This window comes from Pseudophryne corroboree, chromosome 3 (assembly GCF_028390025.1).
Source record: "Pseudophryne corroboree isolate aPseCor3 chromosome 3, aPseCor3.hap2, whole genome shotgun sequence".
In the NCBI taxonomy this organism is placed as follows: Eukaryota; Metazoa; Chordata; class Amphibia; order Anura; family Myobatrachidae; genus Pseudophryne; species Pseudophryne corroboree.
Genome location: NC_086446.1, coordinates 149,718,229 through 149,862,407, shown reverse-complemented (window position 1 = coordinate 149,862,407; position 144,179 = coordinate 149,718,229). Strand labels below are relative to the sequence as shown.

Genomic DNA, 144,179 nt, shown 5'->3' with positions numbered 1-144,179 from the left:
ATCTCAGCCTAAGCCCCAAACCCCTGTTGGTAAGTCAAATGTGATAACATGTTATAACTATCACAGAGAAGGACATTTTGCACGAGGTTGTATTTTTAAAGACCCACATAAGGTATATCAACCCCCTAGACAACAACATGACACACGTAATTGGGATCAGGGACCGCAGAGACGGAGTTATGAGCCACATGCAGGGGAAACAAGAAGGTAACCACCAAGAAGAGACTGGCAAGTCTCTGAAAATTCCCAGTTACCCCCTTCACATGTTGTAGCTGCCAGCGCGCTGCGGGGAGGTCACCACATACAATAGGGGTGGGGCCACACCTGTAGTCTGCAGCCAGTGAAATTAATTGCGAGCCTTGGAAGTGAACCCGAGGTCACAATTGATGTAGCTGGTAGATCTCTACCTTTCCTTGTAGATACGGGGCGGCCAAGTCAGTGTTAAATTCAACGGTGGGTATGAAAACCACTGGTAAAACAATTCCAGCCATGGGAGTAACAGGAGTAGTACAACACTACCCTTTAAGTAAACCAGCAGAGATTACGATAGGGCCTTTTCAGACCAAGCACTCCTTTTTGCTAGCTGCATCGGCTCCAACTAATCTACTTGGGAGAGATTTACTGTGCAAGATGGGGTGTGTCATATATTGTACTCCTGGAGGCGTGTTCTTAGATATACCCGAGAATCACGCGCAGGAAGTGCAGGATATGCTAGACTCCCCACAAAGGTTAATGTCACACACTGCTGTTACAGATAGGTGTCCATCCAAGGTGGAGGAAATGATTTCCCAGATACCGGAGTCACTTTGGACCAAGGATGGACAAGACACTGGATTAATGGCAAATGTAGCTCCCGTAGTAGTTCAAGTAAAAGATGGTAGGATAGCTCCAAAAATCCCACAGTATCCTCTGAAGCCAGAGGTGGAGTTAGGAGTTTGCCCTGTAATAGAGCGCTTGCTACAACAGGGCATTCTGGTTAGGACATCCAGCACTGCCAATAGTCCCATCTTCCCTGTGAAAAAGAGTGGGGGGAGGGGTTACAGGCTAGTGCAGGATCTAAGGGGGATCAACAAAATAGTTGAGAGCCAATTTCCCGTAGTGCCAAATCCAGCTGTCATCCTTATGCAAATCCCTCCCACTGCGAAATTTTTCACTGTGATTGACCTCTGCTCCGCTTTCTTTTCGGTTCCTCTGCACCCTGACAGCCCAAGTATTTTCTCACAGGCTTTGCATGATTGTTTACAATCCTTTCAACCTGAGAGCGGATCAGTATTAATACAGTATGTAGATGACTTACTGCTGTGTTCTGATTCACTCGAATCGTCCTTGAGAGACACGAAACAGCTTCTGTTTCATCTTTCTGTGATGGGACACAAGGTTTCAAAGGATAAGTTGCAATTATGCCAGACCAAGGTAAAATATTTGGGACATTGCTTGACGCAAGGACTGAGACACCTCACCGCTGATAGAATACAGGCGATTCGCGACATGACTCTGCCACAAACCCAGCAACAGACTCGCACTTTCCTAGGAATGTGTGGGTACTGCCGCAACTGGATCCCAGGGTTTTCAATACTGGCCTTACCTTTGCAAGAGATGGTCTCATCAAACAAACCAGATCGGATTTCGCACACAGATGAGTCCAAACTGGCATTTGAGAGACTCAAACAGTGCCTAACGCAGGCACCAGCATTAGGTATGCCAGATTACGGGAAACCCTTTGAACTGTACAGTACGGAAAGTGCTGGGTGTGCGGCAGGTGTTTTAACCCAGAAGCATGGTGATGCCAGCAGGCCGGTAGCCTACTACAGCGCTCAGCTAGACACGGTAGCACGATCCCTCCCCACATGCTTGCGAAGTGTTACAGCGATAGCATTGCTAGTGACTAAAAGCGAAGATGTAGTGTTAGGACACAACCTGACCATCCATACACCTCATGCAGTGTCAGCCTTACTGAATTCTGCCCAAACCAGACACGTCTCATCTGCACGGTTTACAAGGTGGGAATTAGCACTAATGGCCCCTGTAAATATCACCATAAGGAGATAAGCAGCGCACTAAATCCTGCAACGTATCTCCCAGGTGTGCCTGGACAGGCACAAAGGGTGGGGGATGAGAGTGATGGTGAAGGAGGATTTAGTACAGACACTGACACACATGATTGTATGGAATATTTGACCCAAAATTTCACTGCAAGGCCTGACATCAGTGACAACCCACTGGAAGGTGTAGATTTTACTTTCTACACTGACGGTAGTTGCCACAGACGGACTCGGGAGACTTGTGTACTGGATACGCAGTCGTAGATGACAAAGGTACCATAGAAGCGGAACCCCTGGGCCCACCACACTCAGCACAAGTTGCTGAGCTGGTTGCCCTAACCAGAGCGTGTGAATTGGCTAAGGGTAAGTCAGCCAATATTTACACGGATTCTAGGTATGCCTTTGGAGTAGTGCATGATTTCGGGGCCCTATGGCGCCTCAGAAATTTCATGACGGCAGCTGGCACACCCGTGGCGCATGCAACCCACATCAAAAGACTTCTAGCAGCGATACAGGAACCTGACAGAGTGGCTGTTATCAAGTGTAAAGCCCACACGTACAGCCAAGACCCAGTGTCACTTGGTAACAGCTGGGCAGACGAAGCTGCTAAATCAGCAGCCAGTACCCCCATACAGACAGACATCACACAACTGATGGTATTCAATACCGTCAACACACAGAAATTGAGTGAAATGCAAAATTTGTGTTCTCCACAGGAAAAGGCAGTCTGGAGGTCAAAAGGATTTGGCCAGGAGTCCTCAGGACTCTGGACAGATGGACAGGGTAAGCCAGTGGCACCCAAAGCATACCTTCCGAGTTTAGCGGAGGCGGCACATGGGCTGACTCATCTAGGTAAAGAAGGTATGTGCAAGTTGGTAAGAGCCTACTGGTGCGCACCAGGATTTTCTTCCCATGCGGGTAAGAGAGCAATGACATGCCTCACCTGCTTGAGGAAGAATATTGGAAAGGCGATACCAACAGAACCATCGCATATCCCGCCAACGGACGGCCCTTTTCAGGTAATACAGATTGATTTCATACAATTACCACCTTGTAGAAATTTTAAGTATGTATTGGTTTGTATTGATGTGTTTTCAAATTGGGTTGAAGCGTTCCCCGACGCCACAAATACCGCTGTGTTTAGGGCAAAGAAAATTGTGCAGGAATTTGTGTGCAGGTATGGTATCCCTAGGATAATTGAAAGTTATAGGGGTACCCATTTTACAGGTGAAGTCTTTCAGGTAATGTGCAAATTAATGGGAATTAATAGTAAGCTGCATACTCCGTACCGCCCACAGGCGAGTGCGAAAGTGGAAAGAGTAAACAGCACTATTAAGAACAAGTTGAGCAAAGTAATGGCTGAAACTGGATTGTTGTGGCCAGAAGCTTTGCCACTTGTATTGTACAGCATCAGAACCACTCCCAGGTCCCCTCTTAATCTGTCACCCTTTGAAATTCTTTTTGGTCGACAACCCAATGTTATATTTCACCCCCAGGATGATCTGAAATGTAACAATGAAGTAACTGTAAAGTATTTGGTTAAGATGAGCAAGCAGTTGAGGAATCAGAATAGCAATCTAAAGCTGGTGATTCCTGATCTGCCAGACAGTAATTGTCATGACATTGAACCTAGGGATTATGTAATGATTCGGAATTTTCTACGCTCAGGTTGCCTGATTGACCGTTGGGAAGGACCGTACCAAGTCTTACTGACCAGCACGACAGCATTGAAGGTTGCCGAGAGAGAGACTTGGGTCCACTCGTCCCACTGTAAGAAGGTCACTGACCCAGAGAAAGCCAGTGACAAAGAGCAGAGTGCGGAGGAAACCATATCACTGGAGTGTCTGTTCCGGGAAGGCTGAGAGGCAGGACTGTTGTCACGGCACCTGAGCACAGAGAACTACAAGATCAGAGGCGGTTGTCGCGCCAAGTTTTCTTTCCCTCTAAAGTATTTTCCCTTCACCCATTACAACTCTTTCTTTCTCCTCCTGCAAGATGGACTCGCCCCAAGAGACTGCAGTCCGTGTTTTCCTGTTGACACTGTTGTTGACCAGAGCAGTCTGTTTCGGTGAGAGTATCAGAGAGGTCGAGAAAGGATCTGGAATGAGTTCTGATGACCAGGATGGATTCGTAGAATTCCAAGAGCAACACAATCACCGAGTAAAGGCGAGTATCAGAAAATGATCTGGTAGCCATGACACTAAGAGACATTGTGAAGGATTGTTAGCTGAAGAGAATTGTATCTGTAGGAATTGTGAAAACATAGTTGAGGATGGGTGCATCCAGAGATGTCAGTCCAGCCTTAATATCAACATGGACCGTCATCCATTGAGTGACTATCACTCATTAGTAGGTAAGGTTTTAAACCAAACGGAATGCTGGGTGTGCTCACAAGTACCTCAAGGTCATAGAAAGTCAGGACTAGTGCCATACTCTTTAACAATAGATGAAGTACTTGAATTAAGGGGTGGGAGACCGGTGGACAAGAAATTTAATATTTCTAGGCCTCCTAGTTTGAAGCTCCACCAATATCATGTGGATAGGTCCCTAATATGTTTTAACATTTCCAATCCCCGAAAGCCGGGAAATTGGGAAGTGACATGGAACAACCAAACCATGACATTTTCACACAGAGCCGATAGAATGCCCATAGACTCAGAGCTTATATGCCAAATAGCCAACGGTGGGAGATATTTTCAGTATAGGTACACTCTAGGAAGTAGGCCCATGCGAGTTGGAGAAGTATCACCAGGATACTGTGCGCATATCATACAGCCTGATAAGTGTACTAGACAAATGAGAGAGTTAGGGATAGGATTTTTCACCTGGAAGGTTTGTAATATGGTGATGTCATTTTCTGTCCCATATGTTCTCCCCGATGATGCATATTTCATATGTGGGAGGAAGGCGTATAAGTGGCTTGACCCAAACTCAGAGGGATTGTGTTACATTGGAAGAGTGTTGACGGAAGTAATGACCATTACCCATGATAAAATGAAAGACGTTCACCGCAATGCTCAAGCTCCTTACACTCACACCCATTACGAACACATTGTAAAAAGACACCTTATAGATAGGACAGAGCATGCAGCCTCTGATTTGATCCACGAATCCACCGGGATTCAATTCCTACTCACGCTAGATATCACCTGTACCGCCAGAGGAGTTATACATTTTAGGTACATAACTGCGCTAGCGAACCTTATAGACAATATCACCGAGATGTATGATGACACCTTCAGGTATACTGGGAGAGAATTGCAAGCTTACAAAACGGAACTGATCCAGCACAAGATGGTTCTTAATTACATCACAGCGGTGATTGTGTCACCCTAGCAACTCAGTATGGTGTGAAGTGCTGTACGTATATCACAAACAGCACTGAGGACCCATCCGAGGTCATAGATCAAAAGATGGACGATATCTTGCAATTGAAGTGGGAGTTCCGAAGGAGACACAACCTTACCCTCACTTCTGTGGGTAATGAACTGACCGGCTGGGTTTCATGGTTGAACCCACGCAATTGGTTCTCAGGTTTATGGGAATGGGCTCAAAATGTTATCGTTACTGTAGGGAAATTTCTCCTTTGTACCCTAGGAGTTGTCATAATGATTGGTTTGATATTCAGATGTGTTCGGATTTTAATGAATTGAAAGCGCAGTACCAAATTGATGAGTTTGAAGAGCGAAGGCATTGTAACAACAACTGGTTTCATTTATGACCCATCAATCGAGACAATGTTGTGATAAGACGTGATTCCACGGTCCGTTTCTATCACCCATTTCTCCTTTGTTTTTCTCCAAGGTAAAAAGACATCCACTTGGAAGAAGATTTTGATGACCTTTTACACAGACCATTGATGAACTTTTACACAGACAATTGATGAACTTTTAGAGACTTTAACTTTTATGGACACTTGAAAAACTTTGCTTGCCACTTACAGCAAAGATACAACAGCCTGGACAAGACATCAACAAGACTTCAACAAGACATCCAAGGACAATCACATACAATATCATACGAATGCATTTATAACGCATGTTTCTTATCTTCATCTCTACGATCTTCAGGTAGTAACACACATAGTCGACAGGTAATATAGGCACATATATTAGCACTCACATATTTCCCCCCTTCATGTATCATCAACTAATGTGCACCCCATTTGTTGGAACTGAAAGCCGAAAAGAGCTCGGTAGAGTTTGTTAGCCCACTTACAGACCCTTAATATGGGATAAGAAGGATTCAATGTATACTTCGCAATACCTCGAAGCTTATTTTAGAACATGTACGGCACGATGATACATGACCCCTCAAACATGGATTTCATACATACATGCTTTTACTATCCCACTAGGACATACATTTCCCACCTTCTCCTCTCCTCCCTACTCCCAATCATAATAAGGTATTTCATGGTAATATATATTTTCCTGCTTAATTGTTTAGATAACTGGCAGTTATTGTTGACTGCCAAAGGGTGGACTGTCAAAGTCAAAAATATCATGATTCATATGCCTTGTACTAACCCCATGCACATGCTCGCTGCGCGTGCACACGCTCTGCCGTGCGTACGCATATTTGCACTTTGCGTAATGGAGCTTCTACGGCCGTGCGCTTTGGCGCTGTCAGGGCCGGGTGTTTTTGTGAATCCGTTAACCCTGGACCAACCACAGGTGTAGGTGCTGGGGTATGATGAAAGCAGGAAGGACGAAGAAAGTTCCGTTTCATATATTTATTGTAAGCAACAATTCCAGTAAAAAGTTAAATGACAAATTATAAATCACCATATATAAACTGACGTATTGCATACGTGGTAGAAATGATAAGCAGGAACAATGTTAAAGATAAATTGAGAAAATGTTCATAGAACTGAGTTTTAAACAGGCTTATGAATGATGATGAATGACTTGTCCAAAAGAAACAAGATTTGATGCTGAACTGTAAATTGTGTTAACTGGATAATGCAGACATGAATAAGTAACTGTAGAGATTTGTAATGAACTTTAAAGATTAAACTGAGAGGCTGTGAAGAATTGTCCTTGATTGTAGCACACAGAAAACAAAGTACTGAAATGGGTTACTTGCGAGTTCTGAAGATCACTGTGAAACTGCAGCAGACGACAATGGTGATGAATGGGTTAAGTTTAGAGCAGAGCAAACGAACAGCTGATGTTAGTAGAATCCTCCAAAGTCTGTGTGGTTTGAAGCAGGCAGACAGGGTAACCTCATACAAGACTCTGGGAATCCAATTGTTTGCCACTGGGTGAGTGATTGACTGACAGCACAGCAGGGAGCTGTTGGATCTTTAGCAGTGAAGGCTGCAGACGGACCTCTGGGAGCGGAGGCGATATCTGGACCACGGGAATCACACAGGAATGCACGGAGAAAGCACAGAGCTAAGGCATAGCGTAGATACAACGAAGCACTGGCTCAGAGTAGCATAATCCCAGCCTACTTAAAGGCAGCACAAGCACGGGATTGGCTTACACTTACCCACAGGTGTTTTCACAAGTGCTCTGTATTGCTTATTTGGTCTCCAACATGGCCGCCTCCTATACTGCAGACACACAGCGGTGCCTTTGGCCATTCAGTCCCCGCACTCCCAGCTCCTGCATCACCTGTGCCACCGATCACGCCGCGTCCCCACACGGCCGCACAGCACCGCGAGCAACCGCACCGGCAACGGATGAACCCCAGAACCCACAGAGGTAAGAGATCGGTTCGTGACAGTACCCCCTCCTTTAAGGGTGGTCTCCGGACACCTTTCAGCTTTATCAGGATTCTTGGAATAGAATTTCTGTACCAGTCTTGGAGCATGAACATCTTCGGCAAAAACCCAGGACCTCTCCTCTGGACCATATCCCTTCCAGTCGACCAAAAACTGCAGACGTCCATATCGGCGACGTAAGTCCACAATCTCCTTAACCTCAAATTCCTCATCCTGCAAAGAGTGAACTTTAGGAGGTTTGGACAGGGTAGTACGGAACTTATTGAGAATCAAAGGTTTCAATAACGATGTATGAAAAGCGTTAGGAATTCTCAAAGACGGTGGCAACTTGACTTTGTATGACACAGGATTGAGTACCTTTACAATGGGAAATGGGCCAATAAACTTGGGAGCAAATTTCTTAGAAGGAACTTTGAACTTAAGATTGCGAGTAGAAATCCAAACTTGGTCTCCCACCTTGTAATTTGGTACAGCCTTACGTTTTCTCTCTGCGAAAGTTTTATAACGAGCAGAAGTTTTGATCAACGACTTGCGCACACAACTCCAGATTCTAGATAAACGTTGAAGCTCTTGATCTGCTGCTGGAACCTCTAGGGCTAACAACGGATGGAACTCTGGCACACGAGGATGAAAACCAAAGTTAGTATAAAATGGCGTAGATTCTGAAGACGAATGAAAAAGATTATTATGAGCGAATTCCGCCAATGGAAGGTAGTCAACCCAATCATCCTGTGAGGACGAAATGTATAGCCGTAGAAAGGTTTCAAGATCTTGATTTACTCTCTCAGTTTGTCCATCTGTCTGAGGATGATATGCCGAAGAAAAATTCAACTTAATGTTTAAAGATGAACAAAGCGACCTCCAAAACTTGGCTACAAAAAATGTGTTCCCCGATCAGAGATGTTTCTCGAGGAAGGCCATGCAACTTGAAGATCTCAGTAATGAACAATCTGGCTAGTGAAAGGGCTGATGGTAATCCAGTTAATGGGATGAAATGCGCCATTTTCGAAAATTGATCCACTATCACCCAAATGGTAATCCGCCCTTTTGATGGAGGTAAATCGGTCACGAAATCCATGGAGATATGAGTCCACAGTTGTTTGGGTATAGATAATGGATGTAACAAACCTGGCGGAGAACCCCTTGGACTCTTATGTTGGGCACATTTAGGACATGCTGCTATAAACTCTTGAACATCGGCTTTAAGACGTGGCCACCAGTAAGACTGTTGAATAAATTTGAGAGTCTTTAGAACTCCAGGATGACCCATGAAGGACGAAGAGTGAGCCCAAGTAAGCAGTCGTTTTTCGAAGATTTGTGGCGACAAAGGTTTTGCCAGGCGGAGGAACTGGAAAGGTTCGAGTCATTAAAAAGGACGTAGGACTCACAATGGCTTGATTCGTGGTAGCATCATTTAATTCAGAAGAAGTGAAGGACCGAGAAAGGGCATCTGCCTTTTTGTTCTGAGACCCTGGACGATAGGTGAGCTTGAAATTAAATCGTGTGAAGAAAAGCGCCCATCGAGCTTGTCGTGGATTCAAACACTGAGCTGACTGCAGATATAGGAGATTCTTATGATCGCTATATACTGTAATGCGATGTTGCGCTCCCTCTAGAAGGTATCTCCACTCCTCAAATGCCAGCTTGATGGCAAGTAATTCTTGCTCCCCAATTGCATAATTACGTTCAGCCGGTAGGAACTTACGGGAGAAATAACCGCAGGGATGGACTTTTTTATCTTCAAAGACTTGTGACAACACAGCTCCTACTGACTCCGTAGATGCGTCCACCTCCAGTAGAAAGGGACGGTTCAAATCTAGCGGTCGAAGAATGGGGGCTGACACAAAGGCTTGTTTTAAATCAGAGAAGGCTTTGATTGCTTCAGAAGACCAGTTCATAGGATTTGCTCCCTTGCGAGTCAAGGCTGTGATGGGAGCGGCCAACGTAGAGTAATTCTTAATGAATCACCTATAGAAATTAGCAAAGCCAAGGAATCGCTGAATCCCCTTGAGAGTCGTAGGAGTAGACCAATCTCGGATAGCTTGTACCTTTACAGGATCCATACATAGCTCTGATCCTGAAATGATGTAACCAAGGAACGGTATGGAGGATACTTCAAAAGTACACTTCTCCAATTTACAATATAGTCGATTTTTCCTCAGACGTGTCAGTACCTCTTTAACTTGGTGACGGTGAGACTTCAGATCCTTGGAGAATATTAAGATATCATCCAAGTACACTACTAGACACTTGTAGAGAAGATCACGAAAAAGTTCATTCACATAGCTTTGGAAAACTGCAGGCGCATTACAAAGACCAAAAGGCATTACAAGGTATTTGTAATGCCCATCCCGGGTATTGAAGGCAGTCTTCCATTCGTCCCCTGCACGGATGCGGATTAAATTGTAGGCCCCTCGAAGATCTAATTTTGTAAATACAGTAGCTCCCTTTACCCGGTCAAATAATTCTGGAATTAATGGTAATGGGTACTTGTTTTTCACAGTAATCTCATTAAGTCCACGGTAATCTATGCATGGTCGTAACCCACCATCCTTCTTCTTAACAAAGAAAAATCCGGCTCCTGCAGGTGAAGAAGATGGTCGGATAAATCCTTTGGTTAAATTTTCTTGTATATAATCAGACATAGCTTGAGTCTCTGGGATGGATAACGGATAGATTCGCCCCCTAGGAGGTGTTTTGCCCGGTACCAAAACGATTGGGCAGTCCCATTCGCGATGAGGGGGTAAGGAGTCTGCCGCTTGTTTACTGAAAACAGCCATAAAGGATTGATAGACTGAGGGTAAGTCGGGAAGACTAACTGACCGGAGAGGTATAATTGAAGCTAAACAGTCCTTGGTACAGGATTTACCCCACGAAAGAACTTCCATGGTTTGCCAATTAAATTGTGGATTATGTTTCTGTAGCCAAAGTAATCCAAGTATCACATCATGAGAGGCTTTGGGAATCACGAAGAAGGAAATATTTTCGGAATGGAGCACACCTACTTTCATCTTGAGACATACGGTTCGATGAGTAATTATACCATCTGGAATTCGACTTCCATCCACTGCTGTAACAGCAACTGCCGCTCCCAGAGGCATAGTTTGAACTTTAGACCGTATGACAAAGGCTGAGGTGATGAAGTTCTCGGCTGCCCCGGAATCTAGGAGAGCTGAAACTTTAACTGTAGAACTTGGAACTTCTAAATGAATAGGCAAAGTCGGCTCTTTCCCAGAACGTGATTCCAAAGTAACTCCTAGCTTAACCTCTCTTGAATAAGCTAGGAGCGAGAGTTTCCCTGGCCGGAGTTTGCAAGACTTAACTAAATGTTCGGAGGATCCGCAGTACATGCAGAGGTTAACCTGTCGACGACAAATTCGTTCCTCCTCTGTGAGGCGAGAGCGCCCAATCTGCATAGGTTCTTCTGTCGTTACAGGAGACTGAGATGAAGAATCTTGTCGAGGCCTAGGATGATAGCGTGGCCTAGATCGCTCTGCCTTGGATTTCTCTAAACATCGCTCTCTGTAGCGTAGGTCAAGTTTAATACAGATGGAAATCAATTCATCCAGCTTAGTTGGCACATCCCGAATGGTTAAATCATCCTTGATTTTCTCTGAAAGTCCATTCCAAAACGCAGCGATCAGGGCCTCCTCATTCCAGTTTAACTCTGAAGACAACGTGCGAAACTGAATAATATATTGACTGACAGGACGTAAACCTTGACGTAGACGGAGAATCTCCAAAGATGCTGAGGTGGTTCTGCCTGGTTCATCGAAGATTTTCCGGAAGGATGATACGAACTCTTGGTAATTAGAGAGGATAGGATCTCCCCTCTCCCATAATGGCGACGCCCACTGCAAAGTCTGACCGGACAGGAGGGCAATAATATATGCGACCTTAGAACGAGCTGAAGGGAAACTGGCGGACAACAGTTCGAACTGGATCTCGCATTGGTTCAGAAATCCTCTGCAAAGTTTTGGAGTTCCGTCAAACTTACTCGGAGAAAGTAACTGCAAGCGGGACATAGGCAGCGTCACAGGAGAAACCGTTGTGGTAGCCGAAACAACCGGAGTTGGGACTTGGACTTGAGATGTCTTTATAGCCGTATGAAGAACCTCCAAACGATCTGCCATAGTTTGCATAAACTGAACTATTTGTGTCTGTATAGACTCCTGATTTTCCAGACGGGAAAGGATGTCTGTCGTAGCACCGCCTCTTGCGAATTGGTCACCTGACGGATCCATGTGGCCAGTGCTTACTGTCAGGGCTGGGTGTTTTTGTGAATCCGTTAACCCTGGACCAACCACAGGTGTAGGTGCTGGGGTATGATGAAAGCAGGGAGGACGAAGAAAGTTCAGTTTCATATATTTATTGTAAGCAACAATTCCAGTAAAAAGTTAAATGACAAATTATAAATCACCATATATAAACTGACGTATTGCATACGTGGTAGAAATGATAAGCAGGAACAATGTTAAAGATAAATTGAGAAAATGTTCATAGAACTGAGTTTTAAACAGGCTTATGAATGAATGATGAATTGTCCAAAAGAAACAAGATTTGATGCTGAACTGTAAATTGTGTTAACTGGATAATGCAGACATGAATAAGTAACTGTAGAGATTTGTAATGAACTTTAAAGATTAAACTGAGAGGCTGTGAAGAATTATCCTTGATTGTAGCACACAGAAAACAAAGTACTGAAATGGGTTACTTGCGAGTTCTGAAGATCACTGTGAAACTGCAGCAGACGACAATGGTGATGAATGGGTTAAGTTTAGAGCAGAGCAAACGAACAGCTGATGTCAGTAGAATCCTCCAAAGTCTGTGTGGTTTGAAGCAGGCAGACAGGGTAACCTCATACAAGACTCTGGGAATCCAATTGTTTGCCACTGGGTGAGTGATTGACTGACAGCACAGCAGGGAGCTGTTGGATCTTTAGCAGTGAAGGCTGCAGACGGACCTCTGGGAGTGGAGGCGATATCTGGACCACGGGAATCACACAGGAATGCACGGAGAGAGCACAGAGTTAAGGCATAGCGTAGATACAACGAAGCACTGGCTCAGAGTAGCATAATCCCAGCCTACTTAAAGGCAGCACAAGCACGGGATTGGCTTACACTTACCCACAGGTGTTTTCACAAGTGCTCTGTATTGCTTATTTGGTCTCCAACATGGCCGCCTCCTATACTGCAGACACACAGCGGTGCCTTTGGCCATTCAGTCCCCGCACTCCCAGCTCCTGCATCACCTGTGCCACCGATCACGCTGCGTCCCCACACGGCCGCACAGCACCGCGAGCAACCGCACCGGCAACGGATGAACCCCAGAACCCACAGAGGTAAGAGATCGGTTCGTGACAGTACCCCCTCCTTTAAGGGTGGTCTCCGGACACCTTTCAGCTTTATCAGGATTCTTGGAATAGAATTTCTGTACCAGTCTTGGAGCATGAACATCTTCGGCAAATCCCAGGACCTCTCCTCTGGACCATATCCCTTCCAGTAGACCAAAAACTGCAGACGTCCATATCGGCGACGTAAGTCCACAATCTCCTTAACCTCAAATTCCTCATCCTGCAAAGAGTGAACTTTAGGAGGTTTGGACAGGGTAGTATGGAACTTATTGAGAATCAAAGGTTTCAATAACGATGTATGAAAAGCGTTAGGAATTCTCAAAGACGGTGGCAACTTGACTTTGTATGACACAGGATTGAGTACCTTTACAATGGGAAATGGGCCAATAAACTTGGGAGCAAATTTCTTAGAAGGAACTTTGAACTTAAGATTGCGAGTAGAAATCCAAACTTGGTCTCCCACCTTGTAATTTGGTACAGCCTTACGTTTTCTATCTGCGAAAGTTTTATAACGAGCAGAAGTTTTGATCAACGACTTGCGCACACAACTCCAGATTCTAGATAAACGTTGAAGCTCTTGATCTGCTGCTGGAACCTCTAGGGCTAGCAACGGATGGAACTCTGGCACACGAGGATGAAAACCAAAGTTAGTATAAAATGGCGTAGATTCTGAAGACGAATGAAAAAGATTATTATGAGCGAATTCCGCCAATGGAAGGTAGTCAACCCAATCATCCTGTGAGGACGAAATGTATAGCCGTAGAAAGGTTTCAAGATCTTGATTTACTCTCTCAGTTTGTCCATCTGTCTGAGGATGATATGCCGAAGAAAAATTCAACTTAATGTTTAAAGATGAACAAAGCGACCTCCAAAACTTGGCTACAAAAAATGTGTTCCCCGATCAGAGATGATTTCTCGAGGAAGGCCATGCAACTTGAAGATCTCAGTAATGAACAATCTGGCTAGTGAAAGGGCTGATGGTAATCCAGTTAATGGGATGAAATGCGCCATTTTCGAAAATCGATCCACTATCACCCAAATGGTATTCCGCCCTTTTGATGGAGGTAAATCGGTCACGAAATCCATGGAGATATGAGTCCACGGTTGTTTGGGTATAGATAATGGATGTAACAAACCTGGCGGAGAACCCCTTGGACTCTTATGTTGGGCACATTTAGGACATGCTGCTATAAACTCTTGAACATCGGCTTTAAGACGTGGCCACCAGTAAGACTGTTGAATAAATTTGAGAGTCTTTAGAACTCCAGGATGACCCATGAAGGACGAAGAGTGAGCCCAAGTAAGCAGTCGTTTTCGAAGATTTGTGGCGACAAAGGTTTTGCCAGGCGGAGGAACTGGAGAGGTTCGAGTCATTAAAAAGGACGTAGGACTCACAATGGCTTGATTCGTGGTAGCATCATTTAATTCAGAAGAAGTGAAGGACCGAGAAAGGGCATCTGCCTTTTTGTTCTGAGACCCTGGACGATAGGTGAGCTTGAAATTAAATCGTGTGAAGAAAAGCGCCCATCGAGCTTGTCGTGGATTCAAACACTGAGCTGACTGCAGATATAGGAGATTCTTATGATCGGTATATACTGTAATGCAATGTTGCGCTCCCTCTTGAAGGTATCTCCACTCCTCAAATGCCAGCTTGATGGCAAGTAATTCTTGCTCCCCAATTGCATAATTACGTTCAGCCGGTAGGAACTTACGGGAGAAATAACCGCAGGGATGGACTTTTTATCTTCAAAGACTTGTGACAACACAGCTCCTACTGACTCCGTAGATGCGTCCACCTCCAGTAGAAAGGGACGGTTCAAATCTGGCTGTCGAAGAATGGGGGCTGACACAAAGGCTTGTTTTAAATCAGAGAAGGCTTTGATTGCTTCAGAAGACCAGTTCATAGGATTTGCTCCCTTGCGAGTCAAGGCTGTGATGGGAGCGGCCAACGTAGAGTAATTCTTAATGAATCACCTATAGAAATTAGCAAAGCCAAGGAATCGCTGAATCCCCTTGAGAGTCGTAGGAGTAGACCAATCTCGGATAGCTTGTACCTTTACAGGATCCATACATAGCTCTGATCCTGAAATGATGTAACCAAGGAACGGTATGGAGGATACTTCAAAAGTACACTTCTCCAACTTACAATATAGTCGATTTTTCCTCAGACGTGTCAGTACCTCTTTAACTTGGTGACGGTGAGACTTCAGATCCTTGGAGAATATTAAGATATCATCCAAGTACACTACTAGACACTTGTAGAGAAGATCACGAAAAAGTTCATTCACATAGCTTTGGAAAACTGCAGGCGCACTACAAAGACCAAAAGGCATTACAAGGTATTTGTAATGCCCATCCCGGGTATTGAAGGCAGTCTTCCATTCGTCCCCTGCACGGATGCGGATTAAATTGTAGGCCCCTCGAAGATCTAATTTTGTAAATACAGTAGCTCCCTTTACCCGGTCAAATAATTCTGGAATTAATGGTAATGGGTACTTGTTTTTCACAGTAATCTCATTAAGTCCACGGTAATCTATGCATGGTCGTAACCCACCATCCTTCTTCTTAACAAAGAAAAATCCGGCTCCTGCAGGTGAAGAAGATGGTCGGATAAATCCTTTGGTTAAATTTTCTTGTATATAATCAGACATAGCTTGAGTCTCTGGGATGGATAACGGATAGATTCGCCCCCTAGGAGGTGTTTTGCCCGGTACCAAAACGATTGGGAAGTCCCATTCGCGATGAGGGGGTAAGGAGTCTGCCGCTTGTTTACTGAAAACAGCCATAAAGGATTGATAGACTGAGGGTAAGTCGGGAAGACTAACTGACCGGAGAGGTATAATTGAAGCTAAACAGTCCTTGGTACAGGATTTACCCCACGAAAGAACTTCCATGGTTTGCCAATTAAATTGTGGATTATGTTTCTGTAGCCAAGGTAATCCAAGTATCACATCATGAGAGGCTTTGGGAATCACGAAGAAGGAAATATTTTCGGAATGGAGCACACCGACTTTCATCTTGAGACATACGGTTCGATGAGTAATTATACCATCTGGAATTCGACTTCCATCCACTGCTGTAACAGCAACTGCCGCTCCCAGAGGCATAGTTTGAACTTTAGACCGTATGACAAAGGCTGAGGTGATGAAGTTCTCGGCTGCCCCGGAATCTAGGAGAGCTGAAACTTTAACTGTAGAACTTGGAACTTCTAAATGAATAGGCAAAGTCGGCTCTTTCCCAGAACGTGATTCCAAAGTAACTCCTAGCTTAACCTCTCTTGAATAAGCTAGGAGCGAGAGTTTCCCTGGCCGGAGTTTGCAAGACTTAACTAAATGTTCGGAGGATCCGCAGTACATGCAGAGGTTAACCTGTCGACGACAAATTCGTTCCTCCTCTGTGAGGCGAGAGCGCCCAATCTGCATAGGTTCTTCTGTCGTTACAGGAGACTGAGATGAAGAATCTTGTCGAGGCCTAGGATGATAGCGTGGCCTAGATCGCTCTGCCTTGGATTTCTCTAAACATCGCTCTCTGTAGCGTAGGTCAAGTTTAATACAGATGGAAATCAATTCATCAAGCTTAGTTGGTACATCCCGAATGGTTAAATTATCCTTGATTTTCTCTGAAAGTCCATTCCAAAACACCGCGATCAGGGCCTCCTCATTCCAGTTTAACTCTGAAGACAACGTGCGAAACTGAATAATATATTGACTGACAGGACGTAAACCTTGACGTAGACGGAGAATCTCCAAAGATGCTGAGGTGGTTCTGCCTGGTTCATCGAAGATTTTCCGGAAGGATGATACGAACTCTTGGTAATTAGAGAGGATAGGATCTCCCCTCTCCCATAATGGCGACGCCCACTCCAAAGTCTGACCGGACAGGAGGGCAATAATATATGCGACCTTAGAACGAGCTGAAGGGAAACTGGCGGACAACAGTTCGAACTGGATCTCGCATTGGTTCAGAAATCCTCTGCAAAGTTTTGGAGTTCCGTCAAACTTACTCGGAGAAAGTAACTGCAAGCGGGACATAGGCAGCGTCACAGGAGAAACCGTTGTGGTAGCCGAAACAACCGGAGTTGGGACTTGGACTTGAGATGTCTTTATAGCCGTATGAAGAACCTCCAAACGATCTGCCATAGTTTGCATAAACTGAACTATTTGTGTCTGTATAGACTCCTGATTTTCCAGACGGGAAAGGATGTCTGTCGTAGCACCGCCTCCTGCGAATTGGTCACCTGACGGATCCATGTGGCCAGTGCTTACTGTCAGGGCCGGGTGTTTTTGTGAATCCGTTAACCCTGGACCAACCACAGGTGTAGGTGCTGGGGTATGATGAAAGCAGGGAGGACGAAGAAAGTTCAGTTTCATATATTTATTGTAAGCAACAATTCCAGTAAAAAGTTAAATGACAAATTATAAATCACCATATATAAACTGACATATTGCATACGTGGTAGAAATGATAAGCAGGAACAATGTTAAAGATAAATTGAGAAAATGTTCATAGAACTGAGTTTTAAACAGGCTTATGAATGAATGATGAATTGTCCAAAAGAAACAAGATTTGATGCTGAACTGTAAATTGTGTTAACTGGATAATGCAGACATGAATAAGTAACTGTAGAGATTTGTAATGAACTTTAAAGATTAAACTGAGAGGCTGTGAAGAATTGTCCTTGATTGTAGCACACAGAAAACAAAGTACTGAAATGGGTTACTTGCGAGTTCTGAAGATCACTGTGAAACTGCAGCAGACGACAATGGTGATGAATGGGTTAAGTTTAGAGCAAAGCAAACGAACAGCTGATGTTAGTAGAATCCTCCAAAGTCTGTGTGGTTTGAAGCAGGCAGACAGGGTAACCTCATACAAGACTCTGGGAATCCAATTGTTTGCCACTGGGTGAGTGATTGACTGACAGCACAGCAGGGAGCTGTTGGATCTTTAGCAGTGAAGGCTGCAGACGGACCTCTGGGAGCGGAGGCGATATCTGGACCACGGGAATCACACAGGAATGCACGGAGAGAGCACAGAGCTAAGGCATAGCGTAGATACAACGAAGCACTGGCTCAGAGTAGCATAATCCCAGCCTACTTAAAGGCAGCACAAGCACGGGATTGGCTTACACTTACCCACAGGTGTTTTCACAAGTGCTCTGTATTGCTTATTTGGTCTCCAACATGGCCGCCTCCTATACTGCAGACACACAGCGGGTCCTTTGGCCATTTGGTCCCCGCACTCCCAGATCCCAGATCCTGCATCACCTGTGCCACCGATCACGCCGCGTCCCCACACGGCCACACAGCACCGCGAGCAACCGCACCGGCAACGGATGAACCCCAGAACCCACAGAGGTAAGAGATCGGTTCGAGACAGGCGCGTGGTATGCGCATTTACGGTAGAGTTTGTGAGCGTCTAGCGAGCGACTCGATCGCAACATATTTAACCCAAAATAGCGTATATTATAGATAATATTCCCCTAGACAATGTCAGCAAGTATGTTTAGTTTAAACAGTTCCTGGACAGAGAGATTCCTCTTTGCATGATAGGAAGGGTCAGATAACGGTTGAAAGGTGGTGTCTAGTATCCAGCTGTAGAGTATTTTAATGGAACATTTCATTGTTAGTTAGGAAAAGATCGCTCGCTCCTGCGTATAGTTATGTACAAAAGTAGTTTATAGACATTTACTGTATTTGCTGTTCATTACCCATGCGGCGGGAATACTGATACCTCCCACCTGAGCAGTTGGAGAGAGACACAGCCCACCTGTTCAAATCCACTTATGACCTTTTGTTATAATGCAGAGACACATTCCTGTGTCCAATGAACAATGAGATTATAGGGACCATTGTATTGTGAATGTATGCTGTGTATATAAAGACCACCAGTACCTGGCCAGTCACTCACTATCTCAGAAAGGCTTTCTCTTTGAATGCTGAGGGCTGGATCCAGGACGCGCTTGCGAATCATCCCCACGTATGTATTATTCTCTGTAGCCATTTTGTTATCCATTGTGTTTGCCATTTGTTCTCATTCTGTTTGCTCGTGTTTGCGATCTGACGCTATTGTTCATATTATTCTTTGTTATTCTGTTTAGATTTTGATGTTAGTTTGTAGTGTATAATCTGTACTGTTTTCCCCTTTTTACTCTAAATCATCCACGAAGGTGTTAGAGCCGGAGTGGTTTTTAAATCCAAACCAGGTCTTGTGTTTTCACTAGTTTCTACAAAGGGCTTTTCTTAGCGTCTCAATCGCTCAAACAGCTTACACATTATCAAGGTTAATAAGCGTTACATCATTGTAGTATTACATTGCTAAGGTTTAGAGTATAAGCATATCCTTACTGTGTGTTGTGAATAAGGTTTACTGTGTATCATTCTGTGAGCGTCTGCGCCGCTCGTGTCTCACTCTCACAGCGCAGCGTCCGCTACGCCAATAGCGTAGCATTACCGGGCTCGGGACCTATAGTGTGCTCGATACGAAGCGTGAGTCCGTGAGCGTACGTGTCGCTCGTGCGTCGCGCCCACGGCCTAGCGTCTGCTACGCTAAGTGCGTACCCTTATGGTACTCAGTGCGCCAATAGCGTACTTAGTCCGTAATCGTATATAGCTTATGTTTAAAGGTAATATTTGACATTATCAATATATATATATAGTGTCAAAGTCGAAAAATATTGCAGTACACACATCACGTACAAACTACGCACAGATGGCCTCCGTGCGCGTACTTGCTCTGCTGTGCGTGCACATATTCGCAATTTGCGTATGGTCGCTCCCGCGGTCCTGCGCATTAGCGCATAGTATGGGTATTTACGGTAGAGTTTGTAAATGCATGGAAGGCTATCAAAACACATTACATATTTAATCCAAATAGTGCACAATGTACACATAGTATCCCTGCACCACATCCGAAAGTAACAGCAGTTTAAATGGTATCAGAACAAAGGGATTCACCTTTACAGGATTAGAGGGGACAGAACAAGGTTATAAGGTGGTGCTTGGTATCCAGCTGAAGGGTATTTTAAGGGTAACATTCCGGTGTTGGTTTGAGAGAGATCGCATGTTCCTGCGGATAGTTATGTGCAGGAGCAGAATATAGATATAAACTGTATTTACTGTACATTATGTATGCGGCGGGAATCCAGAGGAGACCACCCACAAGAGCAGATGGAAAAGACATCGCCTACCTATTCAAACAGACTATGACCTCTCCTGTACTGTAAATGTGCATCCCTGTGTCCAATGGACAAAGAGATTACAGTATCCATTGTGTTAAGTTTTGGATGAATTGTATAAAGGGAGCCTGCAGCAGGCCTGGTCAGACACAAGACTCACAACGTTATCTATCAGATGACGGAGTCCCGGACCGGGTAGCGCAAGCGAATCCACTCGCGTATGTACCATTGAATGTAGCCATTTACTCTGTTATATTGTATTGTATTATTTGTATTGTAACCCCCTTTCAGCAATAATACGCTGTGGTGTCGGAACCCAGTGGTTTATCCACAGACTGGTGTCGTGTCTTTCTTTCCCTGCTAAGGTTTAAAGTGTAATAGCATCACACTGCATTGCTGCATAAGGTTTAAAGTGTAATAGCATCACACTGCATTGCTGCATAAGGTTGAAAGTGTAATAGCATCACACTGCATTGCTGCATAAGGTTTAAAGTGTAATAGCATCACACTGCATTGCTGCATAAGGTTTAAAGTGTAATAGCATCACACTGCATTGCTGCATAAGGTTGAAAGTGTAATAGCATCATACTGCATTGCTGCATAAGGTTTAAAGTGTAATAGCATCACACTGCATTCCTGCATAAGGTTTAAAGTGTAATAAAATCACACTGCATTGCTGCATAAGGTTTAAAGTGTATTAGTAACGCATCACATTGCTGTATAAGGTTTAAAGTGTGTTCATTGGGTGTGTATGCGCTGTGTGTACTTTGTACCGTCAGCGCGGCGTTTGTACGCTAAGTCCGTACACAGCACGGGACTTTGTACGCTAATAGCGTACAAAGTACGTAGAGTGTGTATTAAGTACAGCGTCCGCAGCGGCTCCATGGTAAAGTGTATTTAAGGTGTGTTTAAGGTATAGCTTTCATTCCTGCATATAAAACGGCATTGTCAATAGATAGATAGATAGATAGATAGATAGATAGATAGATAGATAGATAGATAGATAGATAGATATAAATAACACCCCATAAATTAATCTGTGACCTGTATGAGGATGTGTAAACAAGTGCTCACCTTCTGATGGTATCACAATCACCACTTCCACTGGAATTAGAAAGTAAAACAATTTCAGCTTAGTGTATGACTATGTAACTGGTACAGTCAAACATTCTGGGTGGAATTCAATTAGGTGAGATTTTGATCCCACAATTACATTTGCAAATCAATTCCAAACTTGCATCCCTTTTTTTCAGAGTTAGGGTGCGTACACACTGTGCAATATCGCATACGATCCGGCTGATATCGGCTGGTTTGTTGTGATATTGTATAGTGTGCATACACGATACTAGATACGATGCGCGCTCCCGCTGGCCGTATCCAGCATGCAGCCAGGTCAGACGTGTGCGATATTGCTTGCATGCAGGTCCGACGTGGTGATATTGCTTATGAGGGCCATACTGCCAAATGCAGCATGCCCCCCCCCCCCACCATTGCATGTATGTGTGTATGCACTTGCCGATGTTGGATCTCATGACAGACGACATTGCATGGTTTGCAATGTCGTCCTAAGGTGTTCATAGCTTAAATTCGACTGTTTTTGGGCCTAATTCAGACCTGATCGCTGGGCTGCTAATTTTTCTGTCCTGCATTCAGATAGTTGCCGCCCAAGGGGAGTGTAAATTCTCCTGTGCAAGTGTGCGATTGCATGTGTATGCCGAGCTACAAAACTTTCTCAGTCAGCGGACAGCTACAAATCCGTTCGCACCTCACTCACCATTGAATGATTTTACCACTGTGTGCAGTCTGTGCGCAGCCCAGGACTATCTCCTACAGTGCGATGAGAACAGGCTGATCAGATCCGGAGCCGACGTCACACTCCCTCCCTGATAATGCTTGGGACGCCTTGACACTCCCAGAAAACGGGCAGTTACCACCCACAAATTGCCTCTTCCTGTCAATTAGCTTGCGAATGCCTGTGAAAATGAAATTTTTCACACCAGCCTGTCACTTGTTGGCGGTGCCTATTGTTGTTTGCCGACATGCGTGCACATTGTGGTGTATGCGCAGTCTATCAATAATTGCTCGCTGTGCAAAAACGCAAAGCAGCGCACAGGTCTTAATCGGGCCCTTTTTCCACACCACCCTGAGCAGGTGAAAAGTTAGGGAACATTTTCAATTAGTTTAATTGGGCCAATAATTACAAGTCATTAATTACAGCCTCAAATTACCCCAAAATCAAATTTTTCATTAGTTTATGCAACCCAAATGTAATTAAAGTATGTATTTCAATGAAAAAAAAATTGCCTGTTTTTTTTTTTTTATAAAAAAATTAATAAAATAAACATGGCCTCAAATTACTCCCAAATCATGTTCTTTCTACTTTTTTTTCCATCATTTTTTGTTAAATTCCTTGGCAATTAAATTAAATTCATAAGGTTTTTACAATATTTACATTTTTTTTAATGCAGATATCAGCCATTTCACACCTTTTAAAAGGTATAATACTTTACTTATGCCCAACTGCTAATAAAGTTTTCAGTATTTGGGGGTCTAAGAAGGTCTCCCCAGTTGCCAATTGAATTGTGCAAATGTGAGAATTTATAGGCAAAGTGTGCAGGTTTAACGCCTTTTGCAAATTCTCACCTAATTGAATTCTCCCCTATAAGTCCACATGTGCAAACATTTTATAGAGTTTGTGGCAGTCAACAATTAAGACTTGCTCACCTTATTTAATAGTGCTCTTTGCCCGGTACCCTGATTGTTACCTGAAGGTGGGATCATAGGAAGATGACCAATGTACTACTGGAGAATTACAGATCTCCATAGCATTTTACACTATGAACAAGATGTACAGTTTGTAACTAATGTGGCACATGATTGGTATGGCAAAGGTGCTATCATTCCAACCAAGTAATGGCGGCGTACTTGTGAGGCAGCCAGGAATATTCTATTTTCAGATATGAGATTTTATTTTAAAACTGTACTAGAAAAATGTCAGTTGCTACGGGCAAAATTTCAGTAAATGACTCCCCCACTGGGCACAGTTTTAGAACACTGAGGATCATCCTGTACACTGTAGGATCTGAATAATTATGAGGTGGATGCGTTTCATGACTTTCCATTACTTAACATTCCACCAAGACTACACAGAAATCCAAATGTTAATAACAAAAATACGAAAGTCTTGTGTAAGGCTGTAGTCAGAACTTTGTGGGCTCCATAGCAACAATGCATTTAGGAAGACACCTCTCTCTGCAGCAGCTGTTAATTTTATGTCCTGTAGTGCCCTAGTGCATTTTATGCTCCTTTGTAGGGCCCTAATGTCACTTTATGCCCCATGGTAGCATACCCTCCAACATGACCCGTTCCATTAGGTACACATAAGCTCTGTTCCTGGACTTCTTTACCAGTGGCAGTTACAGAGGTGAGGCTGCAGCACAGTCCAAAATTCAATAGGGGAGCCACACCAACTGCCACCCCAAACACTGCCTAACATCACCGGACAGGACTCAATGACAGTTGGTGTGGCTCTTCTAATTGAATGTTGGACTGCGCTGCAGCCCCACCTCTTATACTGCCACTGGCAAAGAAGTCCAGGAACAGAGTATTTTGTACCTAATGGAACGGGTCATGTTGGAGGGTATGTGGTAGTGCCCTAGTACATTTAATGTTGCATACTAGTGCCCTAGTACATTTTATGCCCCCCAAAAGTGCCCTAGTACATTTTATGCCCCATAGTAGTGCCCAAGTACATTTTATGCCCCATATGAGTACACTAGTTTATTTGATGCCCATAACAGTTCTCTAGTTCATCTTATGCCTCATAGTAGTATCCTAGTTCACATTATGCCACACAATGACCACAGTTCACATTGTACCACTCAGTGCCTCCAGTTCACAATATGCCACACTGTAGTGCTCTGATTCGTATTGGTAGACAGTTTTATCATCTGGGTGCAGGTGAACCAGGCCCCCCAAGCCTCTGGACCCCGTAGCAATAGTACCAACTGCACCCACTATAGCTACGCCCATGGCCTTTAGTTTATCCCACTAAACAAGTCCAGATAAATACTGTACCTATTTACTGAAATGGATGTGACAGCCTGTTTTAAATAGATTCATAGGGGAATATTCAATTGTTTAAAAAGTCAGTTGGGTGTCTGTTTTTTTTCCTATCTAATAGACAGAGAGAAAAAAGAAACCCAACTGACTTTTCAAACATTTGAATTCCCCCCTTAGAATTCCTGCTTATAAACTCCTAGTGTAAAAAAGTTACCAGGTTGCTTTACAATTTATTAACTTGCATTCTTGGAAACAGTATTGTGGAAAGATGTTGGATTGGCAACGTTACATGAATCCCTGGACTATTACTGTTGGTGGGAGATCAGAAGCAGCTGGGAGATCCCATGTGCCATGTCACCTTTAGTACCAACTACCTATATAAACTGATTGTGAACATGGTAGCAATTATTTGTGGGGTTGGGATTGCTGCATGCTTGCCTGCCCACCTCTCTACCAAATGACCCATGTGTTTATATTACATATGTAACCCTTATTAATGCTGGTTAATCAGTGCAGTGAGGTAGACAGGTACAACACACAGACAGATATAACTCACAGATCACAGCAAGCAAGATACGCCTTAGAGACAGCATGTTATTCATAGGTAGTTCTTTCCGAGAGAAGATGAACTATTTAATAACCATATGAGGTCGGAAACCGGTCTTTATATAGGCTTGTCATTGTGCCACCAATCCAGACCCTGGTTTTGTGCTGCCCACTTATCAGAGGAAAGCAGAAGGAAGTAATCATACACAAAAGGATACAGTGGTTTGTATGTGTGTGTATTTATATATCCTCTTTTATGGTATTCTCATTCTACATATACAAACCTTTATTTCCTTTTCTAGTAAGTATGTAAGCAAGTGGAGGAAGTTTTTGTAAAGTACTTTCAACATAAAACATATTCCCATTGCTTTACATTTAAAGCTGCACTAGATCCAGTAAAATATTTAACTAAGGTTCCTTTCCCTCCTAGATGGAGCACTGGGGGCTGCTATGTGCTGCCATGTTTTCCATTCCTTTGAAAGGCCTGGGAGATGTGAACAAGAGGGCCAATTAAAAATCGCAATCAAGAGATTGTAGCTTGTGATTGGTCTTCCCTCTCACAGCCCTATTCCGCCATTTGAAGAAGTCAAACAAAATGCCGGTTCTGTATTACAAAATGGGCAAGAGTCAAAAGCATATGGAATTTTGTATCCACCACAAAGGCACCAGCTTTAAGCTGACCATCCTAGGTGATTTTTGCTATGCTACCCATGCTCATGAAAGTAAATTATAGTAAATTCGGTGAAAGTTGTAAAAACATGGGGGAAAACCCCCCCCCATAAAAAATATGTTGAACTTCTGACTGTCGACCCTCTGGTGTTGACCTATTGACTTTTTAACTATCAACCACATCCCATCCAACAGACAGCGCTGTGCACATTGGGCAGGTAGAGGGAGCATACGGCTGCTGCTGCCAGTCATCTCCGCTCCCTGCACCCAGCACTGCAGTCTGGACTTGCAGTGAAGATACTGGACCCATCCTCCTACACTCTCTGAGGGGACAAGAACACCAGGACTCAGGCAGCCACGAATGCATGGAAGGAAGCTGACAGGCGTCACAGATGAAAGGGGGCAGTGAGGGGTGGGGGGCACAGAGCAATGGAGCAGAAGGGGAGCTGGGAAACTGAGAGGGGGAGGAGTGGGTGCCAATTACCCCCCCCCCACACACACACACTGTCTGGAGTGTAGGGAGACTGCTGTTGCACTGATCACCCACCCCCTCCCTCCCAAACTGCCCCTGGCTGAGGGGCACACAAGTAAAGGGAAGAACTTTGCGCGCGCCGAGGATGTGCGAGCATAAAAAGGGGTGTGGCTTCATTAGAATGGGTGTGGCTTCGCTGAAAGTGGTGTTGCAGGAAAAGACTACCTTATACCCCAGTTTTGCAACCTGCATGCCGAGACACTGGCCACCACAGGAAAAAAAATAATATTAATCCTGATTCATGCCCCTTACATTATTTGTCATTATTCCTCCTTATAGTAATGCCCCTTACATATTATGCCACATTATGCCACACACTGCAATGGCCCTTAGACATTATGCCGCACACCGTAATGCCTGTGACACATTATGCCACACCACAATGCCCGTTATAAATTATGCTACACACTGCAGTGTCCCTGAGACATTATACCACACACCATAATGCCTGTGACACATTACGACACACACTGTAATGCCTGTGACACATTACGTCACGCATCACAATGCCCGTTGTATATTATGCCCGAGACATTATGCCACATACAATGCTCGTGATACAATATACCACACACCGTCATGCCTGTGACACATTATGACACACACCGCAATACCCGTTATACATTATACCACACACTGCAATGCCCCCAAGACATTATGCCACATACAATGCCCGTGATACAGTATACCATACACAGTCATGTCTGTGACACATTATGACACACACCGCAATACCTGTTATACATTATAACACACACACACTGCAATGCCCCTAAGACATTATGCCACATACAATGCCCGTGATACAGTATACCACACACCGTCATGTCTGCGACACATTATGACACACACCACAATGCCCATTATATATTATGCTACACACCGCAATGCACATTACACATTAAGCCCTACAGTAAGGCCTCTAATTACTTTTAAATTACCTGATCGTTGCCAGGGGTTTCATGATCTTGGTTCCATGCACGGTGCCAGGGTTTTTCATGCTCAGGGTGTCATGCTCGTTGCCAGAGATTTCATGCGCTGGGTGTCAAGCTCGTTGCCGGGGGTAATGCTTGTCAGGGATTTCAACAAGCTCCCCTCTGTTTAGTGTGCCGCGGGCACCGCTGCCCGATCCCCTCATTGCTGTTGCTGTGCCAGCTATGCCCCCAGTGCCAGATATACATGTCCTCACAGTGCCAGCTATGCCCCCAGTGCCAGTGTCCCCACAGTGCCAGATATGCCCCCAGTGCCTGTGTCCCCACAGTGCCAGATATGCCCCCAGTGCCAGATATACATGTCCCCACAGTGCTAGCTATGCCCCCAGTACCAGTGTCCCCACAGTGCCAGATATGCCCATAGTGCCAGTGTCCCCACAGTGCCAGATATGGCCCCAGTGCCAGATATACATGTCCTCACAGTGCCAGCTATGCCCCCAGTGCCAGTGTCCCCCCAGTGCCAGATATGCACCCAGTGCCAGTGTCCCCCACAGTGCCATGGATGCCCCCAGTGCACTCACAGTGCCAGATATGCCCCCAGTGCCAGTGTCCCCACAGTGCCAGATAAGCCACCAGTGCCAGTGTCCCCACAGTGCCAGATATGCCCCCAATGCCAGTGTCCCCACAGTGCCAGATATGCCCCCAGTGTCCCCACAGTGCCAGATATGCCCCCAGTGCCATTGTCCCCACAGTGCTAGCTATGCCCCCAGTGAGTATCCCCACAGTGCCAGATATGCCCCCAGTGCCAGTGTCCCCACAGTGCCAGATATGCCCCCAGTGCTAGTGTCCCCACAGTGCCAGATATGCTCCCAGTGCCAGTGTCCTCACAGTACCAGATATGCCCACAGTGCTAGCTATGCCCCCAGTGAGTGTCCCCACAGTGCCAGATATGCCCCCAGTGCCAGTGTCCCCACAGTGCCAGATATGTCCCCAGTGCCAGTGTCCCCACAGTGCTAGATATGCCCCCAGTGCCAGTGTCCCCACAGTGCTAGATATGCCCCCAGTGCCAGTGTCCCCACAGTGCTAGATATGCCCCCAGTGCCAGTGTCCCCACAGTGCCAGATATGTCCCCAGTGCCAGTGTCCCCACAGTGCCAGATATGTCCCCAGTGCCAGTGTCCCCACAGTGCTAGATATGCCCCCAGTGCCAGTGTCCCCATAGTGCTAGATATGTCCCCCTCTCCTTCCCCCCATGCTGCTCACCGCACTGCTGTTGTTTTGTGAGGGGAGAGCACAGCACGCGCCTCTCCTGCCCCTCACTCTTCGGTGGCGGTAACTCTCTTCAATTAGGTGCTGGTCCGTGAGCCAATCAAAGCTCGTGTCCCGGCAGCCAATCAGGAGCCTTAGCTGCCGGTCCGCGAGCTCTGATTGGCTCATGGACCGGCGCTGAATTGAAGTGACACCGCTGCCGGAGACGTGTGTGTGCCGGGCAGCAGTGGCCAGGAGCCGGCCGAGCCGCATTCAGCGGATGAAAAAGCCGCATGCGGCTCAAGAGCCGCGGTTTGGACACCGCTGTCCTAGACGCTAGAGGTCAGGTATGACCTCTAGCATGTTTCCGCCATGGCGGCGGCCATTTTGGAGGGGACGTTTAGCAGATTGACATGCGGACGACTAGTCCGCATGTCAATCTGCTCTGAAAGTGGTGGCGCCCCCGCAGCCCTGCGCCTCTGCTCCCCAGTCACCCACTATATCCCTGTCACCCTCTGCCTCTCCATCTCCCACTATCTCTCCCTGTCACAAACTTTCTAACCCCCTAACTCCCCGTCATCCTCTGCCTCACCTTCTACCACCGTCACCCACTGCCTCACCCTCTACCTGTTTCCCACTGTTTCTCCTTGTCAGTGTCCCCATAGTGCTAGATATGTCCCCCTCCCCTTCCCCCCATGCTGCTCACCGCACTGCTGTTGTTTTGTGAGGGGAGAAGAGCACAGCACGCGCCTCTCCTGCCCCTCACTCTTCGGTGGCGGTAACTCTCTTCAATTAGGTGCTGGTCCGTGAGCCAATCAAAGCTCGCGGCCCGGCAGCCAATCAGGAGCCTTAGCTGCCGGTCCGCGAGTTCCGATTGGCTCATGGACCGGCGCTGAATTGAAGAGACACCGCTGCCGGAGACATGTGTGTGACGGGCAGCGGTGGCCAGGAGCCGGCCGAGCCGCATTCGGCGGATGAAAAAGCTGTATGCGGCTCGAGAGCCGCGGTTTGGCCACCGCTGTCCTAGACGCTAGAGGTCAGGTATGACCTCTAGCATGTTTCTGCCATGGCGGCGGCCATTTTGGAGGGGACGTTTAGCAGATTGACATGCGGACGACTAGTCCGCATGTCAATCTGCTCTGAAAGTGGCGGCACCCCCGCGCCTACGCCACTGCTCCCCAGTCACCCACTATATCCCTGTCACCCTCTGCCTCTCCATCTCCCACTATCTCTCCCTGTCACAAACTTTCTAACCCCCCATCATCCACTGCCTCACCTTCTACCACCGTCACCCACTGCCTCACCCTCTACCTGTTTCCCACTGTTTCTCCTTGTCACCCATGCCTTTTCGTCTACCTCTCCCCTGCTTCACTATCTACCCATCACCCTCTCTCTCTTGCCACCCTCAGCCTCCTACTGGTATCACCAGCTTCCTTCCTCCATCACCCATTCCCTGGCATTACCCACTGCCTCTCACTGTCACCTACTGCCTCTCCATCTCTCACTATCTCTTCCCATCATCCACTGTCTCACTCTCTGCCCCTCCTGAGTCACTATCTACCCATCACCCTCTTTCTCCTGTTACCCTCCCACTCTCACCCACTGTTGTCACCCATACCCTGGCATCAACCACTTATATGCTTCTTCAGTTGTAATGGACACGGGGATTGTCCCTTAGGATATAGATCCTGATTCAAGGGGGTAAATTTACTAAGATTCGTATTTTCCAGATTCAGGTCAAAGTTCAATCACGAATGACATCGACAGTGTAAAATTGCAACTTTTTGAATTGATTACGATGGATTTACTAAGCTGTCATATTCGGGTTTTTCTTTTCTTCCGATGTCGATGTCATTCGTGGTTTTTTACCTATTTTTACGGCAGTGATTAGCAAAACACTGCCGACTTTTTTTACAATCAATCTCGGCCGGATCTGTGTGATCCGTGCTGGGGTTTATTTATTTTTTTTTTTAAATTAAACACAGTAAAATAATAAAAAAAAATGCGTGGGGTCCCCCCTCCTAAGCATAACCAGCCTCGGGCTCTTTGAGCCGATCCTGGTTGCAAAAATATGGGGGGAAAAATGACAGGGGTTCCCCCATATTTAAGCAACCAGCATCGGGCTCTGCGCCTGGTCCTGGTCCCAAAAATACGGGGGACAAAAAGAGTAGGGATCCCCCGTATTTTTAAAACCAGCACCGGGCTCCACTAGCTGGACAGATAATGCCACAGCCGGGGGTCACTTTTATATAGTGCCCTGCGGCCGTGGCATCAAAAATCCAACTAGTCACTCCTGGCCGGGGTACCCTGGGGGAGTGGGGACCCCTTCAATCAAGGGGTCCCCCCCCCCCCAGCCACCCAAGGGCCAGGGGTGAAGCCCGAGGCTGTCCCCCCCCATCCAATGGGCTGCGGATTGGGAGGCTGATAGCCTTTGTTGTAAAAGAAAAGATATTGTTTTTAGTAGCAGTACTACAAGGCCCAGCAAGCCTCCCCCGCATGCTGGTACTTGGAGAACCACAAGTACCAGCATGCGACGGAAAAACGGGCCCGCTGGTACCTGTAGTACTACTACTAAAAAAATACCCAAAAAAAGACAAGACACACACACCGTGAAAGTATAATTTTATTACATACATACACACATACATACATACTTACCTTAAGTTCCCACGCAGGTCGGTCCTCTTCTCCAGTAGAATCCAAGGGGTACCTGTTGAAGAAATTATACTCACGAGATCCAGGGGTCCAGGCTCCTCGGGAAATCCAGGGGTAATCCACGTACTTGCATAAAATAAGAAAACGGAAAGCCGAGCCACGAACTGAAAGGGGCCCCATGTTTTCACATGGGACTCCTTTCCACGAATGCCAGAAACCCACTCTGACTGATGTCTAAGTGGGTTTCTTCAGCCAATCAGGGAGTGCCACGTTGTAGCACTCTCCTGATCGGCTGTGTGCTCCTGTACTGAGTGACAGGCAGCACACGGCAGTGTTACAATGTAGCGCCTATGCGCTACATTGTAACCAATGATGGGAACTTTCTGCCCTGCGGTTGACCTAAAGTGACGTCACCGCTGAGCAGAAAGTTCCCATCATTGGTTACAATGTAGCGCATAGGCGCTACATTGTAACACTGCCGTGTGCCGCCTGTCACTCAGTACAGGAGCACACAGCCGATCAGGAGAGTGCTACAACGTGGCACTCCCTGATTGGCTGAAGAAACCCACTTAGACAGAAGTCAGAGTGGGTTTCTGGCATTCGTGGAAAGGAGTCCCATGTGAAAACATGGGGCCCCTTTCAGTTCGTGGCTCGGCTTTCCGTTTTCTTATTTTATGCAAGTACGTGGATTACCCCTGGATTTCCCGAGGAGCCTGGACCCCTGGATCTCGTGAGTATAATTTCTTCAACAGGTACCCCTTGGATTCTACTGGAGAAGAGGACCGACCTGCGTGGGAACTTAAGGTAAGTATGTATGTATGTATGTGTGTATGTATGTAATAAAATTATACTTTCACGGTGTGTGTGTCTTGTCTTTTTTTGGGTATTTTTTTAGTAGTAGTACTACAGGTACCAGCGGGCCCGTTTTTCCGTCGCATGCTGGTACTTGTGGTTCTCCAAGTACCAGCATGCGGGGGAGGCTTGCTGGGCCTTGTAGTACTGCTACTAAAAACAATATCTTTTCTTTTACAACAAAGGCTATCAGCCTCCCCATCCGCAGCCCATTGGATGGGGGGGGACAGCCTCGGGCTTCACCCCTGGCCTTTGGGTGGCTGGGGGGGGGGACCCCTTGATTGAAGGGGTCCCCACTCCCCCAGGGTACCCCGGCCAGGAGTGACTAGTTGGATTTTTGATGCCACGGCCGCAGGGCACTATATAAAAGTGACCCCCGGCTGTGGCATTATCTGTCCAGCTAGTGGAGCCCGGTGCTGGTTTTAAAAATACGGGGGACCCCTACTCTTTTTGTCCCCCGTATTTTTGGGACCAGGACCAGGCGCAGAGCCCGATGCTGGTTGCTTAAATATGGGGGAACCCCTGTCATTTTTTCCCCCATATTTCTGCAACCAGGATCGGCTCAAAGAGCCCGAGGCTGGTTATGCTTAGGAGGGGGGACCCCACGCAATTTTTTTTGAAAAAATAAGCACTTTCCCACCCCTTCCCACTGATATACATGCACGGATCTCATGGATCCGTGCATGCCTATCCAATCACGAATAAAAAAAGCAGGTCTGTTTTTTTTTAGCACTTTTTTACGAGTTGTAATTTTTCACGGCAGTGTTTGTTCTTTTTTTGCTTTGCACTTCTTAGTAAATGACCGAGATTCATACTTAAACAGCCGCGTTTTGACCGATGGTGTATTCATTCGTAATTTTTTACCTGAACTTGCAAAAAATTACGAATGCCCTCATCACTGCCGTGATTAGTGCTTAGTAAATTACCGAGATGACACTTTGATGAAAAAACGGCATCTCGGTCAAAATCGGGAGCTTAGTAAATTTCCCCCAAGATGTGTGCAAATGTATTTTCAGATGTGATTTTGCCACTGTGCAATTGCGCAAAAATGCTAATGACTCAGATGCCATCTTGTGCTTATAGGCACTCACTGCTGGCATCTCACATCCGCTGCTTATGTACATAAGTGGAAACACATCAAACTTCTAAATAAGTATATGCCTTCTCAGAAAGAGCGGATCTCCTAAGTCACCAAGGGCTCTCCAGCTAGAGAATTTGCAGTGGCTGACTTTGGCACACCCAGAAAACGGTCCCGACATGTCTGCATTATTCTAGCCACCCTGTTACCTGCTAAATCTAGCAGTTTCTGGGCACTTTGCAAGGACCCTTCCCTCTCTCAGTAACTTGTCCCTATGTCCTTGATACAGGATAGCTGGATGTAATCACCAGAGATCAAGGCCGTAGAGAGAGTCCATGGGCTCTGGTACTGAGGGGGCATGGCCAATCTCGGGAGGTGTGGCCATGGCCGCTCTTTAAAAAAAGTGATATTAGTAGGTGCGGCACCTCCTGCAGATTACATAGCCCTGTCCACAGCAGCCAGCACTTACGGGGAAAGACTTCCTCCAGAGTGCACACACCCCCTGCCCTCATATCTCTTCCAACAAGCCTGGGTTATTAGTGCCTGCCCCCCTTCTCTGCTCCACTGCCAGAGACAGCATTAGATTAAGTAGTGAACACATTGTTATAGATTAAAAATACAAATCTTTGCACTTCTAGCTTTTTGACAATGTAGGGCCTTATGTAATGGTTTGCTAGATGAGTCCGGCGAGACTGCCCATATTTTAAATCAGCAATAAGTTACATGACATTATTGCCACTTTAAACATATGGCCACAATTGGCGTAACAGCACCTTTGCCTGCTTCTTGCAGGAAATTACATAAGGCACACATTTTGGGGCTTTTGAAACTTGTAGAAAGCAGGTGACCTGTATCCAAGTAAGAGGGACGTACTAAGCAGTGATAAAAGTGGAGAAGTGAGCCAGTGGAGAAGTTGCCCATGGCAACCAATCAGCTGCTCTGTATACTTTTATAGTATGCAAATTATAAATGTTATGTCAAAGCTGATTGGTTGCCATGGGCAAATTCTCTACTGGCTCACTTATCCACTTTTATCACTGCTTAGTACATCTCCCCGTGTGCTTTAAATGTACAGCTGATCTACTGCGTTTTTTTCCTCGTGTTTTTCCCTGTAGCCTTTCCCTCTACAAGGATACTACATCATACTCATCTGTATGGTGCTAATCGTCATTCTTTGGAAGAGAGCAGCTGGATTTAAGGTACTACTGCTTGACCTAACAGAACAATTTGCCATTGGAGTACCTTTACTCACATTATGCAGTGACCAAATTTGCGAGGCCACATTCTTTACACACAGCACAAGGTCAGTTGGTGAGATGCTTGTGGGGAAGCCTTAGAATTTGGGCACAGGACTGGTAATCTCGAGGAATTAGGGCGAGGAGTGGGTGAGGGAGGTCTCTTGGGCGGTTGGAATCTCATTTTATAGTTGCACAAGTCCATAAAATGTATATGTAAAGAAAATAATTCTAAAATGACCTATGGTGCATGCGTTACAGAGTGTACGTGCAAAGATGAGATTGTGAGCAATTCAAAAAAGTGGGCAGAAAAAATAAGAATTTACTCACCGGTAATTCTATTTCTCGTAGTCCGTAGTGGATGCTGGGAACTCCGTAAGGACTATGGGGAATAGCGGGCTCCGAAGGAGACTGGGCACATCTAAGAAAGAATTAAGACTACCTGGTGTGCACTGGCTCCTCCCTCTATGCCCCTCCTCCAGACCTCAGTTAGGAAACTGTGCCCGGAAGAGCTGACACAATAAGGAAAGGAATTGGAATCCCGGGTAAGACTCATACCAGCCACACCAATCACACTGTACAACTCGTGATACTATACCCAGTTAACAGTATGAATAACAACTGAGCCTCTCAACAGATGGCTCCAAACAATAACCCTTTAGTTAAGCAATAACTATATACAAGTATTGCAGACAATCCGCACTTGGGATGGACGCCCAGCATCCACTACGGACTACGAGAAATAGAATTACCGGTGAGTAAATTCTTATTTTCTCTGACGTCCTAGTGGATGCTGGGAACTCCGTAAGGACCATGGGGATTATACCAAAGCTCCCAAACGGGCGGGAGAGTATGGATGACTCTGCAGCACCGAATGAGCGAACTCCAGGTCCTCCTCAGCCAGGGTATCAAACTTGTAGAATTTAGCAAATGTGTTTGACCCCGACCAAGTAGCTGCTCGGCAAAGTTGTAAAGCCGAGACCCCTCGGGCAGCCGCCCAAGAAGAGCCCACCATCCTCGTGGAATGGGCTTTCACTGATCTAGGATGCGGCAGTCCAGCCGCAGAATGTGCAAGCTGAATCGTACTACAGATCCAGCGAGCAATAGTCTGCTTTGAAGCAGGAGCACCCAGCTTGTCGGGTGCATACAGGATAAATAGCGAGTCCGTTTTCCTGACACTAGCTGTCCTGGAAACATAAATTTTCAGGGCCCTGACTACGTCCAACAACTTGGAATCCTCCAAGTCTTTAGAAGCCGCAGGCACCACAATATGTTGGTTCAAATGAAAGGCTGATACCACCTTAGGGAGAAACTGGGGACGAGTCCTCAATTCTGCCCTATCCATATGGAAAATCAGATAAGGGCTTTTACATGACAAAGCCTGACACACGCCTGGCCGAAGCCAAGGCCAACAGCATGACCACTTTCCACGTGAGACATTTTAATTCCACGGTTTTAAGTGGCTCAAACCAATGTGACTTTAGGAAATCCAACACCACGTTGAGATCCCAAGGTGCCACTGGAGGCACAAAAGGGGGCTGAATATGCATCACTCCCTTACCAAATGTCTGAACTTCAGGTAGTGAAGCCAGTTCTTTCTGGTAGAAAATTGACAGAGCCGAAATCTGGACCTTAATGGAACCCAATTTTAGGCCCATAGTCACCCCTGACTGTAGGAAGTGCAGAAAACGGCCCAGCTGAAATTCCTCCGTTGGGGCCTTCCTGGCCTCACACCACGCAACATATTTTCGCCATATGCGGTGATAATGGTTTGCGGTCACTTCTTTCCTAGCTTTAATCAGCGTAGGGATGACTTCCTCCAGAATGTCCTTTTCCTTCAGGATCCGGCGTTCAACCGCCATGCCGTCAAATGCAGCCGCAGTAAGTCTTGGAACAGACAGGGCCCCTGCTGCAGCAGGTCCTGTCTGAGCGGCAGAGGCCATGGGTCCTCTGAGATCATTTCTTGAAGTTCCGGGTACCAAGCTCTTCTTGGCCAATCCAGAACAATGAGTATAGTTCTTACTCCTCTTTTCCTTATTATCCTCAGTACCTTGGGTATGAGAGGAAGAGGAGGGAACACATAAACCGACTGGTACACCCACGGTGTCACTAGAGCGTCCACAGCTATTGCTTGAGGGTCTCTTGACCTGGCGCAATATCTTTCTAGCTTTTTGTTGAGGCGGGACGCCATCATGTCCACCTGTGGCCGTTCCCAACGGTTTACAATCAGCTGGAAGACTCCTGGATGAAGTCCCCACTCTCCCGGGTGGAGGTCGTGCCTGCTGAGGAAGTCTGCTTCCCAGTTGTCCACTCCCGGAATGAACACTGCTGACAGTGCTAACACGTGATTTTCCGCCCAACGGAGAATCCTTGTGGCTTCTGCCATCGCCATCCTGCTTCTTGTGCCGCCCTGTCGGTTTACATGGGCGACTGCCGTGATGTTGTCTGACTGGATCAGTACCGGCTGGTTTTGAAGCAGGGGTCTTGCCTGACTTAGGGCATTGTAAATGGCCCTCAGTTCCAGAATATTTATGTGTAGGGAAGTCTCCTGGCTTGACCATAGTCCTTGGAAGTTTCTTCCCTGTGTGACTGCCCCCCAGCCTCGAAGGCTGGCATCCGTGGTCACCAGGACCCAGTCCTGTATGCCGAATCTGCGGCCCTCTTGAAGATGAGCACTCTGCAGCCACCACAGCAGAGACACCCTGGTCCTTGGAGACAAGGTTATCAGCCGATGCATCTGAAGATGCGATCCGGACTACTTGTCCAACAGGTCCCACTGAAAAGTCCTTGCATGGAACCTGCCGAATGGAATTGCTTCGTAGGAAGCTACCATTTTCCCCAGGACTCGCGTGCAGTGATGCACCGACACCTGTTTTGGTTTCAGGAGGCCTCTGACTAGAGATGACAGCTCCTTGACTTTCTCCTCCGGGAGAAACACTTTTTTATGTTCTGTGTCCAGAACCATCCCCAGGAACAGTAGACATGTCGTAGGGACCAGCTGTGACTTTGGAATATTTAGAATCCAACCGTGCTGTTGTAGCACCTCCCGAGATAGTGCTACCCCGACCAACAACTGCTCCCTGGACTTCGCCTTTATCAGGAGATCGTCCAAGTACGGGATAATTAAAACTCCCTTTTTTCGAAGGAGTATCATCATTTCGGCCATTACCTTGGTAAATACCCTCGGTGCCGTGGACAGACCAAACGGCAACGTCTGGAATTGGTAATGACAATCCTGTACCACAAATCTGAGGTACTCCTGGTGAGGATGGTAAATGGGGACATGCAGGTAAGCATCCTTGATGTCCAGTGATACCATGTAATCCCCCTCGTCCAGGCTTGAAATAACCGCCCTGAGCGATTCCATCTTGAACTTGAATTTTTTTTATATAAGTGTTCAAGGATTTCAAATTTAAAATGGGTCTCACCGAACCGTCCGGTTTCGGTACCACAAACATTGTAGAATAGTAACCCCGTCCTTGTTGAAGGAGGGGCACCTTGACTATCACCTGCTGGGAATACAGCTTGTGAATTGCCTCTAGCACTGCCTCCCTGTCTGAGGGAGTTGTTGGCAAGGCAGATTTGAGGAAACGGCGAGGGGGAGACGTCTCGAATTCCAGCTTGTACCCCTGAGATACCACTTGAAGAATCCAGGGATCCACCCGTGAGCGAGCCCACTGATTGCTGAAGTTCTTGAGACGGGCCCCCACCGTACCTGGCTCCGCCTGTGGAGCCCTAGCATCATGCGGTGGACTTAGAGGAAGCGGGGGAGGACGTTTGTTCCTGGGAACTGGCTGTATGCTGCAGCTTTTTCCCTCTACCTCTGCCTCTGGGCAGAAAGGACGCGCCTTTAACCCGCTTGCCTTTTTGGGGCCGAAAGGACTGTACCTGATAATACGGTGCTTTCTTTGGCTGTGAGGGAACATGGGGTAAAAATGTTGACTTCCCAGCTGTTGCTGTGGAAACTAGGTCCGAGAGACCATCCCCAAACAACTCCTCACCTTTGTAAGGCAAAACTTCCATGTGCCTTTTAGAATCTGTATCACCTGTCCACTGCCGAGTCCACAATACTCTCCTGGCAGAAATGGACATTGCATTTATTCTAGATGCCAGCCGGCAAATATCCCTCTGTGCATCTCTCATGTATAAGACTGCGTCTTTAATATGCTCTATGGTTAGCAATATAGTGTCCCTGTCTAGGGTATCAATATTTTCAGACAGGGAATCTGACCACGCAGCTGCAGCACTGCACATCCATGCTGAAGCAACAGCTGGTCTCAGTATAATACCTGAGTGTGTATATACAGACTTTAGGATAGCCTCCTGCTTCCTATCAGCAGGCTCCTTTAGGGCGACCGTGTCCGGAGACGGTAGTGCCACCTTCTTTGACAGACGTGTGAGCGCTTTATCCACCCTAGGGGATGTCTCCCAACGTAACCTGTCCTCTGCCGGGAAAGGGTACGCCATTAGTAACTTTTTAGAAACTACCAGTTTCTTATCGGGGGAAGCCCACGCTTCTTCACACACTTCATTTAACTCATCAGATGGGGGAAAAACCACTGGTAGCTTTTTCTCCCCAAACATAATATCCTTTTTTGTGGTACCTGGGGTAATATAAGAAATGTGCAACACATTTTTCATTGCCGTAATCATGTAACTGGTGGCTCTATTGGAATGCACACTAGTCTCATCGTCGTCGACACTGGAGTCAGTATCCGTGTCGACATCTGTGTCTGCCATCTGAGGTAGCGGGCGTTTTAGAGCCCCTGATGGCTTTTGAGACGCCTGGGCAGGCACGGGCTGAGAAGCCGGCTGTCCCACATCTGCTATGTCGTCAAACCTTTTATGTAAGGAGTTGACACTGTCGCGTAATTCCTTCCACATATCCATCCATTCAGGTGTCGGCCCCGCAGGGGGTGACATCACATTTATCGGCACCTGCTCCGCCTCCACATGAGCCTCCTCATCAAACATGTCGACACAGCCGTACCGACACACCGCACACACACAGGGAATGCTCTGACTGAGGACAGGACCCCACAAAGTCCTTTGGGGAGACAGAGAGAGAGTATGCCAGCACACACCAGAGCGCTATATAATGCAGGGATTCACACTACACACAGTGATTTTTCCCCTATAGCTGCTATAAATATACAGTTTGCGCCTAAATTTAGTGCCCCCCTCTCTTTTTTACCCTATTAAGCCTGGAAACTTCAGGGGAGAGCCTGGGGAGCGTCCTCCCAGCGGAGCTGTGAGAGAAAATAGCGCCAGTGTGCTGAGGGAGACAGCCCCGCCCCCTTCTCGGCGGACTTCTCCCGCTTTTTTAAGGATATTTTTGGCAGGGGATTTTACACATATATAGTCTTACTGACTATATTATGTGTTTTATGCCAATATAAGGTACTCTTATTGCAGCCCAGGGCCCCCCCCCCCCCCCAGCGCCCTGCACCCATCAGTGACCGGAGTGTGTGGTGTGCATGGGGAGCAATGGCGCACAGCTGCAGTGCTGTGCGCTACCTTAATGAAGACCGGAGTCTTCAGCCGCCGATTTCCTATACGTTCTTCTTGCTTCTGGCTCTGCAAGGGGGGCGGCGGCGCGGCTCCGGGACCGGACGACCGAGGCTGGCCTGTGTTCGATCCCTCTGGAGCTAATGGTGTCCAGTAGCCTAGAAGCCCAAGCTAGCTGCAAGCAGGTAGGTTCGCTTCTCTCCCCTAAGTCCCTCGTAGCAGTGAGTCTGTTGCCAGCAGATCTCACTGAAAATAAAAAACCTAAACATATACTTTCTTTTCTAGGAGCTCAGGAGAGCCCCTAGTGTGCAACCAGCTCGGCCGGGCACAGAATTCTAACTGAGGTCTGGAGGAGGGGCATAGAGGGAGGAGCCAGTGCACACCAGGTTGTCTTAATTCTTTCTTAGATGTGCCCAGTCTCCTTCGGAGCCTGCTATTCCCCATGGTCCTTACGGAGTTCCCAGCATCCACTAGGACGTCAGAGAAATGATCAGTGTTCCTGGGAGATGACTACAAGTGTACACAAAAATGGGCAGCTCAGGTGGCGTATTACGGGAGTACCTCAGGCGTGTCAATGCAAGCGTCTGCTTTCCCCGCTGCAAAGCCGCAGACACAGGAGACCATGGTCAGATGGATAACCTGCACCCGCAATAGGGCTGGAGCAAGTTTCAATGGTGCAACTGATGGTGGTTAATAAGGATGCACCAATCGGTATTACAGTGTGCATGGGTGCTAGAAGTGGGAGTCTCAGTAGTTGCACATGCAGCCGCACAGATATATACAAGGGAAGAAGTTTGTAGGCAATTTACATAAGCTTGCAGATCGGCAATTGCCAATAGACGCTGCTGAATGCGACTCAGAATCAGACCCCCCCATATCTGTAACATAAATACATTTTTATAAAACAAAGTAAACCCTGACATGTCAATATATCAAGGACAAGATAAACCTGCCTGGCTATGTCATAACCCATCCTGGTCTGACCCAAACCACACCCATTATTGTAAAAAAAACACTGCACCTTTTGAGATCCTCAAAATAGGACAGCTGCAAGATATGTACATTAATATGGTGAGCATAATTCTCAATATATGTTCCTTCCTTGTAGGTGAATTGACACCAGTACACTGTATTTGTTTCTACCGTAGCACAGAACACTGATATTAAATCATATTGTTTCAGTTTGAAAGCAAATGTATGTTCTGATTTCCATTGTGCAGCTTCCCATTGTTCTCTCCACGGTGACACAGCTATAAGCTAAAGTAAACAACCGGGTGGATTTGTTCTAATTGTTTTATTGCAGCTATGAAGTGAGACTTTGCCTGAGGGGACTGAAAAGTGGATAGTCAGCTATAAAATGTAAAATTCATACAAAACTATGGGGTCTACAGCAGGGGTGGCCAAACAGTCGATCGCGGACATGCGACCAGTCGATCGCGATCCGCCACCCATCCACCCGAAGCCGCGCCTCTCCTGCCTGCCGCCCTGCTCCTCAGTCTGGTCTCCGGCAGTGACAGCAAGTGTATAGCTTAAATCAGGCGCCAGTTCGTTAGCCAATCAGAGCTCGCGGACCGGCGCCTCATTTGAGATATACACGCTGCCTTCACCGCCGGAGATCAGACGGAGAGGCAGGGCGGCAGGCAGGAGAAGCGCGCGCTGCGCTCTCCACACACAGCACGTTGAGCAGTACTATGGGGGCATATCTGGCACTGTGGGGGCATATCTGTATCTGGCACTGTGGGGGCAAATCTAGCATTGTGGGCACATGGCACTGTGGGGGCATATCTGTATCTGGCACTGTGGGGTCATATCTGGCACTGTGGGGGCATATATGTGTAATCTGGCACTGTGGGGGCATATCTGTATCTGGCACTGTGGGGTCATAGCTGGCACTGTGGGCACATGGCACTGTGGGGGCATATCTGTATCTGGCACTGTGGGGGCATATCTGGCAATGTGGGGGCATATCTGGCACTTTGGGGGCATATTTTTATCTGGCACTGTGGGGTCATATGTGGCACTGTGGGGGCAAATCTAGCACTGTGGGGGCCAATCTAGCACTGTGGGGGTCATATCTGGCAATGTGGGCGCATATCTGTAATCTGGCACTGTGAGGGCATATCTGGCACTGTGTGGGGGCATATCTGTAATCTGGCACTGTGGGGGCATATCTGGCACTGTGGGGTCATATCTGTATCTGGCACTGTGGGGGCATATCTGGCACTGTGGGAGCATATGTGTTTGAGGTTTTTACCTGTGGGGGCCAATGTGTTATTTTGTGCGAGACAGCCATTACACTCTGTGCAGCAAGGCTACGTCCCTTTTTTTTTTATACCACGCCCACTTTTTGTTATAACACGCCCACTTTTTTGTTATGCCACGCCCCTTTTGGCGCTATTATTCCACCTAGGTAGATCACAAAAGCTTTTCAGCTTTCAAAGTAGATCGCCGACTCCAAAAGTCTGGCCACCCCTGGTCAACAGTATGTACTAAGCCTTGGACAAAGATAAAGTGGATGGAGATAAAGTACCAGCCAATCAGCTTTTAACTGCCATGTTACAGGCTGTGGGTCTAATTCAGACTGGATTGCTGCAGCGGCAGCGATCGCAGTCTGAAGCCCTTTGCGGAGTGTGCACACGCACCCCAGTGAGGAGCTAAAAACATCTTAGGGCTGCGATCGCCGCTGCCTGATTGACAGGCAGATACGGTTGCAGGGTGGGAGGGGTTAGAACATCGTTGGAGGTGCGCGGACCAGACAACGCAGGCATGTCTGGACCATTGCGGGGGCGGGCCGCGGCTGCGTGACGTCACACGCAACAGCTGCAACCTGGGACGCGGCGGGTAGCAGCCTGCCAGCGCAGCTAGGCTGTGCAGGAGCTGCGCTGGCAGGGAGCTACTCAGCGGGTGCAAAAGGATCACCGCTGTGCAATGCTTTTGCACCCTTGCAGGGGGGGGGTGTAGGGCCTGACATGCGGGGCAGAATAGATGTGCTAAATTCCAACTCTGAATCACCTGTGTTTGAATAATGACAGTTAGGAGTTGGTTGGTTGGTACTTTATATCCGCCCACTTTATCTGTCTCCAGTGCTTAGTACATAGACCCCTATGGCCCAGATTTATCAAGCCTTGGAGAGTGATAAATTGCACAGTGATAAAGACCCACATTCAGCTTCAGTTGCAGTTTTACCATTTTAGCAAAACTGCAACTGGCTGCGATCACAAGGCCGTTCGGCATGTAAATACCCGGCAGCAATGTGACTGCAATGTTATTGCGATTGCATCACTGATTTCTAGAAGCACCCTGCATCCGCAGCCAGGCTCCAAAGGCATCTGCTGCAAGTCCAAGATCGTCCGGAGGCACCCGTACTTCATTCATAACAGGCGGGTGGCCCCCTCCTGCACGAGACGTGGACCGCACTCTGAGCGCTGCCTCTACCATCAGCAGCTGCTTACCAATTGAGAAAACAACCTTACCGGCTGTGGACAGCCTTACCTGCGCCACAGCTGACAGGAGCGTCATAGGAGCGGAAGGACGCGGCCAGATAACAGTACCGGTAAATCCTTTTCTCTTAGTCCGTAGAGAATGCTGGGGACTACAAAAGGACCATGGGGTATAGACGGGATCCGCAGGAGACATAGGCACTTTAAGACTTTAAATGGGTGTGCACTGGCTCCTCCCTCTATGCCCCACCTCCAGACCCTGTGCCCAGGGAGACGGACATTTCGAGGAAAAGGATTTTTGTTAACCAAGGGTGAGATACACACCAGCTCAATCCACAACACACCGTACAACATGGCATTTAACTAAAACCAGTTTACAGCATGAACCAAAAAATCAGCAACAGGCTGATCGAAACCAAAACACAACCTTTGTGTAACAAAAGCAATAACTATGAACAAGTACTGCAGATACAGTCCGCACTGGGACGGGCGCCCAGCATCCTCTACGGACTAAGAGAAAAGGATTTACCGGTAGGTATTAAAATCCCATTTTCTCCTTCGTCCTAGAGGATGCTGGGGACTCCAAAAGGACCATGGGGTTTATACCAAAGCTCCAGACTGGGCGGGAGAGTGCGGATGACTCTGCAGCACCGATTGAGCAAACATGAGGTCCTCATCAGCCAGGGTATCAAACTTGTAGAATTTTGCAAAAGTGTTTGAACCCGACCAAGTAGCGGCTCGGCAAAGTTGTAGTGCCAAGACTCCCCGGGCAGGCACCCAAGATGAGCCCACCTTCCTGGTAGAATGGGCCTTCATTGATTTCGGTAACAGCAATCCAGCCGTAGAATGAGCATGCTGAATCACATTACAGATCCAGCGTGCAATAGTCTGCTTAGAAGCAGAAGCCCCAATCTTGTTGGAAGCATACAGGACAAACAGAGCCTCCGTTTTCCTAATACGAGCCGTTCTGGCTACATACATTTTCAAAGCTCTGACCACATCGAGAGACTTTGAATCAGCCAAAGCTTCAGTAGCCACAGGTACCACAACAGGTTGGTTCATGTGAAACGAAGAAACCACCTTTGGTAGAAATTGTTGACGAGTTCTCAACTCTCTCCTCGTGGAAAATCAAATAGGGGCTTTTGTGAGACAAAGCCGCCAATTCCGACACCCGCCTTGCGGACGCCAAGGCCAATAGCATGACCACTTTCCAAGTGAGAAATTTCAACTCAACCGTTTGTAAAGGTTCAAACCAATGTGACATAAGGAACTGTAACACCACGTTAAGGTCCCATGGTGCCACTGGGGACACAAATGGAGGTTGGATGTGCAGCACGCCTTTCACAAAAGTCTGTACTTCTGGAAGCGAGGCCAATTCCCTTTGAAAGAAAATTGATTAGGCTCCATTAAAGTGCAGATTTCGCCTTACTTCAGGCCCGCATCCACACCTGCTTGTAAAAAATGGAGAAACCGACTCAGCTGAAATTCTTCCGTAGGAGCCTTCTTGGATTGACACCAAGATATATATTTTCTTCAAAATGCTTCGCCGTTACCTCCTTCCTAGCTTTCAATAGAGTGGGGATGACCTCACCGGGAATACCCTTTTGCGCTAGGATTTTGCGTTCAACCGACACGCCGTCAAACGCAACCGCGGTAAGTCTTGGAACACGCACGGCCCTTGCTGTAACAGATCCTCTCTTAGAGGAAGAGGCCAGGGATCTCCTATGAGTAATTCCTGAAGATCCGGATACCAGGCCCTCCGGGGGCCAATCTGGAACAACGAGTATCACCTGAACCCTTGTTCTTCTTATGATCCGTATCACCTTTGGGATGAGTGGAAGTGGAGGGAACACATAGACCGACTGATACACCCACGGTGTCACAAGGGCGTCCACTGCTACTACTTGAGGGTCCCTCGACCTGGAACAATATCTCTGAAGTTTCTTGTTGAGGCAAGACGCCATCATGTCTATTTGAGGAATTCCCCAACGACTAGTCACTTCTGCAAAGACCTCTTGATGAAGAGGTCTGCTGAGGAAGTCTGCTTCCCAGTTGTCCACGCCTGGAATGAAGACCGCCGACAGAGCGCTTGCCTGTTTTCCGCCCAGCATAGAACTTTTGTGGCCTCCGCCATCGCCGCTCTGCTCCTTATTCTGCCCTGGCAGTTTATGTACGCCACTGCTGTTATGTTGTCCGACTGAATCAGGACGGGCAGGCCGCGAAGATGTTCTGCTTGTAGAAGGCCGTTATAGATGGCCCTTAATTCCAGAATGTTTATGTGCAGACAAGCTTCCTGGCTTGACCATTTTCCCTGGAAATTTTGTCCCTGTGTGACTGCTCCCCAACCTCGGAGACTTGCATCCGTGGTTACTAGGATCCAATCTTGGATCCTGAACCTGCGTCCCTCTAGAAGGTGAGAACTCTGGAGCCACCACAGGAGAGAAATCCTGGCCCTGGGAAACAGGCTTATCTTCCGGTGCATGTGTAGGTGAGACCCGGACCACTTGTCCAAGAATTCCCACTGAAAAACCCTGGCATGGAACCTGCCAAACGGGATGGCCTCGTAGGCCGCCACCATCTTCTCCAGCACCCGAGTGCATTGATGAATCGACACTCTTGCCGGTTTCAGAATCCCCTTGACCATGTTCTGTATTTCCAGAGCTTTTTCCATCGGGAGAAAAATTCTCTGCAGCTCCGTGTCCAGAATCATGCCCAAGAACGACATGCGTGTTGTCAGAATCAACTGTGACTTTGGCAAATTTAGGAGCCAACCATGTTGTTGCAGAACTGTCAGGGAGAGCGCAACGTTTTTTAGTAACTGCTCCTTTGATCTCGCCTTTATCAGGAGATCGTCCAAGTACGGGATAATTGCGACACCCTGCTTGCGCAGGAGCACCATCATTTCCGCCTTTACTTTGGTGAAAATCCTCAGGGCCGTGGAAAGACCAAACGGCAACGTCTGAAATTGGTAATGACAATCCTGAACAGCAAACCTCAGGTAAGCCTGATGTGGAGGATATATGGGAAAAAATGTAGGTAAGCATCCTTTATGTCGACTGACACCATAAAATCCCCCCCTTCTAGACTGGAAATCACTGCTCGGAGAGATTCCATCTTGTATTTGAATCTATTCAAATATAGATTGAGGGATTTTAAGTTCAGAATCGGTCTGACCGAGCCATCCGGCTTCGGGACCACGAACAGGCTTGAATAAAACCTTTCTCCCTGTTGTGACGGGGGTACGTGACAATGACTTGCTGTTGACACTGCTTTTGTATTGCAGCGCACACTACTCTTTGAAAAATCGGTGGGGCGGCACGTCTTGAAACTACAGTTTGTATCCTTGGGCCACAATTTCCAGCACCCATGGATCCAGGCCTGAGTGGGCCCAGACCTGACTGAAGAGCTGAAGATGTGCCCCCACCAGTGCGGACTCCCGCAGCGGAGTCCCAGCGTCATGCGGTGGACTTGGTAGAAGCCGGGGAGGACTTCTGCTCCTGGGAACTTCCATTGATGAGTCCATAATGCTCTCCTAGCCGAGATTGCCATGGCATTGGCCCTTGATCCCAAGAGGCCAATATCTCTCGCAGCCTCCCTTAGATAGACTGCAGCGTCCCTGATATGACCCAGCGTAAATAGAACGCTATCCCTATCCAGGGTGTCCAAGTCAGATAAAAAGGTATCTGCCCACTTTTTAATTGCACTACTCACCCATGCCGATGCCACTGCAGGTCTGAGCAGTGTACCCGTAGTGACATAAATAGATTTCAAGGTAGTTTCCTGCTTACGATCCGCAGGATCCTTTAGGGCCGCCGTGTCAGGGGACAGGAGCGCCACCTTCTGGGACAGCCGTGCTAGAGCCTTGTCCACATTGGGGGTCGACTCCCACTTTTTCCTATCCTCAGAGGGAAACGGGTATGCCATAATAATTCTCTTGGGAATCAGCAACTTTTTGTCAGGAATTTCCCAAGCCTTTTCAAAAAGAGTATTCAGTTCATGAGAGGGAGGAAACGTTACCGGAGGTTTCTTGCTGTCACGATCTAGGTAATTCCTTATCAGTATTTACCTTCCAAATGCCTCCTGAGACTGTCCCAGTGTTCCAAGCCTGAATTCCATCTGCACTGTCTGTGTGCAGCACGCTGCATCTCATTGTCTCAAATCTCTTTACTGTGATTCTGGCAGCTTCATGGTTAAAGCTCACATTCAAGTTACAAACAATCTTTCCCTCCAAAAGCTACCATGGACGCAGCCATGTTTTCCTAATCACATGTTACCTTTCAGCCTATCAGCTGCACTCTGCTCTCAGCCTGATTACACAGCAGCTGCACTCTGGTCTCTGGTTAATCAGCCAGCCAATCCCTGCTTCCCAGCAGGTATAAATATCCTGTTCCTGGGGTGGAAAGATGTCAGTGCTTCAATTGTCTTCAGTGATTCCAGTGTGCAGTTCTCCCATGGACTTTCTCTGCAATACAGCCTGACTCCCTGGTGATTACCCTCTACAGTCTACCCTGATTCACCTGTGTCTGAACTCCAGCTTTCCAGCAGCCATTCTGCAGCTCTCCAGAGATCCCCAGCATTACTTCATGCTTCACCTGTGCTTCTAAGTACAATAGTGCATTTCTATCTGCGAACCCCAGCTTCACTCAAAGCTTACCAACGATCCCCAGCATCACTTTATGCTTCACACGTGCTTCTAAGTACAATAGTGCATACCACTTATACTTCAGATTACTGGTCACAACCAGTAATATTTTAGAGACTCACTTGTTACTGTTTTGTTTGGTTGCACATTATCTGACTTTTCGTTTAATAAAAGCACTTAAAGATATTCCTGTTGTCGTGGTCACGCCTTCGGGCATTTGGTATACAGCTTCTACATATGTCCAGAAGTCCTCTCGCACCTCCTACATTCCGGTACCCGTCAGCCCCTGCAACTGAGGCTCCCAGTCACGGTCATCAGCCCTCAGTTGTGACACTTTCCTTTAAACATACAGACCTTTGTCTCAGGAACAGCAGGGTCTTCCGTTATATGTAACACTTCTTTTATTGCCACAATCATGTACTGAATGCTCTTAGCCAGTTTAGGATTCAACCTGGTATCACCATAGTCGACACTGGAGTCCGAATCCGTGTCGGTATCTGTGTCTGCTGTTTGGGTAAACAAACGTTTCTGTGACCCTGAGGGGGTCTGAGTTTGTGACCAAACATCTTCCATGGATTGTCTCCATGCTTGGTTCTGAGACTCAGATTTGTCTAATCTCTTATGCAACTAAGCCACACTTGCATTTAAGACACTCCACATATCTACCCAATCAGCAGTCGGCAGCGCCGACAGAGTCACTCCCACATTCTGCTCTGTCCCCACACCAGCCTCCTACTGGGAAGAGCATTCAGCCTCAGACATGTCGACACACGCGTACCGACACTCACTATCACACTGGGCTATAGGGAACAGACCCACAGTAAGGCCCGACAGAGAGGGAGTTTGCCAGCTCACACCCAGTGCCTCACCCGGTCTGAAGGAATATACAATGCCCCAGACCTTGCAGCGCTTATATATATATATATTCAACACCAAAAATGCTGTGCCCCGCCCCCATTTTTGCACCCTGTTACTTGTGACAGAAGTGAAGGGCCAGGACCAGCGTCTCTGCAGTGAAGAGAAAAGATGGCGCTAAGAAGAGCTGGAAGGACGAACCTCTGCCCCCTAAATGGTGCGCTTGTGTCCCGCTTATTTTTATACTGGCGGGGGTCTGTATACAGTGCCTGTGCACTGTATACCTCTGTGCCAGATCTTAAAAGAGGTTTTATTGCTGCCCAGGGTGCCCCCCCTGCGCCCTGCACCCGTGTAGTGCCGTTTGAGAGCGGGAGCAATGGCGCGCAGCGCGACCGCAGCGCGGTACCTCCAAGACTGATGTCTTCTGCCGCCTTCACTGAAGTCTTCTTTGCTTCAGTTACTCACCCGGCTTCTCTCTTCTGGATCTGTGAGGGGGACGGTGGCGCGGCTCCGGGAACAAGCAGCTAGGCTATACCAAGTGATCAGACCCTCTGGAGCTAATGGTGTCCAGTAGCCTAACAAGCAGAGCCTTTAACTCACAGAAGTAGGACCGCTTCTCTCCCCTCAGCCCCACCAAGCAGGGAGCCTGTTGCCAGCAGTGCTCCCTGAAAACAATAAACCTAACAGAAAGTCTTTTCTAGAGAAACTCTGTAGAGCTCCCCTAGTGTGTGTCCAGTCTCTCTGGGCACAGAATCTAACTGAGGTCTGGAGGAGGGGCATAGAGGGAGGAGCCAGTTCACACCCATTTAAAGTCTTAAAGTGCCCATGTCTCCTGCAGATCCCGTCTATACTCCATGGTCCTTTTGGAGTCCCCAGCATCCTCTAGGACGAAGGAGAAACACAGCTTACGCTTAGAACATCCCGTGTGCACCATAGCTTTTCTAATTGATGGACTGGTAAGCTCTGCCTTAATCATCTAATTTATGACTGCGACTCTATGGACATTGGACACCAATCTTAATTATTTAAACCAGGAATCTGGATTCCTATGTGGATGGACAAACTGTTAAATTATATTCACAAGTAATGATCCTAACATTGGGTGCTATAAAAATTGTGAATTTATATATATATATTTTTTAACATATGTTTATGACACGATGTGGCGACTGTGTTTGAGATTTTATGTGTAAGTACATTCTGTTTCATTAATATAACATAATAAAAGGAATTGAAAAGGGATACTTTGTTCTTAAATAATGTGTTGCATGTTGATTCAGCTGTAATTGAGTACCAGGTATTACCAATTTCTGGTTCTATTAGCGCAGTAGCCATATATACATTCCATGAAGCAAATGAGACTATTTGTGTGATAAATGCTGTGGACATTTTTGTTTCTGGATGAATAAATAAAAATGTATTGTTCTCACCTTAGAGGATTTCTGGAGAAAAATACAGTAAAGGCGGGTACACACTATGCGATTCAGGACTGCCGGTGATGAACGCTTTAACAAGCCCTGAAGACTAATGAAATTTTTTTTTTTTAAATCTTGCAGTAGATTTTCATAATTAATGCATTAAAGGGTTATTGGGGAGATGTATCAAATCCTGAAAACAGATAAATTGGATAGAGATAAAGTACCAGCCAATCCGCTCATGTCATTATTCAAACACATCCTGTAATATGGCAGTAAAGCCCTATACACACTAGACGAGAAAGTAAAAATCTTGCTCAGAAGGGCCAATCTGAGCAAGATCTTTCACAATATCGTCTAGTGTGTACGCCAATGTCGTTAACGATGCGCGCTCCCGCGCATTGTTAACGACACCCTCACTCATCTGAACATGTACAGACGAGGGAGGTCCTTGTTAACGACAGCCATGCTTAGAGCATGGCCGTCGTTCCCCCATGCCATCGCTACCCTTCCCCGCTGGCATCAGCAAGTGTGTATGCACTTGCCGATGCCGGTACCCCCGCCGCTGCCAATATCGGCGTCGGCGGGGGCTCGTTTAGTGTGTACTGGGATTTGTAGCCGATTGGTACTTTATCTCTCTCTAAGGTTTGCTACAACTCCCCCTAATACTTAACTATTGGGAATGAATAAATAATAATTGAATAAGGCATCACCCAACACTTGTAGTACTCATGTTTAATCAGCTGTTATGCCATAACAGTATGCATTTGTGAAAAGTAATACAGCCAGCCTCTTCAATTGAAATAAAAAAATAATAAATACAAGAAAATTATCGATTGCTCTCTTTGTTGGGTTTTGAAGTACCCCACCATAGATAAATTAGCCTCTGCAACTACAGCCCTGCTTGAGGGTAGAAAACAATATATACAACCATTTCCCATATAACATTTTTGCACAAAATTACTGCTTAGGCAATCTGCAGACATATTACTGGCCAGATAACTTACGCCTGCCAATCATGTTCCCTCAGCCCGTATTTTCTTCCAATTGGTAATGGTTAGAAAGGCAACATTAGACGTAAACAATGCCCAAGAGTATGGACTGTCTATTGTTATTAATGTTCTATAGGCCAGATGTTAATAAAATACTTCAATAATAAATAGTATAGTAATTTAGATAATACATATTAATAAATAATGTAGTAATATAGATAATGCAAGATGATGCATGGCATTAAATATTTACTATATTTTTCATACAGTGACTAAGTAAAGGGGGGTACTCACGGAGCGATCGCTGCTTAAAATCTAAGCAATCTGACTAGATTGCTTAGATTTTAAGCACGATCGCTCCGTGTGTAGCCCCCACAGCGATAGCGATGCGCAGCCCCGCGCATCGCTATCGCTGCTGCTAGATTGGCCTGCATGCAGGCCAATCTAGCGGGTCGTTCACTTCACCCGCTGGGTGAAGTGAGCGGCCCCCACGTCTCACCCCGCACGCTCAGCACACATCGCGCTGTGCTGAGCGCCGGGAGAGATGTGTGCTGAGCGGTTCGCTCAGCACACATCTCTCTGACATCGGCCAGTGAGTACTGGCCTTAAGGGTTAAGCCCAGCATTGTGTTCCTTTATCAATCAGAGATAGTGGACGAAACAAAATTGCAACATATGGGGATCACCAAGCAAATTAAAAGCAGTTGCTTCCAAACAAGTGTGGCTTATGTATTAATTAAGCAAATCAATTCTCAGTTTGGTCATGGTCAGGTGTAAATATGCTGAGCTCACCTGGTTGCTTATAATTACTACTATTACTATGTATAATATATATATATAGCATCAGCATATTTTGCAGTACTTTACAACTGAGAACAAGCACAGTAATGAAACAAAACTGGGAAATAATAAACAGACAAAGGGGTAAGGTGGCCCTGCTCGCAAGCTTACAACCTATACAAGATATGCCTAGCATGGCTTCAAGAAAAGACCACAGTGCATTTTAAAGAGGGGTGATTGTTGGTGCGCGTTTCGTGTTAGCTTCCGTGACCAAGACAGCTGCGCTTACTAATGTATTACAGGTGACGTCAGCATGGAACTCCAAGGGATAAACGTCACAAGCAAGAAACCAACATTGGGGAGAAACAAGTATCCCAGGATTCTGATAACCCAGCGTTAATTTGTAGTGCACTGCAAAAGAGGCCAGCCGATGCATATCAACCGGCTGAAAATGTCAAGGTGTGGTGCAAGAAGCCGGTGTCATCAAACACGCCAACAAAAATACTACTGGAGAGGACATCATGGTCGGGTTATGGTGCATTAAGAAAACCTCCACCCATTGTTTCCAACAGTGAAGGATTCTAGTGGTTCCATTAGGTTGTAGAGCACATTTTTCTGGCCCGGTTGGGTGCACTGATTCCCTTGAAAGACAAGTTCAATGTTTATTATTACGAAATGGTAGTGAGAGACCATCTTCACCTTGTGTTTCAGTGCATCTTTCCTGGTTGGACGGGTGTCCTCCAGGATGTCAACAGTTCCACAAACAAAGCATGTTTGGTTGTTCAATGGACTAATGACCATTACGCTGATGTTAACCATATGCCATGGCCTTGTAAGTCACCAGATTTGACTCTACTTCAGTAGTTATGAGACCTTCCGGTAGTAGTCTAAGGAAACGCTCTTCCTCCACCATCATTGCACAGGCACATGCAGTGATTTTCTGGTGGAAGAATGGTGCCACAAAACCTCCTGCAGAGTGCCATATGGCATACAGGCTGTACTGCGTGCATGTGGTGGCGCAATTGCCTTTGCAACTTTACTGTATATTGCTTTTTCCTTTTGTTTACTACCTGTAATTATTGTGTCTGGTTTAGCTGGGTTAAATTAAGAGTATAATATCCTCATACTACAGTGTGCAGCACAGATTAGTATTATTATGTGTCTCCTATTTAAGTTTCAAGTTCTAGGATTGAACTCATGTGACCAACCTATCTATGCCTTAAACGTTCCTGATTCCTTCTGCCTATCTTCCCTACCCTGTGCCTGCGCTCTCTCTACGTCTCATAGCTCACTGCTCTCAGCCGATGCCTCGGCCTGGCTGACCAACTTCTCTCTCTCTCTCTGCAACTTCCGCAGATCCCTCAAGCTCCTCACTGCCCAGACCGACAGCTCATTCAGAAGGTGATAACCTCTGACCTTCATTTCAAACACACTTCCCGATGGTCTGTCTACCTCATCTGTGTCCCCGGCGCACTCCTTTAGGCCCATGGTTCCCCCAAGGTGCTCCAGCTGTGCCCTCAGGGCTGACACTTTCATCAGCATGCCCCGGAGACCCTCGTGCAGATCACTCTCTTCTTCCAGCAGGCTCTCGCCTTGCTCTGCTATCACTTGCATTAGCTGTTTCTCTAGGACCATGTAGGCAGAGATGTTAGCCAATAACCGCTCCTCTGTGGCCATCTCCGCCCAGCTGCCGGACCCCATGGTTGCACTCCCCCCAGGCGGATCAAAGTTCATGTTGTTAAATCCATGTGTCTCAACCTAATGGGGAAAAAAAGTGTTAGAAAATGTACCTGAATTACATTGCTGGAATATATAGGAGATGTTGTTATGTGGATAAAGTACTGATGTCGTCACTTTGCAGTAAGGAAGTTCTGATGTCATCTCTCCACGGGATGCAGTTAATTTGCAAGCTGTCGGAATCTGGTGGTCAGGATACTGGCGCTGGAATCCCGACTGTCAACAATGACGCCAGCCGGAATCCTGGCACACAGGGCCTATTCCCACTCGTGGGTGTCCACGACACCCATAGAGTGGGAATAAAACCTGTGGAAAGCGCAGCGAGCCCGCAAGGGGACTCTTTGCGCTCGCCCCACTGCCGGCCGTAAATCATTCCGAACCCCTTTCCACTATTCAGTGGATAGCATAGCCCCTACTGCATCTTATAATGCATATCTAGCTAGTGCGGAGTTCCACTATATAAAAGCACATGCGAGTTGCTACAGGTAACAGAAATTGAATATGAAATCTAATATCTGAAATTGTTGGGCTGGGTTAGAAATTATAACACAGATTTTACCATATTGACAAAGTGATGACATTAGAACTCACGAATTATCTAGATAATTAGTTTCAGGAGTTTATAATATATTGGCATCATTTTTGTACTACAAAGATAAAACCAAGCACAACAGAGATTTGTGGCCGAGTTTGTGGCCTGATGTTGTATATGGTTTCAGAATTACTCATTATGGGATATTGACGAAGAAAGTACAATTGTGAAAAAAGTCATGGCAATCTTGTGCATCTATAGAGGAAGGAGGCAGGGCCCTAGTTTGCACACCATAGTTAAGTAATGATGTGCTACTCTGCTTGAGACTTGATACAGTATACAAGGGGAAAAAAGTTGCAGGTGCACTATCTCACACCAGCTCAACTTGTAATAACCAAAGACATTTAGCATAATCCTGGCCAGGGCTATGAGCTTACCCACCGTGCCAAGGTAGCCTCTCAATGGGTAAGTCCCTAACACTAACTATAGGGGTTCAGGTCCGGGGGGCAGGACACCCCAGAGCCACCCAGCCAGACAACCCCAGGGCGCCGCAAGAGTGATACAAATAATACGATTTTACTTACCGGTAAATCTATTTCTCGTAGTCCGTAGAGGATGCTGGGGACTCCGTAAGGACCATGGGGATAGACGGGCTCCGCAGGAGACATGGGCACTTTAAGAAAGAATTTAGTACCTGGTGTGCACTGGCTCCTCCCTCTATGCCCCTCCTCCAGACCTCAGTTAGAGAAACTGTGCCCAGAGGAGATGGACAGTACGAGGAAAGGATTTTGTTAATCCAAGGGCAAGATTCATACCAGCCACACCAATCACACCGTATAACTTGTGATAACTACCCAGTTAACAGTATGAAAACAACATATCATCAGTTCAAGACCGATGCAACTATAACATAACCCTTATTGAAGCCATAACTATATACACGTATTGCAAAAGTAGTTCGCACTTGGGACGGGCGCCCAGCATCCTCTACGGACTACGAGAAATAGATTTACCGGTAAGTAAAATCTTATTTTCTCTAACGTCCTAGAGGATGCCGGGTACTCCGTAAGGACCATGGGGATTATACCAAAGCTCCCAAACGGGCGGGAGAGTGCGGATGACTCTGCAGCACCGATTAAGCAAACAAGAGGTCCTCCTCAGCCAGGGTATCAAACTTGTAGAATTTTGCAAAAGTGTTTGAACCCGACCAAGTAGCAGCTCGACACAGCTGTAGTGCCGAGACCCCCCCGGGCAGCCGCCCAAGAAGAGCCCACCTTCCTAGTGGAATGGGCCTTGACCGATTTTGGTAACGGCAAACCAGCCATAGAATGCGCTTGCTGAATCGTGTTACAAATCCAGCGAGCAATAGCCTGCTTTGAAGCAGGGGCACCAATCTTGTTGGATGCATACAGGACAAACAGCGCTTCAGTTTTCCTGACTCTAGCCGTTCTGGCTACGTAAATTTTCAAAGCCCTGACCACCTCAAGTAACTCGGAATCCTCCAAGTCACGTGTAGCCACAGGCACCACAATAGGTTGGTTCATATGAAAAGATGAAACCACTTTTGGCAGAAATTGCGAACGGGTTTGCAATTCTGCTCTATCCAAATGGAAAACCAAATAGGGGCTTTTATGTCACAAAGCCGCTAATTCAGTCACTCGCCTAGCCGAAGCCAAGGCTAATAACATGACCACCTTCCACGTGAGATATTTCAACTCCACCGTTTTAAGTGGTTCAAACCAGTGTGACTTTAGGAAATTTAACACCACGTTAAGATCCCAAGGTGCCACCGGAGGCACAAAAGGAGGCTGAATATGCAGCACTCCCTTTACAAAAGTCTGAACTTCTGGGAGAGAAGCCAATTCTTTTTGAAAGAAAATGGATAGGGCCGAAATCTGGACCTTAATGGAACCTAATTTAAGGCCCAAATTCACTCCAGTTTGTAGGAAGTGAAGGAAACGGCCCAGATGGAATTCTTCCGTAGGAGCATTCTTGGTCTCACACCAAGAAACATATTTTCGCCATATACGGTGATAATGTTTTGCTGTTACTTCCTTCCTAGCCTTTATCAGCGTAGGAATAACCTCAACTGGAATGCCTTTTTCTGCTAGGATCCGGCGTTCAACCGCCATGCCGTCAAACGCAGCCGCGGTAAGTCTTGGAACAGACAGGGTCCCTGTTGCAACAGGTTTTGTCTTAGAGGAAGAGGCCACGGATCTTCTGTGAGCAGTTCCTGCAGATCTGGATACCAGGTCCGTCTTGGCCAATCTGGAACAATGAGGATCGTTCTCACTCCTTTTCTTCTTATTATCCTCAACACCTTTGGTATGAGAGGAAGAGGAGGAAATACATAGACTGACCGGAACACCCACGGTGTCACTCCCTGAGGGTCTCTTGACCTGGCGCAATACGTCTGTAGCTTTTTGTTGAGGCGGGACGCCATCATGTCTATCTGTGGCAGTTCCCACCGACTCACAATCTGTGCGAAGACTTCTGGATGAAGTCCCCACTCTCCCGGGTGTAGGTCGTGTCTGCTGAGGAAGTCTGCTTCCCAGTTGTCCACTCCCGGAATGAACACTGCTGACAGTGTGCTTACATGATTCTCCGCCCAGCGAAGAATTCTGGTGGCTTCCGCCATTGCCACTCTGCTCCTTGTACCGCCTTGGCGGTTTACATGAGCCACTGCGGTGATGTTGTCTGACTGGATCAGAACTGGCGTTGTATATTGCCCTTAGCTCCAGGATATTGATGTGAAGACAAGTCTCTTGACTTGACCAAAGACCCTGGAAATTTCTTCCCTGTGTGACTGCTCCCCAACCTCGGAGGCTTGCGTCCGTGGTCACCAGGATCCAGTCCTGAATGCCGAATCTGCGGCCCTCGAGAAGGTGAGCACTCTGCAGCCACCACAGTAGTGACACCCTGGCCCTGGGGGACAGGGTGATTAACCGATGCATCTGAAGATGTGACCCGGACCACTTGTCCAGTAGGTCCCATTGGAAAGTCCTCGCATGGAACCTGCCGAAGGGAATGGCCTCGTATGACGCCACCATCTTTCCCAGGACTCGAGTGCAATGATGCACTGACACCTGTTTTGGTTTCAATAGGTTCTTGACCAGATTCATGAGTTCCTGGGCCTTCTCTATCGGGAGATAAACCCTCTTCTGGTCCGTGTCCAGAATAATGCCCAAGGGCAGACGAGTCGTAGGAACCAACTGCGACTTTGGAATATTGAGAATCCAGCCGTGTTGCTGTAACACTTTCAGTGAAAGAGATACACTGTTCAGCAACTGCTCTCTTGATCTCGCTTTTATGAGGAGATCGTCCAAGTACGGGATAATTGTGACACCTTGCCTCTGCAGGAGCACCATCATTTCCGCCATTACCTTGGTGAAAATCCTCGGGGCCGTTGAGAGACCAAACGGCAACGTCTGAAATTGGTAATGACAATCCTGTACCGCAAATCTTAGGTACGCCTGATGAGGTGGATAAATGGGGACATGAAGGTACGCATCCTTTATGTCCAGTGACACCATAAAATCCCCCCCTTCCAGGCTTGCGATGACCGCTCTTAGCGATTCCATCTTGAACTTGAACCTTTTCAAGTATAGGTTCAGAGATTTTAAATTCAATATGGGTCTGACCGTACCGTCCGGTTTCGGGACTACAAACATGGTCGAATAATAACCCCTTCCCTGTTGAAGGAGGGGAACCTTGACCACCACCTGCTGAAGATACAATTTTTGTATTGCGTTTAACACTATGTCCCTCTCTTGGGGGGAAGATGGTAGGGCCGATTTGAAATAGCGGAGAGGAGGCACCTTTTCGAATTCCAGCTTGTAACCCTGAGACACAATTTCTATCGCCCAAGGATCCACCTGGGAGTGAACCCACATGTGGCTAAAATTCCGAAGACGTGCCCCCACAGGGCCCGGCTCCGCCAGTGGAGCCCCAGCGGCATGCGGTGGATTTTGTAGAGGCCGGTGAGGACTTCTGTTCCTGGGAACTTGCTGCGTTGTGCAGCTTCTTTCCTCTGCCCCTACCTCTGGCAAGAAAGGACGCACCTCGGACTTTCTTGTTTCTTTGTGAACGAAAGGACTGCATTTGATAATGCAGTGCTCTCTTAGGCTGTGAGGGAACATAAGGCAAAAAATTTGACTTTCCAGCTGTAGCTGTGGAGACCAGGTCCGAGAGACCTTCCCCGAACAATTCCTCACCCCTGTAAGGTAAAACCTCCATATGCCTTTTTGAGTCGGCATCACCTGTCCATTGCCGAGTCCACAGGACCCTTCTGGCAGAAATCGATATAGCGTTTATTCTAGAACCCAGTAGACTAATGTCTCTTTGAGCATCTCTCATATATAGGACAGCGTCTTTAATATGCCCCAGGGTCAATAATACAGTATCCTTATCTAGGGTATCCAATTCCTCAGATAAGGTATCCGTCCATGCCGCTACAGCACTACACACCCAGGCCGACGCAATTGCCGGTCTTAGTAAGGTACCCGAATGTGTATAAATGGACTTCAGGTAACCTCCTGTTTGCGATCAGCAGCATCTTTGAGGGTAGCCGTATCCTGGGATGGCAGGGCTACCTTTTTGGATAAGCGTGTTAAAGCTTTGTCCACCCTAGGGGAGGATTACCATCGTAGCCTATCCGTTGACGGGAAAGGATAACGCCATAAGAATCCGTTTGGAAATCTGCATTTTCTTATCTGGAGATTCCCAAGCTTTTTCACATAACTCATTCAGTTCATGTGAGGGGGGAAAAGTTACCTCAGGCTTCTTTCCCTTATACATATACACCCTCGTATCAGGGACAGGGGTTTCCTCTGTGATGTGCAAAACATCCTTTATTCTATAATCATATATCGAAGGGATTAAGCCAATTTTGGCTGTAACTTTGCATCATCGTAATCGACACTGGAGTCAGAATCCATGTCGGTATCTGTGTCAACAATTTGGGATAGTGGGTGCTTATGAGACCCTGACGGTCCCTGCGACAGAGGGTCAGGCACGGGTTGAGACCCTGACTGTCCCAATGCATCAGCCTTGTCAAATCTTCTATGCAAGGAATTAACATTATCATTTAAAAGCTTCCACATATCCATCCAATCAGGTGTCGGCGCCGTCGGCGGAGACACCACATTCATTTGCTCCCGCTCCTCTCCCACATAGCCTTCCTCATCAGACATGTCGACACAAGCGTACCGATACACCACACACACACACACAGGGAATGTCCTTTCTGAAGACAGTTCCCCCACAAGGCCCTTTGGAGAGATAGAGAGAGAGTATGCCAGCACACACCCCAGCGCTATAATATCCCAGGATAACACAGTAACTTAATGTTAACCCAGTAGCTGCTGTATGTATAGTTTTTGCGCCTAATTATGTGCCCCCCCCCCTCTCTTTTCAACCCTCTTCTACCGTGTATCAGCAGGGGAGAGTCCGGGAAGCTTCCTCTCAGCGGTGCTGTGGAGAAAAAATGGCGCTGGTGAGTGCTGAGGGAGAAGCCCCGCCCCCTCGACGGCGGGCTTCTGTCCAGCTTATACAGTAATTTTGGCAGGGGCTCATACGTATATACAGTGCCCAGCTGTATATATGTGTACTTTTGCCAACATGAAGTCCCAAATGCTGCCCAGGGCGCCCCCCCCTGCGCCCTGCACCCTTACAGTGACCGCAGTATGTGAGGTGTGTGGAGCAATGGCGCACAGCTGCAGTGCTGTGCGTTACCTCTAGTGAAGATCATGAAGTCTTCTGCCGCCTGTGAAGTCTTCTTTTCTTCTCATACTCACCCGGCTTCTATCTTCCGGCTCTGCGAGGGGGATGGCGGCGCGGCTCTGGGACGGATGGCGAGGGTGAGATCCTGCGTACCAATCCCTCTGGAGCTAATGGTGTCCAGTAGCCTAAGAAGCAGGACCTAGCTTCAGAGAGTAGGGCTGCTTCTCTCCCCTCAGTCCCTCGATGCAGGGAGTCTGTTGCCAGCAGAGCTCCCTGAAAATAAAAAAAATAAGAATTTACTTACCGATAATTCTATTTCTCATAGTCCGTAGTGGATGCTGGGGACTCCGAAAGGACCATGGGGAATAGCGGCTCCGCAGGAGACTGGGCACAAAAGTAAAAGCTTTAGGACTACCTGGTGTGCACTGGCTCCTCCCCCTATGACCCTCCTCCAAGCCTCAGTTAGGATACTGTGCCCGGACGAGCGTACACAATAAGGAAGGATTTTGAATCCCGGGTAAGACTCATACCAGCCACACCAATCACACCGTACAACTTGTGATCTGAACCCAGTTAACAGCATGATAACAGAGGAGCCTCTGAAAAGATGGCTCACAACAATAATAACCCGATTTTTGTAACAATAACTATGTACAAGTATTGCAGACAATCCGCACTTGGGATGGGCGCCCAGCATCCACTACGGACTATGAGAAATAGAATTATCGGTAAGTAAATTCTTATTTTCTCTGACGTCCTAGTGGATGCTGGGGACTCCGAAAGGACCATGGGGATTATACCAAAGCTCCCAAACGGGCGGGAGAGTGCGGATGACTCTGCAGCACCGAATGAGAGAACTCCAGGTCCTCCTCAGCCAGGGTATCAAATTTGTAGAATTTAGCAAACGTGTTTGCCCCTGACCAAGTAGCTGCTCGGCAAAGTTGTAAAGCCGAGACCCCTCGGGCAGCCGCCCAAGATGAGCCCACCTTCCGTGTGGAATGGGCTTTTACAGATTTTGGCTGTGGCAGGCCTGCCACAGAATGTGCAAGCTGAATTGTACTACAAATCCAACGAGCAATAGTCTGCTTAGAAGCAGGAGCACCCAGCTTGTTAGGTGCATACAGGATAAACAGCGAGTCAGATTTTCTGACTCCAGCCGTCCTGGAAACATATATTTTCAGGGCCCTGACTACGTCCAGCAACTTGGAATCCTCCAAGTCCCTAGTAGCCGCAGGTACCACAATAGGCTGGTTTAAGTGAAACGCTGAAACCACCTTAGGGAGAAATTGAGGACGAGTCCTCAATTCTGCCCTGTCCGCATGAAAAATTAGGTAAGGGCTTTTATAGGATAAAGCCGCCAATTCTGAGACACGCCTGGCTGAAGCCAGGGCTAACAGCATTACCACTTTCCATGTGAGATATTTTAAGTCCACAGTGGTGAGTGGTTCAAACCAATGTGATTTTAGGAACCCCAAAACTACATTGAGATCCCAAGGTGCCACTGGAGGCACAAAAGGAGGCTGTATATGCAGTACCCCCTTGACAAACGTCTGAACTTCAGGAACTGAAGCTAGTTCTTTTTGGAAGAATATTGACAGGGCCGAAATTTGAACCTTAATGGACCCTAATTTTAGGCCCATAGACAGTCCTGTTTGCAGGAAATGCAGGAAACGACCCAGTTGAAATTCCTCTGTAGGGGCCTTCCTGGCCTCACACCACGCAACATATTTACGCCAAATACGGTGATAATGTTGCACAGTTACATCCTTCCTGGCTTTGATCAGGGTAGGGATGACTTCATCCGGAATGCCTTTTTCCTTCAGGATCCGGCGTTCAACCGCCATGCCGTCAAACGCAGCCGCGGTAAGTCTTGGAACAGACATGGTCCCTGCTGGAGCAGGTCCTTTCTTAGAGGTAGAGGCCACGGGTCTTCCGTGAGTATCTCTTGAAGTTCCGGGTACCAAGTCCTTCTTGGCCAATCCGGAGCCACGAGTATAGTCCTTACTCCTCTCCTTCTTATGATTCTCAGTACCTTGGGTATGAGAGGCAGAGGAGGGAACACATACACTGACTGGTACACCCACGGTGTTACCAGAGCGTCCACAGCTATTGCCTGAGGGTCCCTTGACCTGGCGCAATATCTGTCCAGTTGTTTGTTGAGGCGGGACGCCATCATGTCCACCATTGGTTTTTCCCAACGGTTCACAATCATGTGGAAGACTTCTGGGTGAAGTCCCCACTCCCCCGGGTGGAGGTCGTGTCTGCTGAGGAAGTCTGCTTCCCAGTTGTCCACTCCCGGAATGAACACTGCTGACAGTGCTATCACATGATTTTCCGCCCAGCGAAGAATCCTTGCAACTTCCGTCATTGCCCTCCTGCTTCTTGTGCCGCCCTGTCTGTTTACGTGGGCGACTGCCGTGATGTTGTCCGACTGGATCAACACCGGCTGACCCTGAAGCAGAGGCCTTGCCTGACTTAGGGCATTGTAAATGGCCCTTAGTTCCAGGATATTTATGTGAAGTGACGTTTCCATGCTTGACCACAAGCCCTGGAAATTTCTTCCCTGTGTGACTGCTCCCCAGCCTCTCAGGCTGGCATCCGTGGTCACCAGGACCCAGTCCTGAATGCCGAATCTGCGGCCCTCTAGAAGATGAGCACTCTGTAACCACCATAGGAGAGACACCCTTGTCCTTGGAGACAGGGTTATCCGCTGATGCATTTGAAGATGCGATCCGGACCATTTGTCCAGCAGATCCCACTGAAAAGTTCTTGCGTGGAATCTGCCGAATGGAATCGCTTCGTAAGAAGCCACCATTTTTCCCAGGACCCTTGTGCATTGATGCACTGACACTTGGCCTGGTTTTAGGAGGTTCCTGACTAGGTCGGATAACTCCCTGGCTTTCTCCTCCGGGAGAAACACCTTTTTCTGTACTGTGTCCAGAATCATCCCTAGGAACAGCAGACGTGTCGTCGGAATCAGCTGCGATTTTGGAATATTTAGAATCCATCCGTGCTGTCGTAGTACTACTTGAGATAGTGCTACTCCGACCTCTAACTGTTCTCTGGACCTTGCCCTTATCAGGAGATCGTCCAAGTAAGGGATAATAAAGACGCCTTTTCTTCGAAGAAGAATCATCATTTCGGCCATTACCTTGGTAAAGACCCGGGGTGCCGTGGACAATCCAAACGGCAGCGTCTGAAACTGATAGTGACAGTTCTGTACCACAAACCTGAGGTACCCTTGGTGAGAAGGGCAAATTGGGACATGGAGGTAAGCATCCTTGATGTCCAGAGACACCATATAGTCCCCTTCTTCCAGGTTTGCTATCACTGCTCTGAGTGATTCCATCTTGAATTTGAACCTTTGTATGTAAGTGTTCAAGGATTTCAGATTTAAAATAGGTCTCACCGAGCCGTCCGGCTTCGGTACCACAAACAGCGTGGAATAATACCCCTTTCCCTGTTGTAGGAGGGGTACCTTGATTATCACCTGCTGGGAATACAGCTTGTGAATGGCTTCCAATACCGCCTCCCTGTCGGGGGGAGACGTTGGTAAAGCAGACTTCAGGAACCGGCGAGGGGGAGACGTCTCGAATTCCAATTTGTACCCCTGAGATACTACCTGCAGGATCCAGGGGTCCACTTGCGAGTGAGCCCACTGCGCGCTTAAATTCTTGAGACGGGCCCCCACCGTGCCTGAGTCCGCTTGTAAGGCCCCAGCGTCATGCTGAGGACTTGGCAGAAGCGGGGGAGGGCTTCTGTTCCTGGGAAGAGGCTGCCTGCTGCAGTCTTTTTCCCCTTCCTCTGCCCCGGGGCAGATATGAGTGGCCTTTTGCCCGCTTGCCCTTATGGGGACGAAAGGACTGAGCCTGAAAAGACGGTGTCTTTTTCTGCTGAGAGGTGACCTGGGGTAAAAAGGTGGATTTCCCAGCCGTTGCCGTGGCCACCAGGTCCGATAGACCGACCCCAAATAACTCCTCCCCTTTATACGGCAATACTTCCATATGCCGTTTGGAATCCGCATCACCTGACCACTGTCGCGTCCATAACCCTCTTCTGGCAGAAATGGACAGCGCACTTACTCTTGATGCCAGAGTGCAAATATCCCTCTGTGCATCTCGCATATATAGAAATGCATCCTTTAAATGCTCTATAGTCAATAATATATTGTCCCTGTCCAGGGTATCAATATTTTCAGTCAGGGAATCCGACCAAGCCACCCCAGCACTGCACATCCAGGCTGAGGCGATTGCTGGTCGCAGTATAATACCAGTATGTGTGTATATACTTTTTAGGATATTTTCCAGCTTCCTATCAGCTGGTTCCTTGAGGGCGGCCGTATCAGGAGACGGTAACGCCACTTGTTTTGATAAGCGTGTGAGCGCCTTATCTACCCTAGGGGGTGTTTCCCAACGCGCCCTAACCTCTGGCGGGAAAGGGTATAATGCCAATAATTTTTTAGAAATTAGCAGTTTTTTATCGGGGGAAACCCACGCTTCATCACACACCTCATTTAATTCATCTGATTCAGGAAAAACTACGGGTAGTTTTTTCACACCCCACATAATACCCTTTTTTGTGGTACTTGTAGTATCAGAAATGTTCAAAACCTCCTTCATTGCCGTGATCATGTAACGTGTGGCCCTACTGGAAAATACGTTTGTTTCCTCACCGTCGACACTGGAGTCAGTGTCCGTGTCTGTGTCGACCATCTGAGGTAACGGGCGCTTTAGAGCCCCTGACGGTGTTTGAGTCGCCTGTACAGGTATTAACTGATTTTCCGGCTGTCTCATGTCGTCAACAGTCTTTTGTAAAGTGCTGACACTATCACGTAATTCCTTCCATAAGACCATCCAGTCAGGTGTCGACTCCCTAGGGGGTGACATCACTAATACAGGCAATTGCTCCGCCTCCATACCATTTTCCTCCTCATACATGTCGACACAACGTACCGACACACAGCACACACACAGGGAATGCTCTGATAGAGGACAGGACCCCACTAGCCCTTTGGGGAGACAGAGGGAGAGTTTGCCAGCACACACCAGAGCGCTATATATATATATAGGGATAACCTTATATAAGTGTTTTTCCCTTATATAGCTGCTGTATAGATTTATCTGCCAAATTAGTGCCCCCCCTCTCTTGTTTTACCCTGTTTCTGTAGTGCAGGACTGCAGGGGAGAGTCAGGGAGCTTCACTCCAACGGAGCTGTGAGGAAAAAATGGCGCCAGTGTGCTGAGGAGATAGGCTCCGCCCCCTTCTCGGCGGCCTTTCTCCCGCTTTTTTAAGGCAAAATTGGCAGGGGTTAAATGCATCCATATAGCCCAGGAGCTATATGTGATGTATTTTTTGCCATATAAGGTGTTTTTATTGCGTCTCAGGGCGCCCCCCCCAGCGCCCTGCACCCTCAGTGACCGGAGTGTGAAGTGTGCTGAGAGCAATGGCGCACAGCTGCGGTGCTGTGCGCTACCTTATTGAAGACAGGACGTCTTCTGCCGCCGATTTTCCGGACCTCTTCAGTCTTCTGGCTCTGTAAGGGGGCCGGCGGCGCGGCTCTGGGACCCATCCATGGCTGGGCCTGTGATCGTCCCTCTGGAGCTAATGTCCAGTAGCCTAAGAAGCCCAATCCACTCTGCACGCAGGTGAGTTCGCTTCTTCTCCCCTTAGTCCCTCGGTGCAGTGAGCCTGTTGCCAGCAGGTCTCACTGAAAATAAAAAACCTAATTTAAACTTTTACTCTAAGCAGCTCAGGAGAGCCCCTTAGTATGCACCCTTCTCGTTCGGGCACAAAAATCTAACAGAGGCTTGGAGGAGGGTCATAGGGGGAGGAGCCAGTGCACACCAGGTAGTCCTAAAGCTTTTACTTTTGTGCCCAGTCTTTTGTGCCGCTATTCCCCATGGTCCTTTCGGAGTCCCCAGCATCCACTAGGACGTCAGAGAAACTGACAAAATACTTTCTATCAGTAAACTCAGGAGAGCTCACTGAAAAGCACCCAGCTCCTCTGGGCACAGTATCAAACTGAGGTCTGGAGGAGGGGCATAGAGGGAGGAGCCAGTGCACACCAGGAACTAAATTCTTTCTTAAAGTGCCCATGTCTCCTGCGGAGCCCGTCTATACCCAAGGTCCTTACGGAGTCCCCAGCATCCTCTAGGACGTTAGAGAAAAAGGGTTAAAGAGGTAGGAGCAGCTACTGCATGTATCAGTGATGTGAGGAGTGAAAGAAATTTCTGTGAAAGTGTTACATATATATAGAAAACAAACTATAAGTGCCAGAGCGTATTAAAATAGTGTTAGATTGCGATGCCCTGGGGACGTCCAGCCACGGCAGGTACAGGGAGCCCCGCACCCCAGAGAATCCCCCCAATATTAACTATCATAGTAAACAACTGTAGGAGTCTTACCTCAGTGTGCTCTCTCCACATATGTAAGTCAGAGTGCTGGGCTATCTATTTAAAATCAGTGAGAGGTTATTACATGTTGAGCTGGTGTGAGATTTTTCTCCCTTTGCATACTGCATCCATGGAGGACTCTACTGTTGTGGATGGGGACCCCTAGTGGTCAGCTTTTGTAACTGTGTGTTAAATATGCAGGAGGAAAGCTCTAATGCAGGTACTGAAAGACAACCAATCAAGGGCTGGCTGGTACTACCCATATGCCACATGTTCACCATAAATCTTGCAGATGTCCCTGGTTTAACAGTCCCAGTGCAATCCCATCTGTTTCAACGCAAATATTTAACAATGCTTCATTTCCCATCATTCAGTCTTCTGATGCTTCTAAATAAATGCAGTAACTGGTTACTACAGCTGTGCTACTGGGGTTGCCAAACTGAGCAATAATACTAGTGGGTAGCACATTCTGGCCAAGACAGCTGACAAAGGGAATTGCATCTGTCAATTTGCCAACTTCCCCACCACTTCTCTTGCTATACCACGTACAGCATCACTCAGTTTTTTACTATGCAAATGCATGTGAATTCAAAGACCTCCCAAGGTATCGCCTTCTACCTAGTACCAAATGTATTGATAGCAACCTCCCAATTCATTTACTTTTGCAGCCACCCCTACTGAATGATTGATTGGAAGGTTGTAAATCATATGTAAAAATTATGGGTGTGATTTGTTTTTTCTGCAGTTTTGCAGCAGGAATTAAAGAGGCAATAATATTAAATGCAAAACGCACACCTGGTTTGGGCTATAATTTTATTGCTGCTTTTAATCCTGCGCAAAAACTGCAGAAAATTGGGTTTTAAAAAACGCGCCTTGATAAATAAACACCATGCAATTGTTTCTTATACCTTAAGTGTTTTGCTTCAAGTTGCTATTAATGACTTAGAGGTCAATTCAATTAGGTGCAAGTCCACTCGCAGCGCTGTGTACAAAAAACGGTGGGTGAAATGGGGCGAGATGCGGTACAACGGCACTTCACCCTGCTTGCCCCTAAATTGAATTGACCCTATAGTTTGCTAAGAACCATGCTATTACACACCGATCACATGACATATGATGTAGTGAGCAGAGAGACTTTGAAACACCCCTCTGGGATCATAGCAGAGGGTCTAAATGCAGTGGACTTGGTTGTTAGAAAATTATAGCTATTTCAAGTACAATATACTATTCTTTTCGAAGGTAAAAATATAACCATTAAGGGTAATATATTATTATAATTATGTTATTTATATAGCACTTTGTCACACTAGGATGCTAATTGCTTTACATTTATATATATAAAAAAACCCCCACCAGAAACAAAGTAAAGTATTAATAGACTACAGAGCAGAGTGCTAATCATTTGGGTTGTATTTTCTTTTTCTTATAAACTACATCACCATTAATGGAATGCATGAGAAGCCAACCAGGGCCAGTATTTACTAAGAATCCCAGTTTGTCAGATTTGTGTTTTTTTTTCTAAGTCCCAATACGGGAATTCACTAAGCACCAATTTCGGCAGTGTTTGGAGTATTCGTAATGGTTTGATTTGCAAAGTTCCGAAATACGAATGAATAGACCATCGGTCAAACACGGCTGTTATTTCATACAATACGGGCATTCACTATTCATTCATATTTGGGTGTTAGTTTCTAAGTGCTCAAGTGCGGGTCTGTTTTTTTTCGATTCGTTAAAAAAAGCAGCAAAAAAATAGACCTGCTTTTTCCAGTCGAGTTTGGATAACCATGCACGGATCAGTGAGACATGTGCATGGTTATCTATGGGAAAGGGTCTGTTTTCCACCGCATGCTGGTACTTGTGGTTCTCCAAGTACCAGCTAGCGGGGAGGCTTGCTGGGACTTGTAGTACTGCTACTAAAAACAATATTCACATTTTTTCACAAGGCTATCAGCCCCCCATCCGCCGCCCTTGGATGGGGGGGGACCCCTTGATTTAAGGGGTTCCCACTCCTCCAGGGTACCCCGGCCAGGGGTGACTAGTTGGGTATGTAATGCCAGGGCCGCAGGGACCAGTATAAAAGTGTCCCCCGGCTGTGACATCTATGTACCTGGCTAGTGGAGCCCGGTGCTGGTTTCAAAAATACGGGGGACCCCTACGCTTTTTGTCCCCCGTAGTTTTGGAACCAGGACCAGGCGCAGATCCTGGTGCTGGTTGATTAAATATGGGGGAACCCCTGTCATTTTCCCCCCCATATTTTTTCAACCAGGACCGGCTCAAAGAGCCCAAGGCTGGTTGTGCTTAGGAGGGGGGACCCCACGCAATTTTTTTCAGATTTTTTCAGACTTTAATCAACTTTTTAAGGTACACAATGAAGCCCTGCACGGATCTCACAGATCCGTCCGGGATTCCTTGTGTTTTGTCAGGCAGTGTTTTACTCATCACTCCCGTAAAACACTGCCTGATATTACGAATCACATCGACATCGGAAAAAACTATTGTGCAAAACTCGGCAGCTTAGTGAATGATCGTATCAGGATTCAAAAAGTTGCAGTAAAATGCACCCGATACCATTCGAGTTCAAACACCCTTCAAAACGGCCAAAACACGAATCTTTGTAAATATACCCCCAGGTCTTGAGTCTGTTTTTGGAGGTTTCTAGCTAGCAGGCCTCCCGAACTGTGTATTGCTTAATAAACATAGAGTCCCAGGCACATAGAATTGTATTTCTTGTCTCATTGCTTGCTCCATCAAACTATATATCCTAATAAACAAAAATGGAACAGTCCCCTCCAGACCTCTAGAAACCAGTTTAGACTGGGAATTACAGGATACATGCTTGACCAAGCCATATTTTTTTTATCATGCACAATATTATATATATATATATATATATATATATATATATATATGTATATATATTTTCCCTTTAACAAAATTACAAAGCCCTCCCCCACCTCCCCCCACACACATTATAACACCATGCTACAACCACACACAGCAAAGAGGTATCTCACATATTTCTCAGTCAGGAGGATGAGATCCGCACGGATTTGTCGCAGTTGCTGAATGACACGTGAGTAGCGGTCTGGGGATAGGCCGTCGGACTCCATCACGAGGTTACGGTATGTTTAATATGAGGTGACCCATCTGCCCCAAACCAAGGGCTTTTTATAACGAGTGTGTCAGCAATACCAGAGACTGATAAACAGTGCAGTTCGTGTCAGGGGAAAGGGAGAGAAAGAGAGGGAGGGAGGGAGAGAGAAAAAGACTAGCTGAGTGACAGAGAGTGCAGGATAGTCAGAGACACACAGAGTATTAATAGTTTAATCCTACAGATTAGCAGTGGAATTTTTCAATGGTGACCTCGCAATCAGGGGTCTGCTGTGTGACTGAACCATCAGTAAGGTGGGCGTGAGGTACCAGGTACTGCATTACAGTGTTTTAGTGTAGGGACCAAGGGAAGCAGACGAGAGAGAGAGAGAGAGAGAAGACCACGGCCCACTGGAAATTTGTTGTACTGCAGAATATAAAGTCAGCATTGTGTCAGAGGTGTGGGAAGAGTGAAAGGGCAGGGAAACAAATGGGAAAAATTAAGAGGCAAACAGAATGGGAGACAAGTATCCACACAAGCCAATGAGCAATAGAGAGTTCAAGTGACATATACACAACAATGGGGACTTGGGACAAAAACCAAATAAATAAAGGAGGGTAGAAAAAAGAGGGATTGCAGTGATGACTTTACACTTTACAGTGAGACAATATGAATTTTATTTTACATATAAATATATACACAAACAGTAACTGTAGCGCTGTAATATATAACGAGCTGCAATAATAAGAATTTACTCACCGCTAATTCTATTTCTCGTAGTCCGTAGTGGATGCTGGGAACTCCGTAAGGACCATGGGGAATAGCGGGCTCCGAAGGAGACTGGGCACATCTAAGAAAGAATTAGGACAACCTGGTGTGCACTGGCTCCTCCCTCTATGCCCCTCCTCCAGACCTCAGTTAGGAAACTGTGCCCGGAATAGCTGATGATACTATATCCAGTTAACAGTATGAATAACAACTGAGCCTCTCAACAGATGGCTCCAAACAATAACCCTTTAGTTAAGCAATAACTATATACAAGTATTGCAGACAATCCGCTCTTGGGATGGGCGCCCAGCATCCACTACGGACTACGAGAAATAGAATTACCGGTGAGTAAATTCTTATTTTCTCTGACGTCCTAGTGGATGCTGGGAACTCCGTAAGGACCATGGGGATTATACCAAAGCTCCCAAACGGGCGGGAGAGTGCGGATGACTCTGCAGCACCGAATGAGCGAACTCCAGGTCCTCCTCAGCCAGGGTATCAAACTTGTAGAATTTTGCAAATGTGTTTGAACCCGACCAAGTAGCAGCTCGGCAAAGTTGTAAAGCCGAGACCCCTCGGGCAGCCGCCCAAGAAGAGCCCCCTTCCTTGTGGAATGGGCTTTTATAGATTTAGGATGCGGCAGTCCAGCCGCGAAATGTGCAAGTTGAATCGTGCTACAGATCCAGCGAGCAATTTTCTGCTTTTTGAAGCAGGAGCACCCAGCTTGTTGGGTGCATGTAGGATAAATAGCGAGTCAGTCTTTCTGACTCTAGCCGTCCTGGAAACATAGAGTTTCAGGGCCCGGACTACGTCCAGTAACTTGGAATCCTCCAAGTTCCGAGTAGCCGCAGGCACCACAATAGGTTGGTTCAAATGAAATGCTGATACCACCTTAGGGAGAAACTGGGAACGAGTCCTCAGTTCTGCCCTGTCCATATGGAAAATCAGATATGGGCTTTTACACGACAGAGCCGCTAACTCTGACACCCGCCTGGCCGACGCCCAGGCCAACAGCATGACCACCTTCCCCGTGAGATATTTTAACTCCACGGTCTTAAGTGGTTCAAACCAATGTGATTTTAGGAAATCCAACACCACGTTGAGATCCCAAGGTGCCACTGGAGGCACAAAAGGAGGCTGAATATGCAGCACTCCCGTAACAAACGTCTGAACTTCAGGCAGTGAAGCCAGTTCATTTCTGAAAGAAAAAAGACAGGGCCGAAATCTGGACTTTTATGTATCCCAATTTTAGGCCCATAGTCACTCCTGCCTGTAGGAAGTGCAGAAATCGACCCAGCTGGAATTCTTCCTTTGGGGCCTTCCTGGCCTCACACCAAGCAACATATTTTCGCCATATGCGATGATAATGTTTTGCTGTCACATCCTTCCTAGCTTTAATCAGCGTAAGAAAGACTTCAACTGGAATGCCCTTTTCCGCTAGGATCCGGCGTTCAACCGCCCTGCCGTCAATGCAGCCGCGGTAAGTCTTGGAACAGACAGGCCCCTGCAGTAGCAGGTCCTGTCTGAGGGGCAGAGGCCATGGGTCCTCTGAGATCATTTCTTGTAGTTCTGGGTACCAAGTTGTTCTTGGCCAATCCGGAACGATGAATATTGTCCTTACTCCTCTCTTTCTCACTATCCTCAGTACCCTGGGTATGTGAGGAAGAGGAGGGAACACATAAACCGTCTGGTACACCCACGGTGTCACCAGAGCGTCCACAGTTATCGCCTGAGGGTCCTTGACCTGGCGCAATATCTTTTTAGCTTTTTATTGAGGCGGGACGCCATCATGTCCACCTGTGGTCGTTCCCACCGGTGTACAATCAGCTTGAAGACTTCTGGATGAAGTCCCCACTCTCCCGGGTGGAGGTCGTGTCTGCTGAGGAAGTCTGCTTCCCAGTTTTCCACTCCCGGAATGAACACTGCTGACAGTGCCATCACGTGATTCTCCGCCCATCGAAGAATCCTTGTGGCTTCTGCCATTGCTATCCTGCTTCTTGTGCCGCCCTGTCGATTTACATGGGCGACAGCCGTGATGTTGTCTGACTAAATCAGCACCGGTTGTTTTTGAAGCAGGGATTCTGTTTGACTCAGGGCATTGTAAATGACCCGTAGTTCCAGAATATTTATATGCAAGGAAGTTTTTGTCCTTGGACGTTTTCTTCCCTGAGTGACTGCCCCCCACCCTCGGAGGCTTGCATTCGTGGTCACCAGGACCCAGTCCTGTATGCCGAATCTGCGGCCTTCACGAAGATGAGCACTCTGCAGCCACCACAGCAGAGACACCCTGGCCCATGGTGACAGGGTGATCCACCGATGCATCTGAAGATGCGATTCGGACCACTTGTCCAATAGATCCCACTGGAAGATCCTCGCATGGAACCTGCCAAAGGGAAACGCTTCGTAAGAGCTACCATCTTTCCCAGGATTCGCGTGCAGTGATGCACCGACACCTGTTTTGGTTGCAGGAGGTCCCTGACCAGAGATGATAATTCCTGGGCCTTCTCCTCCGGGAGAAAAACCTTCTTCTGTTCTGTGTCCAGAATCATACCCAGGAATAGCAGACGCGTCGCGGGAATCAGCTGCGACTTTGGGATATTCAGGATCCAGCCGTGCTGATGCAGCACTTCCTGAGATAGTGCTACGCTGACTAGCAACTGCTCCTTGGACCTCGCCTTTATCAGGAGATCGTCCAAGTACGGGATAATTATAACTCCCTTCTTTCTAAGGAGTATCATCATTTTGGCCATTACCTTGGTAAATACCCTCGGTGCCGTGGACAGACCAAACGGCAACGTCTGGCATTGGTAATGACAGTCCTGTACCACAAACCTGAGGTACTCCTGGTGAGGTGGGTACATGGGGACACCCTCTTCCAGGCTTGTAATAACCGCCCTGAGCGATTCCATCTTGAACTTGAACTTCCTTATATAAGTGTTCAAGAATTTTAAATTTAGGATGGGTCTCACCGAACCATCTGGTTTCGGTACCACAACATTGTGGAATAGTAACCCCGCCCCTGTTGAAGGGGGGGTATCTTGATTATCACCTGCTGGAAGTACAGCTTGTGAATAGCGTCCAGTACTACCTCCCTTTCTTTGGGAGCAGCCGGCAAGGCAGATTTGAGGTAACGGCGAGGAGGAGTGGCCTCCAACTCCAGCTTGTATCCCTGAGATACCACTTGTAGAACCCAGGGATCTACCTGTGAGCGAACCCACTGGTCGCTGAAGTTCCGGAGACGCGCCCCCACCGCACCTGGCTCCGCCTGTGGAGCCCCAGCGTCATGCGGTGGACTTAGAGGAAGCGGGGGAGGATTTTGGTTCCAGGGAACTGGCTGTTTGGTGCAGCTTTTTCCCTCTTCCCCTGCCTCTGGGCAGAAAGGAAGCGCCTCTGACCCGCTTGCCTTTTTGTGGCCGAAAGGACTGTACCTGATAATACGGTGCTTTCTTAGGCTGTGAGGAAACCTGAGGTAAAAATGTCGACTTCCCAGCTGTTGCTGTGGATACTAGGTCCGAGAGACCATCCCCAAACAATTCCTCACTCTTATAAGGCAAAACCTCCATGTGCCTTTAGAATCAGCATCACCCGTCCACTGCCGAGTCCATAATACTCTTCTGGCAGAATTGGACATTGCATTAATTTTAGATGCCAGCCGGCAAATATCCCTCTGTGCATCTCTCATATATAAGACCACGTCTTTAAAATGCTCTATGGATAGCAAAATAGTATCCCTGTCTAGTATCAATATTATCTGACAGGGTATCGGACCAAGCTGCTGCAGCACTACACACTGAAGCAATTGCAGGTCTCAGTATAATACCTGAGTGTGTATATACAGACTTCAGGATAGCCTCCTGCTTTCTATCAGCAGGCTCCTTTAAGGCGGCCGTATCCTGAGACGGCAGTGCCACCTTTTTTGACAAGCGTGTGAGCGCCTTATCCACCCTAGGGGACGTCTCCCAACGTAACCTGTCCTTCGGCGGGAAAGGGTACGCCATCAGTAACTTTTTAGAAATCACTATTTTCTTATCGGGGAAACCCCACGCTTCTTCACACACTTTATTCAATTTATCTGATGGGGGAAAAACCACTGGATGCTTTTTCTCCCCAAATATAATACCCTTTTTTGTGGTAACTGGGTTAATGTCAGAAATGTGCAACACATTTTTCATTGCCGTAATCATACAACGGATGGTCCTTGTGGATTTTACATTTGTCTCATCGTCGTCTACACTGGAGTCAGACTCCGTGTCGACATCTGTGTCTGCCATCTGAGGTAGCAGGCGTTTTTGAGCCCCTGATGGCCTTTGAGACGCCTGGGCAGGCACGGGCTGAGAAGCCGGCTGTCCCACTGCTGTACGTCATCTAGCCTTTTATGTAAAGGAGTTGACACTGTCGGTTAATACCTTCCACATATCCACCCACTCTGGTGTCGACCCCGCAGGGGGTGACATCACACTTATCGGCACCTGCTCCGCCTCCATATAATCTTCCTCATCAATCATTTCGACACAGCCGTACCGACACACGCACACACATAGGGAATGCTCTGACTGAGGACAGGACCCCACAAAGTCCCTTGGGGAGACAGAGAGAGAGTATGCCAGCACACACCAGAGCGCTATATAATGCAGGGATTCACACTACACACAGTGATTTTTCCCCTATAGCTGCTATAAATATACAGTTTGCGCCTAAATTTAGTGCCCCCCCTCTCTTTTTTACCCTATTGAGCCTGGCAACTGCAGGGGAGAGCCTAGGGGGCGTCCTTCCAGCGGAGCTGTGAGAGGAAATGGCGCCAGTGTGCTGAGGGAGATAGCCACGCCCCCTTCTCGGCGGACTTCTCCCGCTTTTTTAAGGATATTTTTGGCAGGGGATTTTACACATATATAGTCTTACTGACTATATTATGTGTTTTATGCCAATATAAGGTACTCTTATTGCAGCCCAGGGCGCCCCCCCCCAGCGCCCTGCACCCATCAGTGACCGGAGTGTGTGGTGTGCATGGGGATCAATGGCGCACAGCTGCAGTGCTGTGCGCTACCTTAATGAAGACCGGAGTCTTCAGCCGCCGATTTCCTGGGCGTTCTTCTTGCTTCTGGCTCTGCAAGGGGGACGGCGGCGCGGCTCCGGGACCGGACGACCGAGGCTGGGCCTGTGTTCGATCCCTCTGGAGCTAATGGTGTCCAGTAGCCTAGAAGCCCAAGCTAGCTGCAAGCAGGTAGGTTCGCTTCTCTCCCCTAAGTCCCTCGTAGCAGTGAGTCTGTTGCCAGCAGATCTCACTGAAAATAAAAAAACCTAAATATATACTTTCTTTTCTAAGAGCTCAGGAGAGCCCCTAGTGTGCAACCAGCTCGGCCGGGCACAGAATTCTAACTGAGGTCTGGAGGAGGGGCATAGAGGGAGGAGCCAGTGCACACCAGGTAGTCCTAATTCTTTCTTAGATGTGCCCAGTCTCCTTCGGAGTCCGCTATTCCCCATGGTCCTTACGGAGTTCCCAGCATCCACTAGGAAGTCAGAGAAAATAGGATTTTAATTACCTACTGGTAAATCCTTTTCTAGTTGTCCATAGAGGATGCTGGGGTCCACATTAGTACCATGGGGTATAGACGGGTCCCTTCGGAGCCATGAGCACTTTAAGGGCGGGATTCAATTCTTTTCACCCTTTTCCACACACGTTTTGTTTCTGCCCTCAGGGACGTTGTATTATTATTTCAGCTCGCTACATCCAGAGTAGCGAGGCACCTAACCCTTTACACAGCTAAACCCGATTACTATGGGCGCAATATGCGCGATAACGGAGATCATTTTAGAAAGGAAATTGGGCGTGATATATCACTTGAATCTCACCCTAAGAGTTTAACAGTGTGGGCTGGCTCCTCCCTCCATGCCCCTCCTACCAGACTCAGTACAGAAACTGCCCGAGGAGACGGACAACTTCGAGAGAAGGAATTTATACAGATAGTGGTGAGATTCAAACCAGCTCACAAATACAAGGCAAATGAAGCTAACCAGCATGAACACTCAGCAACAGCTGAAGAACATTACTTAACTAAGTAACAACACAGTACTTAACTAAGAACAAAGCAGTACTGAACCAAGAAACCACTGCAGGATAACAAAGCGCTGGGCGGGCGCCCAGCATCCTCTACAGACTACGAGAAAAGGATTTACCGGTAGGTCATTAAAATCCTATCTTCTTTTACGTGCTAGAGGATGCTGGGGTCCACATTAGTACCATGGGGATGTACCAAAGCTCCCAGTACGGGAGGGAGAGCGCGGAGGCCCCTTCAGAACTGATTGACCAAACATTAGGTCCTCAGGGGCCAAAGTATCGAACTTGTAGAACTTAGCAAACGTATTTGATCCTGACCAAGTAGCCACTCGGCAAAGCTATAAAGCCAAGACACCCCGGGCAGCCGCCCAGGAAGAAACCCACCTTTCGAGTAGAGTGGGCCTTAACAGATTTTGGACATGGCAAACCTGCCGTAGAATACGCATGCTGGATAGTAAACCTGATCCAGCGAGAAATCGTCTGCTTAGAAGCAGGACACCCAATCTTGTTGGGATCATAAAGGACAAACAGAGAGTCCAACTTTCTGTGATGAGAAGTTCTCTTCACATAAATTTTCAAAGCCCTCACAACATCCAAGGATTTTGAGGTAATTGAGGAGTCAGTAGCCACTGGCACCACAATAGTTTGGTTGATATGAAAAGCAGACACAACCTTCGGAAGAAAATGCTGACGCGTTCTGTGCTCAGCTCTATCTTCATGAAAAATCAAGTAGGGACTCTTTCAGGACATGGCCCCAATTCTGACACACGTCTAGCAGATGCCAATGCCAACAGTGTGACCGCCTTCCAAGCAAGAAACTTGACCTCAACCTCCTGTAAAGGTTCGAACCAATACGATTGCAGGAAATGCAACACCACGTTAAGATACCAAGGTGCCGTAGGAGGCACAAAGGGAGGCTGGATGCGCATGACCCCTTTCAAGAAAGTCTGAACCTCAGGTAGGGAAGCCAATTGTTTCTGTAAAAAAATGGACAAAGCCAAAATCTGGACCTTAATGAGGCCCAAACGCAAGCCCACATCCACACCTGCTTGCAGGAAGAGTAGAAACCATCCAAGTTGAAACTCCACCGTAGGAAACTTCTTTGACTCACACCAAGACACATACTTTTTCTAAATCCGATGGTAATGTTTAGACGTTACTCCTTTCCTAGCCTGCAACAGGGTAGGAATAACTTTGCTGGGAATGTCTTTCCGAGCTAAGATCTGGCGTTCAACCTCCATGTCCTCTGTGTGCTGAGACTGCCATGGAAGTAGCCCTTGCATTAAGCAGGCCAATGTCCTTCATGGCTTCCACCATGAAACCTGCAGAATCCTGTATGTGACATAAAAACAAGTCAATGTCACTCCTATCCATAGTATCTAAGTCCTCTAGTAATGTGCCTGACCACTTTACTATGGCTTTAGAAATCCACGCACAAGCAATAGTGGTCCTTAAAGCCACTCCTGTAGCAGTGTATAGTGATTTGAGCGTAGTCTCAACCCTGCGGTCAGCCCGCTCATTTAAGGCGGTTGAACCAGGGACCGGTAAAACCACCTTTTTTGACAACCTAGATACAGATGCGTCTACTATAGGTGGGTTTTCCCACTTCTTCCTGTCCTCTTCAGGGAAAGGGAAAGCAATGAGAATTCTTTTAGGGATCTGGAATTTTTTCTCTGGCTTTTCCATGGATTTTTCAAACAAGGAGTAGGGAAGGTAAGCGAGGATTTCTTATTTACGGTAAAATAAGTTTCCTCTTCCTGCTCAGGTACCTTCTCAGAAATATGCAAAAAAACATCCCTAATGGCTTCAATCATTAGTTGCACCCCTTTAGCAAGGGATGCATCCCTCCCCCCCACATATCCCCATCACCGTTCCCTGTATTAGAGTTGGTATCAGTGTTAGCTTGCATTATCTGGGCAAGTGTACGTTTTTGTGGGTATGTAGGTGGGTTTTTAGACAAAGTAGTGGGGGCTGAATACATAATTTCCTCCACAGATTTTTTCAAAAACTACGTCTCTTTCTCAGTATGTAACATCCTTGTTGAAATCTGGGATATTATTCCCCCTAAAGAATCCACCCATGCAGGTTCGGATTCAGAAGGCTGAGAAAGTATATTGCAGTCCTCAGTACATGGTAATGTGGGATTTGCACACTTATACACACACACACACACACACACACACACACACACACACACACACACACACACACACACACACACACACACACACACACACACACACACACACCGGAAAATGTAGGACACAGTTTCCCCAGAGTACCTTCAGAGAGTCACAGAGTATAAGGAGCCAGCCACACTGCGCCTCTGTAGGCTGTTATTATGATAAAAGCCGGCACTAACTAGTTAACCTTAATAGGGTAGCTTGTACATTTAACCCCCCCCCCCCCGTCTATAACACCCTGGCACCGTACAGGCAGCATTGGAGTTAAGTGGAGAGCAGCGCTCCCTGTCAGCGTTTCTATGATCTGCAGGGAGAAAATGGCACTGGTGAGTGCTGGATCCGCTCTGAGAGGAAGCCCCGCCCCCTGTAATGGCGCGCAGCTTCCCGCACTTATTCTTTATACTGGCCTAAGGATTTTGTGTGTTAACAGCGGGGATTAGCCCCTGTTAACTATATGACCAGTGTAGGGTTAATGCACTGGATCAGGACGCCCCTCATGCGTCTTCATGTGCATGTTGCTGAGCCTTCCAGGAGCGCAGCCTGTCAGAGCTGTGCATTGTGCCGCCATACCGCTAACCGGGACGCCGGCACTGTACTCACCACTCTTCTATCTCTTCTGGCTCTGTTAGGGGCTGGTGGCCATGCTGCGGGAGTGAGCGGTTGCCTCGTGGGCTTGCAATCAGTGCCCTCAGGAGCTCAGTGTCCTGTCAGTGGAGTAGAGAACCATTAACTCTCCATTAAATTGGTTCCTACTTCCCCCCTAAGTCCCATGAAGCCAGCAGCCTTCCTGTAAATTAACTAACTCTAGAAAACGATAAAACTAAGAAAACTCCTAGGAGCTCCCCTAGCTGTGACCGGCTCCTCCAGGCACATTTTCTAAACTGGTAGGAGGGGCATAGAGGGAGGAGCCAGCCCACTCTATTAAACTCTTAAAGTGCCCAGTGGACCCTTCTATACCCCATGGTACTAATTGGAACCCCAGAATCCTCAAGGACATAAGAGAAATAGGAACTATCAGCACTCGCTTGATTGCAATGCTGAAAATGTAAATTTATTGATAATGTTAGTACATCACGTAGCAGCGCCTAAGCAAGATCTCTTTCATCACCCCTGATGAAAATACGTATAATGACTGAAACGTTGGGTGTTACTACAGTATGTGGCATTTCTAATAAATTCACCTGTTTTTTATTAAAACGAAGCGAGGGCCGATGGTTCCTATTCCTGTCTGGATAGGTGAGTGTGGTGTGTGTGTATATATACACACACGTATATATTTCATCCTATCCTTTTAAACTGGGACACTCATGAATTACACAGGTTCTATCGATGATTAAAACCAGATGAAATGGAAGGCAGGCTTGAATTATGCCAACCGCAGAACCTCTGTAGGTGATGCATTCAGCATCCCATCTGTTGGCTTGCCTGCGGTAATTGGGGGGTTAGCTCTGGCAACCCACCCACAATGAGGGTTACGGTTGGGGACGGGGTAAAAAATACTTAGCCCCTTCAACATCGGCATCTTCAGTGTCGGAGATGCCGTGGTCAGTCATGTGGTATTCATTACATAATTCATGAGTTCCCCAACTTAAATGTATGCACACACAAAATAAATATATATATATATATATATATATTGAAAGAAGAGATTTCCCCAGGGAGCTGATGTCGTACTTTGGTATGTACAAATTTTGTATAATAAAATAATCTTAAAAAAGAGAGATTGTTTATTTTTTTAAAAAGCAATACATAAAACTGTTTACAATTTGCCCAGAATAACAATAAACAATGTTTGTACAGACGATAGTTGTGTTGGTAATTCAAACAACATCAAAATGATCTTCTTTGTAGAGATGTCAGAGAACAATGTGCTAAGCCACAAGGGCAGACTGCCCTTGTGGCTTACATTATGTAGGCCAAACAATTCGTAAATTTTCTGAACGTATGGCGGCTCATCGATCCGCCATCAAATTAATTTTGGAAGGGAAAAGTATCGATCAACCAGTTGCAAAACACTTTAAGCAGGCAGGGCATTCTCTAGACTCCCTACGTTACTTTATGATCGATCATGTCCCCCTTAGTTTGAGGGGAGGAGATAGAGCTAAATATTTACTGATTAAAGAAGCTCGATGGATCACTAGACTCGGAACTACTTTCCCGGGTGGATTAAATGAAAAAATTAACTGGAATTCACTAGTATAATGCTGCATATGTATTATCTTATGAGTTGACTTTTTTTGCATTTTTTCTATATATGTATATGCCGTGGGGCTGATTGTGTTTGTATTTGCTATAGTTTTTTGTATGTTTATATTTTATGCTATTCTTCATTGTTATTTTTCATTGGTATGTCTCATCCCTACTGCTATCATTCTAGCCCCTTGATCCCTGTGTGAAGCTACCTCCGACCTCCTGCGGTGTTGGAACGCAAGCTGCTGCCGGGTGGAACGCAGGTCGCATCTCCCTGGCGACGGCTGACGTCGATTCCGGAAGTTGAGGACGGAAGTTAGCCCGGGGATCTGAGTGCGGACGTGACTGCGGTGGGCCAGGACTCATGAGGCATTACAGGTATTTAGGGGGGTAAGTGTTTGTCTGTTTGTTTCTTGGCTGTCATTAAGTTGTCCTGACGAAGGAGTGTTTTGCTCCGAAACAATTGTCGACCACTGACATAATAAATCAACTCTATTTTTGTCTCTGAGTGCCGTGCTCGATTGGACTTTTTATTAATTTCTGAACTTGGCACCTGAGCATGTTGAATGGATTTTAGGAGTGCCGGCTGCTGCTGTATTCTTATATACATATATATATATATATATATATATATACACACACACAACCAGAAAGTTCAGCACTCACCATAGCAAGCTCACTTATCCTCACAACATCAATAAATAAATGATGGGGGTTTAGTTAGTGAATTGGCCAATGCACGGAAGCCTGCAAACCGCTCGCCAAGGTACCGAACCTTCATGCAGATCCTACACTACCACAAAGTCTCAAAAATTAAAACCTGGCAACTGTATCACACATAATATACTGCACACATGCCCACCAGGTTTAATCATACTTGCCTACCTGACCCTCTCCATGAGGGAGAAAATGCTCTGTTCCTGGACTTTCCTGGTAATGTATGATTGCCATCACCTGTGGTGAGCTGGGTAATTGATAAGAAAGGTGTTTCACAACAGGTGATGGCAATCATACATTACCAGGAAAGTCCAGGAACAGAGCATTTTCTCCCTCATGGAGAGGGTCAGGTACAGAGGCGTATCTAGCACGGGGCGAGCAGGGCACGTGCCCTGGGCGCCATGGCAGCCCCAACAGAGGGGGGCGCCACCGGCACCTGCACGGCCCACTCGCCCCATGCGTCAGGGATTCCGCCGACGCTACCCGCGGCGCTTTCCCTGTCTCCCCGGCTGCTGTGCCTGTCACAATAGACAGGCAGCGACAGCCAGGAGCCTCCCCCTACTCCCCCCCCCTGCAAAGTACGCGATTGCGCGACCTCGGGGGGGGGGGGGGGGGGGGGGTGCGCGGCCCCTGAACAGTGCAGCCTCAGGTGAGCGGGCCGGGGTAAACTTTATACTTTCTTGCAGTGTCGGGACAGGGGAGGGAAGGGGGTGCGGGACATTGTGTGTGTGTGTTAAGTGTGTGTATGTGGGACATTGTTCTTGTGGGACAGTGTGTGTGTGTGTGTTAATTGTGTGTGTGGGACAGTGTGCATGTCTGTTGTGTGTGGGACAGTGTGTGTGTTAATTGTGTGTGTGTGTGTGTGTGTGTGTGTGTGTGTGGGACAGTGTGAGTGTGTTAATTGTGTGTGTGTGGGACAGTTTGAGTGTGTGTTAATTGTGTGTGTGTGGGACAGTGTGCGTGTGTTAATTGTGTGAGTGTGTGACAGTGTGAGTGTGTTAATTGTGTGTGTGGGACAGTGTGAATGTGTGTTAATTGTGTGTGTGTGGGACAGTGTGAGTGTGTGTTAATTGTGTGTGTGGGACAGTGTGAGTGTGTTAATTGTGTGTGTGGGACAATGTGAGTGTGTTAATTGTGTGTGTGTGTGTGTGTGTGTGGGACAGTGTGAATGTGTGTTAATTGTGTGGGTGTGTTAATTGTGTGTGTGTGTGTGACAGTGTGAGTGTGTGTTAATTGTGTGTGTGTGTGTGTGTGTGTGTGTGTTATTTGTGTGTGTGGGACAGTGTGCGTGCGTGTGTGTCAATTGTGTGTGTGTGTGGGACAGTGTGCGTGTGTGTTAATTGTGTGTGTGTGTGTTAATTGTCCCGGCGGTTATTGGCGTCTGTAGTGTGGCCCCGTCCTCCTCCGCTGCCGCTGACAGGTGCGGCGGTGTGCGGCTCTCCCCCTCCTCCGCCGGCTCCGTCCTCCCGTCGTGGCCCTGCAGTGTGTGCCGGTCTCCCCAGCAGCAGCAGGTTAGTCTCTCTCTCTCCCCCCCCCCCCTCCTCCTCCTCCTCCCCCCCCCCCTCTCTCTCTCTCGCTCTCTCCTTCTGTGGATTGAATTTTGTAAGTATCATTTTCATTTTTACAGGTATCGGCCCTATTGGATTCTACTGGACAAGTGGACGTGATCGGCGTGGGATGTAGGTAAGTAATCTGTCTCTCATTTTTACAGGTACCCCTATTGGATTCTACTGGACAAGTGGACGTGACCAGCGTGGGATGTAGGTAAGAAATCTGTCTCTCATTTTTACAGGTACCCCTATTGGATTCTACTGGACAAGTAGACGTGACCAGCGTGGGATGTAGGTAAGTAATCTGTCTCTCATTTTTACAGGTACCCCTATTGAATTCTACTGGACAAGTGGACGTGACCAGCGTGGGATGTAGGTAAGTAATCTGTCTCTCATTTTTACAGGTACCCCTATTGGATTCTACTGGACAAGTGGACGTGACCAGCGTGGGATGTAGGTAAGTAATCTGTCTCTCATTTTTACAGGTACCCCTATTGAATTCTACTGGACAAGTGGACGTGACCAGCGTGGGATGTAGGTAAGTAATCTGTCTCTCATTTTTACAGGTACCCCTATTGGATTCTACTGGACAAGTGGACGTGACCGGCGTGGGATGTAGGTAAGTAATCTGTCTCTCATTTTTACAGATTCCCCTACTGGATTCTACTGACAAGTGGACGTGATCGGCGTGGGATGTAGGTAAGTAATCTGTCTCTCATTTTTACAGCTACCCCTATTGAATTCTACTGGACAAGTGGACGTGATCGGCGTGGGATGTAGGTAAGTAATCTGTCTCTCATTTTTACAGATTCCCCTACTGGATTCTACTGGACAAGTGGACGTGACCGGCGTGGGATGTAGGTAAGTAATCTGTCTCTCATTTTTACAGATTCCCCTACTGGATTCTACTGGACAAGTGGACGTGACCAGCGTGGGATGTAGGTAAGTAATCTGTCTCTCATTTCTACAGGTACCCCTATTGAATTCTACTGGACAAGTGGACGTGACCAGCATGGGATGTAGGTAAGTAATCTGTCTCTCATTTTTACAGGTACCCCTATTGGAGTCTACTGGACAAGTGGACGTGACCGGCGTGGGATGTAGGTAAGTAATCTGTCTCTCATTTTTACAGATTCCCCTACTGGATTCTACTGGACAAGTGGACGTGACCGGCGTGGGATGTAGGTAAGTAATCTGTCTCTCATTTTTACAGATTCCCCTACTGGATTCTACTGGACAAGTGGACGTGACCGGCGTGGGATGTAGGTAAGTAATCTGTCTCTCATTTTTACAGATTCCCCTACTGGATTCTACTGACAAGTGGACGTGATCGGAGTGGGATGTAGGTAAGTAATCAGTCTCTCATTTTTACAGCTACCCCTATTGAATTCTACTGGACAAGTGGACGTGATCGGCGTGGGATGTAGGTAAGTAATCTGTCTCTCATTTTTACAGATTCCCCTACTGGAATCTACTGGACAAGTGGACGGGACCAGCGTGGGATGTAGGTAAGTAATCTGTCTCTCATTTTTACAGGTACCCCTATTGAATTCTACTGGACAAGTGGACGTGACCAGCGTGGGATGTAGGTAAGTAATCTGTCTCTCATTTTTACAGGTACCCCTATTGGATTCTACTGGACAAGTGGACGTGACCGGCGTGGGATGTAGGTAAGTAATCTGTCTCTCATTTTTACAGATTCCCCTACTGGATTCTACTGGACAAGTGGACGTGACTGGCGTGGGATGTAGGTAAGTAATCTGTCTCTCATTTTTACAGATTCCCCTACTGGAGTCTACTGGACAAGTGGACGTGACCGGCGTGGGATATAGGTAAGTATGTGTGAGTGTGTCAGTGTGTTTTAATACATTTTTACTGTCACGGTGTGTGAGTTGTGTTTTTATTTGGGTATTTTTTCTGTTGCAGAACTACAGGTACCGGCGGGCCCGTTATTTCCCTGCATGTTGGTACTTGAGGTTCTCCAAGTACCAGCAAGCGGGGGAGGCTTTCTGGGCCTTGTAGTTCCAGAACAAAAAACAATATTCTTTTTTTACTTACATGGCTATCAGCCTCCCATCCACAGCCCACGGATGGGGGGTACAGCCTCGGGCTTCACCCCTGGCCCTTGGGTGCCTGAAGGGGGGTGACCCCTTGATTTAAGAGGTCCCCACTCCTCCAGGGAACCCCGGCCAGTGGTGACTAGTTGGGGGGGTAATGCCACGGCCGCAGGGACCTACATAAATGTGTCCCCCGGCTGTGGCATTATGTCCCTGGCTAGTGGAGCCTAGTGCTGGTTTTAAAAATACGGGGGGGACCACTACATCTTTTGTCCCCCGTATTTTTGGAACCAGGACCGGACTAAGAGCCCGATGCTGGTTGTCTAAATACGGGGAACCCCTGTCCAATTTTTTCCCAGTATTTAAACAACCAGGACCGGCTCAAAGAGCCCGAGGCTGGTTATACTTAGGAGGGGGGACCTCACACAGTTTTTTTTACATTTTTAACCCATTCAGACCCTTCTCCATTAAGTTAATGGAAGCCCTGGACAACAAAATTGCATTCATGTCCTCCTCCCACTCCCTTCCCAGTCCCAAACACAAATTATTATTTTTTTCTATAAAAATGTACAATATATCACAAGTATGATGAGCAGGCAGGCAGCGGGCATTGGCGGCTTTGGACTGAGTTGCAAATTAGTGGCGGAGGGCTGGGTCAGTTGATGGTGGGCGAGTTTGTAAGCCATTGGTGGTGGCAGCGGGCATCGGCTCAGAGGCAGTGGCGGGCATTGGCTCGGTGGCGGTAGGGGTCATCGGCAGGATTCGGCAGACATTATGGCTGTAGTGCCTCACCGCACGCCACTGACCTCACCGCACGCCACTGGTGTGTGGGACAGTGTGCATGTGTGTTAATTGTGTGTGTGGGACAGTGTGAGTGTGTTAATTGTGTGTGTGTGGAACAGTGTCAGTGTGTGTAAATTTTTGCAGTCCAGTGTGTGTGTGGGGGAGAGGAAAGTAAGAGAATGTGTGTGTGTAGTCTGAGTGGGTGTGTGTAGGATTTGGGGGTGGCCAGTCTGTGTGTGTGTAATCAGTGTGTGTGGGATGTACTAATGGCCATTTACCGAAGAGAGATATGTATTAAACCACGGGCACTGAGATGCCCTTCTCACTCACCATCCAGCTGGGTGGGCGAGCCGGGCGGGTGGAAAGCCAGCAGCAGGGGCAGCATGCCGGATATCAGCAGCCGAGGGTAGGGGCTGTAATGCACGTGTGGAGCCCAAAGCCGGATATCAGCAGCATGTTGACCGGCAATAAGCAGCTTCTGCTTCCGCGTTCAACATGCTGCTGATCTCCGGCTTTGGGCTACGCAGGGTTCGGGAGATGGGTGTCCTCTGCCGGTGTACTGCAGCTCCGGGGGTGCGGGCTCCGGAGGCTTTCAGCACTGTTGAATATCCAGCTGCCTCAAGTATGTACAGCCCGCACCCTCTGCTGCTGATATCCGGCATGCTGCTGCTGGCTGTCCCCCCGCCCGGCTCGGCCACACAGCTGTATGGTGAGAAGGGCATCTCAGTTCCTGAGGTTTAACACATATGCCTCAGAAAATGGCCTCTGCGGTAAACGATACTAATGCTTACCGTGATAGTAACAGCGGGGAGGAAGGCGCACATCGGGATCCTGCAGCATGAAACAAGAACCCCTTCGGAGCGCAGCAGACCACACTGAAAAGGGTGCATACCCGGTGCGGTGCTCTGCATCCCGGGTGGTGCCGAAGATGTGGAGTGTCGGAGGTGGCAGAAGCGCCGCAGCTTGGGGTGAGAAACCGCTGCAGCCCTTCCGCTGCTAAACTCTGCAATTAGTCTATTAAGGGGGTGGGCTCCCCTCATCATAGTGCCCCACAGGTCATGTTAATTCTGGGGGTAGGATCCCCTAACTCTATAATGGGAATTTTGGCTCATATCATGTGCTGTAACGTGAATTTTGTCTCATACCGTGTGCTATAATGTGAATTTCGGCTCATACTATGTGGGGTAATGTGAATTTTAGCTCATTCCGTGTGCTGTAAAGTGAATTTCGGCTCATACCATGTGGGGTAATGTGAATTTTGGCTCATACCATGTGGAGTAATGTGAATTTTGGCTCATACCGTGTGCTATAATGTGAATTTCGGCTCATACCGTGTGCTATAATGTGAATTTTGGCTCATACCAGGTGGGGTAATGTGAATTTCGGCTCATACTGTGTGCTATAATGTGAATTTCGGCTCATGCCGTGTGGGGCAATGTGAATTTCGGCTCATACTGTGTGCTATAATGTGAATTTCGGCTCATACCGTGTGCTATAATGTGAAAGGGGCACCAGTACTAGATAGTATAAGGGGTCCTACTACACTGAAGGACACGCCCCTTTTGAGTGACCACGCCCCTTTTCCTTCGGCGCGCGCATAATTGCTGTCTGCACTTTCATTCCACCTTCAAAAATTCAACTTCGACCACTGCACCTACATACACATACATACACACCCTGACATCTTTATATGCAGTGACACCGGTGGCGTCTGCACATACTTTCCTTTTGTATTTTTTTTTTTATTATTATCATTTTATTAATTTATTATTTTTATAAATACGCCTCTGGTCAGGTAGGCAAGTATGGGTTTAATGTGTATCTGCCATGCATCTTACGGCTTTTAAAGGCACACTAGTCACCTGACACTGGCTGATAAATTACTAAGGAGCAGCTGACACAGGTGGTCACAGGCCTTTTCATGCACCCCTGTGTAATCTCACTTGTTCTAAACCTGTGTCAGCTGCTCCTTAGTAATTTATCAGCCAGTGTCAGGTGACTAGTGTACCTTTAAAAGCCATGTCTCTCTCTCTCTCCCACCCCCCCTCCTCTTGTCCTATATGGTGCCACAAATTGTAGTGTGCACAGATATTATTTGGAACAAGACATCCTCACAGCAGAAAATACACATATTAGACAACGATGCTGAAGTTAGCTTCTTATTCGGCCATAGACACACATGTTCCTATGCAGTACAGCAGGATACTGTGTCCATTGATTTAAGTACTTTTGCGATTATTAGCCTACAAATTAGCAATGAATTATCTGCACTGCTGCTCCCGCACGCAGCATGCAGGCACAAACAGCTGTGACTGAGAGCACACACTATACATCACACACACAATCACTCAGCACACACACAGCCAATGGCCGCAGCTGCTCACATCATAATCTAACTACTACTGACTGAGGTCTGAGTTACGTCACCACGGCCGCAGCCCGGCCAGCGCACCACGTGACCACCGCCACGGCCGGCGAAGCTGCCTCCACAGCTTGTCCCAGATTCATGTCCCCGCCCCCTCGTTGCTGTTACGTCACCAGCACAGCGGGCGCCCTGCCCAGCACCGGCCTCCGGCGAGACAGCGCGTACTGATGACGCAGGCGGCTCATTTTTGATGATGGTGGAGCAATGAAGCTGGAAGGCTAGAAGGTAAAAACAAACTATAGTAACACAGATGTGAGAGTGCTGAGTGATAGGAGACGCTGCTGCTGGTAGAAACCTGCCCATAGTAGGGTGTGCAGGGCTGTGTATACACGACACCACTCCTGATTAGGCTGGTGTCCTATCTTATCAGTTGTATATGGCATTGCTGAGCAGCAGGGGCGGAATGAGTAGACTGGGAGGGATGAAGTTATGGTTGGTTCTATATCGGAGTGGCTGAAGGGACCTTGTGACGTTTCTAGGGGAGGAGCTACGTCACCAGGGGGAGGAGCTATGGGCGAACAGGGTACCCGAAAAGTACCCTCGCGGGCTCGCTTCGCTCGCCACGCTTCGGGCACGGTGGCTCGCTCCGCTCCACTTCGCTCGCCACCTGATTACTAAAGGTAATAGTTGGTGGCGTGGATAGTAGAGGAACTATCCCGCTGGCCTAGCTCCTCCCCCTTGCGTCGTAACTCCTCCCCCTTACGGAAAAGGTCCCTTAGCCCACTTGATTGTAATGTAGGGTTGATTCTATATCGGAGTGGGAGAAGGGACCTTCTGACTTACCTTGGGGAGGAGACACGTCACCAGGCGGAGGAGCTACGGCCGAACAGGGTTCCCGAAAAGTTCCCTCGCGGGCTCTCTTAACTCGCCACGCTTCGGGCTCGGTGGCTCGCTCCGCTCCGTTTCGCTCGCCACCTGATTACTAAAGGTAATAGTTGGTGGCGTGGATAGTAGAGGAACTATGCCGCTGGCTTAGCTCCTCCCCCTTGTGTCGTGACTCCTCCCCCTGATGGATAAGGTCCCTTAGCCCACTTGGATCTAGCTTCAACCCTAACTTTAAGAGCCAGGCTGCGGGGAGCAGTGACGGTTTACATTTAGCGCAGATCGCGAGCCAATCACTGCTTGCCGCATCATGGCGGCAGTGGTGATTGGGAGCAGGCATCTCTTGAAGCGCTCCGGCCACCGCTGAACGTCTTCAGGACGGATTGGGTATAGGATACCGACAGTCTGGATGCCGGCAGTCCGAATACTAACACTTCTTTATAAGTAAACTAACCCTACCCCTTACACTCCCCCTAACCTGCAGCTTAACCCTAACCTCCCCCGTATACTTACGTTCGACATTCTATCTGCTTTCCGGCATCTGGATTCTGATTCCGGTATTGTAATTTGTGGGATGCCAACTTATTCCCGCCAGGACAGGCCAACGGCAGAAAAAGAAGATGAGGAGAGTGCTGCATCTCCCTACCCCTTCCTAGACATCATAGTGTCCGGCATTAGGCCTGTGGGACATGTTAGGCAGGCAGAGGGCCCATGCCACAAATAAGTGGCTGAGCATTAGGACCAGGTCATTTTATGTGCCCTAAGGTAGGCAGGTGAGCTTCTGTTGAGTGATTGGGCACTAGGCCAAGTCCACCTTTTAGTATCCGATAGGTGAAGAGGGCCCCTACTCTGTTCTGTAATGGGTATAAGGGGCACCACTGTGTAAATGTGTTTAAGGGGAACGATTGTGTAGGTATAATGTGCAATAAGGAACCATACTGTGTGGGCATAATGTGAAATAAGGGGACATACTGTGTGTTGATAATTTGCAATAAGAGGCCATACTGTGAGGGAATAATGTGAATTGGTACTATTCCCGGCAGTCGGAACACAGATTCCAGGATCCTGTTTTAGATTGCAATGCCGGCACCGGGATCCCGAATGAAGGTTTAGGCTTTGGGCAGGGAGGGCATTCTTGTTAATCTGCCCATATTTCCTACGGTTTATATGGATTACCTCATCCTCTATGTGCAAATTAAGTGTGATGTGACAGAAAATAGTTTATTTTAAAAAATATAAATCATAATAATGAAAAAAAAAAAAAACCCTGCTTAGTGCGTAGCGGCAATATTGGGCCCCTCCAAAATTGGAATGATTGCCAGTTTGCCCATAAAATTTGCATAGTGCCTAGCTTAAAACTTAATAAAAAAACAAATGTCTTAATGTAGGTTTAAGGCTTAATTTAAAATAATAATAAAGTGTCCATTTTGTGTTTTCTTCAGTTTAATAGATTGTTGCAAGAACGTGCAAGGGTTAAGGGGGCGCAGCCCCTTGCGACGGTGTGAAGAGCACCCGTAGGGCGCGATCAGTCGCCTAGTAATTTTTTTTTTGTTTGTTTAAATAAATAAAAAAGTGGGTTCAATTAGCATTATCAGCCTAAGAAAGATGAGTTGTCATGTCCCTTTTTTGTTTAAATTGAACTTTAAAGTATACTTTAAAAGGCTATGGGGTCTATTCAATTGATGTCAGATCCTTTCCAACGGAAATTATCCGACATTTCAGTATTCAATTTGCGGCCAAATCCGACAGGTTTTGGCCGTTTCCGACAATGCCAATCCGACGTTTTTTAAAGCCGGATTGACCTTGTCGGAAACAGGGCTAAAACTTGTCTGATTTGGCCACTATTCTGACAAAACATATGGATCCGCGGCTAATCCGCCTATCCACGTGTTTTCCGACAAGTCGGAACTTCTGACTTGTCGGAAGAACGACAGTTTGATTGAATAGGTCAAATCTGGATTTGACCTTAAAATTTTGCAGTTTTTCCAACAAGTCTGGAATTCCAACTTGAATTGAATAGACCCCTATGAAAGAAAAATAATGGTCTTTCTCTGACATCCTAGTGGATGCTGGGGACTCCGTAAGGACCATGGGGAATAGACGGGCTCCGCAGGAGACTGGGCACTCTAAAGAAAAGATTAGGTACTATCTGGTGTGCACTGGCTCCTCCCTCTATGCCCCTCCAGACCTCAGTTAGAATCTGTGCCCGGCCAGAGCTGGGTGCTCCTAGTGGGCTCTCCTGAGCCTGCTAGTTAAAGAAAGTATTTGTTAGATTTTTTATTTTCAGTGAGCTTCTGCTGGCAACAGACTCACTGCTACGTGGGACCGAGGGGAGAGAAGCAAACGTACCTGTTCACAGCTAGGTTGCGCTTCTTAGGCTACTGGACACCATTAGCTCCAGAGGGTTCGAACACAAGCAGCTGTCCTCGATCGTCCGTTCCCGGAGCCGCGCCGCCGCCCCCCTCGCAGAGCCAGAAGAACAGAAGCTGGAAAGACAGTGAAATCGGCGGCTGAAGACTCCTGTCTTCATTTAAGGTAGCGCACAGCACTGCAGCTGTGCGCCATTGCTCCCACAGCACACCACACACTCCGGTCACTGTAGGGTGCAGGGCGCTGGGGGGGGGGGGGGGGTGGCGCCGCCCTGGCAGCAATTTGAGTACCTTGTGGCATTAAACCTACATATATACAGTCAGGAACTGTATATATGTAAATCCCCCGCCATTTTCTATCACTGAAAGTGGGACAGAAGCCCGCCGCTGAGGGGGCGGGGCCTTCTTCCTCAGCACACCAGCGCCATTTTTCTTCACAGCTCCGCTGGAAGGACGCTCCCCAGGCTCTCCCCTGCAGTATCCTGGTAGCAGAAGGGTAAAAAGAGAGGGGGGGCACATACATTTAGGTGCAAAAGTTATATTTTAGCAGCTATTGGGTAATCAGTGTATCCCTGAGTTATATAGCGCTGTGGTGTGTGCTGGCATACTCTTTCTCTGTCTCCCCACAGACCTTTGTGGGGTCCTGTCCTCAGTCTGAGCATTCCCTGTGTGTGTGCTGTGTGTCGGTACAGCTGTGTCGACATGTTTGATGAGGAGGGTTACGTGGAGGCGGAGCAAGTGCAGATAAATGTGGTGTTGGGGCCGACACCTGATCGGATGGATATGTGGAAGGTCTTAAATGACAATGTAAACTCTTTACATAAAAGGTTTGATGACGTTGCAGTCGGGGGACAGCCGGGCCCTCGACCCGGGCCTGCCCAGGCGCCTCAGAGGCCGTCAGGGTCTCAAAAACGCCCACTATCTCAGTTGGTTGACACGGATGCCGACACGGAGTCTGACTCCAGTGTCGACGAGGATGAGGCACAATTACAGCCTAAAATGACCAAGGCCATCCGATACATGATTATTGCAGTGAAAAATGTTTTAAACATTTCAGAGGATGACCCTGTCCCTGACAAGAGGGTACATATGTTCGGGGAGAAAAAGCAGGCAGTGACTTTTCCCCCGTCTCATGAATTAAATGAGTTATGTGAAGAAGCGTGGTCTTCCCCTGATAAGAAAGTGGTAATTCCCAAAAGATTACTAATAGCATTCCCTTTCCCGCCAACGGATAGGTTACGTTGGGAATCCTCCCCTAGGGTGGACAAGGCGCTGACGCGCTTATCTAAGAGGATAGCCCTGCCGTCTCAGGATACGGCCGCCCTAAAGGAGCCTGCGGATAGGAAGCAGGAGGGTATCTTGAAGTCAGTGTATACACACTCTGGTACTCTACTGAGACCGGCTATTGCTTCAGCCTGGATGTGCAGTGCTGTAGCAGCATGGACAGATACTCTGTCGGAGGGGTTAGATACCCTGGACAGGGATACCGTATTGCTAACCCTTGGCCATATTAAAGACGTCGTCTTATATATGCGGGATGCCCAGAGGGACATTTGCCTGCTGGGCTCTAGAATAAATGCAATGTCCATTTCTGCCAGGAGGGTCTTATGGACTCGGCAATGGACAGGGGATGCCGACTCTTAAAAACACATGGAGGTTTTGCTTTATAAGGGTGAGGAATTGTTTGGGGACGGTCTCTCGGACCTCGTATCCACAGCGACAGCTGGAAAGTCGACATTCTTGCCACAGGTTTCCTCACAACCTAAGAAAGCACTGTATTACCAAATGCAGTCCTTTCGTTCTCAAAAAAGCAAGAAAGTCAGAGGTGCATCCTTTCTTGCCAGAGGCAGGGGTAGAGGAAAGAAGCTGCACCATGCAGCCAGTTCCCAGGAACAAAAGTCCTCCCCGGCTTCCACTAAGTCCACCGCATGACGCTGGGACTCCACAGGCGGAGCCAGGAGCGGTGGGGGCGCGTCTCCGAAACTTCAGTAATAAGTGGGTTCGCTCACAGGTGGATCCTTGGGCTATACAGATTGTATCTCAGGGATACAAGCTGGAGTTCGAAGTGACCCCCCCCTCACCGTTACCTAAAATCTGCCTTGCCAGCTTCTCCCACGGAGAGGGAGGTAGTCCTGGCGGCAATTCACAAGCTGTATCTCCAGCAAGTGATAACAATGGTACCCCCCCTTCAGCAGGGAAAGGGTTACTATTCCACTATGTTTGTGGTACCGAAACCAGACGGTTCGGTAAGACCCATTCTGAATTTAAAATCCTTGAACATTTATATGAAAACGTTCAAGTTCAAAATGGAATCGCTCAGAGCGGTCATTGCAAGCCTGGAAGAGGGTGATTTTATGGTATCTCTGGACATCAAGGATGCGTACTTGCATGTCCCCATTTATCCGCCTCACCAGGAGTACCTCAGGTTTGTGGTACAGGACTGTCATTACCAATTCCAGACGTTGCCGTTTGGTCTGTCCATGGCTCCGAGAGTATTTACCAAGGTAATGGCGGATATGATGGTACTCCTTCGGAAGCAAGGAGTTACAGTTATCCCGTACTTGGACGATCTCCTCATAAAGGCGAGGTCCAGGGAGCAGTTGTTGCTCAGCGTAGCACACTCTCAGGAAGTGTTGCTAAGGCATGGCTGGATTCTGAATATTCCAAAGTCGCAGCTGATTCCTACGACACGTCTGCCCTTCCTGGGTATGATTCTGGACACAGAACAGAAGAAGGTGTTTCTCCCGGAGGAGAAGGCTCAGGTGTTGGTGACACTGGTCCGGGACTTCCTGAAACCAAAACAGGTATCGGTGCATCACTGCACGCGGATCTTGGGAAAGATGGTAGCGTCATACGAAGCCATTCCCTTTGGCAGGTTCCATGCCAGGATCTTTCAGTGGGTGTCTCTTCTGTGGTGGCTGCAGAGTGCTCATCTTCTCGAGGGCCGCAGGTTCGGCATACAGGACTGGGTCCTGGTGACCACGGATGCAAGCCTCCGAGGATGGGGGGCAGTCACTCAGGGAAGAAACTTCCAAGGGCAGTGGTCAAGTCTGGAGACTTGTCTTCACATAAACATACTGGAATTAAGGGCCATATACAACGCCCCGAGTCAAGCGGAGCCCCTGCTTCGAGGTCAGCCAGTGCTGATTCAGTCAGACAACATCACGGCGGTCGCCCATGTAAACCGCCAGGGCGGCACAAGAAGCAGGGTGGCAATGGCGGAAGCCACAAGGATTCTGCGTTGGGCGGAGAATCACGTGCAAGCACTGTCAGCAGTGTTCATTCCGGGAGTGGACAACTGGGAAGCAGACTTCCTCAGCAGGCACGACCTCCACCCGGGAGAGTGGGGACTTCATCAAGAAGTCTTCGAGCAGATTGCACATCGGTGGGAACGGCCACAGGTGGACATGATGGCGTCCCGCCTAAACAAAAAGCTAAAAAGATATTGCGCCAGGTCGAGGGACCCTCAGGCGATAGCTGTGGACGCACTGGTAACACCGTGGGTGTTCCAGTCGGTCTATGTGTTTCCTCCTCTTCCTCTCATACCCAAGGTGCTGAGAATAGTAAGAAAAAGAGGAGTGAGAACAATTCTCATTGTTCCGGATTGGCCAAGAAGGACTTGGTACCCAGAGCTACAAGAGATGATCACAGAGGACCCATGGCCTCTGCCTCTCAGACAGGACCTGTTGCAACAGGGGCCCTGTCTGTTCCAAGACTTACCGCGGCTGCGTTTGACGGCATGGCGGTTGAACGCCGGATCCTAGCGGAAAAGTGTATCCCGGATGAAGTAATTCCTACGCTGATAAGAGCTAGGAAGGATGTGACAGCTAAGCATTATCACCGTATATGGCGAAAATATGTTGCTTGGTGTGAGGTCAGGAATGCCCCTACAGAGGAATTCCAGCTGGGTCGATTTCTGCACTTCCTACAGTCAGGTGTGACTATGGGCATCAAATTAGGGTCCATAAAGGTCCAGATCTCGGCTCTATCCATTTTCTTTAAAAAGGAACTCGCTTCACTGCCCGAGGTTCAGACGTTTGTAAAGGGAGTGCTGCATATTTAGCCTCCTTTTGTGCTCCAGTGGCACCTTGGGATCTTAACGTTGTGTTGGATTTCCTGAAATCCCACTGGTTTGAGCCACTTAAGACCGTGGAGCTAAAATACCTCACGTGGAAGTGGTCATACTGTTGGCCTTAGCATCGGCTAGGCGGGTGTCAAAATTGGCGGCTTTGTCATGTAAAAGCCCCTATCTGATCTTCTATATGGACAGGGAAGAATTGCGGACTCGACCCCAATTTCTCCCTAAGGTGGTATCATCGTTTCATTTGAACCAACCTATTGTGGTGCCTGCGGCTACTTGTGACTTGGAGGATTCCAAGTTGCTGGACGTAGTCCGGGCTTTGAAAATATATGTTTCCAGAACGGCTGGAGTCAGGAAGACTGACTCGTTGTTTATTCTGTTGACTCGTTGTTTATTCTGTATGCACCCAACAAACTGGGTGCTCCTGCTTCGAAGCAGACGATTGCTCGCTGGATCTGTAGCACGATTCAGCTGGCTCACTCTGCGGCTGGATTGCCGCATCCAAGATCGGTGAAAGCCCATTCCACAAGGAAGGTGGGCTCTTCTTGGGCGGCTGCCCGAGGGGTCTCGGCGTTACAGCTTTGCCGAGCTGCTACTTGGTCGGGTTCAAACACATTTGCTAAGTTCTACAAGTTTGATACCCTGGCTGAGGAGAACCTTGTGTTTGCTCATTCGGTGCTGCAGAGTCATCCGCACTCTCCCGCCCGTTTGGGAGCTTTGGTATAATCCCCATGGTCCTTACGGAGTCCCCAGCATCCACTAGGACGTCAGAGAAAATAAGAATTTACTCACCGGTAATTCTATTTCTCGTAGTTTCCTTAACTGAGGTCTGGAGGAGGGGCATAGAGGGAGGAGCCAGTGCACACCATATAGTACCTAATCTTTTCTTTTCTTTAGAGTGCCCAGTCTCCTGCGGAGCCCATCTATTCCCCATGGTCCTTACGGAGTCCCCAGCATCCACTACGGACTACGAGAAATAGAATTACCGGTGAGTAAATTCTTATTTTTGATTACCTGTATGAATATTTTGTTTAATTATAATTCTCTCATTAAAAACGAAAATTACCATTGGGTATAATTTTTCCCGCCAGGGAAGTATTTTCATTTGTATATTTCTATGTATTTGTGCAGGTTTCTAATTGCACATAGGGGAGTATTCGGTTAGCTGCGATAACCTTCGATAACCTGTTTTTGCGCAAAAAAAAAATGTGATTTTACTGCAAATTGTGGAGAACTCCTTTTCAATTAACTGCAATAATTTATTGTCTATAATTTTCAATTCACCTACTCTGAGCAGGTGCAAAGTTGGGGGAAATCTTTATTTTAAGGTAAAAATGTAAGGAATTGCTCTCTTTAAATTTGGGGTACATAAAAACGGGTATAAGTCTATATTTGGGTCATTTTAGGAGACGTAAAAAAAAAAAATGGAAAAAGACTGACTACACCCACCTGCAAGCTTAAAAATATTCCTCCCACTCATAAAGCACCCCCATACCTTGAACCCCGAATTCCGTCACTTTGCACATTTTCACCCCAAAAATTACATGTCATTATTGGACAGCTAAAAATAATTAAAACCGTCAAAGTGCCTACTTAGTTATTAGGGGAGGGAGGGGTGTCACAGGGGAAAAATTATTGTGGCTAATTGAATAGGGATTTTTCATGATTTGCAGTAAAAATCCCATTATTTTTCTTTCGTAGCCTTATAAAGTATACTTTACGGTTCAATTTAAACAAAATAGGGACATAACTCATCTGCCTTAGGTTGATAATGCTAACTGAACCCACTTTTTTTTTTTTTTTTAAACAAAAATATTAAGTATGAAGTAAAGGAATGAATAATGAACTCTCGGAGTCAGGCAAGATTGATAAAACATTTTTTACTGGAATCTCCATATTTGATTGACAAAGGTGGTCATTCCGAGTTGCTCGCTAGCAGTTTTTAGCAGCCGTGCAAACGCTAAGCCGTCGCCCACTGGGAGTGTATTTTAGCTTAGCAGAAGTGCGAACAAAAGGATCGCAGAGCGGTGGCAAACTTTTTTTTGTGCAGTTTTAGAGTAGCTCAATACCTACTCAGCGCTTGCGATCACTTCAGACTATTCAGTTCCTGTTTTGACGTCACAGACACGCCCTGCGTTCGCCCAGCCACTCCTGCGTTTTTTCGAACACTCGACTGAAAACGGTCAGTTGACACCCAGAAACGCCCACTTCATGTCAATCACTCTGCAGCCAGCAGTGCGACTGAAAAGCTTCGCTAGACCTTGTGTGAAACTACATCGTTCGTTGTAATAGTACGACGTGCGTGTGTATTTCGCCGCATGCGCAGAAGTGCCATTTTTTTTATCATCGCTGCAAAGCGAACGAATGCAGCTAGCGATCAACTCGGAATGACCACCAAAGTGTCAAATTTCAAAGTGATACGTGGATCAGGCACTGAGATGTGAATTTTTTTCCAGATACATCTCAGAAAAAGCTGAGCACCAGGAGAGGTATTTCCCAGCAATTTTTCAAAACTTTGACCCCCTATATCCTGAAAATTTTGAGGCCTAGAAAAGAAAAATTTGGCATGGCTTAGCAGCATTGTGGTAGTATGAAGGGTACAAAGTATCATGAAAATCTGGGTCGGTGGATGTCATGCCTGGGTGAACTGACATGGAATGACCCTTAAGCTCCTTTATGGAAATAGTTAGGAGATATGCAGCATATGGCCTGCAGTTGTATTCAATATGCAAACATCTAACCCAGGCATTCCCAACCACGGTCCTCAAGGCACAATAACAGTGCAGGTTTTAGTGATATCCAGGCTTCAGCACAGGTGACTTAATTAGTAGCTCAGTTATTTTGATTTAACCATCTGTGCTGCAGCCTGGATATCACTAAAACCTGCACTGTTGGTGTGCCTTGAGGACCGTGGTTGGGAATGCCTGCTCTAACCATTATGAGCCAGTGACGATTACCGCTGAACGCTATGGGAACCAATGCAGCGAGGAGCAAACAACCAACAAAGTATCTCGGACTGCTCACCGGACCAGGTCAGAAGTAGGGCATACTAGGGTTAGATGTTTGCTGACTGAATACAACTGCGGGCCATATGCTGCATCCCTCCCAACTATTTCCATAAAGGAGCTTAAACATTTGTTTTATCATCTAGCGCTCATTTCATTTTATTTCATCCAGTGTTTCTATTGAGCTTCTCAATATACATTTCTCATTAGCACAGCCATATTTATATCTCTATTGATGTAGCTGCAGCGGCCGGTCTGCATAGCCTCAGCTCGCCGATGGTGTCCAGGTGATTCGGTGCTGTGTCCTCGGACTCAGCACTGGGTCACACATGCATGCAGGAGGCGTCTACTTATACCAGATGCCTCCTGCATTACCATATGCTAGCGTTACTGCTGCCTCCTAGTACGCAGCAGCAGTGCTCTTTCCCTCCAATTCTGAATTTCCCCGCTTACCCATAATATCAGTAGGAAATTACATGAATCCATTCATTCAATGAACTAGACACCTATCTGTAATAACATATTAGCAGGCCTTTTATATAAGCATTGCAAGCTACAGCATACATGACAAGAAAGCTTGGAGGTGACAATGCTAAATTCCTTTGTCGTATAACCAACCCTTATGAAGCTAAGAACACTGTACGCTGTTTACTTAAGAAGTACCGTAATGGTACGCTATCTGCGTAGCGATCGCTCAGCCGTAGGCGAGACGCTCAAGCGTCACGTTCGCTCGCGGCCCAGTGATCACAGGACACGTTATTGGTTAAGTCTAGGGGAAAGATTCGCTGTTACGTAGTGTACGCTAGAGACCACGAGGAGGTCACCAGCGATGCAGACGCTTACAACACTTTACCTTGATATTAAACCTTATACCAATGAAACACACAGAATACCTTAATGTGAGTACAGGGTGTAAATGCAACCTTGTGTAACCTGACTACCTACAAAGCTGTTTGAGCGTCACCGACGCTCAAATGAACACTTAACACTATAGTAAATACACAAATACTGATTTAGGGTTCCAAAGCCTATTATCTGTATTATATCTAGTATACTTGTAAAAGAGTAACACAGTACAAATGATACACTACAATATAACAAAGACTTCCTAACCAAACACCTAACTAAGGGATAAACTACAATACTATCCTGGTCTAACACAATACAATACAATACTATAAAGTTTAGTCTAGGGGAGATATGAGAGAAAAGAGAAAATAGAGAGAGAGAGAGATAGACACAGAGAGAGAGAGAGAGAGGAATTGGCTCACAGAAAGACAATGATTACGGAGAGAACTTACGCACAAAGGGTATGATCGCCAGCGCCTCGATATCCAGCTCCCGATTATCAGCAGATAACCGTTGATGAGAGAGTGAGAGCTGGATGTGGTCGGTCTGCCTATTTATGCCCCACACACAATGCAATCTCCTAGTCCCTACAATCCTACAGTTTATTGGACACAGGAATTCGGCCCTGTACTGTAACCAAAGGTCATAGGTTGATTCATACAGGTGGGCTGTGCTGATTTCCAACAGCTCAGGTGGGTGGGGAACTGGGTTTCCCGCCGCATACCTGAGTATGTGCAAATCATAGAAATGGACATAAACTTCTTATGTCCATAACTATTCGCACGAGCGATTAATACGCTCCAAATCAACACCGGAATATTGCTAATTAAATACTCTTCCGATGGGTATCAAACACTGCTGTATGACTCCTGTTAGACCCTTCGTGCAATACAAAGAGGGATTCCTCCGCTCAGGGACATTCTATCTAAACCAAACTTACAGAAACTATTGAGGGGAACATGATCTATGAAATACATTAATTGTGAATATTTGTAACGAATGAGTCGCACGCTACGATCACATAAACTCTACCGTAAATGCGCATACTGCGCGTGCGAGTGCACGCTATTGCGGGTATGCGCTTCCACGGGAGAGCGTACGCATGCGCAGCACGGACCAGTGTGCGGTGCAAATATGGCAGTGTGCATTAAGACATTTTTCTGACTTCGACAGAGGGCTATACTACCATAGGGGATAAATGATCACATTCAGATTTCCTAGTCGTTACTTGGTTTTCTTGGTCAAATTTCCATTAAAATGTGCACATAAAATGTTGTGGTACTTACATAACATGACCGCTAACAGTGTATCTAAACGTGTCATCATACATTTCAGTGATATTATCTAACAAATTGGCGAGTGCGGAAATGTATCTATAATTCATCACACCTCGAGCGGTACGAGTGAAATCTAACGCTACCAGAACCTGAATCCCGGTGGATTCATGGATAAGATCAGAGGCCGGATGCTCTAACCTTTCTGACAGTTGTCTTTTAACAAGGTGCTCGTAGTGAGTGTGAGTATAAGGAGCTTGGGCACCACGGTGTATGTCCTTCATTTTGTCATGTGTAACAGTCATCACTTCAGGCAATACTTTTCCAATATAACACAATCCTTCAGAGTTTGGGGCAAGCCACTTGTACGCCTTTCTCCCGCATATGAAATATGCATCATCGGGGAGAACATAAGGGACGGAGAAGGACATGACCATGTTACAAACCTTCCAGGTGAAATCTCCTGACCCTAATTCTTCCATCTGTCTAATGCACGTATCAGTTTGTACGATATGTGCACAGTATCCTGGTGATACCTCTCCAACTTTAGTAATCCTATTTCCTAAGGTATATCGATACCGAAAAGATTTTCCTCTACTGGCTATGTGGCGTACGAGCTCTGTATCTGTAGGCATTCTATCTGCTCTGTGTGAAAAGGTCATGGTAAGGTTGCTCCATGACACTTCCCAATTTCCCGGTTTTCTAGGATTGGAGATGTTAAAACATATGAGGGACCTATCCACATGGTATTGGTGGAGCTTCAAACTAGGAGGGCTGGAGATGTTAAACCTCCGGTCCACCGGTCTCCCACCACTTAGCTCAAGTACCTCCCCTAACGTTAAAGGAAATGGTACTAGCCCTGATTTGCTGTGACCCTGAGGTACTTGAGAGCATACCCAACAATCGGTCTTGTTTAATACGTTACCCACTAGAGAGTGATAGTCACTCAATGGATGCCGGTCCATATGGATATTAAAACTAGATTGGCATTTCTTTATGCATCCATCTTCAACCAGATTATCACAAAGCCTACAGATACAATTTTCTTCAGCTAACAATCCATCACAATTTCTTCTATCGGATCGTTTTCTGATACTCGCCTTTGCTTGTTGGATTGGTTGATCTTGGAAAACTACACCTCCATCATCATAATCGGAACCCATTCCAGAACCTCTCTCGACCTCTATGGTACTCTCGCCGGAACAGACTGCTCTGGTCAACATCATGGTCAACATCAAAATCCGGATTACAGTCTCTTGGGGCAAGTCCATCTTTGAGGAGGAAATGGAGAAGAATGAGAAAGGGGAAAAAGAAATATCAAGGGAGAAGGGATGGGAAGTGGAGAAAAACAATAAAAGGGAGTGGGGAGTCGACAGCTGCTTTCGATCTTCAAGGCTCAGGTGCCGCCTCAGTCCTCCTGAAACAGACACTCCAGTGATACAACCTCTACCGTCTGTTCCTTATCACGGGACTTCTCTGGGTCAGCAACCTTTTTGCAGTGGGATGAATGGACCCAAGTCTCTCTCTCAGCAACCTTCAATGCTGTGGTGCTAGTCAATAAGACCTGGTATGGTCCTTCCCATCTATCAATAAGACAACCTGAGCGTAGAAAATTTCGTATCATTACATAATCCCCAGGTTCAATGTCATGACAATTACTATCTGGTAAATCAGGAATCACCAACTTCAGATTATCATTTTGACTCCTCAACTGCTTACTCATGTTAATTAAGTACTTTACAGTTACTTCATTGTTACATTTCAAATCATCCTGAGGGTTAATCATGACGTGCGGTTGTCGACCAAACAGAATTTCAAAAGGAGACAGATTAAGAGGGGACCTGGGAGTGGTTCTGATGCTATACAAAACAATGGGTAAAGCTTCTGGCCACGTCAAACCTGTCTCTGCCATTACTTTACTCAATTTATTTTTAATAGTGCTGTTCACTCTTTCGACCTTCGCGCTCGCCTGTGGACGGTACGGAGTGTGCAGCTTACTATCAATACCCATCAACTTACACATTCCTTGGAAGACATCACCTGTAAAATGGGTACCCCTATCACTTTCAATGATTCTAGGGATACCATATCTACATACAAATTCCTGCACAATTTTCTTAGCTGTAAACATAGCAGTGTTTGTAGCTGCTGGAAAAGCTTCGACCCAATTCGAGAAAACATCTATACAAACAAGTACATACTTCAAATTTCTACATGGGGGTAATTGGATGAAGTCAATTTGTATTACTTGGAAAGGGCCGCCGGCAGGTGGGATATGGGAGGGTTCTGTAGGTATTGCCTTTCCAATATTCTTTCTCAGACAGGTAAGGCATGACATTGCTCTTTTACTAGCATGGGAGGAGAATCCTGGGGCGCACCAGTATGCTCTTACCAATTTGCACATCCCCTCCTTGCCTAGATGAGTCAGCCCGTGAGCTGCTTCAGCCAGACATGGAAGGTATGCCCTGGGGGCCACTGGTTTACCATGTCCATCCGTCCAGAGCCCTGAGGGCTCCTGGCCATATCCCTTTGCCTTCCAGACTGCTCTCTCTTGAGTGGAACACAAATTCTGCATCTCACACAACTTCTGTGTGTTGATGGTATTAAATACCATCAACTGTGTGGTGTCTGTCCGTATGGGGGTAGCAGCTGCAAGCTTTGCGGCTTCGTCTGCTCGGCTGTTACCAAGGGATACTGGGTCTTGGCTATATGTATGTGCTTTACATTTGATAACAGCCACTCTGTCGGGTTCCTGTATCGCTGTTAGAAGCCTTTTTATATACGCTGCATGCGCTATCGGTGTGCCAGCTGCCGTCATGAAATTTCTGAGCCGCCATAGGGCTCCGAAATCATGGACTACCCCGAACGCGTATCTAGAATCGGTGTAGATATTGGCAGACTTTCCCTTAGCCAATTCACATGCTCTGGTTAGGGCGACCAGTTCAGCAACCTGGGCTGAGTGAGGTGGGCCTAGCGGTTCCGCTTCTATGGTGTCTTGGTCATCTACGACTGCGTATCCAGTACACAAGTCTCCCGAGTCTGACTGTCTGTGACAACTACCGTCCGTGTAGAACGTGAGTTCTGCATCTTCTAGTGGATTGTCACTGATGTCAGGCCTTGCGGTAAAATTTTGGGTCAAATATTCCATACAATCATGTGTATCTTCCTTTGCATTAAATCCTCCTTCCCCATCACTCTCACCTCCCACCCTTTGTGCCTGTCCAGGCACACCTGGGAGAAATGTTGCAGGGTTTAATGCACTGCATCTCCTTATGGTGATGTTTACGGGGGCCATTAATGCCAATTCCCATCTCGTAAACCTGGCTGATGAGACGTGTCTGGTTTGGGCAGAATTCAATAAGGCAGATACTGCATGTGGCGTATGGATTGTGAGGTTGTGGCCTAGCACGACATCTTCGCTTTTCGTCACTAGCAATGCTATCGCCGCAACACTACGCAAGCATGTGGGGAGGGATCGCGCTACCGTGTCTAGCTGCGCGCTGTAGTATGCAATTGGCCTGCTGGCATCACCGTGTTTTTGTGTTAGTACACCTGCTGCGCACCCAGCACTTTCTGTTCCGTATAGTTCAAAGGGTTTCCCATAGTCTGGCACACCTAGTGCTGGTGCCTGCGTTAGGCATTGCTTGAGTCTTTCAAATGCTGTTTCGGATTCGTCTGTATGCGAAATCCGATCAGGTTTGTTTGAAGAGACCATTTCCTGCAAAGGTAACGCCAATATGGAAAACCCTGGGATCCAATTACGGCAATACCCACACATTCCTAAAAACGTCCTTATCTGTTGCTGGGTTTGTGGCAGTGTCATGTCTCTAATGGCTTGGATTCTATCAGCGGTCAGGTGTCTCAGTCCTTGTGTTAGACAGTGTCCCAAATATTTTACCTTAGTCTGGCATAATTGCAACTTGTCTTTGGAAACCTTGTGACCTGTGTCTGAAAGGTGAAACAGGAGCTGTTTCGTATCTTTCAGGGAAGCTTCCAGTGAATCTGAACACAGCAGTAAATCATCCACATACTGTATCAATACTGATCCACTCTCTGGTTGAAAAGACTGTAAACAATCATGCAAAGCCTGAGAAAATATACTTGGACTATCTATGAAACCTTGGGGTAATCGAGTCCACGTGTATTGGACTCCTCTGTATGTGAATGCAAACAAATATTGGCTGTCAGGGTGCAGAGGTACCGAAAAGAAAGCGGAGCAGAGGTCAATAACAGTGAAAAATTTGGCAGTGGGAGGAATTTGCATTAGGATGACAGCTGGATTAGGCACTACGGGGAACTGACTCTCGACTATTTTGTTAATCCCCCTTAGATCCTGCACTAGCCTGTAACCCCTCCCCCCACTCTTTTTAACAGGGAAGATGGGACTATTTGCTGCGCTGGACGTTCTTACTAGAATGCCCTGTTGTAGCAAGCGCTCTATTACGGGAAAAACTCCTAACTCCACCTCTGGCTTCAGAGGATACTGTGGGATTTTTGGAGCTATCCTACCATCTTTTACTTGTACTACTACTGGAGCTACGTTTGCCATTAATCCAGTGTCCTGTCCATCTTTTGTCCAAAGTGACTCTGGTATCTGAGATGTCATCTCTTCTACCTGGGATGGGTTCCTATTTGTTATAACGGTGTGTGACATTAATTTTGATGGGGAGTCTAACATGTCTCGTACTTCCTGAGCGTGATTCTCAGGGATGTCCAAGAATACACCTTCGGGAGTACAATAGATGACGCAACCCATTTTACATAGTAAGTCTCTTCCCAGGAGATTGGTTGGTGCCGATGCAGCCAGCAAAAAGGAATGCTTGGTGTGCAAAGGCCCTATTGTAATCTCGGCTGGTTTGCTAACAGGGTAGTGCTGGACTACTCCTGTTACTCCCATGGCTGGAATTGTCCTACCAGTGGTTCTCATGCCCACTGTCGAATTTATCACTGACTTGGCCGCCCCTGTGTCTACAAGAAAGTTTAAAGTTTTACCAGCCACATTGATTGCAATCTCTGGTTCACTTCCAAGACTAGCAATCAATTTAACTGATTGCAGATTACAGGTATGGCCACACCCCTATTGGGTATGCTGACCTCCCTGAATCCCATTGGCAGCAACTATTTGTGAGGGGGTTAGCTGGGAACTACCAGAGGCATGCCAATCTCTGTTCGGGGGATATCTTTTTGTTTCCCCTGTATGTGGCTCAAAACTCCGCCTCTGTGGACCCTGCTCCCAATGTCGTGTGTTGTGTTGTTGTCTAGGGGGTTGAAAAGATCTTTGTACATTTCTTACTCTACAGTCTCGTGCAAAGTGTCCTGGTTTGTTACAAGAAAAACATGTTATTATACTTGCCTTACCCACAGGATTCGGTGGTACATACGCAGGCTGCCTTGTGGTCAGCGCCTGTATACTTACTGACATCAACTTATCACTTTGCGACTCCCTGTGCCTAGTGATGTTTTTGTCATGATCAACAGCAGCCTCTCTCAATGTGGACACTGACAGACCTCGCCAGCATGGCTGCGTGGTCTGAACCCTAGTCTTTAATGTTTCTTTCAAACCATCCATCAGTACAGACACTGCTACTTCCCGATGGTTTGGGTTGGTCTTTATGTCCTCTATACCAGTGTACTTTGCTATTTCTGTTAGTGCCCGGTGGAAATATTCTGCTGCCGTTTCGGACTCTTTTTGCTTAATGGAAAATATTTTATTCCATTTAACAACGGCTGGGAAATACTCCTTTAGTTGTAAATTTATCCTTTTTACATTATCCTTATTGTATACGTCTGTAAGCGGTACATCTTTATCCAATTGACAGTCAGCTAAAAACTGAGTTGCGTCGACATTGGAAGGTAAACAAGCTCTTAGCAGTACCTGCCAATCCTTGTTGTTGGGCTCTACAGTGTTACCTAAATCCCTGATGTATTTTTGGCTAGCAACTAAGTCTTTCCTGGGGTCAGGAAATTCGGACACTATTGCTCTTATTTCCATTCTGGAAAATGGGGCGTACATGGCAATGTTCCTTAGGGGAGTGGCTCCAGACACATCTGTTTTTCCATTGGGAACTGCTATTACCCTTACAGGAGCAATTCTAACAGCATCTTCCTGTGTAGATTCTACAACTTGTGGTACAATGGTTTCAGTGTAGTGCATGGTGCCGTACTTACCCGTTGACACGACCTCACCTATCCCTCCGCTAGGGGCTTTCACTAATCTCGTGGGTGTCGCTGTGCCTACTGTGGTCTCTGATATGGTGGCCGCAAGAGAGAGAGCTGAAATTGTTGCCGAATCGTCTTCTTGTTCACACTCCTGAGGAAGGTTCAAAACAGGGTACAACTTGCACGGGTTAATACTTGCATGAGTTATTCGGTTAACATCATTTACATTTACAGGGTTACTAAGAGTTTGTGTTTTACAACCCAGTGCGTTTCTCTCCGCAATCAACCTCTCTCCTGCAATGTATGGTGGAGGAGGAGCTGTGGCAATCAGCTTCCTGACCGCCCCAGTTCCCGCCGCCAGAGCCAAACCTCTCTGTATCTCACCTTCCTGGTGCCATAACTGCAAGTAATCATGATGCTGAATTCGTCTCTTTGATGATTTTACGAGACATATCCTCCTCCTTAAATTTTGTAACACATCTGGACTGAAGCTACCTATTCTTGGGAACTTGTCCCTGTCTTGTACAGTCATTCTCTCCCATTCATCACATAAAACCTCTGTGTGACTACCGTATTTTTCACACATAATGTATCTTGCCGACCCGACTGGTCGGTTCTCCGAATCAACCTGAACCTGGGTTGATCGCCCCCTACCTGAGCAACTGGCCCCCATCGTCTGTAGGTGTTGCTTAGTCCTCCTTGGATTTTCTGTATCAAGGTTTTCAGCAAGCCTTTACAGACAACCAAATTACTCCACAGTAGGCCGGCGGTGGCGGTTTACCGAGTACCCCACTCACTCGCCCACCTCGACCAATACGACCTGATCACACCGATATGGTGCTGGCGTACTCGATACAGGGCCCCTATGGAACCTTCAGTTTACTGGAACATATGAGGGTTACCCGCAGGACACTTACTCTTTCCAGTAAAGTTGGGGTTGTTAGATAGTTCCTGAGTGACCAGCGAACTTCCCTTCCAAAAATAAAAAATTACACAAATCACGTCAGAATGTACAAGTAGCGTTTGTGACCACTTTTCTCTAATGGTATGAGGTCAGATTACTAACTACTGCACACAATTACGTGCGGTCCAATCGTTCAGTACGCGAGCACTATTTGTCATGTACTGAAAGATTAATGGAATCGATGTTTCCGGCTGCGATTCCTTCAACCAGAGCTTGTATGGCCTATATGGGTTCTGCACCAACACCCCAGGCGTTGTGCCACTGGACTTTTATAGCGGACCTTTTTACCTTATGACCTCCTGGTCTTGTTACCTTATGGTCCGCTATACTCTAATGCTCAAATATTATTTAACCAGGGATGCCTCCCTAGCCACCGTATATGTCACTTACACGTATGTCCCTTTACGAGTACCCGACTTTCCTTTTGGTTCCACCTTTAAAATTGTATAAACTTTTGTATACAAAACACACTCACTCAACACATGTACACTTTTGTTTCTATATCTATTTCTGCGCAGAAATTGTCTTCAGGCCAAGTGTGTTACCAATTAGGAGCAGGATCTGTTAAACTAAATTTCAGATTTTCCAAAAATAGATTTGCGTTATTTACCGCTTCGCGTTATTTATCGCTGTGCGTTAATTATCGCTTTGCGCTAAAAATCCAACTTTATCACAACTTGAGCTACGTGGGCGTAACCAGACGCTACGTTGCGTAATGTACGCTGCGTGCGTCTGCCTTTTGGATTGCGTACGCTAGTCTTTGTTAGCGACACGTGTACGCAATGCAAAGGATCCACCGTAACACAATATATATTTTATCAATGTAGATGATCCCTGATCATCTACCGCAATCCACACTGCACACTGGCTGCCTCGTCTCTCGGACAAGCCGTGTGTTGTTCTATACTTTAACTATTACCTCTATTATTAAATAACAGCAAATCTCCTTTTAGCCCTTTCTATCAACTATAAAAATGTGGCAAACAGGAATAGTGATATACGAAAAATGAAATACACAAGTGAAAAGAAATGCAGGTATATATGCGTGCGTATGCAAGACAAAAGAAAAAAAATAAACAGTTTTAAAAAGACACAAGCGTTTTGTTCTTACTTCCGGTTACCGGGTTCCTTCAGCACTCTTTACCTAAGCGAAGCAGACGCTTATCCCGTCAGCAACTGCGAGACAACCTCCCACCCTTTTGCTGGGGGATAAAGTCTGCTGATCTACCTAGTGCAGATGTGAAAAGGACCGGGCGAGCCCGCAATTGACAATGCTAAATTCCTTTGTCGTATAACCAACCCTTATGAAGCTAAGAACACTGTACGCTGTTTACTTAAGAAGTACCGTAATGGTACGCTATCTGCGTAGCGATCGCTCAGCCGTAGGCGAGACGCTCAAGCGTCACGTTCGCTCGCGGCCCAGTGATCACAGGACACGTTATTGGTTAAGTCTAGGGGAAAGATTCGCTGTTACGTAGTGTACGCTAGAGACCACGAGGAGGTCACCAGCGATGCAGACGCTTACAACACTTTACCTTGATATTAAACCTTATACCAATGAAACACACAGAATACCTTAATGTGAGTACAGGGTGTAAATGCAACCTTGTGTAACCTGACTACCTACAAAGCTGTTTGAGCGTCACCGACGCTCAAATGAACACTTAACACTATAGTAAATACACAAATACTGATTTAGGGTTCCAAAGCCTATTATCTGTATTATATCTAGTATACTTGTAAAAGAGTAACACAGTACAAATGATACACTACAATATAACAAAGACTTCCTAACCAAACACCTAACTAAGGGATAAACTACAATACTATCCTGGTCTAACACAATACAATACAATACTATAAAGTTTAGTCTAGGGGAGATATGAGAGAAAAGAGAAAATAGAGAGAGAGAGAGATAGACACAGAGAGAGAGAGAGGAATTGGCTCACAGAAAGACAATGATTACGGAGAGAACTTACGCACAAAGGGTATGATCGCCAGCGCCTCGATATCCAGCTCCCGATTATCAGCAGATAACCGTTGATGAGAGAGTGAGAGCTGGATGTGGTCGGTCTGCCTATTTATGCCCCACACACAATGCAATCTCCTAGTCCCTACAATCCTACAGTTTATTGGACACAGGAATTCGGCCCTGTACTGTAACCAAAGGTCATAGGTTGATTCATACAGGTGGGCTGTGCTGATTTCCAACAGCTCAGGTGGGTGGGGAACTGGGTTTCCCGCCGCATACCTGAGTATGTGCAAATCATAGAAATGGACATAAACTTCTTATGTCCATAACTATTCGCACGAGCGATTAATACGCTCCAAATCAACACCGGAATATTGCTAATTAAATACTCTTCCGATGGGTATCAAACACTGCTGTATGACTCCTGTTAGACCCTTCGTGCAATACAAAGAGGGATTCCTCCGCTCAGGGACATTCTATCTAAACCAAACTTACAGAAACTATTGAGGGGAACATGATCTATGAAATACATTAATTGTGAATATTTGTAACGAATGAGTCGCACGCTACGATCACATAAACTCTACCGTAAATGCGCATACTGCGCGTGCGAGTGCACGCTATTGCGGGTATGCGCTTCCACGGGAGAGCGTACGCATGCGCAGCACGGACCAGTGTGCGGTGCAAATATGGCAGTGTGCATTAAGACATTTTTCTGACTTCGACAGAGGGCTATACTACCATAGGGGATAAATGATCACATTCAGATTTCCTAGTCGTTACTTGGTTTTCTTGGTCAAATTTCCATTAAAATGTGCACATAAAATGTTGTGGTACTTACATAACATGACCGCTAACAGAATGAGGGGTATCCGGTCTTTAGGTCGACAGCAATTAGGTCGACATAGCAAAGGTCGACACTTGAAAAGATCGACATGAATTTTTCACATTTGTTTTTTTTTTCTTAAATTTTTTGAACTTTTTCATACTTTACGATCCACTTGGACTACGATTGGGAATAGTAACGTGACGAAGAAAACGACACCAATTTTTTTTTTTTTTTACAAAACTCATGTCGACCTAATGAGTGTCGACCTAGTTACTGTCGACCCAACGAACCACACCCCGAATTAGGTACATCGAAACAAAAATAAGCTGAAAAGGTCATAATACCTGATTTTTAAGGGAAAGTTTTTTCCTAGTCAGACTCAGGTTTTCCTGCACCTTCAGCTTTGGGGAAAAATGTTTGTATTTGGTCACCTTTGGGAACAGAGATGAACCTTATGATAGATGGCAATAATTCAGAGTTATATAACATTCTGACAGATCTACGAAGTTGAAAATTATTGTGATGTAAAAGGGAATACTTAGCATGCGCACTGCAATTGAAAAGGACATGCACAGAGTACAATGGGGGAGATTTATCAAAGCTTGGAGAGAGATAAAGCACAAACCAATCAGCTTGTAACTAACATTTCTCAAGCCCAGCCTGTAACATGACAGTTAGGTGCTGACTGGTTAACACTTTATCTAACTGTCATGTTACAGGCTGTGTTTGAAAAATGTTAGTTACAAGCTGATTGGTTTGTGCTTTATCTCTCTCCAAGCTTTGATAAATCTCCCCCAATGTAGGGTACAGCACAAGGGGAAAAGAAACGCCTTTGCATTTTACCATGCAGGTTGGCAGGTCTGCTATGATCATGTTATGACCATCATAAAGTGATCCAGAGGTGATCACGTGCTGCAATGTGCCATATTAAATCATCAATCTCAATCAAGTGGTACATGATCAGACAGGGTGACACTCGATATACCGGCTGTCAGGATCCCGACGCTCAGCATACTGGCGTCGAGATCCTGACCACCGGGATACAGACAACTATTTTCCCTCGTGGGATGTCCACAACACTCCTGGAGGGAATATAAATAGCGTGGTGCGTGTATCGTGCCACCGTGCCCGCAGTGTAGCTAGCGCAGCGAGCCCACAAGGGGCTCTTTTGCGCTCGCCTCGCTGTTAGCATTCTGGCAGTCGGTATCTCGGCGCCGGTATGCTGGGCTCCGGGATCCCAATAGCCGGCCAATCATATCACACCCAATCAGACATAGTAATATACAAATCCTATGTATAAATAAATGCAGTCTTAGATTTGGGTATTGCGTTTGTGTAATATACATTCATAGAATTCCGTATTAGACCTCTTACCCACTGGCACCAATTATTTCCATCTTACTAGTGTTTGTCATGCTAGTGCAGTATCTATAGGCAGGTCTAACACTGTGATTAATGACACTTACCTATCTTACGAGGGGTGTGCAGTAAGTTTCCGGATACACAAAAAGTATTATATTTACAAAGTGAACATTACATTTTTTCAAAGTATTTGCCAGAGTAGTCTGTGCAAAGTTGCATGCGATCAAACCACTTGGTGAAGCAACTGGACCAGTCTAAAGTAGGTATGTCTTCTACATGGTCTCCATTGCAGCTTCCGGTGACTCGAAATGAATCCCACACGTTTTGCGCTTGAGTTTTGGGAACACAAAGAAGTCGCAGGGGGCCAGGTCTGTACTGTACAGTGGATGACCAAGTTCCTGGATGCATTCATGGGTCAGAAAATCCACCACTTTCCTGGACTTGTGGGCAGGTGTGTTGTCATGATGGAGAAGGGCACCATGAGCGCGAGTTCTTGCACAGTGCCTGGAAATGACTTCCGGCAGGCATTGGTTGGCGTACAAGTCCCCAGTGCTGCACGAGTGGTATGGTAGCTACATGACCAGTCTTGGCCACAAAAATGGGCACGCTGCACTCACATCGGAACTTCTGTGGTAGCGCACCTCCAACTGGGGTCCACTGTGCCGACTGTTGTTTGGTCTCCGGGTCGAAACTGTAGATCCAGGATTCATTGCTGCTGATGATCTTCCAGAGTTTGAGCGTCCGCCATCAAACCTAGCCAGTATGTTTCGGTACCAAGTTACCCGAGCCTCCTGCTGGTTTTGAGTCAGCTGATGGGGCATCTAGCATGCAGAAACCTTGCTGATACCAAGCTTATCGTGGAGTATCAAGTGGATATATCTGGATGAGATGACAATCTTTCTCTAACTGAGCCATGGTCACCGTGGCGTCCACCTCAAATATGGACTGCATGGCAGCAACGTTGTGTTTGGTGATAGCGAACACAGGTCACTCGTCTTTCAGGGACTGCCCTTACACCGAAATTCTGCAAACCACTGGAACGCAAGTGATTCAGGACGGTGCTTCCTCCCCAAAAGCAGCTTGCAGACGGTCAAAACTCTCCTGCTGTCCCAGACCACTGTTGTGGTCATAGATGATCTTGGCTCTCCAGTAACTTCTGTTGAGCTCCATAACAAGTTTGTGAGGAAGTGAACATGCTGACTTCGGTGTGCAGTGCTGCTTGGGTTTATTATTTAATACCTACAATCAAAATCCAGACGGACAAAATACCAACAATTGACTGATGGTCAAAATACCGACATTTAAAATGTCGACCTACCAAAAGGTCAACACAAGTTTAATTGTTTTTTTTTTGTGTGTCGACATGGACACCGTATAAGTGTACCACGTCCCTCGCATAGCTCGCAGCACTCGCCATGCTTCGAGCACGGTGACTTGCTGCGCTCGGCACACTATTGTATTCCTTTTCGAGGTCCACTGGGATGGATGGTAAAGTATGAACAAGTCTGTTTCAATGAAAAACTCATGTTGACTGTACCTTGTTGACATTTTAAATGTCATCTGTCTGTATTTTAAATGTCTGTATTTTGACCGTTGGTCAATGGCTGTCGGTATTTTGACTGTCTGGATTTTGATTGTAGGTAAATTGACCGCATCCTGTGCAGATTATATACGATTATGTGCCCTGACATTTCACATGAACTGTAGTCAGAGATCACAGTTCACAACCATAGAGTCTGATTGTGTCTACTCCACCTGTGCCCTGCACTTCCGGAAACTTATTGCAGACCCCTCGTATACACACATAGTAGCGATACTGTGGGTGAGATGTATCCAGCCTTGGAGAGAAAGATAAAAGCAACCAGCTTCTAACTGTAATGTATTTAACACAGTCTTTGAAATTAGATTGTGATTGGTTGCCACTTGATCTCTCTCCAATGCTTGATACACCTCCCTTTGTGACCTTACATTATGGATTATCTATGATAACTATTTTACCGAGGAAATTTCCCTGTCTTCCTTTCACCTAACTCATCAATTATATAGTAGGAAGGCAGGCTCTGTTCCAGGCAGTGGCATGCAAAATATAATAGTTTTTTTAATTTCTCTAACGTCCTAGTGGATGCTGGGAACTCCGTAAGGACCATGGGGAATAGCGGGCTCCGAAGGAGGCTGGGCACTCTAGAAAGATCTTAGACTACCTGGTGTGCACTGGCTCCTCCCACTATGACCCTCCTCCAAGCCTCAGTTAGATTTCGTGCCCGGCCGAGGTTGGATGCACACTAGGGGCTCTCCTGAGCTCTTAGAAAGTTATAGTCTTAGAATTTGTTCTTTTCAGTGAGACCTGCTGGCAACAGGCTCACTGCAGCGAGGGACTAAGGGGAGAAGAAGCGAACTCGCCTGCTTGCAGCCGGATTGGGCTTCTTAGGCTACTGGACACCATTAGCTCCAGAGGGATCGACCGCAGGCCCAGCCTTGATGTTCGGTCCCGGAGCCGCGCCGCCGTCCCCCTTACAGAGCCAGAAGCAAGAAGATGGTCCGGAAAATCGGCGGCATGAAGACTCAGTCTTCACCAAGGTAGCGCACAGCACTGCAGCTGTGCGCCATTGCTCCTCTCACACACTTCATACTCCGGTCACTGAGGGTGCAGGGCGCTGGGGGGGGGCGCCCTGAGGCAGCAATAAAAACACCTTGGCTGGCAAAAATACCTCAATATATAGCCCCAGGGGCTATATATGAGGTAAATACCCCATGCCAGAAGTCCATAAAAAACGGGAGAATAGGCCGCGAAAAAGGGGCGGAGCCTATCTCCTCAGCACACTGGCGCCATTTTCCCTCACAGCTCCGTTGGAGGGAAGCTCCCTGGCTCTCCCCTGCAGTCTACAAGGGTTAAAAAAAGAGAGAGGGGGCACTAAATTTAGGCGCAGTATACATTATATATATAGATATAAAGCTATAGGGGACATAACTCAGTTAGTCCCTGCAGTATATAGCGCTCTGGTGTGTGCTGGCATACTCTCACTCTGTCCCCCCAAAGGGCTTTTGTGGGTCCTGTCCTCGTTTAGAGCATTCCCTGTGTGTCTGCGGTGTGTCGGTACGGCTGTGTCGACATGTTGAATGAGGAGGCTTATATGGTGACGGAACAGAGGCCGATATATGTGATGTCGCCCCCTGTGGGGCCGACACCAGAGTGGATAGAGAGGTAAAAGGTATTAACCGACAGTGTCAACTCCTTACATAAAAGGGTGGATGACGTAACAGCTGTGGGACAGCCGGCTTCGCAGCCCGCGCCTGCCCAGGCGTCTCAAAGGCCATCAGGGGCTCAAAAACGCCCGCTCTCTCAGATGGCAGACACAGATGTCGACACGGAGTCTGACTCCAGTGTCGACAAGGTGGAGACATATACACAATCCAATCCGTGACTTGATCCCGGCAATAAAAAATGTGTTATACATTTCTGACTTTAACCTCTATAAATGGGTTTTAGGTTTGGGGAGAAAAAACAGGCAGTGTTTTGTTCCCCCATCAGATGAATAAATGAAGTGTGTGAAAAGCGTGGGTTCCCCCGTTAAGAAACTGGTAATTTATAAAAAGTTACTGATGGCGTACCCTTTCCCGCCAGGAGGATAAGTTACGCTGGGAGATATCCCCTAGGGTGGATAAGGCGCTCACACGTTTGTCAAAAAAGGTGGCACTGCCGTCTTAGGATACGGCCACTTTAATAGGTACCGGTTGATAAAAAAAACAGGAGGCTATCCTGAAGTCTGTATTTACACACTCAGGTACTAGACTGAGACCTGCAGATAGTGCTGCTGCAGCGTGGTTGGTGACCCTGTCAAACAGGGATAATAGTTGGCAAACATAAAAACATATTAAAGACGTTGTCTTATATATGGGGGATGCACAGAGGGATATTTTGCCGGCTGGCATCCAAAATAAATGTAATGTCCATTCTGTCAGGAGGGTATTAGAGACCTGTCACTGGACAGGTGATGCTGACTTAAAAAGCGCATAGAGAGCCTTATAAGAGTGAGGAATTATTTGGGGATGGTCTCTGGGACCTCGTATCCACAGCAACTGCTGGGAAGAAATAATTTTACCTCAGGTTTCCTCACAGAAAAAGGTACAGTCCTTTCGGCTTCAGAAAAGCAAGCGGGTCAAATGGCGCTTCCTTTCTGTACAGAGACAAGGGTAGAGGGAAAAAGCTGCACCAGTCAGCCTGTTCCCAGAATCAAGATTCTTCCCCCGCCTCCTGTGAGTACACACCATGACGCGGGTGCTCCACAGGTGTAGCCAGGTACGGTGGGGGGCCGCCTCAAAAATTTCAGCAATTAGTGGGCTCGCTCACAGGTGGATCCCTGTTTCTTCCAAGTAGTATTTCAGGGGTACAAGCTGGAATTAGAGATGTCTCCCCCCAGCCGTTTCCTAAAATATGCCTTGCTGACAACTCCCTCAAGCAGGGAGGCTGTGCTAGAGGCAATTAATAAGCGGTATTCCCAGCAGGTAATACTCAAGGTGCCCCTACTTCAACAAGGACGGGGTTACTATTCCACACGGGTTGGGGTACCGAAACCGCATGGTTCGGTGTGACCCATTTTATATTTAAAATCCTTGAACATAAAAAAATTCAAGTTCAAGATGGAATCGCTCAGGGCGGTTATTGCAAGCCTGGACGAGGGGGATTACATGGTATCCCGGGACATCAAGGATGCTTACCTGCATGTCCCCATTTACCATCCTCGCCAGGAGTACCTCAGATTTGTGGTACAGGATTACCATTACCAAGTCCAGACACTGCCGTTTGGACTGTACATGGCACCGAGGGTGTTTTATCAAGGTAATGGCCGAAATGATGATACTCCTTCAAAAAAAGGGAGTTGTAATTATCCCGTAATTGGACAATCTCGTTATAAGGGCGAGGTCCAAGGAGCAGTTGGTAGTCGGGGTAGCACTATTTTGGAAAGTGCTACAACAGCATAGGTGGATTCTAAACAGTCCAAAGTCACAGCTGGTTCCTATGACACGTCTACTGTTCCTGGGGATGGTTCTGGACATAAACCAGAAATAGTGTTTCTCCCGGAGGAGAAAGCCAAGGAGTTGTCATCTCTAGTCAGAGACCTCCTGAAACCAAAATAGGTAGCGGTGCATCATTGCACGCGAGTCCTGGGAAAAATGGTAGCTTCTTACGAAGCAATCCCATTAGGCAGGTTCCATACAAGAACTTTTCAGAGGGACCTGTTGGACAAGTGGTCCGGATCGCATCTTCCGATGCATAGGCTGATAACCCTGTCTCCAAGGACCAGGGTATCTCTACTGTGGTGGCTGCAGAGTGCCCATCTTCAAGAGGGCCGCAGGTTCGGCATACAGGACTAGGTCCTAGTGACCATGGATTCCAGCCTTTGAGGCTGGGGGGCAGTCGCATAGGGAAGAAACTTCCAGGGACTTTGGTCAAGTCAGGTTATTTCCCTACACATAAATATTCTGGATCTGAGGGCCATTTACAATGCCCTGAGGCCAGCAAGGCCTCTGCTTCAAAACCAGCCGGTACTGATCCAATCAGACAACATCACGGCAGTCGCCCATGTAATCAACAGGGCGGCACAAAAAGCAGGATGGCGATGGCAGAAGCCACAAGGATTCTCCGATAGGCGGAAAATCATGTGTTAGCACTGTCAGCAGTGTTCATTCCCGGAGTGGACAACTGGGAAGCAGATCTTCTCGACAGACACGACCTCCACCCGGGAGAATGGGGACTTCCTCCAGAAGTCTTCCAATAGTATTGTACACCATTGGGAAAGGCCACAGGTGGACATGATGGCGTCCCGCCTTAACAAAAAGCTATAAAAGATATTGCTCCAGGTCAAGGGACCCTCAGGCGATAGCTATGGACGCTCTGGTAACACCGTGGGTGTACCAGTCGGTTTAGGTGTTCTCCCCTCTGCCTCTCATACCAAAGGTACTGAGAATAATAAGAAGGCGAGGAGTAAGAACAATACTCGTGGATGGCCAAGAAGAGCTTGGTACCCAGAACTTCAAGAATTTATATCAGAGGACCAATGGCCTCTGCCACTCAGTCAGGACCTGCGGCAGCAGGGGCCCTGTCTGTTCCAAGACTTACCGCGGCTGCGTTTGACGGCATGGCGGTTGAACGCCGGATCCTGAAGGAAAAGGGTATTCCGGAGGAAGTAATTCCTACGCTTACTAAAGCCAGGAAAGAGGTTACAGCAACTCATTATCACCGCATATGGCGAAAATATGTTGCATGGTGTGAGGCCGAAAGGGCCCCAACAGAGGAATTTCAACTAGGTCGATTTCTGCATTTCCTGCAAGCAGGAGTGACTATGGGCCTTAAATTGGGTTCCATTAAGGTACAGATCTCGGCTCTGTCGATTTTCTTTCAAAAAAAGAACTAGCTTCAGTACCTGAAGTTCAGACATTTATAAAAGGAGTGCTGCATAGTCAGCCCCCGTTTGTGCCTCCTGTGGCACCTTGGGATCTCAACGTGGTGTTGAGTTTTCTTAAAATCACTTTGGTTTGAACCACTAAAAACCGTGGATCTGAAATATCTCACATGGAAGGTGGTTATGTTATTGGCCTTGGCTTCTGCCAGGCGAGTATCAGAATTGGCGGCTTTGTCTTGTAAAAGCCCTTATTTGATTTTCCATATGGATAGGGCAGAATTGAGGACTCGTCCCCAGTTTCTCCAAAAGGTGGTGTCAGCGTTTCACCTGAACCAGCCTATTGTGGTGCCTGCGGCTACTAAGGATTTGGAGGACTCCAAGTTGCTAGACGTTGTCAGGGCCCTGAAAATATATGTTTCCAGGACGGCTGGAGTCAGAAAATCTGACTCGCTGTTTATCCTATATGCACCCAACAAGCTGGGTGCTCCTGCTTCTAAGCAGACTATTGCTCGTTGGATTTGTAGTACAATTCAGCTTGCACATACTGTGGCAGGCCTGCCACAGCCAAAATCTGTCAATGCCCATTCCACAAGGAAGGTGGGCTCATCTTGGGCGGCTGCCCGAGGGGTCTCGGCTTTACAACTTTGCCGAGCAGCTACTTGGTCAGGGGCAAACACGTTTGCAAAATTCTACAAATTTGATACCCTGGCTGAGGAGGACCTGGAGTTCTCTCATTCGGTGCTGCAGAGTCATCCGCACTCTCCCGCCCGTTTGGGAGCTTTGGTATAATCCCCATGGTCCTTACGGAGTTCCCAGCATCCACTAGGACGTTAGAGAAAATAAGAATTTACTCACCGGTAATTCTATTTCTCGTAGTCCGTAGTGGATGCCTGGCGCCCATCCCAAGTGCGGTTTATCTGCATTACTTGTACATAGTTATTGTTAACTAAATCGGGTTATTGTTGAGCCATCTGTTGAGAGGCTCTATTGTTTCATACTGTTAACTGTGTTTCATATCACGAGTTGTACGGTGTGATTGGTGTGGCTGGTATGAGTCTTACTCGGGATTCAAAATCCTTCCTTATTGTGTACGCTCGTCCGGGCACAGTACCTAACTGAGGCTTGGAGGAGGGTCATAGTGGGAGGAGCCAGTGCACACCAGGTAGTCTAAGATCTTTCTAGAGTGCCCAGCCTCCTTCGGAGCCCGCTATTCCCCATGGTCCTTACGGAGTTCCCAGCATCCACTACGGACTACGAGAAATAGAATTACCGGTGAGTAAATTCTTATTTTTTTTTTACTGGGCTATTGTCCAAAAATAAAAACAAAATCTGCCTTATTACATCACAGTTCTTTGAGTGGCAGTGTTGTAAAACAAGATTACACATACAACGTCTAGGAGCCTGCCTATGAAAAATGTTAAGAGTTAAAATTGGCTACGCAGATCTTTTAGAATTTTGACACCACTTTCAACAAAACCATTCAGAAAGTTTTTTTTTAATTTAATAAATGTAAAAGGTATTTTTAATTTATATTTAAATATATATAGGGCAGTGATTTGCACCCCCTCTCCCTCCCCCCCCCCCCCCCCCCCCCAGTGTCCCTAGGCCCCCACTATAAAATAACTTCCCACTCCCCATTGTGGCTTTGTTACCCTTCTCCCAGCCGCACTGATACTAGATTATCCCCCCTATGAGCATACACACTATGTAGACAAAAGTGAAGGCACACCCCCCTCCTCTCAAGCCACATGTTTGTGAAGGTATAAAACGGGTACGGGGCACTGATTAGATAATTTGGTAACAAAATGGCTTGCTGGAAGGAACTAACCAAGTTTGAAAAGTGGATCATTGTAGTCTACGCAATGTTATGTTTCCAGGGCGATGCTAGACTGGTATACCGGACATTTGGTAACCCGGATGGACTGGCCAGCTCACAGCCCAGATCATAACCCCACTGAGAACCTCTAGGATGGATTGGAGCGAGAGGGGCATTCTAGACTGACTCGACCTTCTTCAGTGCTGTTATCTAGGAACTTGTGCACAGTTTGCCAAGAAGGGTGTCTGCAGTAATCACTGCACGTGGAGGACCTACATAGTACTGACGTCGATAAAATCTCATTGATCTATTTGCTGTCAGTGTCCAATCACTTTTGTCTACATAGTGTACCCCCTCCCCCATATGCACAGCGCAGTGGAGGGTGGGTCAAGGAAACTGATCATCAGTTCCCCCCTGATGCAGCATAGTTGAGCTGGGTGGGGAGAACGATGTTCCTCTCCTACCACTTTTAGTCCCAGCGTATGCACCCCAGAGTGTCGCTTGCATGGCATTCTCTGGTGTGCAATTTCGGGAGTGATCTAAGCGGTTACTGACCGCAACATTACCCCCAGGGGGGCGCAGCAGGAGGAAGTCAGGTTTCCCACATACAGATGGTGGACACAGTATGGCAGCATGGACATATGGGTTACGACCTGGTCAGGTAACGCACTCCTTAGTGCGGTCATATCCCAAACGTTTATTAGGCATATCCAAAATGTGTTTTAGCTGTGATAAGAAGCAGACAGAAATCCAAGGTATAAACTAAATAGACCTCACTGAATACTGAAATCAGCTCTTGTTTTTTAGTAGCTCATTTATCTCAGATGGGTTTGGCATCACCCTCCCTCACACCTACAGGGATTTAGACTAGTAACCTAGTTACCCTTCGTGACGAGGACCTTTCCCATAAACACCTGGGTCCATGTCACCAACTATTTGGAATAGTAACCTGTGGCGACCGCCATGCAGTATGAGCATTACTATCTCTTACGTACATCTCTGCATTTCGCTTGTTCTCAGAAAGCTGCTCTGCTGATATTGTGCCAGGGCATGCTGAGATATGTAGTTCCACGGCAGCTGGAGTGGCATACCCCTGCATAAGTGTTTTACTGTATAACAGCACGAAAACATTCTAAATCTCCACTAAGTTCTCACATACAAATGATATCCCAACAGCACAGAGGCCAAGTGACTATACATACTCACATTACATAATGTCTCTTCTTTTGTGAATAAAGAGCATCTTGGCTGGATAGAGAAATCTTGAATGATGTGCATAAACAAAACACATTAGAATACAAAGTCAACAGATCTCAGCAGGATATTAGGTGTGTGTGTGTGGTCCTTGGTGCTTCAGCCACCCATATCCCCCACTCCCACCCATCTGGCATGTTATCAATAAGCACAGTCTTACAAGCTATCATTTAACTCAATCAGTGCCTGAGAGAATTGGTTTGAGTCCCTTACATCCTGGCTTTTCATCTTGCAGTATCAGTATCATCCCAGCATAATATAACATCATCATTGCTCCTTTGTAGATGAGCTAGTAGGCTGTTGTGTGTACACATATGTTCTGGGACACTAGAGAGTGCATCGGAGCAGTCCATCTATTGTTCTCTATTGTATATCCATTTGTGGGGGTGACTCCCCGTATCTAGGCAGCAGCTTGGTGAAACACCTTGTCCCCTGAGCGCCCGAATACCCTTGGGTAACCACTCTTCACATCTATGGAAGACAGCCTGCAATCAGTAGTAAACAAGGTAGTCTTCACTTGCCCAATCAGCTGCTGCCTCAGGTAAACTCACCACTCTCCCCTATGTGGTGAGTGTTGCCTCTTTGTGTATAGTGTTCCCCATGCAGCATTAATACATGTCATATGCAGGTTTTAGACATCTGCATTTAATATCTGCACCTAACATCTGTATACTTTGTTCTTGGCGTGCTGTAATGGCACTGTAAACACAGAACAGGGTATTGTATAACAGTGGAACTGTGGAGGTAGCTCTTGATGGGTTCTCATAGGGAGTATCTTGCAACAAGATGTCTGAGCCCTGGCAAATAACAACAGTAAGCGCACGCAATATCTATGTTATCTCCTTTGTGCACTGTGGGCAGTGGCCAGCCAGACTGAGCTCCCTGCTGCATGCCCTCAGCGTGTGTAGCATACTGACATATGCAGAGATGATATGATGCTCTGCTAACCAAGCAGCTGAAAGAAATCGTTAAACTTACTCTTTGGCAGCCAGCCTGTGACCACACCAGGGCTGTAGCTATCAGTGCTGCGCTGACAGGTCTCTCTGATCGTCTCGCAGCAGAGTCCTTCTCCCCTCCTTATTGGAAGGTTTCCCCATGGTGAGTGGCCGCACTGTCAGCTCTGCATGTGAGTGTGTGCTGAGGAGTGGTCTGCAGCTGCGGGTTGCGCGTGTACTGCAGTCTGCAGCACTTTTTTTTTTTTTTTTTACTTGTAGCTGGGAATTAGGACCAATCTCTCAAAATGAGACATCCCAGCTAATGCCAGACTTGGCAAAACAGTTAAATGTAAATCATTAGAACTACAATTATGCTGCCGGGAAGAGAACTTAAATGGTATCCAGTCTTTAGGTCAACCACACTTAGCTCGACATGGTCAGTAGGTCGACACATGGAAAGGTCCACATGCATTTTCTAAAAAAAAACACTTTTTCTTACTTTACAATCCACTTGGACTACAATTGGGAATAGTAACCTGTGCCATGCGCATCGGTTGCAGAGCGAGACATCTTGCCGAAACATGGCGAGCCATGCGAGGGGACACGGTGCACTAATTGGGGTTCCTGGACACTTTACGCAGAAAACTACACCAAAGAAAAAAAGTCATGTCGACCTTTTTTCATATCAACCTTTCCCATGTCGACCTATTTCAGGTGTCTACCTCCTCACTGTCGACCTAGTTAGGGTCGACCCAATTAACCACACCCACTTAAATACTAAGGGCCTGATTTTGAATTGCACACAGGTCCGAATGCGTCCGTGTTTAGCGGGTTTTCGCAAATCGCACATATGCCATAGCAAACAGTCATCTTTGCTTATCGCTGAGCAAGGATCTTGTGTGTTTCTCTCCACCCATGACAACCGGGTGTAGGCACAGAACAGATCTGAATGTTGTAGCCAGAGTTCCATGTTGGGGAAGGTGATGCCTGTCCTTTCTCTCTTCGCTCAATAACTCTAATATCTGTTCACATACAACAATACCTGTGGTTGGTTAAACAACGCAGAATGTAGCATAGCATCTATGGGTGGCTCAGGCCTCTAAGGTAGCGCTGTTTCATTTTTCTTTAGTCCCCCCCCCCAAGCTGCCTATTTATGGAGTTGATTTGATTGCAGGCGCTGCACAGTGTAATGTAAAGCTGACACACTAGGGACTGCACCTGTGTTAGGCAGTAGACATTTTACAATGGCTGGGTGTACAGCAGCACTGAGCGGGATCGTTTGTGACTTCCGGGATCCCAACTAGCGGTATTGTAACTGCTTCCACCACTGAGCATGCTTTATTAAGGTGTACTAACTTTGTACTTTGTTAACTAGGTCTTGTCTCTCTGCCAGATTCAGCCAGTGATTGCTGTGTGTATAGTCATGAGCTCCACTCCATCCTCTCTGGGGCTTCTCTCAGGATACAACTCCTCAGGTTCAGATGAAGATGACACAGTTGAGAATACAGCTTGGTGAGCAACATCATAATATGTACTAGCTGTGTGTGCTTTCTATCCCTGCATTCCGATGCTCAATGAGTTGCTTAAGGCCAAACTTACCTGGCATCACAAAGACCTGCCACAGGGGTTAGAACTAGAGTGTGAAGCAACCCCTAAGGGTTCATCTTCACCACATAAATAGTTAATTCTTCTCTTGCTACTTGAATAGTACTTGTGTGAGAGCCCCGAGGATAAACCCCCACAGAAGTGGGATTATTGGGAAGGGGGTCTCAGTAATTTGTTTGAAGGTGGAAAACTGCTGTCATTATAGTTGCTCCTCAGGAATGATGTTTTACGCCCTTCTTTGCCTCTAGTTTTTTGTTTCCGTGTTTATAAGTTATTACTGCATTTTCTCTTTCAGCACCGCCCACCCCAAACTGAATCCATTTGCTGACGCTGCCTCCAGCAGCGAGGACGAGGCTGAAAATGATCGTGAAAAGGAAAGGGCAGCAGAAACCTTAAAACCCCTCCCTTGTCCCCTGCCTTCCTTCCGCCTCCCAGCACCCCGCCTGGGTACACAGAGTGCTATGAGCTCTGGCAGTGTGTTTGCAAACCCCTTCCAAGACCAGCAGCAGGCACAAAGGACCATCCTGGAGCGGCACGTCAAACTGAGCGATGGCAATTGGGCAAAGGCTGGGAAAGGGGTGTGTCTGGCTTACGAGAGAGATGGGCGATGCCGCTACGGAACAAAATGCAAGTACAGTCACGGGAGTGACTTGCCTCAGGGGACCGCTGTGTCTACCCAGAGGGAAATTCAGGAGAGAGAGCCTGGCGATGACGCCTGGGAGGTGCCCGCAGAGAGCTGGAAAGGGGGCCATGTTATGCCTGGTGGGGAAGAACAAGGGGAAGAAATGAAAACTGAGAAGGGGAAGCGGAAAAAGCCAGGGCTGGGTAACACTCTAATTCCCCCAAAAAAATCATTGAAGAACTATGAAAAGCAGTTGTCAGCTGAGAGACCCTGGGCATTGTAGAACATCCTCCCCTGAGGCCGTGTGACTTGTATGTAATGTAGCTACTACCAGGCCTTGCAGTATTACAATCCCTTTTTATGTACTATATTTTTAATCCTTCTGTTCAATGTTCTCTTCCCAAAGACCTTGGATAAACAGATTGTGCTATCTTTTGATTAAGAGCAATTCATGGCATTTCCCATTCAGATCACCCACCAAAGCGGCTTCAGCTTTCAGGGACTACATGTGAGGCTACTGTAAGGACAACTGTACAAAGCATTGTGATGGACTTTATAGAGGGTTTTATTTGGCCACAAATGTTAGCAAATTGGGTGGGGGTGGGGGGGGGGGGGGGGGCTACCAAACTTCGGCAAAGCATTATCTCACTTCTCGAACCTGAGTGTGAACTGGGTTGCCAAGCCTGCAAAACTGCCAACCAGTCAGCTCCGGACTGTAATTTTTCAAACAGCCTGTAAAATGATAGAGGCTGATTGGTTGGTACTTTATCTCTCTTTCCAAGCTTTAGTAAATTTCCCCCTGAGTTCCCACAGACCCACCAACTCCTGTGTTTATGAGGGGTGTGGTCTTAGGGAACATGTCTGCTACTCTGGTCTGGATTATGCAGACACTGACGTGTCTGCATAAACCTGTCAGGCCATGATTTGTTAAGCAAGCCTGGTATTCTTCCTCGAGGGGGCAGCACATGCCTCTCTCTGAAGCTTGAGACCATCAATACCATTACAGTATATGCAAGTATGCTTGGGCAGAGACAGACAAGGTTGTGACAAGAAAGATGGACACTGAATTATCTTCTCTGAGCAAAGCATTAGAACTTGAAAAGCACAGTAGCAGCCTGCATAAGGATAATGGTATCCGGGCTGTAGGTCGGCCATGAAAAGGTCGACATGTATACGGTCAATATGTTGACATGTAAAAAGGTTGACAGGTACAAAAAGTTGACAGGTTCAAATGGTCTTTTTTTTTTTTTTTTTTAATGTAAGCATTTTGGCAACTTTTCCAAACCTTACCATCCACGTGGACTACAATTGGGAATAGTAACCTGCCTAAAGCATAGCGAGCGAAGCGGTATACTAATTTGGGTTCCATGTGCTTCCATGAAACGACACCAAAAACCCTTTAAAATGCTGTGTCAACCCTATTTATGTGTCGACCTTTCCTAATGTTTACCTTTTGTCATGTCGACCTTAATGCACGTCGACCATTAGTGGTCGACCTAATGACTGTAGACCCTTTTCATGTAGATTTGCTGATCCATACCTGGGTAATATTGGTAGTCGTGTTACCAAAACTCCTAATAAAATCATTATGTGGTTGCACCAGTCCATCTTTGGTATGAGTGAGTTGACTACACTTACACTGTTACACTGTTCTTCATGTGAGTGTAACCCACCTATAACATCTTGGTAATATGGAATCTGTTCATAGAGAAACACGGAATCGAATGATTGATGACATCAAGCAAGTGATGTCATGGCTACTTTTGTCATTGCATCAAAACCATTTTCTAGTGTAACCATCGATGGCTACTATGTGTGCAGAAAGAGTTGAAGCATAGCGTATGTGCACATAACCTGAACTAAGCCCTGTCAGCCATCGGATGGGCATCAGAAAGCTGCATCCAATGGATGGCAAAAAATTAAAATCCACAAGTATTTCCATCGGATCGGGAACGTCAATGGTTGCTAACTATGGGATTCCATTGACCATCTAAACAGAAGCACACATTTATCTTTGCAGCTACAATTCCTTTGATTGTTGTGTGAGGGAACCATGTTTTGTTACCAACCACACATTTTTCACCTTCCATGGGACACAAATAATTTTCTCTATCGTCCTAGTGGATGCTGGGGTTCCTGAAAGGACCATGGGGAATAGCGGCTCCGCAGGAGACAGGGCACAAAAAGTAAAGCTTTAGGATCAGGTGGTGTGCACTGGCTCCTCCCCCTATGACCCTCCTCCAAGCCTTAGTTAGATTTTTGTGCCCGGCCGAGAAGGGTGCAATCTAGGTGGCTCTCCTAAAGAGCTGCTTAGAAAAGTTTAGCTTAGGTTTTTTATTTTACAGTGAGTCCTGCTGGCAACAGGATCACTGCAACGAGGGACTTAGGGGAGAGGAAGTGAACTCACCTGCGTGCAGGATGGATTGGCTTCTTTGGCTACTGGACATTAGCTCCAGAGGGACGATCACAGGTACAGCCTGGATGGTCACCGGAGCCTCGCCGCCGGCCCCCTTGCAGATGCTGAAACGAGAAGAGGTCCAGAATCGGCGGCAGAAGACTCCTCAGTCTTCTTAAGGTAGCGCACAGCACTGCAGCTGTGCGCCATTTCCTCTCAGCACACTTCACACGGCAGTCACTGAGGGTGCAGGGCGCTGGGAGGGGGGCGCCCTGGGAGGCAAATGAAAACCTTTTTTGGCTAAAAATACCTCACATATAGCCTCCGGGGGCTATATGGAGATATTTAACCCCTGCCAGAATCCATTAAAGAGCGGGAGACGAGCCCGCCGAAAAAGGGGCGGGGCCTATCTCCTCAGCACACAGCGCCATTTTCCCTCACAGAAAGACTGGAGGGAAGGCTCCCAGGCTCTCCCCTGCACTGCACTACAGAAACAGGGTTAAAACAGAGAGGGGGGGCACTAATTTGGCGTTAGAAATATATAAAAGATGCTATAAGGGAAAACACTTATATAAGGTTGTCCCTATATAATTATAGCGTTTTTGGTGTGTGCTGGCAAACTCTCCCTCTGTCTCTCCAAAGGGCTAGTGGGTCCTGTCCTCTATCAGAGCATTCCCTGTGTGTGTGCTGTGTGTCGGTACGTGTGTGTCGACATGTATGAGGACGATGTTGGTGCGGAGGCGGAGCAATTGCCTGTAATGGTGATGTCACTCTCTAGGGAGTCGACACCGGAATGGATGGCTTATTTAGAGAATTACGTGATAATGTCAACACGCTGCAAGGTCGGTTGACGACATGAGACGGCCGACAAACAATTAGTACCGGTCCAGACGTCTCAGAAACACCGTCAGGGGTTTTAAAACGCCCGTTTACTTTAGTCGGTCGACACAGACACGGACACTGAATCCAGTGTCGACGGTGAATAAACAAACGTATTCCTTATTAGGGCCACACGTTAAGGGCAATGAAGGAGGTGTTACATATTTCTGATACTACAAGTACCACAAAAGAGGGTATTATGTGGGATGTGAAAAAACTACCGTAGTTTTTCCTGAATCAGATAAATTAAATGAAGTGTGTGATGATGCGTGGGTTCCCCCCGATAGAAAATTATGGGCGATATACCCTTTCCCGCCAGAAGTTAGGGCGCGTTGGGAAACACCCCTTAGGGTGGATAAGGCGCTCACATGCTTATCAAAACAAGTGGCGGTACCGTCTATAGATAGGGCCGTCCTCAAGGAGCCAGCTGACAGGAGGCTGGAAAATATCATAAAAAGTATATACACACATACTGGTGTTATACTGCGACCAGCGATCGCCTCAGCCTGGATGTGCAGAGCTGGGGTGGCTTGGTCGGATTCCCTGACTAAAAATATTGATACCCTTGACAGGGACAGTATTTTATTGACTATAGAGCATTTAAAGGATGCATTTTCTATATATGCGAGATGCACAGAGGGATATTTGCACTCTGGCATCAAGAGTAAGTGCGATGTCCATATCTGCCAGAAGATGTTTATGGACACGACAGTGGTCAGGTGATGCAGATTCCAAACGGCACAAAGGTGTATTGCCGTATAAAGGAAGAGGAGTTATTTGGGGTCGGTCCATCGGACCTGGTGGCCACGGCAACTGCTGGAAAATCCACCGTTTTTACCCTAAGTCACATCTCTGCAGAAAAAGACACCGTCTTTTCAGCCTCAGTCCTTTCGTCCCTATAAGAGTCATATCTGCCCAGGGATAGAGGAAAGGGAAGAAGACTGCAGCAGGCAGCCCATTCCCAGGAACAGAAGCGTTCCACCGCTTCTGCCAAGCTCTCAGCATGACGCTGGGACCGTACAGGACCCCTGGATCCTACATGTAGTATCCCAGGGGTACAGATTGGAATGTCGAGACGTTTCCCCTTCGCAGGCTCCTGAAGTCTGGTTTACCAAGGTCTCCCTCCGACAAGGAGGCAGTATGGGAAACAATTCACAAGCTGTATTCCCAGCAGGTGATAATCAAATTACCCCTCCTACAACAAGAAAAGGGGTATTATTCCACATTATATTGTGGTACTGAAGCCAGAAGGCTAGGTGAGACCTATTCTAAATCTAAAAAAATTTGAACACTTACAAAGGTTCAAATCAAGATGGAGTCACTCAGAGCAGTGATAACGAACCAGGAAGAAGGGGACTATATAGTGTCCCGAGACATCAGGGATGCTTACCTCCATGTCCAAAATTTGCCCTTCTCACTAAGGGTACCTCAGGTTCGTGGTACAGAACTGTCACTATCAGTTTCAGACGCTGCCGTTTGGATTGTCCACGGCACCCCGGGTCTTTACCAAGGTAATGGCCGAAATGATGATTCTTCTTCGAAGAAAAGGCGTCTTAATTATCCCTTACTTGGACGATCTCCTGATAAGGGCAAAGTCCAGGGAACAGTTGGAGGTCGGAGTAGCACTATCTCGGATACTGCTACAACAGCACGGGTGGATTCTAAATATTCCAAAATCGCAGCTGATCCCGACGACAAGTCTGCTGTGCCTAGGGATGATTCTGGACACAGTCCAGAAAAAGGTGTTTCTCCCGGAAGAGAAAGCCAGGGAGTTATCCGAGCTAGTCAGGAACCTCCTAAAATCAGTGCATCATTGCACAAGGGTCCTGGTAAAGATGGTGACTTCCTACGAAGCAATTCCATTCGGCAGATTTCACGCAAGAATTTTTCAGTGGGATCTGCTGGACAAATGGTCCGGATCGCATCTTCAGATGCATCAGCGGATAACCCTATATCCAAGGACAAGGGTGTCTCTCCTGTGGTGGTTACAGAGTGCTCATCTTCTAGAGGGCCGCAGATTCGGCATTCAGGATTGGATGCTGGTGACCACGGAGGCCAGCCCGAGAGGCTGGGGAGCAGTCACACAAGGAAAAAATTTCCAGGGAGTGTGATCAAGTCTGGAGACTTTTCTCCACATAAATATACTGGAGCTAAGGGTAAATTTATAATACTCTAAGCTTAGCAAGACCTCTGCTTCAAGGTCAGCCGGTATTGATCCAGTGGGAAAAACATCACGGCAGTCGCCCACGTAAATAGACAGGGCGGCACAAGAAGCAGGAGGGCAATGGCAAAAACTGCAAGGACTTTTCGCTGGGCGGAAAATCATGTGATAGCACTGTCAGCAGTGTTTCATTCCGGGAATGGAAACTGGGAAGCAGACTTCCTCAGCAGGCACGACCTCCACCCGGCAGAATGGAAACTTCATCGGGAAGTTTTCCACATGATTGTAAACCGTTGGAAAATACCAAAGGTGGACATGATGGCGTCCCGTCTGAACAAAAAACGGGACAGGTATTGCGCCAGGTTAAGAGACCCTCAGGCAATAGCTGTGGACGTTCTGGTAACACCATGGATGTACCAGTCGGTGTATGTGTTCAATCCTCTGCTTCTCATACCTAAGGTACTGAGACTTATAAGACGTAGAGGAGTAAGAACTATACTCATGGCTCCGGATTGGCCAAGAAGGACTTGGTACCCGGAACTTCAAGAGATGCTCACAGAGGACTTATGGCCTCTGCCGCTAAGAAGGGACTTGTTTCAGCAAGTACCATGTCTGTTCCAAGACTTACCGCAGCTGCGTTTGACGGCATGGCGGTGGAACGCCGGATCCTAAGGGAAAAAGGCATTCCGGAAGAGGTCATTCCTACCCTGGTCAAAGCCAGAAAGGAGGTGACCGCACAACATTATCACCACATGTGGCAAAAATATGTTGCGTGGTGTGAGGCCAGAAAGGCCCCACGAAGAAATTTCAACTCGGTCGATTCCTGCATTTCCTACAAACAGGAGTGTCTATGGGCCTCAAATTGGGGTCCATTAAGGTTCAAATTTCGGCCCTGTCGATTTTCTTCCAGAAAGAAGTGGCTTCAGTTCCTGAAGTCCAGAAGTTTGTCAAGGGAGTATTGCATATACAACCCCCTTTTTGTGCCTCCAGTGGCACTGTGGGATCTCAACGTAGTTCTGGGATTCCTCAAATCACATTGGTTTAAAACCAGTCAAATCTGTGGATTTGAAGCATCTCACATGAAAAGTGACCATGCTCTTGGCCCTGGCCTGGACCAGGCGAGTGTCAAATTGGTGGTTTTTTTCTCAAAAAAGCCCATATCTGGTTGTCCATTTGGACAGGGCAGAGCTGCGGACTCGTCCCCAGTTCTCTCCCTAAGGTGGTGTCAGTGTTTCACCTGAACCAGCTTATTTTGGTGCCTTGCGCCTACTAGGGACTTGGAGGACTCCAGGTTGCTAGATGTTGTCAGGGCCCTGTAAATATAGGTTCCAGGACGGCTGGAGTCAGGAAAACTGACTTGCTGTTATCCTGTATGCACACAACAAACTGGGTGCTCTTGCTTCTAAAGCAGACTATTGCTAGTTGGATGTGTAATACAATTCAGCTTGCACATTCTGTGGCAGGCCTGCCACAGCCAAAATATGTAAATGCCCATTCCACAAGGAAGGTGGGCTTATCTTGGGCGGCTGCCCGAGGGGTCTCGGCTTTACAACTTTGCCGAGCGGCTATTTAGTCAGGGGCAAACACGTTGGTAAAATCCTACAAATTTGATACCCTGGCTAAGGAGGACCTGGAGTTCTCTCATTCGGTGCTGCAGAGTCATCCGCACTCTCCCGCCCGTTTGGGAGCTTTGGTATTATCCCCATGGTCCTTTCAGGAACCCCAGCATCCACTAGGACGATAGAGAAAATAAGAATTTACTTACCGATAATTCTATTTCTCGGAGTCCGTAGTGGATGCTGGGCGCCCATCCCTAGTGCGGATTATCTGCAATACTTGTACATAGTTACAAAAATCGGGTTATTATTGTTGTGAGCCATCTATTCAGAGGCTCCGCTGTTATCATACTGTTAACTGGGTTCAGATCACAGGTTGTACAGTGTGATTGGTGTGGCTGGTATGAGTCTTACCCGGGATTCAAAATCCTTCCTTATTGTGTACGCTCGTCCGGGCACAGTATCCTAACTGAGGCTTGGAGGAGGGTCATAGGGGGAGGAGCCAGTGCACACCACCTGATCCTAAAGCTTTACTTTTTGTGCCCTGTCTCCTGCGGAGCCGCTATTCCCCATGGTCCTTTCAGGAACCCCAGCATCCACTACGGACTCCGAGAAATAGAATTATCGGTAAGTAAATTCTTATTATCTGATGTCAAGTATATAAACATGGGCATTTTATTTCTACCTGTGCTGAATTGTGCTACACTGTGGTAAATCCAAAGTGCATGCACACAGGTATTGGTTTACTAACATTGCAAATATGCAAACACTAAAACTATACCAACCAATCGGAAGTCTACTTTCATGGCCTAATATGCATTGCTGTAGAGGAAAGCTGATTGGCTCCTATGGTTTTAGTGCACATTTTCAGCTCTGTGCTAGTAAATAACCCTCTCTTTTCTCATATGTCCTAGAGGATGCTGGGGTCCACTTCAGTACCATGGGGTATAGACGGTTCCGCAGGAGCCATGGGACTTTTCTAGAGTGTGAGCTGGCTCCTCCCTCTATGCCGCTCCTCCAGACCTCAGTTTAGAAAATGTGCCCAGGCAGACTGGTCGCACTCCAGTGGAGCTCTACTGAGTTTCACTGAAAAGACTTTGTTAGGTTTTTTATTTTCAGGGAGACTGCTGGCAATAGTCTCCCTGCTTCGTGGGACTTAGGGAGAAGAAGTAGGAACCAACTTCCTAAAGAGTTTCATGGCACTGCTTCTTGCTGACAGGACACCATTAGCTCCTGAAGGGTACTGAACACTAGCTGCGGCTATGCACTCACTCCCACAGCATGCCGTCACCCCCCTAACAGAGCCAGAAGTCAGAAGACGCTTGAGTATTATTACCGGATATCTGCTAGAGGGACTTCCGGTCATCGTGATGGCTCACGGTACCGCGCAGCGAGTGGGAACGCTGCGTGGACATGCTATCCATACACAGCGCACAGTGGGGGGGGGGGGGGTTGCCCTGGGGTTCCCTGGGCACATAAAAACCTACTGACTGTCAAAAAGGTAGCATATTGGGCAGTGGCGCAATCCTACACCCCCACCAGTATAACTATTTTAGTCATATATTCTGAGGAGAAACGTGCCATTGCAGGGGGTGGGGCTTCCTCCTCAGTCAGCCAGCACACTGCTCAGCGCCATTTTTTCCAAGCAAGCTGCAGGGGAAGAAACGCTGGTCCTCCTCCACTTCTAAACCGAGTATCAGGGTGCAAAAAGGGGATGGGGGGCACAGTGTAAACTGTATTGTTAATTTGGCATTATAAAAGCGCTACAGGTCTCTGTGGACATTTTATATTACACAGGGAGTTTAGTCATTAGCGCTGAGTTGTGAGCTGGCAAATCCCTTCTGTGTCCTTCTGACAGACTTTACTGTGGGTCTGTCCCCTAATAAGCCCCGGAGTGTCTGTGGTGTTTGTGCACGTGTGTGACATGTCTGAGGCAGGGAGCTCTTCCCATGAGGGAGCCATTTTAGGGACACAGAGTTGTAATGTGGTGGCGCTGCCGGCACACCATGAGCCTGAATGGGTGAAAGAAATACGTGATAGTGTGAATCATATCAGTAAGAGATTGGATAAGTCTGAGTCTCATGCAGAAACCTGGAGAAAATCCGTGGAAAATGTGATTTTTAATAGTTCTGCCTTTTCATCCACAGGGAACCCCTCTGGGTCACATAAAAGGTCATTTGCACAAGTAGTACAAACTGATACCGACACGGACTCTGATTCCTGTGTCGACACTAGTGATTCCAGGGGAATAGATCCAAAATTAGCAAAAAACATGCAATACATGATTGTTGCTATAAAGGAAGTCTTAGAAGTTACGGCGCCCCCTCCTATACCTCAGGAGAAGGCTTACTTTTATAATGAAAAGAAAATTAACGTAACTTTTCCTCCATCTCATGAGCTGAACACTCTCTTTGAGGGAGTCTGGGTAAACCCTGAAAAGAAATTTCAGATTCCCAAAAGAATTCAGGTAGCTTATCCTTTCCCGGCAGAAGACGGGAAAAGGTGGGAGTCACCCCCCGTTTTAGACAGTGCCCTGTCACGATTAACAAAAAAGGTGATTGTCCCTGCGCCAGGGACGGCTTCCCTAAAGGAGCCGGCAGACCGCACGTTAGAGACTACGTTAAAATCTATTTATGTGGCCAATGGGACACTACTCAGGCCTACCATTGCCTGTGCGTGGGTGAGTAGTGCTATTGAAAAGTGGTCAGAAAACTTGTCATCAGACATTGACACAATAGATAGAGACGAGATTCTCCTAACGTTGGGTCATATCAAAGACGCTGCTGCGTATATGCTAGAAGCCATGAAAGATATTGGGCTCTTGGGATCTAAAGCCGCTACCTTGGCTGTTTCAGCAAGGGGGGCGTTGTGGATTTGCAAATGGAATGCTGACGCAGATTCCAAAAGGAATATGGAGGTTCTCCCGTATAAAGGTGAGGCCTTGTTTGGAGATGGGCTGGATGCTTTAGTTTCTGCGGCTACCGCAGGTAAGTCGACATTCTTTCCTTATGCTCCTGCGCCGGCGAAAAAGACACATCACTCTCAGATGCAGTCGTTTCGGCCCAATAAATACAAAAAGGGTAAAGGTTCCCCTTTCTTTGCGGGTAGAGGAAGGGGAAAAGGAAAAAAATTCCGCAGCGTCTCCAGGATCACAGGAGCAGAAATCAACCCTGCTTCTGCCAAATCTTCAGCATGACGCTGGGGCTCCCTTGCGGGAGTCCGCTCAGGTGGGGGCACGCCTGAAACTTTTCAGTCAGTTCTGGGTTCAATCTGGCCTGGACCCGTGGATCTTACAAATTGTGTCCCACGGGTATAAACTGGAGTTTCAAGACATTCCCCCATGCCGATTTTTCAAATCGGCCTTACCAGCTTATATCCCAGACAGGAAAGTAGCAGCAGCAGCAATACAAAAATTATGTCAGGATCAAGTCATTGTCCTGGTTCCCTTGTCACAACAAGGGGAAGAGTTTTATTCAAGCCTCTTTGTAGTTCCGAAGCCGGACGGCTCGGTCAGACCGATTCTAAACCTGAAATCTCTGAATCTCTACCTCCAAAGGTTCAAGTTCAAGATGGAATCTCTGAGGGCAATGATTTCCAGTCTGGAGTAAGGGGATTTCATGGTGTCAGTGGACATAAAGGATGCCTACTTACATGTTCCCATTTATCCTCCACATCAAGCTTATCTGATATTCACGATACAGGAGTGTCATTACCAATTTCAGACGTTGCTGTTTGGACTCTCCACGGCACCGAGGGTGTTCACCAAGGTTATGGCGGAGATGATGGTCTTCCTTCGACAGAAAGGAGTAAATATAATTCCTTACCTGGACGATCTGATAAAAACGAGGTCCAGGGAAAAGTTGGTGCAGAACATTGCACTCTCCCTGACAGTACTTCAACAACACGGTTGGATCATAAATTTTCCAAAGTCACAGTTGGAACCGACGACAAGATTGTCCTTTCTGGGGATGATACTGGACACAGAAGTACAGAGGGTATTTCTTCCAGTAGAAAAGGCTCTGGAAATCCAGAGAATGGTCAAATTCTGAAACCAACAAGAGTGTCGATTCATCAATGCATTCGGTTGTTGGGAAAGATGGTAGCGGCCTACGAGGCCATACAGTTTGGCCGATTCCATGCCAGAGTATTCCAGTGGGACCTGTTGGACAAGTGGTCCGGATCCCACCTACACATGCACCGGAAGATATTCCTGTCATCCAAAGCCAGAATTTCGCTCCTGTGGTGGCTACACAGTTCTCACCTACTAAAGGGACGCAGGTTTGGGATTCAGGACTGGGTTCTAGTAACCACAGATGCAAGTCTCCGAGGCTGGGGTGTAGTCACATAGGGAGAAAGCTTCCAAGGAAGATGGTCAAGTCAGGAAACCTGTCTTCACATAAACATTCTGGAGTTGAGAGCCATTCACAACGGCCTTCTACAAGCGGGGCATCTTCTTCAAGATCAACCCGTACAGATCCAGCCGGGCAATGTAACAGCAGTCGCGTACATAAACTGTCAGGGTGGAACAAAAAGCAGAGCGGCGATGGCAGAGGTGACAAAGATCCTCCTCTAGGCAGAAAGTCATCCAAGAGCTCTGTCGGCAATTTTCATTCCGGGAGTGGACAATTGGGAAGCAGACTTCCTCAGCAGACACGATCTCCATCCAGGAGAATGAGGCCTCCACCAAGAAGTCTTCGCAGAGGTGTCAGGTCTTTGGGGAGTTCCTCAAGTAGACATGATGGCATCTCGTCTCAACAAGAAGCTTCAGAGATATTGTTACAGGTCGAGAGACCCTCAGGCAATAGCAGTGGATGCACTAGTGACCCAGTGGGTGTTTCGGTTGGTGTATGTCTTTTCTCCACTTCCACTAACATCGAAAAAGTGCTCCAGATCACAAGAAGAACAAGGGTTCGAGTGATCCTCATTGTCCCAGACTGGCCAAGGAGAGCTTGGTATCCAGATCTTCAGGAGTTGCTCAAAGAAGATCCTCGGCCTCTTCCTCTTCGCGAGGACCTGCTGCAGCAGGAGCCGTGCGTGTATCAAGACTTACCGCGGCTACGTTTGACGGCATGGCTGTTGAGCGCCAGTTCCTAGCCCGAAAGGGTATTCCCAAAGAAGTTATTCCCACTCTGATTCAGGCCAGGAAAGGAGTAACGTCTAAACATTACCACCGTATTTGGAGAAAATATGTGTCTTGGTGTGAATCCAAGAAGGCTCCTACGGAAGAGTTTCAGTTAGAACGTTTTCTCCATTTTCTGCAGGCCGGTGTGGATGCGGGCCTAAGATTGGGTTCAATCAAGGTCCAGATTTCGGCCTTGTCCGTTTTCTTTCAGAAACAATTGGCCTCCCTTCCAGAAGTTCAGACGTTCATGAAAGGGGTTCTGCACATCCAACCTCCATTTGTGCCTCCAGTGACACCATGGGATCTTAACATGGTGTTTCAGTTCCTTCAATCGGATTGGTTTGAACCTCTACAGAAGATAGAGTTGAAGTTTCTCACTTGGAAAGTGGTCATGCTGTTGGCCTTGGCATCCGCAAGGAGGGTGTCTGAGTTAGGGGCCTTGTCTCACAAGAGTCCTTACTTGATCTTCCATGAAGATAGGGCTGAGTTAAGAACTCGTCAGCAATTTCTTCCGAAGGTGGTTTCTTCTTTCCATATAAACCAACCTATTGTGGTGCCAGTGGCTACTGACACCTTCACTGCGTCAAAGTCTCTGGATGTGGTCAGCTTTGAAAATTTATATCGCAAGAACAGCTCGGCTACGGAAAACAGAGGCTCTGTTTGTCCTGTATGCTCCCAACAAGATTGGGTGTCCTGCTTCTAAGCAGACCATTGCGCGCTGGATCAGAGGTACGATTCAGCACGCTCATTCCACGGCAGGATTGCCGATACCGAATTCGGTGAATGCCCATCCTACTAGAAAGGTGGTCTCATCCTGGGCGGCTGCCCGGGGGGTCTCGGCGTTACAACTTTGCTGAGCAGCTACTTGGTCAGGGGCAAACACGTTTGCTAAGTTTTATAAGTTTGACACCTTGGCCGATGAGGACCTCAAGTTTGGTCAATCGGTGCTGCAGGGTCATCCGCACTCTCCCGCCCGTACTGGAGCTTTGGTATAACCCCATGGTACTGAAGTGGACCCCAGCATCCTCTAGGACGTATGAGAAAACAGGATTTTACCGGTAAATCCTTTTCTCCTAGTCCGTATAGGATGCTGGGCACCCGGCCCAGTCCGTTCTTTACCTGTAGTTGTTATTTTGTTAAGTTGTTCAGCACGGTTGCTGTGATGTTCATGCTCGTTGGCATGAGTTTTGTTGAATGCCATGTTGTGCGGCATGGTTGAAGTGTGAGCTGGTATGAATCTCACCGTTAATTTAAAAGTAAATCCTTTTCTCGAAATGTCCGTCTCCCTGGGCACAGTTCCTATACTGAGGTCTGAAGGAGGGGCATAGAGGGAGGAGCCAGTGCACACTCAAGAAAATTCTTAAAGTGCCCATGGCTCCTGCGGAACCATCTATGCCCCATGGTACTGAAGTGGACCCCAGCATCCTCTATGGACTTGGAGAAAAGTATTTACCGGTAGGTATTAAAATCCTGTTTTTACGTGAACAAACAATGGTCTATTTTGTTAGCTTTTCATAGTCTATCCTCTGTTAAATGGAAAGTCAGTGTTTCTGCACTTATTCTGTTTTACATAGGAACCTATGCACCATACTGTGAACAGAGAGCAAAGTGATAAGGCATGAGTGGGAATAAAGCATATGTATGTATCACCATTGGTGGATCTATAATGAGTGCAGTGTGCGCGGGTCACAAGGGTCTAGGGGGATCCATACTGCACACCCTGCACAAATGTAATTAGAATTACCCTATCAGAGTCCCGCAGTAGTCGGTGCTGGTGACATAAATCACTGGGGAAATGGTGTGGGGGCCACTTTCCCGTAGACTTGCACAGCAGAATATGTCTCTGGGGTATGCGTTTAAAATATTGCCCGTTGGGGCCTCGATGCGCTTGCCCTGCTGCTGTCATTTTGGCGGACGGGATGCCGCTGTCAGTATAGTGACACACACACAGCTTGCACATGGCTCTCCTCACTTAATGTGCCCCTGACTCATAGTTCTGCACATACCTAATGGTTTGCGTACAGCTGCGATGTTGGGGCGGCTGCACATGTGCAAGATCTGTTCTGTGCATTGTATAACAGCTCCTGCTTCCTCGTACGCAGTGTCCCCATGCTGCAGCCTGATTGATAGGCTACCAGCATTTGAGGGCGGGAGGTGTCCTGAGCTGGCCAGAGTTTCCAAAAATGGAGTGTCGCCCCCCCCCCCCCCCAGTTTTCTGGGAGTGGTGAGGCCAGGGTCTGTATCTTCGGACGCAGATTTCTTGGCCCCAGTTGAGCAGTTCTGGCGGTCATTCTGAGTTAGCTTCAGATGATTGATTCTGCAGATGGTCACAATGATGATCTGATGCAGCACTCGGATTGCAGATGCTGGCAAAAGGCATCTATTCCTACAGACACCTCCAGCTGTATTAGTGTATTACATATACAGTATTGCACTACTGCTTCCCTGTGGCTGGGCAATACCATGCAGCTAGGAATCAGGCACATAGGGGGTAATTCATACTTGCCTACATTCTATTTCTCCTCTCCGGGAGAAGCCCGGAGAGGAGACGCTGCAGGAGTATTCGGGGGGGCGGGGCCGGACTGTGACATCGCTAAGCCCCGCCCCCGCACCGGGAAATGCCGCGGTCCGCGGGATGGGGCGGGGCTAAAATGTCGCGATTTGCGTCATTTTAACCCCTTCTCCACCCGACGGACCCGCGAATGCGGGAGGTTATCTCTCTATCCTGCTCGCATCACTAGGGTGCGAGCAGGATGCGGGAGACCTGCCCACTCTTCCGGGGGTGCGGGGGGCTACCCCAAAAAACGGGAGCCTCCCGCAGCTTCCGGGAGAGTAGGTAAGTATGGGGTAATTCCAAGTTGATCGCAGCAGGAAATTTTTTAGCAGTTGGGCAAAACCATGGGGGTAATTCCAAGTTGATCGCAGCAGGAAATTTTTTAGCAATTGGTTAAAACCATGGCCCTCATTCCGAGTTGATCGGTCGCAAGGCGAATTTAGCAGAGTTACACACGCTAAGCCGCCGCCTACTGGGAGTGAATCTTAGCTTCTTAAAATTGCGACCGATGTATTCGCAATATTGCGATTACGAACTACTTAGCAGTTTCAGAGTAGCTCCAGACTTACTCTGCCTGTGCGATCATTTCAGTGCTTGTCGTTCCTGGTTGACGTCACAAACACACCCAGCGTTCGCCCAGGCACTCCCACCGTTTCTCCGGCCACTCCTGCGTTTTTTCCGGAAACGGTAGCGTTTTCAGCCACACGCCCCTGAAACGCCGTGTTTCCGCCCAGTAACACCCATTTCCTGTCAATCACATTACGATCGCCGGAGCGAAGAAAAAGCCGTGAGTAAAAATACTTTCTTCATAGTAAAGTTACTTGGCGCAGTCGCAGTGCGAACATTGCGCATGCGTACTAAGCGGATTTTCACTGCGATGCGATGAAAAATACCGAGCGAACAACTCGGAATGAGGGCCCATGTTCACTGCAGGGGAGGCAGATATAACATGTGCAGAGAGAGTTAGATTTGGGTGGGGTGTGTTCAATCTGCAAAATTGCAGTGTAAAAATAAAGCCTGACTGATACTATTCAACAAAGTTGCACACAAAGCAGGCAGAACTGTCCTGAACATAAATATGGGGTGATGCACCACACCATCCTTCTAAGGTAATAAATGCTTTTATATGAGTCATGGTACCTCAAGGTAACTGTGATTTCTCATAGCTCATATTAAAGGCTGCATTATTAATAATTACACAGGAACAGTTAGGCAGGGCAATATGTTACAGACCATTTTATTAGATATTGTATTGGTCATTTGTTTAGAATTTTATCCTGAATGTGCTTCGTTTTAATGGACTTTTGCCTTGTAAATGAGTGGCCCTTAAAAAACACAAGCGTCCATGTTCGGCTGGCATCCCGGACCACCAGCAAACTCGTATCCTATTAGATATGCCCTGGTGTCTGTCAGTGAGAGAACCAGAACAGCCCTAAGAGCAGCGAAGGGAACCGGCCTAGATCCCACATAGTTCATCCTCTGCCTATATCATTCACAGCCACCCTGGCCTATACCTTGTTAGAGGGTACTGACAAAAGACTTGTGTCTCTGGCAGTGATTGGGGCCAGCTCTTGCTGTGTGTCTGTTTTTTTCTCTTACGTCCTAGAGGATGCTGGGGTCCACATTAGTACTATGGGGTATAGACAGGTCCACTAGGAGCCACTGGTACTTTAAGAGTTTGAGAGTGTGGGTTGGCTCTTCCCTCTATGCCCTTCCTACCAGACTCCGTTTAGAAAATGTGCCCGGAGGAGCCGGTCACAGCTAGGGGAGCTCCATAGGAGTTTTACCGGTTTTCTTATTTTTATTAGTTAGGCACAGGGAGGCCTGCTTCGTGGGACTAAGGGGGGAGTAGTGTCCACCCTGAGGGGTCTGAGCCACTATCTCCGCTGACAGGACATTAGCTCCTGAGGGTGCTGATCGTTAGCCACCCCAGGTGACCGCTCACTCCCGCAGCATGCCGTCACCCTCTTACAGAGCCAGAAGATTTTGGTTGCGAGTGAGTCACCGCCCCCCCAGGCAAGCGGGGAGCCGGTGTGAAGACGGCGGCAACATGGTAGGGAGCGCAGTACTAACTGCACTCCGGGGCTCATCGGTACATGGTGCAGCGCTGTGAGGGGCGCCCTGAGCCAGCGCCTATACCCTACATTGACCAGCAAGCCTGTCAGGGTCCTCATGCAAGTATAATAAAAGGAAGAGCGGGAAGCAGCGTCATGTTTGGGGGGGCGGAGCTTCTCCTCAGAGTGGACCCTGCAGCGCCATTTTCCTGCCTGCAGTTCCTGTACAACAGAAGCTGACAGGGAGAGCTGTCCCTCCAAGTAACTCCAGCTATCCTGTGCGGTACCAGGGTGTTGTAGAAGTGTGTGTGTGTGGGGGGGGGGGGGCTGTGTAAAGTCTGTGTAGTCTATTAAGGTGCACAGATAGCACTGGTAGTTTTCTTAGTTCTACCTCAGAAGGCGCTGTGTGTGGGTTGGCTCCAATCTCTGTGTCTCTCTGTGGCAGTACTTGGGGGTAACTGTGTCTGACAATTTCCTTGTGTGGGTGTTTAAATATCTCCCATAACCATGTCTAGGGACTCTGTGTCATATGCTGCAGATGTTTCCTCTCGGGAGGAATCCATTCCATGTACACAGGAATGTAATGCCTTGTCTCAGATCCCTATTGTTGAACCTGAGTGGTTAATCTCTATCAAAAGTATAATCTCCCAGATCTCTACTAGGGTAGCTAATACTGAGACAAACTCAGGTGTTGAAGAATTCTATAGCAGTTTGGTCAGGTTCTGTTCCTATTCCTGCTAAATCCCCTTACATGTTCCCACAGAAATGTGCACTTGCCCAGATTACGCAAGATGACACGGATACCGACTCTGACACGGCAGACAGTGATAGGGATGTGCTGAGGGGGGCAGCATCCCTTGCAAAGGGGGTGCAGCTCATGATTGAGGCCATTAGAGATGTGTTAAACATTACTGACACACCACCTGAGCAGGTTGAGGAGGCTTACTTCACTGACAACAAGAAAGCCTCGCTAACCTTTCTGGCATCTAAAGAATTAGCCGTTATATTTGAAAAATCCTAGGAAAACCCGGACAAAAATTCCAGATCCCCAAAAGGGTTCTGGTTGCTTTTCCCTTCCCTGAGGAGGACAGGAAAAAATAGGAAAACCCACCCATTGTTGACGCATCTGTCTCCAGACTGTCTAAAAAGGTGGTTTTACCTGTCCCTGGATCTACCGCATTAAAAGAACCGGCTGATCGTAAGACTGACAATACGCTCAAATCCATTTTCACTGCTTCAGGAGTGGCGTTAAGGCCCACTATTGCCTGTGCATGGATTTCTAAAGCCCTAGTAAAGTGGTCAGGCACATTACTAGAGGATTTGGATACAATGGATAGAAGGGACGTTGAATTGTTTTTACATAACATACAGGATTCTGCGGGGTTCATGGTGGAATCCATGAAGGACCTGGGTACGCTGACTGCGCGGATATCTTCCACGTCGGTATCAGTTCGCAGGGGACTCTGGCTACGCCAATGGTCTGCAGACGCGGAGTCCAGGAGAAGTGTGGAGAACCTACCCTATACAGGTCAGGCTCTATTTGGGGAAGCATTGGATGCGTGGATTTCCACGGCAACCACGGGTAAGTCACCTTTCCTTCCCTCTGCTACACCTCATACACAGAAACTGTTTTCTTCGGCTACTTCGCAGTCCTTTCGGATCCGCTAAGGCAAAAAAGTCCAAGCCTCATACCACCTTCTTTAGAGGTGGTCGAGCAAAATCCAAAAAGCCTGCACCCACAGGCGCCCAAGATCAGAAACCTGCTTCTGGTTCATAAAAATCCTCAGCATGACGGTGGACCCGCACAGCCTGGTGGAATGGTTGGTGCTTGCGAGACTCAGGCGTTTCAGCCACGTCTGGGTGTTGTCCCGCCAGGATCCCTGGGTACAGGATATCGTGTCCCAGGGGTGCAGACTGGCATTTCAAGAACTCCCGCCTCACCGATTTTTCAAATCAGGCTTGCCAGTCAGCACTATCCTACAGGAAGCCATTCTAAAATTGGAAAGGTCACAGCTCATTGTACCAGTTCCACCTCATATATGGGAAACAAGGGTTATTATTCAAACCTTTTTGTGGTACCGAAACAGGATGGTTCGGTCAGACCAATTTTGAACTTGAAATCGCTAAACCCTTATCTGAGGGAGTTCAAATTTAAAATGGTGTCTCTGGAGCGGTGATCGCAGGTCTGGAGGAGGGGGAGTTTCTGGTATCTCTGGATATCAAGGATGCGTATCTCCACATTTCCGATTTGGCCTCTGCACCAGGCTTTTCTCATATTTGCACTATAAGACAGTCACTATCAGTTTCAGGCACTGCCTTTCGGCCTCTCCACAGCACCGAGGGTGTTTACCAAGGTGATGGCAGAGATGATGGTTCTCCTCCGCAGACAGGGGGTGAACATAATCCCATATCTGGACGATCTGAAAGGCATCGTCCAGGGAGAGGTTGTTGCAGTCCATTGTTCTCACGACTCATCTGCTCAGGGAACATGGTTGGATAATGAACATTCCAAAATCACATTTGGAGCCGACAAGGAGATTGTCTCTTCTGGGTATGATCCTCGACATGGAAGTGCAGAGGGTGTTTCTGCCAGAGGAGAAAGCGTTTGTGATTCAAACAATGGTCCGGGACGTCCTGAAGCCAGCCCGGGTTTCTGTTCATCGGTGTATTCGCCTTCTGGGGAAGATGGTTGCCTCTTACAAGGCTCTACAGTATGGAAGGTTTCATGCTCGGTCCTTCCAACTGGATCTCCTGGACAAGTGGTCGGGCTCTCGTCTACACATGCACCAGAGGATACGTCTGTCGCCGAAAGGCAGAATTTCACTTCTCTGGTGGCTGCAAATGCCTCACTTTCTGGAGGGCCACAGGTTCGGGATTCAGGACTGGATCCTTCTAACCACGGATGCAAGCCTCCGGGGCTGGGGCGCAGTCACTCAGGGGGAAAGGAAGGTGGTCAAGCCTGGAATCCAGTCTTCCAATAAACATTCTGGAACTAAGAGCCGTCTACAACGGTCTTCTTCAAGCGGCTCATCATCTGCGAGATCGAGCCATTCAAGTGCAGTCGGACAATGTGACGACGGTGGCCTACATAAACCGACAGGACGGAACGAAGAGCAGAGCTGCAATGTCAGAGGTAACAAGGATCATCCTCTGGGCAGAAAAGCATGCGGTGGCGCTGTCAGGAATCTTTATAGGTGTT

General features: G+C 47.3%; 2 protein-coding genes across 8 annotated transcripts; one reads left to right on the top strand and one right to left on the bottom strand.

The window, feature by feature from the left end:
* Positions 1–50,698: 50,698 nt before the first annotated feature.
* LOC135054972 (ciliary neurotrophic factor-like) lies at positions 50,699–122,234 on the bottom strand. 5 transcript variants are annotated; one of them, XM_063958487.1, is made up of 4 exons: positions 122,076–122,234; positions 110,609–110,695; positions 69,136–69,319; positions 50,699–53,497 (listed from the first exon to the last, which is right to left on the bottom strand). In XM_063958487.1, the coding sequence occupies exons 3-4, from the start codon at positions 69,229–69,231 to the stop codon at positions 53,021–53,023; spliced, it is 573 nt and encodes a 190-aa protein (XP_063814557.1). In that variant the 5' UTR covers positions 69,232–69,319; positions 110,609–110,695; positions 122,076–122,234; the 3' UTR covers positions 50,699–53,020. The 5 variants fall into 5 exon arrangements, with proteins under 5 accessions (XP_063814557.1, XP_063814556.1, XP_063814554.1 ...); XM_063958486.1 differs by lacking the exon at positions 110,609–110,695; XM_063958484.1 differs by lacking the exons at positions 110,609–110,695; positions 122,076–122,234 and adding an exon at positions 87,923–88,024.
* On the top strand, positions 88,029–125,864 carry LOC135054970 (uncharacterized). Of its 3 annotated transcripts, XM_063958483.1 has the most exons (4): positions 88,029–88,165; positions 97,669–97,701; positions 123,426–123,544; positions 123,933–125,864. In XM_063958483.1, exons 3-4 carry the CDS (start codon positions 123,456–123,458, stop codon positions 124,540–124,542), a joined length of 699 nt encoding a protein of 232 aa, XP_063814553.1. In that variant the 5' UTR covers positions 88,029–88,165; positions 97,669–97,701; positions 123,426–123,455; the 3' UTR covers positions 124,543–125,864. The 3 variants fall into 3 exon arrangements, with proteins under 3 accessions (XP_063814553.1, XP_063814551.1, XP_063814552.1); XM_063958481.1 differs by lacking the exon at positions 97,669–97,701; XM_063958482.1 differs by lacking the exon at positions 97,669–97,701 and having other exon boundaries at positions 123,408–123,544.
* Positions 125,865–144,179: the final 18,315 nt, after the last annotated feature.

Coding starts and splice junctions, on each gene's coding strand:
- LOC135054970 (XM_063958481.1), top strand. CDS start 123,456: ATGAGCTCCACTCCATCCTCTCTGGGGCTTCTCTCAGGATACAACTCC. Junction 123,545..123,932: donor ACAGTTGAGAATACAGCTTG/GTGAGCAACATC, acceptor TTTCTCTTTCAG/CACCGCCCACCCCAAACTGA.
- LOC135054972 (XM_063958487.1), bottom strand. CDS start 69,231: ATGGAGTCCGACGGCCTATCCCCAGACCGCTACTCACGTGTCATTCAG. Junction 53,498..69,135: donor TCCTCCTGACTGAGAAATAT/GTGAGATACCTC, acceptor TTTCCCCATTAG/GTTGAGACACATGGATTTAA.